The following is a 113594-nucleotide window of genomic DNA, read 5'->3' as shown; positions in this document are numbered from 1 at the left end:
TTTTTTTCACTATTTCAGCAAAAATGAATGAATGAATAAATAAAATTAAATGATAAAATAAATAAATTCCTCAATCTTGATTACAAACATCAGATACAGAATTTTTATTTTGTACATTTTAACACATTTTCCAGGAAACATGCAAGTATAAATCTTCAGTCAGCTGCTTTCAGGATAAAATACCCAGGCTTTGTCGTTATGGTTGAGAAAATGATTGCTTACTCAAAATTTAATAATGTCACAGTAGTTAATTATTAAAGGAATAGTTTACAGAAAAATTATAATTTGCTAAATATTTACTCACCTTCAGGCCATTGAAGATGTAGATGAGTTTGTTTCTTCATCAGAACAGATTTGGAGACATTTAACATTATGCCACTTGCTCACCAATGGATCCTCTGCAGTGAATGGGTGCCGTCAGAATGAGAGTCCAAACATCTGATAAAACACTACAGTAATCTACACAACTCAATCATGTGTTTCTAACAAACAAATTCATCATTCAAAGATTTGTTTTTCAAAATGTATTTATTAAAATCGCAATAAATCTGCATAAATCTGTATATAAATCAATTTTAAAACAGTTTAAAAAATCTGGACATGGTTTAAATATGGCTAGCCGTGAAACAAGCAATATTCAAGTTAAAATGTATGAGATTGAAACAAATTGGATTTATTCATGATCAATTTATAAACCTGGTCACTGTGTATTTGAAACACATACACAAAGTGAATACTTTTACACTAATCGTATTGTTTCTTGTTGTTATTATTGTTTATGTATGACCGGCAAATATACACTAGATTGAGATTTGTAAGCAAGTAAAATACATAAATATTAAGCCTAAAATGTTTAGAGTGTAGAGTTGTCTTCTTATTTGAATTCCCATGTTCTACTTCCAAATGTTCTCTAGCAAAGTTATTCTCGTTCTGATGATTTCCTGCCTTAGTATTTTTGTCTCATTCTGATTGGTCCATCTGTAAAAATCTTCTTCTGTATTGTCTCTCTCCCATTTTTACTCTCTCGCTCTCTCTCTCTCTCTCTCTCTCTCTAGCATGTCAGTTTTGCAGCTATGGAATCTATATGTGATAATGATCTTAGTCATTCTCATGCAGAAAGAGAGAGAGACATTGTCCAGGTGAAAACAGTGTTAACTGCAATAGTGTAAAGAGACGACAGCATAAGAAATGTGGGTTTGGCACTGTCAGAAAAACACTCTTCTCACTACCCACATGTATTAAAAAACAACTGCCACTTTGCTAAGGTGGCTGTTCCTGAGAATTTTTTATTGACAGACTTATTAATGGTAAAACCATATTTTGAGAGAGAAAATACATTTTGAATGTGAATGTAACCTTAAACTCATCTAGGTATCCACATCTGCATTAAGTGATTATTGAGATGCAGCTCAAGACACACAACATACTGTAGACTCCAATAGCAATTTTGAAGACCTGCAAGTATTTGCAATACCTTGGCAAATATTAGAATACCGGCAACTCAGACTTGAGGTGAGTTATACTTTTACAGACTAAACTGAGTTTTTACAGTCCACAACAACTGTGAAGCAAAAATAATCAGCTGCAACATGGCTCATCTTTAAAACTAATCAAGAAAGGTACACTGAAAAAACAATTTTTACATAAAAAAATACTGTAAAATGCTACAGTAATGCAAAGTCAAATATTGTCAAATGTACCATTGCATTACTGTATAGCATTTGCAGGTAAAAACTATATATTACCATACTATATATTACCATTTAGGTTGAAAACAGTTTAGTTTATTGCCTTTTTATTATTAGAATTGTGCAATAAGATGTTTTGTGTTAATTTATATGCGTTTTTCTTTCTTTTTTTTCTTTTTTTACAATATCAGCAACACTTGTGGAGTGAAGAAGTCAAAATAATTATAAAGTGGAAGTGAAAAGAATAATAATGTTCATTTTGGCATTGCTTATTGGCACACAGGCTGAAAGGTCGTAGTGCGAGTAGTCCACTTAATGAACAGAAATACATGAAATGCTAAACCTATTCCAGCAGTCATTTACAAAATCTTTTAAGAAAGTTGTCACATTATTTTCAATGTTTCCAAACCCAGATATTCCGATTAAAATTCTGACAGAAATTCTGTCTTTTTGTGAACAAAAACATGAACCTTAAAAATGGATTTCCCTGATGAACACAAAATGAAAACAAAGACTTCTGGGTCCACCAAAGAGGACAGGAGCTGTGGAGGCTTCTTTCCCCTGTGTAATGTTATGAAAAAAAAATGCTGTGCCAAAAACACTGGAAATAGACTGTCTGTTGTCTGAGACCGTAACCAGTGACCCAAATCCAGATCAAGACATCAGATAAAAAGACCCAGACTAATGCCATGCTTCTGTCATCTATTGCCTAAGACCAAGACCACAAGGTCAATGTCAAAAGTCGATTCCCTGGGAAAACACCAAATGTCCAGTATACCCCTTTTCCTTTACAAGTGAGTGGTGGTTATGTGGCTATGTTATGTTATGTAATTAATTAAATACAATGCCTTGCCTCTGGTGTATTATGGCATATTAAATGCACTTTATATTGCATGTCAGTAGAGGAGTGTGGACTTAGTTGCAGATATCTGAGCTACAGAAGGCCCAGGACTTTGGGGAAATCTGTCCCACTCAGAAATCCAAAGTAGGTTATAAAGTACAACCAAGAAGCCTGAAGCAGAGCTCAGCTGAGATCCTCTACACATAAAGTGAGGTACAAAGATTTAGGGATGTTTTTATCATTTAAACTTGGACATAAACAGATTTTTTATCTATTTATTTTTTATTTAGAAGTGCTCGGATGTACTGTGAGACAAAAGATGCTCTTTGGAGCATTCTCATTCTTCACTGTGTGATTTATAATAATCCTTTATGCAAAGAGACCTGTCCAGAGTTTTACATCATCAGTCTATGACATGTTCAGTGATGTGAGCTGAATTCAAAAACTATCTACTGTTAATTTTGATCAAGGCTTGTGCTGAAAATACAACTAATGAAGGCTGAAATGTCAGATTTTTTTATCCCCCGCTTTATCATCATTAATCATTTGCTGGTGAATATGTCAAACTTGTGATGAAAGACAACAGAATTTTGGCCTAAAATCAGAAGAATCTTTTAGGATTCACAAAATTTGTCTTAGGAAGCCAAATCGTGGCAAAAATTATACCGTATGCAGCCAGTTCTACATAAATGTCTGACAAACTGGAGTTTATTTTTATTTGTTGATTGTTTGATTGAGTTAAATAATTACTTCAGCTGAATACTTTTCCAAATTAAATAGGATATTATTAGTGTAACATGCCATCTGTTGCTAATTTCCTTTATAGTTTCCTTACTCTGAGTGGTTAAAGGGATGGTTCACGGGGACCATCAACTTCATATTCATATATATATATATATTTTTTTTTTCTAAATATCTTCTTTTGTGTTCAGCAGAAGAAACAAACTCATACAGGGTTGAAACAACTTGAGGGTGAGTAGATGACAGGATTTTCACTTTTGGGTGAACTATCCCTTTAATTCAATATGGTGGATCCCTGTTCATTTAACCAGAGTTTATGTGAACTTACATTTGCAATTTGTAAAATTTTTTTTTTTTTCATTAAAGTAAAAACAGTCAGTAATAAATTAACAAGTTATAACATACACAGACACACACACAAAGATCCATTGATAAAAGTCATGCAGGAAGTGTTCTTGTCTTGTACATTTTAACAGACATGCCAATGTTCATTTGTAGACACAATTGAAGTTAAATAGTGGAATAATAGCCTGTGTGTCTGAATATATGTGGTTCCTGGCTGTTGTCGGATCTGTGGTGTAACCAGGACACCATGTGTGTGTTGCGTCATAGTATGTGTTAGGCCCACGCGTGCTCCAGATATTGGCTCGGAGTAAAACTGTCATTACAGGAACTGTGGAGCAAAGCACATGCTCTCTACAGTGAGCCATTCAGCTTGATGAAGCTAACCATGCAACCCTAAATTAGCGGATTACACTTAGATGAATACACACACACACACACACACACAAGCCATCACACAAACCCCCATTAGATCTGAACGCTTCTTAATAAATCATTATCAGACAGGACAGTGTGTCTCCTCCCTCAACTTAATGACCAGCTGACTTTTACAAATGTCCTTCTGCACATCCTCTCTCCTAATGGCTAAAGTGCAGTGACACTGGGGTTGCGGGACTGTAAATCATTCAAGTTATTGTCACACACTTCAGTGATTTACACCCGTAGAGGGAGTCCGTTCAAGCTTTAATGAACTGACTTTTGTGTTGCATGTCATGAGCTAAAATATGTTGTATTGGCTTCCATTTACCTTGATAACAGTTATTAAAGAACCTGGAACTTGACGGGTCGATGTAACATGCAGTAACAGTAAGCTAGGTGCCAAACTCTGAACAATGTAAAATATTATTTTAAAAATGAATTATTATTTTAATTACAAATGACTGTAAATTGATGACTAGCAGAAAGAACACTAATAAACTAGGTTCTGCAATTGGCCATAATACCATATATATTGTTTTAAATTTAGTATAATTTTCTAGCAGCACAATCAGATTTGAAAAAATAATAATTGTTTTCAAACAAGTTGCCAAACAGTCCCTTCTGTCTGCCAGGTATAGACTTGAACTAATAGAGCAACACTGAAAGCACCACAGAGCCACATTGTTTACACTCTTTGGGGAAATCAATCATGAATGGCTTATTTATAGCTGTCTCTGCACATTAAACTGAAACAGAAGAAAGTATTTTAATATTGAAAAATTGAAACACATCACCTTTAATGCTAAATTGCATAAGCTGGGATAGGAGAAAAAAAAATCTGAAAAGAACTACATTTATTTGGATAAAAATCTGTTGTAAGAATTAGAAATTCTTTGCTGTCAATCAGGTTTAATCAATTTTAATACATCCTTCCTGAAAAAAATTAAATAAAATGAGTGTTGTCAAACGATTAATCACATCCAAAATAAAATATTTTGTTTGCATAATATAAGTGTGTGTTCTGTGTATATTTATTATCTATAAGTAAATACACACACATACAGTATATATTGTAAATATTTACATGTATTTACATGCCTATATTTATGTTATATAAACATATATATGCATGTGTTTACATTTATAATAAATATACACAGCACACATACATATATTATGTAAACAAAAATGTTTTTATTTCAGTGTATATTACATAATCACATTGCTATCTTGATGCTGATTAGCAGCTGAATTGTTGGTTTCCAGTGTCAGTAGAAGTCTCTTGACTAAAGACAGGAATGGGCAATTACCTCAAACAATTCAAACCTGATATACTAACCCAATCTCAAAACTACGTACAGTTTTGTTGAGTTTACATGATTTGCTAACACATCCAGGTGATTATAGTCAGTCTTTGCAGTTCCAGTCACCAGCCACCAGATGTCTCACCCTACTGCATTGCTACGAGTTAATTGAACACACCTGTTCTTTGTTAACTGTTTTACTGATAGTGTAAACAAGCAGTTGAGTCACTTCAATCGCATACTTCTTTGTAGTACTTGGGTTTATGCCATATTTGGATTTGTTTGTCTGATGTAACTGAATACTACTGAGTGTGCCTGCCTTATTATGATAACTGCATTAGCCTTTTACCATTCTGCTTATTTTACTCTCTGCAAGAGAATTCTCACTTTGTCACAATCTGATATGTAACAAGGTGGGAACAGTAAACTGAAATAATCAATGACACACTACAATAAACATCATAATTCGAGCTTGAAGAGTTTTCTCCATTCTGTATCACAACACTTAGTTTCTAGTAAGTCTGAAAAGCTTAGTTGATTAGCTGGTTAAGGTATGTTTAATTACGGCTGACGCTAAACTCTGCATTGAAGCGGCCCTCCATGAACAGGACTGGACACAGCTGTCCTTCAGTATAAACCACAGAAATAGTGAGATACTGAATTTCTGGTTAAAAATGTATTTTTGGGTAGCAGTGATATTGTTCCTTGCATTACTTTCTTATTCATATATAGTGTTATAGTGATTTCAGTTGCACTTTATTTTACAGTACGTGTAATTACATGTACTTATATTGTACTTACAGTGTATTTATCTAAGAAAGTTGAAGTAGGTTCAGGGTTAGTACCTAGTTATTACATAGTTATTGTAATTACTATAATAAGTACATAGTATGTACATAAGGAACAAGACTGTAAAATAAAGTGCTACCATTTCTGTGATGGAACCAAGAGCATATCATTGTCCACCTGGCTGTTTATGAGTTCTTGCAATATTGTACACCTTGCTCATTAGCATTCAGAAGAGCCTTCAAATTCTCTCCCCATTCATCTCATTAACTGGATCATCTGACTGAAATTACCATCATCAAAAAGGAAATTATCCTATAAGTATATGTTGACCAGATGTCACATCTTTTTTTTGCCAGAAAAGTAGGCCTAACAAAGTAGCTGTTTTATACAAGGGAAACATTTCAGACCAATCCAGAAACGTGACAAGGGTCTCCAATATGCTAATGACCTGGACAAAAAAAAGGACATCAGGTTCAGCTATACATATGCTTTCAGTTTGTATTTGGACATTTCCACCTCCACTCATCTGCAATAACATATTTAGCTAAAACCTCAAAGCTCACTATTTTGAATAAAAAATTAGAATTCAAATTCATTTAATGACCATGTGCTGGATATTGAATACACAAAGCTCTGAAAACCTCTGTAGTTTATGTCTGTAATATTTGATGTACTGTGTGTGTTTATGGCTTTTGTTATTGAATCAGTAACAGTGTTGGCCTGAGATGACCTCTGATTTAGTATGTATTGTAGCTTGTTACAAGATTGCCTGGCAGTCTCCACATTGCATCCACATTGCATTGTGATAATACTGCATCCATTATTCAACATCATTTCACACTATGTACTGTATCATTCTGCATTGAGCGTATAAAAAAGGAATCAATGTAATAAATTAAACTATTTACTACAAAATTGGACATCCTGCAAAATAACATCACAAATAAAATGAGTCATTTTGCTTTCTCTAGAGAATGATTCACTGCATTCGAGGAAAAATGTTACTGTTTTCTGCATTATCTTCAGTATCTATTATTATAAATTAGATGAAGATAGGTTCGAATTATAATTAACACTTAAATCTATGTATCATTTTAAAGACATTATAAACACCCCACCACTCTGTCTTGAGATTATGTGCAGAGTGCAATTTTCGTATTATGTGTGAAAGCATGCGTGTTTTAGGTAAGGCCATGCATGCACATCAGGGCTCATGATAGTGCATTTGTTTTAGTATGTTGTGTATAAAGAAAGACACATAAGGACTAAGATTAGCTTTAATTTAAACTAACTGCAAATGCACAGCTGCATATTAATTAATATTATAGTAAACACTGCCTTAGTGTTTCATTTTGAACCACTCAAGATGTTTCTGGTATAGATAGGGTGTTAAAGTGTAAATGTTTGCTCTCTGACTACTTTTAATAAAGAAAAAATAATGTAATTACAAAAGATGGCTGTGTTCTAGAGATATTATGGTGCGTCAAAGCTAAAACTGTCACGCAAATTCTATTGTTAGAGCGAAACTGCTGTTCTATTGAGTGAATGTATGTTTGCGTGCGTGTGTATGCACACATTTGTCTGTGTGTGAAGGGGGTTGTGAGTGTGTGTTTTATGTAATGTAGCATGGTCTGTTTGGTAACAAAAGTGGTGACTCTGAAAATTGGGTTACCATGGAGACAGAAATTTCCCACTTTTTTGTGCTCATGACAGACTCGTGCAAACCTCTCTTCCATTTCTTCTTTACTAATTTATTTCTTAATTCCTTCATTTATTCATGAAGTTGTGCATGTTTCGTGATCCTGTAGCTGTTGCCTTACTTTTTTTGCACTTGGTTTATTTCGTCTATGTCAAAATTACAATTTATTGATGTTTGTTAGTGGATGTGAGATGAAATGTGAATGAAATGTTTATTGTAAATCCAAACAGTCCTAGGAAATGGGGTCTTCATTAGTCAACATGAGCTTGTGTCTGTTGCCAAAGCATATTATTTAGCTGTCTCCTTAAAAGAAAATGTCTAAAATCTGTTCTCAATCGAAAAATTGTTTCATTATGAGCTTTCTGGATAATTACCTGCGACTCCTTTCAAGTCAGTTCTGGACTTTCGTTTAACGAGTAAACAACTCCTAATTTGACCCAGTTTAACTCCATATTAGGGCCAATTTAAAATAAGTGCTTGTGTCTTTGAGTGGTTCACATGAGTATAAAATAATTTTTAATAATTGTTACAGATACTCTGGGTCTGCAAAGCTGCTTCCATGCCCACACATAAACACAAACCTGTTAATTAGACAACAAATTATTGAATAGAACGGATAGCTAGCAGAAATACATTCCAGAAAACATGCATTTGTTAGATAATTTCATCTAAAGCAATTTACCTTCCATTCAAGAAATACATTTTATCAGAACGCTCGACCTTGGTATCCATTCTTTACTGTTTGAGCCACTGGAAGTCTGTAAGTTTTAGATTCTGCTACTGTAAATGTCCTAAAACATTTGTTGATGTGTTCTGTATATGAGATGATGTATGATTTGAAAAAATAAGGAAGATATTTCCTGCCAAAGCAAATCAGGGTTCCCTTTGAGCCATGAATTTGCATTATTTGCTCAAGCAAGCAGATAATGGGCATAGGTTTCCAAACTTAGATACACAGACATGGATAATCACAATGGACCTGCTGTTACAAATGGTAAAGTTTATCATCCTGAAATTTGTTCACTGGACTGTAAAATGTCATTTTTCCAGCCTATTATGAAACATGATTGGTTGGCTGAGGGAGACAAAAAATGCTGGGGGTAACAAAAAGCAGCAGTACATTACGATGTATGCGAGTTTAGATACGTCAGATCTACTTTATAGTAGTTTGCATGGTTGTATTCACTTTTATTTCTTTAAAATCAATGTGTGGAATGTAGGTTGTCAAAGTAGGTAATTTCTAAACATGAATATATTAGTATATAAAGGTTGACCTATAAAGAATGAGTAATTATAATGCCTGTGAGGACAAACAGCAAGACAAATAATGTTCCTGAGGCATACTGTAACATGCGGATGCGTGCCTGTGTGTTTATGCTAAATAGTTAAATGATATATTTGTTAAATGGGTTTGTAGTGTTACATCATATTGAAGCGTGCTTTCCTGGTAACCAAAAAACAGTGGAATGGCTGGTCTGTGTTGTGAATAGCAGAATAAAGTGCTACAAATGCTTTCAAAAAAATCTGATCTTAATGTTTCAAATAAGGTTCCACCATCTCTTTTAGAGTAGAAATGCGTCATTATTTTAAATATATCTAAACAGAGAGTTTTTTTTCAGGGGCACCAGTGGCAGTTCTGACTCATTCAGTACCTTAGGCGAGATAAGACTATGGCCAGGTGGAATCTGTGGTGTTTTTTATTAAGTATTTTCTGTGGTATTATTGGGGTAGAATCTTCAAAATGAATTTCAGTACAGTAAAATGTAATAAAACATAGCTTGAGAGTATATTACTCGTTATTTTCAGGTAAAGGAATCAGATGGTGCTGAATTTTATGAAAACGGTGGTAATCTGCTGAACTTTCTGTCTAGCAGATTTTGTAAGGTTGGACATGACCAGAAGGCAAACTCTTTTTTTTTCACAGTAATGGTGCGGGCTTAATTTTTTAAAGATACAGATATTTGCATTAAAATCCACTTGGCTCAAAAAATATGAGGGGGGACGTGTCTTCTGTATCTATACTTAAACACGCGGACATAATCATAAGTTTAAAAGACTTTAAATAGACTTGTCAAGCAGTTTTTCCTTTGACTGGGTGAATGATCTTAGAGCATAAAATCATTTGATTTAATTGCATGAGTTGGGGATCATAACGGCTCCCGTGGATTTCCTGCAGGGAAATTACACAGCTGGGAGCGTCTGACTCATAACGAACTACCAATTTTGGCGCAAACGGAGCAAGCCCCAAATCACCGTTTTCATTGAGACAGACAGGAGTTGGTTCGTTGAACTGTTTTTCTCTCTTTAACACGTGGAGGCGACAGTGGATGGGACATGCTTTTACAACATCGAGCGGGGAAATGACTTGTTTACTGAGGCGTCCTGTGATTGAGAATTTTCCACAGTTTTGACGCACCCATCGTGCGCAGGGACTGTTAATGGTGCTCATTATCATTTGACTGTATTCATGTGTGACGGAGAGAGAGAGAGAGAGCCTCAATCTACCATCAACTCGATTCATGGAGTGTGCGTCTGAGAGCAATGGTCTGTAAAGTTGGATGGAAATATGAACGCGCATCACAACCAAATGATTTCCTCAAATAGTTAAGCGACGAGACTAGTCTGTTTGCATTGACAGACAGAAAATCCGTGTATGAAACGTATGTTTGTGTTTAATTATAAGTGGTAAGGTAAGATAATTGAGTTGAATTTGGAGCGGAGCTGAGCGCGTGGGAGGCATTGGCGAGTACAGTCTCAATCCGCGCTGAGATGTTGAGGAGCGTGCATGCGCTCGACAGTTTCCCGTGATGTCTCGAGTTCAGTCGATGGTGTCGCAGAGGACTCTCTATCCAAAATACACCTCACCCCTGTTATCGACCTTTTAACGACTGAATACGGCGCGTTGCTGTTGTTTTCTCCAAAAGGATGCGATATTATTGATGGAATCCCCCTCAGAGGCGGCACACAGACCTGTTCCACAATCTCCTACCGCGGAAAGCACTCGAGTCTTAGAAAAAAATAACAGAAATATTAAGGTGAAAAAACCCATGTGGTCGTTGTTTGTCGACTGAATCACTGAACGTGTATTCCTTTTGCTTTTTCTGGTTAATCTCTGTAAGGAATTGACACGGTTAACACAAGGACACTGGTGGAATTACGCCGTTAAGAGCGCTGAACTTGACGGATTTGTTTATAAAGAAAGATCAAGGTTATACGATGAAGACTCCTGAGGACGCGGTTTAATTTCCCGACTGGTGTATTGGAAATGTACAACGGGGATATCAGGTGAGTTGTTCTCTTTTTACTTTCAATAAAACATCAAAAACGTATTATTTTTCCTTAACAAATGTGGGCTCGCTCTCTTACAGCCAACTGGGAGTAGATGGAGCTTCCCGTTGACGAAATCGTCGGCTTATTTTTGTGACGGGAGAAATTATTTCAACCGTCTGATGCGCAACACCTGCTGCGCGAGCGAGCGCCCTACATAGAGACAAACCCCGCGCGCGCTGCGCGTGAGGGGAATACAACACCGGCCGTTATTTAAACATGCCGGGTCTCTCACACACTTTTAACCGCTGACTTCACTCTCGAAGCTCCCTGATAGGTGTTGTTTAAAACACGGTTATATGGTATTGTAGTCCGCCTCTGAGGTGACTTGGTTTTGTGAGGGGGAACCGTTACGCTTCCACGCAGATCAGTTTACCCACTCGCGAAGCCTTTTGGTGTGGCTTTTCGCTCGTAGACTACTGAACACTAACGAGAAGTTACAGAAATACTCTAAATAATGAGTTCTGTCATTTTTGTTACCCTGGTGTAAGGATTGTGGTTGACTTTCCCTCCCCCCAGAACATTGAACACTTAAGCTCCTGCCAAGGTGGTTCGCCGAAGGTCTGAAAAGAAAAATGCGCCGAGAAACGCGCCTTCTCTGTGAGGAAGTCTTCGTGGATAACGTTCACAAGTCATCGGCCAGTCTCACAGATGGCACATTTCAACCACGGCGAGTCTCCTTCACAGACACCTCGTGACACGCAAGGTAAGATACGTTTTAAATATTGAACGTTTTAGTAATAGGTGTGAAGTGGCTGACGGGGAGATCCGAAGGGGGGCGCCGTTGTCTCGCGGGTTCGGTCTAAACGGGGAATGAGGGACTTGCAGATTTGGGTGCAGTCACGTTGTCCAAGCACATTTTTGATGTTTTCCTCTTGCTTACAGGACCAGGCCTGAAATAGTCTTTCCTGCAATGGAGGATACAATTTTAGAAGCTGAAATATTTAAAAACCGCCCCCTTCTTTCCTACACATTCATGTATAGAGACACTTATTCTTGATAAAATGACCTTAACTGAATGCCGAGATATATACAGCAATGCATTCCTTACATTGGCTATATTGGGCCAACTCTTCTGATGCCTTAGTCCAGGAACAAAATTGAATTAAATATGTGAACGCAGGCATGAGCACTTGGCTGATGCGCTGCCCTGTTGAACGCACTTGTGATGGTACCAAACCTCAGGAATAAAGGGGGTAATGGAGTTACCTTAAAAAAAAAATGTCTGGCAGTTAAAATGGAATTTGCTATAATATGCACTGACTTTAAATTTGCATAGCAAAATTTTCTTCAAACAGTTGCCCTCACCATAACGGTAGCTGACATGAATGAGAAAATGGATCTACCGGTATGTAATACCACAGTTTTCTTCTCTGGATTTAAATACTTATGTAGAATATGTTTTGGTCCTTAAACTGAAGGAATACATGAGCGTACGTGTTGGTCAGAAAAAGAGATGGATTGGGGAGGAGGACCTAGTGCAGGTGCTTATTTTGAGAGTACTCGTAACTATTGACCCCTCCACCTTTCCACACAGTCAAACTCAGAAATCCACCCACAACCTCCCCATTCGCCTGCGAAGAGAAGTGATCTCAGCGGTGATATTCTGCTAACAGAGGAACCGATCTGCACTTGGCACTTCATGCTGTGGTTTTGAATTATGAAATATGGGCTGTGACAGACCATCAGAACTGTGGTTGGTACTTCCAGGCATATACTCAAACCTCACTCATACAAACACTCCTATTGGCAAGACGTTTTTGGCAGCGTTGCTTAAATTTTGATGCATAAAAGTCCATGGGTCTGTTTTTGTATGCAAGCGAAATTAACTGTCTCTAATATCCTTGGCTGCTCTTTAGTTGTATTCTTCAAATTAGGGTGAAGGTGATGTCTAATGTGACTGAAAACACACCGTTTACTTGTAAAACATCCAACAAATCTGACAGATGCATTTGGAAACACTTAGTGCTAGTCCGGGGTAGACTTAAGGGCATGGTTGCTTTGCTGGGGTAGCTCTGTGAGTATACCAATTATGGATGTAGCAAGTATACTAAATGAGAAAGTTACAGGGGTAACGGAGCACAACTGCCTGTCTCTGGAATCTGTAATGTGTTCATTGAGGCGTGTACCACTTTTGGACCCTCACAAACTACCAGTGCAACCATCAAGAAAGCAATTAGGCAATTACGTGATTGGCACTAATTAGTATGCTTCACAATACAGCTGAATGTTTAAGCTGACAGAAGCAAAACCCTCTTAATATCTGTTATAAGTGTTTGCCAACAATTGGAAACGCATCAATAAATTATTAGTTTGTCAAGTGTTAAACAAGTCTTTGCTTCATTTATTCAAAAATGACATTGTAGGAGGAATTATATAATGCATCAGGCAGTAACAGTCATCCACTTCTGCTCATGAATTGCTGTATCAATGTTGTGATTTTAAAATTACTTATAAAAAACAGCATAATAATTTAATTTTCTTGTGTGTGTGTATATATATATATATATATATATATATATATATATATACAGGTCATGGTCATATAATTAGAATATCATCAAAAAGTTGATTTATTTCACTAATTCCATTCAAAAAGTGTAACTTGTATATTATATTCATTCATTACACACACAGACTGATATATTTCAAATGTTTATTTCTTTTAATTTTGATGATTATAACTGACAACTAAGGAAAATCCCAAATTCAGTATCTAAGAAAATTAGAATATTACTTAAGACCAATACAAAGAAAGGATTTTTAGAAATCTTGGCCAACTGAAAAGTATGAACATGAAAAGTATGAGCATGTACAGCACTCAATACTTAGTTGGGGCTCCTTTTGCCTGAATTACTGCAGCAATACAGCATATATATATATATATATATATATATATATATATATATATATACCATAATTCCTCAAATAAAAGCCGGGGCCTTTATTTACCTGAACTGCAGAAGGTAACAGGCTTTTATTTGAAGCAGGCTTTTATTAGAGGCAGGCCTTTATTTCTAATTCCTTCTGTTTGATAAGTAATTGTTTTAAATAACCCGTTTTAAATGAAAAGCAATAGCGTTCCAGTAGACAGAGATCATAACATTAGCACAGAATCAGTTCAGAATCAATCACTAAAAGAACAAGTTCGGTTCTCACGCGCTGCGTGTCAGTCTGCTTCACGCATGTGCAGTATCATCAGCTCCTCGGTTCTCGAATCAGACGCGTCCGACAGAAACGCTTCTCGGTTCAGTGCACTGGTGATCCGAAAACCGATGCAACCGGTTCTTGACTCGAGAACGAGAAACGCTCTGGCAGTGGGCGTGTACGTTCGATATCTGCATCTGCTGCACAAATTTCCCCGGCCTTTATTTAAGACCGGCCTTTATTTGTCCGTGTTGACCACGCCCCCGGCCACTATAAGATAAAATTATTAAAAATGTGCTGATCTTGAAAATATTCATGTGCCTATTATTTTTAAACTACCCACATGTACAGCAAGTTTGCAATATATTCCATCTAATATCCCAATGTAGGACTTTTTCTGTTAAGCTGTGCATTCATGAGCTTCTGCATTAAGCTTTTTTCTTTGTTGAGAACTGGTGATAAAAAATGGTAGTATTTGTAGTAGCTGATGGCAGCAAATTCTTATCACATCATTCCTTACTGAGCACCCCAAACAAACTCCCAAATTTCAAGCTCTGAAGACTGTGGGGTTTATTTCATTTTATTGATTTTTGTGTCATGATGAGTATTGATTTAAAATTACATGCCCTGGCACATACAGTATATTAAGAGACAAACTCACACGATTTCATGATGCTGCTGTATATATGCCCTGCTTGTGTACTACCAGTGATATATTCAGCCAGAGTTAAATAAGAAACAGGATATTTGACTGTTCTAGTTAATATATTTTTGTTATAATTTTCAACATTATCTGAGTACTTTTTAATCTGTGGTTATTGACTATGGCTCAAGGTAGTCTGTGAATGAAATGGAGGTGCAAATATGACTGATGACTAAACTCCAGGGATGAAGCAGGTGTATCCAGTGATATTTCTGAGAGTGAAAAGTTTAGAGTGAATTCGATCAGTCTTGCTTTCAAAGCATTTTTGATAGCAAAGTATCTCTACCTTGATAAAAGGAGCCAAATGAACAGAAAAAAAGAATCTATTTTTTTTTTTACCTTAAAGGAATATTGTCAGTTATTCACTTACTGTTTAGTCATTCCAAATTAGTAAGGTTTTTCTTCTTTGTAACATAAAAGATTTATTTGAAGTATGTTCACACTGCTGTTTTCCTTACAGTAAAAATGAATAGGGATATGTGCCGATTGAGTTTTGGAGTGAACTATTCCTTTAAGCCATAAGTACAATTTCCTTAATTCCAAAGTTGACTTTTACATTCAATCTCTTGAGATTAAACCATCTTTAAACCACTGACATCAGCGCACTTAAATTTAACCATGTGTAAGCTGTTCTTCACTCATGAAGTTATAATGCACTCCAGTTAGTGCATGGTTTCATCAATTATTACTGTAATTTAAGAGACAGCTACACTAGCCATCTGGAATCATTCGGGCATCAAATTCCGCCTAGAATCGTTATAAACTATTGAAGAGTCCTATCAATTAGCCAGGCCATTTAAATGCAACCACGATGACATATTGTGAGACAGAACATCAGTGTTAATTGCTAATAAGTGAACCACTGTTCCATTTAACTGTTTAGGCTAATTGAAAAGTATTGACTTGAAATGATAGAGTAGTTGAAGTAGTTGAGTGCCAAATCATCTTAATCTTTAAAAGCTTGTCTTCTGGATTTGCTTACCAGTCCCCCTCCAATGAATCTTTGCATGTAAAGTAACAGGGTGAATGTAATTTATGGATGTGATCTGATTTTGGTCTATTGAGATCTGGTAAGCCTGATGTTTTGCATCTTTTTAAAACTTCTTATCTTAACAGGGGCTGAAGCCAGGAATGATGGGAGCTGTAGTCTGCTTGATGGTCTTATGGGCTTTGTTGGGTTGGTCGCAGGCCGCAGAGAAGCCTCCATCCCTGAGTGTAGCTGTGATACTGGGCCAAACCCCCACTGTATCCGAATCAGCCCTGCGTCCGGCTCGTGGGATAGGTGCGCCTCTGGATGTGACTGTTCTCAGCGTCCAGGTGAACCAGACGGACCCAGGAAGCATGCTTACACACCTGTGTGAGCTCATGTCCCGACAGAGACTGCATGGGCTGGTCTATGGAGATGGCACGGACCAGGAAGCTGTGGCACAGATGCTGGACTTTGTTTCCTCTCAGACTTCCATGCCCATACTGGGAATCCATGGCGGCTCTGCCATGACAATGGCCGAAAAGGTAAGCATGCTTTGTGCTTTATATGTCCTCAACTTTGCATTTACAGCAACCCACCGCAGAATATTTCATCATATCTGGCATCAGTCGGATGTTTACCACCAAGGCCTAAACATAAAGCTTGATTTCAAATATTCAATGCCATGTTTTGGATTGTCTAGCTGTGTGGCATTAAACGAAACACAATTCAGATACCTGACAGATTTTCTTTATCAGTCATGCCATCTGCATCAGATGTAGCCTGACGGTTTGCCAGTCTTCCTGTCACTGTCCCTCTGTCTGTCTATTTGTTTTTGCAAAGTTGGCAATGAGCTGTGTTTATAGCAAAATGGGTTGCAGTTGTATGGGTTTGACAGAAACCTGCGGCCGGGGTAGTGACAGAGCTGCCTCAAAAGAGTTGAGCATTGAAGCCAAGAAAGTTTATGATTGCAAATGGATTCATTGATGCCATCTTTATTTTATGTTAAACATCAATGATTTTTTAAAATGTTTAATTAATCATCAAATGGATGCATTTGACTATTAGGCTATTACTACACTCTTCATCTACATAAACTGTAGAAACTTCTTGTAGACGACCATGTCATCCCATTGCATCATCTGGCTGAGTTCACTTCAAACTACCCTTCCAAATAATGATTTGATAATTTTAGATGAACGCACAATCCCTTTTAACAGTGATGAAATACAGCCACAAAGTAAGTGTATTGTGCTACTTTGTCAAAGCTCATGGTTAGAAACATTTCTTGCTTAAGATTGTGATGTTTTAATTCTTATGTAATGTGCATTTAGTTTTTATGTAATTAGTAGCTTCTTTTTAAGTCTTGCTTTTAGTTTTTTGTTTTACTATCTGCTTATTCTCTCACTGTATGTATGACAAGTTATTTGTGGTGGCAAGTGTATATATTGAAAGTTGCTTAGAATTCATAAAGATCAGATTTTTCATTATCTAATTTCCTTCGAGCGACATTCTCCAACTTCGTATTTGACACATTAGGCCCTGCTGCTGCTGTAGAGCTTGGAGGGTAATAATTGAAGAGACTCTTCGGGAGGGAAGCACTGCTTAGGGAGTCAAATGCTGTGGCTGATGTGAATGAAACTCAAACATTAAGAGGCCCCCTGCTTGCTGTCTCCCATAACACTTCTCATCCCTTCTTTAAATCATCTCCCAGGGTTCATTTTGATACCGAGGCTGATACAGTCTTGGCTGTGCAATAACATGTCAAGCACAATGCATTTCCAAGTGTGAAATAAACAGAAATAGAGAGGCAGAAAATATCACAATTACTGTCAGATCTGTTCACATTCAATAAGAAGTCAGTAAGATTTTTTTAATGTGTCTGAGAAGTGTACATTGGCATGTATGAAGTTTTCCTTACATAAAATAGCAAAATATCAAGCCAAATGTATTTGCACATAAATGAAATGAGTATTTTCTCAGTGCTTTATTAATTATTTATATAAATAACTAGGGATGCACCGAATCCAGATTTTTTGGGTTCGGCTGAATACCGAATCCACTGTTTAAGATTCGGCCGAATCCGAAACCGAATACCGAATCCTACTCGCATCCTTATTCCATTAACACAGTAAAACACATTAATGAAGTAAACAACTTCCACAGCAGTGTATTTTTCATTTTATTATTTCATTTTTATTATTTCATTTTTATTTTAAAGAATAGGCAACATTATGCCAGGATGACAAGTGGGAAAAACTATTTTGACAATTACCATAAGCCGCTTACACAAGTACAAACCAAAACCTTTCAATAAAAGTGCAACAATGCAAAGAAAAGAAAGTGTTTTTCTTTTCTTTTTTAAACCAGAATATGTTTGGTGACTTTAAATTTAAATTAATGTTATTGAACATTTACTCAATAAACATGGATAGTAGGCAGTTTTCGTTTATAATAGTAGGCTAGGCTACGATTAGAACAGTAGCCAAATATTACGAAAAATATTACGGAAGATCACCCACATCTCCTGCATCATAATTACATTAATATAAAACCTCTAACCTTTTACATGAATTAAGAGTTTCTTATCAAAAAAACAAGATGCTCTGCATTTACAAGTGACAGCCGGTTGCGAGTGTGGGAACGAATGTCCCCAGCAGTACTGAAAAGTCTTTCACTGTTTCAGTGAAATGTTTCAGAATGGCCTTTATCTCTATAGTATAATACAGCATTCTCTCTTGTACCACTGTTTCTCTTTGATCAAGTTCAACTGCATGTCTTTTTGCGGTGTACTCAGGGGAGAGCATGAGTGTGTTTTAAGAGTGTGTATCTGAGGGTCCTGGAGGATGCTTCGCTTCACTGTAAACCCAGATTGTCCTTCTTATGTTATTAAAAATGAAGGCGCTAAGGCGCATCTTTTTATCCATGTCTCCACTTCTGATATGGGAAAGAAAGGGCAGGGAGCACTAACGCACACTGAGGGGGCAGGACTGAATATTCGATGAGCTGCTTTATGTGGTTTGCATGTTGCATGTTTTTGGAATGAGGTCTGGGCATATGTGTTTAGGGTCTATATGAGGAAAAGAAGGACAGAGAGTCAGACCTGAAGAGTTAAACACTAAAGCTGTTTTCTACCCCATTGAAGCTTTTATCCCATCTGTATTAGAGAGGTGCATTATAGGAGAAAAGAACAAAATAGAGGGGCTGACATAAATTAAATATGTAACATACACTTACAGACACGCACACTCCTTTTCTTTTTCGCTTATCTATCTCCCACACACTCAAATTTTCTTGTTATTCATTTAACAATAGACTGAGGTTGCACTGGCACATTAGATCATATGATGTCATCAGCAGTGCCAAATAAGTGCCTGTAAAAAAACACCGAAGCGCATAGAAAACCCACTCGTAGGTTAAAAGCCAACTCGTTTCTAACAAGCTTATAAGACACTTTGCTGATGTCACGGCGACATTAGTTTGATGATGTCAGCCACAATAAAACTCCCTTCACTGGATCGGTTAATGCTACTTAGTTTTATGTTGTAGAATAAAAAAAAATAAAAAAAATTTAATTATAAAGAAAAGAGAGAAATAAATGTTTTTTTTTAAAAACATCTTTATAATTTAAAAAGTGTAGTTTTAGCACAAACATTCTGCAGTTCCTAATAGGTAATTTTTCAGTTTATACTTTTCCAAATCATGATGTATAGTACATTTAAAGGTTTGGGGCCGGTAAGAATTTTTTTAAGTGCCCCTATTATGCCATTTTTAAGGTTCCTAATATTGTTTTGGGAGTCTCCTACAATAGGTGTACATGCATGCAAGGTCAAACACTGCTTTCGTTTTCTCATAATATGCATTTAATATCACCTAATTTTCCAACAATTCTCAAACGATTCGTTCAGAGCAGTTCTAAGATTCAGTCTCTCTAAACCCCTCCTTTCTGTAAGCCTTCTCTCCTCTGATTGGTCAGATGGTCAAGTTTGTTGGTGATTGGTCTACAGCTTGCAGCACTTGTCGGAAACTATACTTCCATTGCCATAGTTCCATATTTTGAACACTGGATAGAAAATATAAACATCTGTTATTTGTCATACAGGTTCAGTGGAGCCAGCTAGTACAAATAAACTGGGTACTGTCTTTTTAAAGAGCAAGTGGTTTGTGTATACTGTGATCAACTCCCTGAGAAAAGCAGTCATCAGTTAAATGACGTGTTGAAGATGGGTATAGTTTTGGGGCAACTGGCTAATGTAAAACATAGATGAGCATAGACTTGTTACAGTATTCGGTAATGCGATATATCGCGGTAATTAATATGCACTATATTGTTATCGTGGGCACTTATAAATACAGTGAATAATTATATATTACAAATTATTCCGAATTTGGAATGCATTTTAAGAATACTATTCCCAAAATGCACCACAACGCTGTATGTTGATTAAAAGACGTGTGTTCACTCTGATGTAAACAAGCACGCATGAGAAGCACATGGGGGGACACTTGAGAAATGCGCTGAATGAAATCACATTCACTCTCTGACAGCAGATGATGTTAAACTGCAGACAATGCAGTCCTTACCCTGAAAACCCCATAAATAATAGCAGCTGTGCTACTTTCTAAAACATTTAAAAGTAGACATGTCAAGCTTTCTATAGATATCTCTCTCATGTCTCTTCATTGAGTATTCACAGAGTTACAGTTCATTTTAATGACGTGTTTCTAAATGAAGATCAGCGCAGACAAAGGCTGCAGACAGCACACCTTGTTTGTTATCTTTATTTTATAAGTTCACAAAGTTTTGTTATTATTATGTCTGTATCCCAAAAAAAGTAGACCCTTTACAGATTCGATTGATGTATTGATATTATCTGTACGATTAAATCTGAAAGTGTAATTTAAGTTATTTTCGGGGTTATCAGGAGAAAATGACTCATAACGCGTATACGCGTTAATCGACTCCACAGGGTTAAATAATTTTAAATAGCCATTCAGATTTGTGTATTTGCTATGATGTTCATCAGAGTGCCAAATACTTAAGTATTAAGACTTAATAGGCTTTTTTTTATCTGGACTACAACATACCATAGATAAATTTCAATACCATGATAATACCGTTTACCATGATAAAAGCATGAGCAATTAATGCTCATGCTTTTTGTGTCATTTAAGATGTCAGTTTTTATTTAGGTTAGAACAGCATTCTGTAATTTTGAAATACTGTGCCAGCTCTTGTTAACACTTTACCTGTGTTCCTACATTCCCAAATGCCCCCAAGGAGGGATCACTTCAGCTTAAGTGAAAGTCCTGTATAAGCCAAAATAAACTTGTCCTTCGTTATTTTGTGTGATGTATCGCTGCACTTCAACCAGACACCGAAATAAAGTTACAATGGCAGACCTAAGCTGGAATGTAATTTAAGATGCTTTACAAGACTCCGGAATGGTACACAGTGGACAAACGATCTGCCATCGCTCAATACTGTATGATAAATCCTTCTCTCTCCTAACAGTAGCGCCTTGATGGCCACCTACTTATTTTGGGCTGTGTCACAGTGACTCACTGCAGTTCTTAAATGCTGTTATAGATGGAAGATATGAAATTAGAAATTCGTTTACATTCAGTTACTGTCATTAGGACACTGGATAACAAATCTCTAGTAAAGTCAGTGTCACTTCAAGTCAGGTTACAGGGAAGCTCCCGTACTTTTTGTGGCGCTTTGAACCATAGGATCAGATGGAGCTTTTAAGAGATAAAGCTCTCAGACCTTTGTCAAGTTTCAGTCTGTCCCCTCTTCTTTTAATCTCAGCAATCCCTCTATATGTGGACCTTCCTTCTCCCCATCTCTCACTCTTTCCCTTTCTTTTATTTTCTTTCTCTCTCATTCTTCCTTCAGGGTTTATCAGAACATAAAGGATTCCTCTCCCTGGCAGATCAAAAACATGTCTCTCTCGTCCTCACTTATTTTCTTTCTTCTTAGTGCTCTCGTCACTTCTTTCCCGCGGGTTGTAAAGGACAATCGACTAACATGGAGATTGGTGGCTGCATTCAAGACCGAATGAGGTCATTTTCCCTCTTTGCACTGCCTACACTGAAAATGACAGTCTATTTGGGAGAAGAACGGGCAGAACAACTAAAAAAACCTTTGAAAGCAGCTTTTAAGGGCTAAGTTTAGATTCCCTGTTCCACAGCCATCTGTGTTTTGTGCGACACTAACTTTATGAATATTGTATAGTGAAGTAGACACACAGGCTAATTGATTTAGAGTGAAACATTAACCTCATAATTCCTACTGTTTTTCGGATTTGTCTTGGGCCAGAGGCTTTTCTTTGTGTGTGAGGGTGAGAGACTGAATTATAAAGACAGGCAATGTGAGTTCAAGAGATTGTTAATACAATGAATCTGATCTTTTTTTTTAAGTCGCTGCTATATAAACTACCATTCAGAAGTTTAAGATCAATGTGCATTTTTTTTGGGGGGGGGGGAGGGGATACATTTCATCAAGTATGCATTAAATAAATCAGCAGTGTCATAAGGTATCATAAATTTCCAAAAAAATATATGTTTTTGACATTAATAATAAAGAATGTTTAGAAATAAGAAGATAATGTTTTCTGAGCAGCAAATCAGCATATTAGAAATTATTTCTGAAGAATCGTTTGACAAAGACTGGAGTAGAGGTCTTCACGGGTCCAAAAATTTGTGCCCGAATCCGAAAGAGACCCGTAATGTACTAAACAGAACCGACCCGGACCCGTCTATTATTTCAAAATCTGAACCCAGACCAGTGTAAATCTGAGAAATGCCTACCCGGACCCGACCCGGACCCGACCCGGACCCGTATGTTATATGAAAGCTGGACCCGAACCCGCTAGGAAGACACAGACCCGACTGGACCCGATTGTCACATTCCACCTTAAATTGCTATTACAAGTCAATAAACCTGTTGCGGAAAATACAATTTTCTGTTTTACCTAATTTAAGGAGCCGTAGTCTCTCTTCCTTGTACCTGACTGCCTGGGATGCATTACAATCCTCCGACAAGAAAGTTATCCATGTTATTCCAAGTCCAAGCTTAATCCACTCATTATTTCAGCTTCAAAAGTCCACTTGATGTCACGGTGACAGATGACAAATGCAACTGTGCACATGTAACGTTACATTCTGACTCGAGTTAACTTGCATAATAACTTCGACTGTTTGCCCTTTTGAACTATAATAACGCCACTGACGTTATTTATTTGCTATCATCTCTCTGCTCTGCGTCGAGTCTGAATCTGACCAATAAAACTTTAAGATTAAACGGTTCATTTATATTATTATAAAAATGGGAGAAAATGTAAAGCGCGGTTTGGCGGTCGAAGTGTCCCTCACTGGTTGCCATAGAAACATGAAACATGCTGGAGTATCAACCTAAAATATGTTTAACGCAATTTGAGCGTCATAGAAAACATTCATGTTACAGTTCACCTCAGATTGTGTTGCTAATTTGAAATATATTAAATATAAGTGTGTCAAGCCTGCAAGCATTATTATCATGTGGGCACTTGCATTAACTCTGAGTCTGCGTGCTCTGCTTCTAATGGCTAACTTTTCTTTTCCTAATTTTACAAGTTGCAAGTTACAAAAAACACAAGTAGTGTCTGATCACGGCCAGGTGTTTTTACTGTATTTTTAAATAAATAAATGCAGCCTTGGAGAAAATAAGAGACTTCTTTCAAAAATGATAGATAGATAGATAGATAGATAGATAGATAGATATGTCAGCATGCACCAGGGCACAGCTAAATATGCTTTTGATATTTCACATTGAAGTTACATAAATACTAATCTAGAGGCTGTGCCTTTATTTATTTCAGGTGCTGTTTCATAGAGAATGTCCATGTTTGGTCATAATGGTCTAGCAGTCATCGCATGATCAAAGACTGCCTAGCGTAGGTTTAGATGAAGAAATGTGTAGCTGTTCAAAGCGCTGCACGGTAGCTGTGTGTGGGACTGATCACCCCTTATGATTCACTTCCATACTCTGTCTGTTCAGGCAGGATAGCATTTCTCACTTTTCTTTTACCGAACTGTATGACAGTACATGTATATTCTCCAGATTTTTTTTTTTTTATCAGGTTGAGAAACAGAGGAAATGGTGAGATCCTACATTATTAAAATGAAAGGTTTCTCTTATGCTCACCAAGGCTGCATTTGAGTGATCAAATAAAGCAAAAACTACAATATTGTGAAGTATTATTACAATTTTAAATAAGTCATTTCAGTGTATTTTAAAATGTCATTTATTCCTGTGATGCAAAGCTGAATTTTAATTATCATTAATCCAGTCATTAATTAATTTTGTGGAAACTCTGATGCATTTTTTTCACAGTGTGTAGGGTTGGGCTATAGGCGAAATCCATCTGATTTATATAGAAAAATATTTTTATATAGATGAAATAAAAAATCTGTCGATTCATATTTTGCTCTATCGTTTATTTCGTGGTGCCGCAAAATACATTGTTTACTGCAATATGTTTCAATTACTTGAATATTTTTCGGACTATAAGTCGCACCTGAGTATAAGTCGCATCAGTCCAAAAATACGTCATGATGAGGAAAAAAACATATGTATGTCGCACTGGACTATAAGTTGCATTTATTTAGAACCAAGAACCAAGAGAAAACATTACCGTCTACAGCCGCGAGAGGGCACTCTATGTTTATTAGGGGTAGACTACAGGAGCACTGAGCAGCATAGAGCGCCCTCTCGCGGCTGTAGACGGTAATGTTTTCTCTTAGTTCACTTCTCTTGGTTCATGTCAAATTAATTTTGATATATAAGTCGCACCCGACTATAAGTCACAGGACCAGCCAAACTATGAAAAAAAAGTGTGACTAATAGTCCGGAAAATACGGAACATGCATTAAACAGGGATGCAGGCAGACGCGTGAATAACAGCATGCGTGTGCTCACGCCACGTTGCTGTGCACGTGTTTCTATATTCGTATATTCTATATTCCCGATATTTTCAAATTTGACATCATCATCAAAATTATTCCACATTATCGCTAATATTCGATATATCGCCCAGCCCTATTTTACCATACTCACGACTGGAAGCAGTCAACTGTGGCATAACAAAAGCTCCGCTGCTTTCGTGCTGTGTGTCGCACTCATTTAGCGGCCTCGTTTCGCTTCGATGGCTTTCAGCCTCACCGTGCTTCATTCTACTACGTTAATAAATCATTAGCTCATCATGAATATGATTTCTGCCCGAGTCCTGTCGGATTGTATCGGCAACGGGGATGAAGATGACAACTCCCACGATTCCACACTCTGTCACGGTGTCATCAAACTACGCCTTTGTTTCTTTGTTTGTTTTGAATACGTGCTCTTTAGCAGTAAAAACTTACATAGTGTGCCCTTTAAGTAATATTTTGTCACGGTTTCTTTAAGTTAAACCAACCTTTTATTTTGGCGGGTTGCTGTGAAGACCTACGTTTTTCTGTTTATGATATGATGATAGTCTCAGAGCAGTCTAGAGACCATGTTCATGTACTCATATATTGAGGCAGCAGACACTAAAAACACCTTGAGCATCACATGCGCTTCTGTATGTGTGTGTGATAAACAAAACCGCGTGTTTGCACCATTAATTCACACAGAGAAAGACTCAGAACTTGCAGTATACATTTATATATATATATATATATATATATATATATATTTTTTTAAGTAATATTTATGAGAGTTTTCTGCCTTTATTGGGACAGGACAGTAGAGAGCTGACAGGAAAGCATCAGTGGAGAGAGTGATCGGCAAAGGACCTCAAAACGGGAATCGAACTTAAGCGCCATTGCACTGTGCAAGATTCATATTTAAATTATATTTTTGCTGTGTAATATTTGCATCCACTAGTCCATAATGTGTTTTGAGTTGAGTGTATTGACCTACTTTTGATGTGTCATCCAAATTTGGCAAATTCCGTGACACTCTGGGTAATACAGTAAATAGGGCTTAAAGTTCTCCGGCACCATGCCGGATCTTCGGTGTGCAGCATTTGGCTGCGGAAAAAAATAATTCTACATTTAAAAAAAAAAAAATTTTGAGTCCATGAGTTTGCCTATGGTATGAGAGGAGCACAGCTTTCACTCTCAACCAAACTAACATTATTAGCCAATCAGAATTTTTTGGTCTTATAAACATGAGACACGCATAATAGTATCCAATTGCAGAGCCGCAGCCCTGGGGCTGGATTCACAAAAATCTTCTTGAGAAATAAATTGAGAAATTTCTTAAGATTTTTTCAAGAATTGCACTTAAAAACAGTCCTACAAACTATATCTTATCTTTATCTTAAGTTCTCAAATATTAACATTAACAGTCTTCACTGTCACTTGAATTTGAATTCTTAATCTTAAGGACAATCTTAAAAAAAAAGATATGAATATTCTTAAGATATATTTTTGGGAATACAAAATACTCGTAACTTATTTGTAAGTTAAAAAATAAGAAAGAAAATGGCAGTTAAGAAGAAATTGCTTAAGAATGTTTCGTGAATCCGGCACATGATGAATGGAGAAGTGCGACGTTATTAAAGCTGTGAAGCGCAATGGTCAAAGATGTCTATTTAGCGCATATTTATATAGGAAAAACTAATTAAAAAGGAGTGGAGCTTTTTAAACAGCACAGAGTAATCATGTCATCTCCATAAGAACGATATGATTTTTGAAAAGGTTCTGTTCACACATGATCACTTAATGGTAATTTACCTGTAATTTATCAGTAAAGACTTTATGTGTGAAAGGGGCTAAACTCTTCCTCTGCATTTGCTGTAAATTTGACTTGCTTACCGTTCATCTGGGAAAACAGTGTTCATTATCTCACTAGATTTGTAAATCATTTATAAACCTTTACCAACACAGGAGAATCCATCAAACTATTTTAAATATGTCATTTATTGTACATCACAACTGGTCTATTTGTGTTAATAAAAAATATCAGATTGCTCAAAATAATCAGTAGATTACTTGATTAATCTACTGATTAATCATTAGTTACAGCCCTAGATTAGTTAAAATATTTCAAAATACAATTGCATTGTTTTACTTTTTGTAATTAAAAGACAAATATTTTGTCATTGAAAATTTATTAAAAATAGTGTTCAAATATTGTCTCGTTCTAGTGAACCAAGTATCTTTATTTTGTCTCATCTCATAAGCTAAGTGTATTGTCACACCCTTGTGTTGATCATCTTTGATATAGCTCATAATTTTTCAAGTCTATGATATAGCTTTCATTCTTCAGGTCAACCATATATTCATGAAAAAGAAAATCAGTTGGAATAAGGAAAGCAGTGACTTTGGCATAGTATCCTTTCAAATGTTAAAGTTGCCACAGTCATTGCATGCTTTGCATGTGCTGGAATATAAAAAATATGATTCCCAGTGCTCACAAACTTGAGTGCACTGTTGGTTATAGTGTTTACTTCCTTTTATTTGTATTTTTAACCATTTCTTTACTTGTGAAAAACTCAAATTACCATCTAAATAAATGTCTTTATTTTACAGATCTATTTTTAAAATCAAGTTCAAATTATTTAAATTATATAATTTAATAAATATTCTGTAAAATAAATGTAATGTCAGCAGTTGTTATACATGTGCTTTTGCTGTTTTTAAAATAAATAGTGTGATTATCATATGTATCACCTTTATTTTCACTAGATCTTGGTGTAGAAGAGTGACTGAAAGTGCAAATTTAAACATTTCTCATCAAAAAATGCAGTTACCAAATGTACCTCTAATTTACTGAATGTCAACAACTTATATTAGTCTCTTTTTATTCCCTAAGTAATGCCTTTGGAGAAATATCTGATAAGTGAAGAACATCTGAAAATTCCACAAAGTCTCTCGAGCTCTCAACCTCAAACCTCAAAACCAATAATAAAGAATCACCTTCCCTTAAGAACTCTTTACACACTGAAAAATGATTCTTGTTGATAAGGGGGTTCTTCACTTAATCTAAGAATTATTGAACAACCTTCATTTTGAAGAGTGTATCTGAAAGACCCTGCATCGTACAACCTTCCTTCGTTGTACCCTTGAGCAAGGCACTTGAGCCCCGTCTGCTCTGGGCATGCTGCAGTTTGGCTGACCTTGTGCCTCATCCCCTTCCTCAGTCTGTGTGTGCATGCGTCTATGAGTCTGCCAGAGATTTACAGAAATAGAACTTTTCGTGCATATTACGTTTATATGACGTGTCATTATCGTACTTTGACTTGTCATCTTATCAAGTGTTAGCACATTTCATGTGCAGCAGGGATCTTTCACTATTAATTAACCGACAGTGTGCTGTGCTGTACTACTGTCAACAAGTTTTAATGGATGATTATTAGTGCTGTGTTGAAAATATCGATACGAGGATGTATCATCACAGATATTTGACAATACTAATATCGATACAGCTGGCCCTGTATCAATATTGTGACACATGCACAGCAGTGGACAGTGCTTAATTTGGTGCTTAATTTAAAAAATAATGAATAGAGCATAATATATAGGCTACAACAAGGTTTAATCTGGCCGCAGAGGAACACAACCGGGGTAGCCTGATATAAAGGGATGTTATCCCTGAAACATTGTGCAATATGGAAATATCTGTTAAGCGTGTTACTTATCTTTGTCAACCTGGCAACCCTGTGTACGTGCTCTCTTTCCACTATAAACGCTTGCTTTCTGAAAACACCTGTTAGCTTGCAGTTTAGCGATCTCCACTTCAATATTCTATTCTCAGAACATTGTAATTAATCAAGTGTTTATTTACACGAGAGAGAGAAAGAGAGGTGAGAGGCTGTGCACGTATGAATTACCTCCGTTTTGCCACATTTCACTATTAACTAAAGCTGTGGCTTTAATTCCTTTAGAAACAATGATGTTACCAGCTCCAAGTTGAGAAAGATAATGTAGCTCTTAAGCGATTAAGCTATTTATAGTTTATAAAAAGATGCTGGGAAGTGCTAAAAAGTTTGTTCCTGAATGTCTGATTGCACTCAAAGTGTGATCTGTGTGATTGACTGAACATGTGTGTGCGTAAGATACAAAAGACAGTTAATTAATTTAGAATTAATCTCTTCTTTTCATTTTATTTTTAAAAAGTAGAGTGTGCATTCATTTGTGCAATGATATTTTTTTATATATTAATATGAGTACATTACAATATAAATTTATTAGAATTAGTAAATTATTATTTCTGGGCTTAAAAATAAAATGCAAACAATCAGAATGTACCTGGTGGGGAGTGCCAAATGTAAACATTAAACATATGCCATTACCTATATTTGTACTGTGGTACAGTTATGGAGGCCCTTTATATTGCAGAGGTCAACTGCTTATAAAGCAGTTATTATATAGCTGTTTTACTCAATTCTACTGAGGTTCAGTGTAGTCCTGTATCGTGATACGTGTCATATCGTGACTTTGCTGGTGATACACAGGCCTAATGATTATGCAATCAGTATCAGCACATCACATGCCCGATCTGTAGCGCATCAGAGGACACATACATAAATATGTATTTCTGCATGTAAATACCTTGACAGCAGTATGTGTAGACATGTTAATTGTAACTCCACAGGTAGTAAATGTTATAGATGATTTAAGTGCATCATACAACCCGAATTCCGGAAAAGTTGGGACGTTTTTTAAATTTTAATAAAATGAAAACTAAAGGAATTTCAAATCACATGAGCCAATATTTTATTCACAATAGAACATAGATAACGTAGCAAATGTTTAAACTGAGAAATTTTACACTTTATCCACTTAATTAGCTCATTTAAAAATTTAATGCCTGCTACAGGTCTCAAAAAAGTTGGCACGGGGGCAACAAATGGCTAAAAAAGCAAGCAGTTTTGAAAAGATTCAGCTGGGAGAACATCTAGTGATTAAGTTAATTGATATCAGGTCTGTAACATGATTAGCTATAAAAGCTTTGTCTTAGAGAAGCAGAGTCTCTCAGAAGTAAAGATGGGCAGAGGCTCTCCAATCTGTGAAAGACTGCGTAAAAAAATTGTGGAAAACTTTAAAAACAATGTTCCTCAACGTCAAATTGCAAAGGCTTTGCAAATCTCATCATCTACAGTGCATAACATCATCAAAAGATTCAGAGAAACTGGAGAAATCTCTGTGCGTAAGGGACAAGGCCGGAGACCTTTATTGGATGCCCGTGGTCTTCGGGCTCTCAGACGACACTGCATCACTCATCGGCATGATTGTGTCAATGACATTACTAAATGGGCCCAGGAATACTTTCAGAAACCACTGTCGGTAAACACAATCCGCCGTGCCATCAGCAGATGCCAACTAAAGCTCTATCATGCAAAAAGGAAGCCATATGTGAACATGGTCCAGAAGCGCCGTCGTGTCCTGTGGGCCAAGGCTCATTTAAAATGGACTATTTCAAAGTGGAATGGTGTTTTATGGTCAGACGAGTCCAAATTTGACATTCTTGTTGGAAATCACGGACGCCGTGTCCTCCGGGCTAAAGAGGAGGGAGACCTTCCAGCATGTTATCAGCGTTCAGTTCAAAAGCCAGCATCTCTGATGGTATGGGGGGGCATAAGTGCATACGGTATGGGCAGCTTGCATGTTTTGGAAGGCTCTGTGAATGCTGAAAGGTATATAAAGGTTTTAGAGCAACATATGCTTCCCTCCAAACAACGTCTATTTCAGGGAAGGCCTTGTTTATTTCAGCAGGACAATGCAAAACCACATACTGCAGCTATAACAACAGCATGGCTTCGTCGTAGAAGAGTCCGGGTGCTAACCTGGCCTGCCTGCAGTCCAGATCTTTCACCTATAGAGAACATTTGGCGCATCATTAAACGAAAAATACGTCAAAGACGACCACAAACTCTTCAGCAGCTGGAAATCTATATAAGGCAAGAATGGGACCAAATTCCAACAGCAAAACTCCAGCAACTCATAGCCTCAATGCCCAGACGTCTTCAAACTGTTTTGAAAAGAAAAGGAGATGCTACACCATGGTAAACATGCCCCGTCCCAACTATTTTGAGACCTGTAGCAGAAATCAAAATCGAAATGAGCTCATTTTGTGCATAAAATTGTAAACTTTCTCAGTTTAAACATTTGCTATGTTATCTATGTTCTATTGTGAATAAAATATTGGCTCATGTGATTTGAAAGTCTTTTAGTTTTCATTTTATTAAAATTTAAAAAACGTCCCAACTTTTCCGGAATTCGGGTTGTATGTTGTTATTAAAGATTATACTATATTTTCCGGACTATAAGTCGCACTTTTTTCATAGTTTGGCTGGTCCTGCGACTTAGTCAGGTGCGACTTATTTATCAAAATTAATTTGACATGAATCGAGAGAAATGAACCAAGAGAAAACATTACCGTCTACAGCCGCCAGAGGGCGCTCTATGCTGCCAGAGATGCTGCTCAGTGCTCCTGTAGCCTACAGAGCACCCTCTGGCGGCTGTAGACGGTAATGTTTTCTCTTGGTTCTTGGTTCTAAATAAATGCGACTTATAGTCCAGTGCGACTTATACAGTCGTGGCCAAAAGTTTTGAGAATTACATAAATATTAGTTTTCAAAAAATTTGCTGCTAAACTGCTTTTAGATCTTTGTTTCAGTTGTTTCTGTGATGTACTGAAATATAATTACAAGCACTTCATACTTTTCAAAGGCTTTTATCGACAATTACATGACATTTGTTCAAAGAGTCAGTATTTGCAGTGTTGGCCCTTCTTTTTCAGAACCTCTGCAATTCGACTGGGCATGCTCTCAATCAACTTCTGGGGCAAATCCTGACTGATAGCAACCCATTCTTTCATAATCACTTCTTGGAGTTTGTCAGAATTAGTGGGTTTTTGTTTGTCCACCCGCCTCTTGAGGATTGACCCGTGTTCTCAATGGGATTAAGATCTGGGGAGTTTCCAGGCCATGGACCCAAAATTTCAACATTCTGGTCCCCGAGCCACTTATGGCGCTTTTCCATTACCAGTACCAGCTCGTCTCGACTCGGCTCGACTCGGCTCGGCTCGGCTCGGCTCGCTTTTCGCTACGTTTTCCATTGCAGATAGTACCTCCACAATAGTACCTGGTTGTCATAGCGACGCTGCAGGAAACTCCCGTGACGTAATCTTCTAAGCGACACACACCCGCTACCCACACACACAGGACAATGGAGGAAATTGAGTGCATGTTGTTTTTGATCCTCGGGATGTGGCTGTTTCTCACAGCAAGAAGACAAACGTTGTTTCAGGAGAGGCTGAGGGCAGCAAAACGAAACACTGCTGAAAAAAACAGGAGAGTTTGATGACGCAGTGAATAGTGACGATTCTCTCTGACCAATCAGCAGTCTGCTGTGTTTTCACGTCACATTATAGTATCGCCTCAGCTCGCTTGGAACCTCGCCGGAGGTGGTACGAAAAAAAGTACCTGGAAGCCGGTACAGGTACAACTTTTACACAGTGGAAAACCAAACAGAGTCGAGGCGAGCCGAGGCGAGCTGGTACTGTGAAGTGGAAAAGCGCCATTAGTTATCACTTTTGCCTTATGGAACGGTGCTCCATTGTGCTGGAAAATGCATTGTTCTTCACCAAACTGTTGTTGGATTGTTGGAAGAAGTTGCTGTTGGAGGGTGTTTTGGTACCATTCTTTATTCATGGCTGTGTTTTTGGGCAGAATTGTGAGTCCACTCCCTTGGATGAGAAGCAACCCCACACATGAATGGTCTCAGGATGCTTTACTGTTGGCATGACACAGGACTGATGGTAGCGCTCACCTTTTCTTCTCCGGACAAGCCTTTTTCCAGATGCCCCAAACAATCGGAAAGGGGCTTCATCGGAGAATATGACTTTGCCCCAGTCCTCAGCAGTCCATTCACTATACTTTCTGCAGAAGATCAATCTGCCTGCTGCCATTCCTGAGCAAGCTCTGCACTGGTGGCACTCTGATCCCGCAGCTGAATCCTCTTTAGGAGACGATCCTGGCGCTTGCTGGACTTTCTTGGACGCCCTGAAGCCTTCTTTACAAGAATTGAACCTCTTTTCTTGAAGTTCTTGATGATCCTATAAATTGTTGATTTAGATGCAATCTTAGTAGCCACAATATCCTTGCCTGTGAAGCCATTTTTATGCAACGCAATGATGGCTGCACATGTTTCTTTGCAGGTCACCATGGTTAACAATGGAAGAACAATGATTTCAAGGATCACCCTTTTAACATGTCAAGTCTGCCATTCTAACCCAATCAGCCTGACATAATGATTTCCAGCCTTGTGCTCGTCAACATTCTCACCCGAGTTAACAAGACGATTACTGAAATGATCTCAGCAGGTCCTTTAATGACAGCAATGAAATGCAGTGGAAAGGTAGGCGAATGGCAAAGAAGGACTATGCAATTCATCTGATCACTCTTCATACCATTCTGGAGTATATGCAAATTGCTATTATAAAAACTTAAGCAGCAACTTTTCCAATTTCCAATATTTATGTAATTCTCAAAACTTTTGGCCACGACTGTATATGTTTTTTTTCCTCGTCATGACATATTTTTGGACTGATGCGACTTATACTCAGGTGCGACTTATAGTCCGAAAAATACGGTAATTAAATTTATGACCTGATATGGCAATTAACTAATCACATTTTTAAAATTTTAGTCAACAAAATGTCTGAGCATTTTAGTTGTGACATTTGCCAAGTATGGTAACCCATACTCAGAATTGGTGCTCTGCATTTAACCCATCCAAGTGCACACACACAGCAGTGAGAAGTGAACACACTCCCGGAGCAGTGGGCAGCTATATATCCAGCGCCCGGGGAGCAACTGGGGGTTCAGTCCCTTGCTCAAGGGCACTTCAGCCATGCGTATTGAGGGTGGAAGAGAGCGCTGTTCATTCACTACCCCCCACCTACAACTCCTGCCAGCACCGAGACTCAAACCGGCTAGTCCAACTTTCTAACCATTGGGCCACAGCTGCCCTAGATTTTAGTTAATGAAATCTTAGTTACATTTCCATGTTATATTGAGGTTAAACTGATAAAAAAATTTTTTTGCTCAAAATTATAATTGTAATGATCGTTGTCATTTGAGAAATATACTTTTGCATTTCAGGCATTTCAGTTTCACCAGTAAGCACAAATCAGTAGAATATCGACTTACAGTGTACACATGGTATATTTTAACTCATCTAGTGTACTGATTTATTATAGGCTTTTTGTTATATAAATTAATATCAAAGACTTTTGCCCTCTCTGTCTACATTTATGAAAAAATATAACAGTGAAAATAGTAATTCCACTAATTCCAAATTGCAATATCCTAGGTTTCTCTATTAAAACAACAGCGGTTGAGTTCACTGGCTGAATGAAACTTTCATTTAGATCTTTAAACTCCAGCTGATTTGTCTGTGTTTTCAGATCATCTGCGGCAGCACTTCCGCATTGAAGAGTGAGTGTGCGCATGGTTGCCAGATTGCAGAAAATATGCAAAACACCGGGCAGAAAATGTATCCTTGTAACAGAGGAGCTCTGATTCAGAGTTTTGAACTCTTATCTGGCAACACACACAAAAACTCATGTAGTAGATGTGTGTACAGTAGTTTGCAATAATATGTTGTCTCCTTTTTTGGACAAAAATAAAATTGTTTTTGGTAAAGTATTTAATTTTTTTTATTTCAGTGTCATCTTTTATAGTAAACAAAATTGCATGGTGATAGTTATCGTCTGTTGACCTCATTGGCGTCTCATCATCGTCTCGTTTTAGTCATGGGAAAAAAGCTAACATTTTTCACAATAGTTTTCGTTAACGAAATTAACAAATTCAAATAAATAATCATATAATTTTTTTTTTAAATAATAAAGCAAAATGAAATTAAAATGACTTATGTGACTAAATCGATTTAGTTAAGAGACTCTAGCTACAGGAGGTTTTTTTTTTTGTAAATTTCTTTAGGAGATCAAGAGAAATAAAGAGAGGAAGCCAGAGAAAGATGGAGTCTTCCCACAATGCCTCAGGCAGAAATCTGTTTTTTATTGACAAGTGGACATTTTACCAACTGGGTTCAAAAGGTAAAATGTTCTTTTGAATTTATGAAGTCGGATGACTTTCTCAGTCCAGCTGCATTATGTACTAGAGTCCTTCGAGAAGGGCAAAGAAAACATATTAGATTTAAAGAAGATATAAAGCATACATAAAGATGACTTATTTGTCATTGAACAGTGAGAGTGTAGTATGTCTATATTTACACAGCAACAGAATATGGTTGTCAGTCCTTGTCAGATTATGTTCATGCACAATTCCATTACAAAGAGAAAAATCTACTGTGTAATGAAAGTGACTACCTTTACATTTTAAGAGTCACAACAACATTTTCCGAAAAAGTTCAGTTGTTGCTGCATGAACTGCATTGAGCAAGTCATTGACATGCGTATGACATTAGCACAATGTTGTGGTTTATTCTTTGCTGTCAATCACTGATGTTAGGGCTGTCAGCATCTCTCCGGTAATGAAAAATGGCAGAGAATGGGGTATTGTGTCTGAGAGTATAAGAGATAAAAACCGTTAGGTGGTGGGAATATAATATATAGAATATAAAAAAAAGTAAAGTCTGAATTTCATAAACACAGAACAGATTTTTACACACATCTTAAAGGGATAGTTCACCCAAAAATGAAAATTCTGTGATTAATTACTCACCCTCATGTCATTCCAAACCTGTCTTCAGAACACCAATTAGGTTATTGTTAACTCCATAGACAGCAAGGATATTATCACAATCAACGGTTACTACTGCATCTTTCTGGGGGAAAGAAATATGCAGTGATTTGATATATAGATTATTTATAGTTATTTTCAAAGCTTCAGTGTACTGTCATTATGAAAGAACTTCATTATTGTTTATTTAATTCTAACAAATAAGTTATTGTTAAAAACTAATTGAATAATTGAAAACTGAAACTTGGTGTTGTTTCCAAACAAAAGCAAATGTATAGGAATCGGCATCGGCATCGGCTGTCGGCCAAAATGAGTTGAAAAATATCGGATATCTTGAAAGTGAAATATTATTTAAATTTAAACTGTTTTCTATTTTAATGTTTTAATATTTATTTTATTCCTGTGATGGCAAAGCTGAATTTTCAGCATCATTACTACAGTCTTCAGTGTCACATAATCCTTCAGAAATCATTCTCATATGCTGATTTACAGCTCAAGATGAATAGCATTTTGTTTTTAAATTTCAATCTTTTGTAATATTTAGTAATTCTATCTTGCAAAATAGAATGTTTTATTGACGCCAAACTTTGACATAATTTCTATATAGTGATGTGGCTTTTTTAGATACTTTTTATGTATACTTTTCATCTGTCCTTTCTATAAAAGTAGATAGATTGTCCATCATGTGTTGTTTGGTCGATATGTTTGTAAAGTAAGTTGCAATGACCCGAAGTGCTTTGTGTTCACAGCATGTGCTATTAGTGAACTGAACCATGAATTTAAAGCTTATTGCTTATTATGGTTTGCTCACCATCCTGTGCTGGTGGTTTGGTTTTGACATTGCTGTGTGATATTTAGCTCTCCAGCTTCCAACCTTTTGAAAAATGTCTTATTTTTTGTCTTTTAAAGAAATATTAGTCTGGTTTGTATGAGTTTGATTTGTGTATTTGTGAAAGAGAGAGAAGGAGAGAGTTAAAGAGGTGAGGTTCTCTTATGCAAGTCATAGGCTCACTGCGCGTGGGAAGTGTGCAGTATAAACACACTCACACACTAACAAAAAATCAGGGTTGGGAGAGAGGGAGATACAGTAGCTCTGTTCCATTACAAAACAAGAAAAATTTTCATTTATTAGTTTTAGAGCTGCCATTTTGCCAGCATTCCTGCTGAGTTTACTCTGTCGAAGGTAAACACTGTATTTTCTTTAAAGCTCAGCTATTAAAGAAGCTTTGCCAAGAAACTTAGGAGTAGTTGATTCAAAACATGTCCACAGAGTTTTCCAACCAGATTCTAGGTTAAAATGTACAAGGTAATGTGCATATCATATCTTATTTGAACTTCCCCAAAGGATTTAATCCCAGCTACCCTCAAGATTAATATGGCACTGATGAACATTAGGCAGAATAAAGGCAGACTAATTGAAAGACTATCTCAGGGTCTTTCAAAAAATCACTAGTGACATTAAAGCCTGGTTCACACGGCAGGATAATTAGGCCGATTTTAGCCCCGATTGACACCTTCCGACAATCTTAAGGATGCTCCGATTATCGTAAAATAATCTGATCAGATATTCCTGCCGTGTGTGGTGTGTTAAGACTGCTCTCCTCTGCTCGGAAGGACGTCGGGACCGCTCCAATCTCAAATCGGGGATATCCAACATGTTGGATTTATTTGGCCCGATTTCTTCTCGTGTGTGGTGTCCCCCGAGGACAAACGATCACGCAGCCTGTGGACTGTGGCGTGTAGCCAATCAGAAAGCGAGGTGACGAGGCGGCGAGGAAGTACCGGGAAACAAAATCAAAACAGCCGGCGGCATGGCGCACCAGAAAGTCCGGTGGACGTCGGAGATGGAGGACTTTGTCTCCACTTCTTTTACCATCGCCTTTCCTTTTTTTTCTTATGTTTTTTTTTCGGTTACAAACAAAGCACAAACTATGGCCACTGCATCCTCTTCGTCCGCCATGATTGTTTACTCTGAAGTCACGTTTGATCTCGAGGGATTTTGCGAGATTTCCCGTCTGACCTGGGAATGCTCGGGAGTCAAATCGGTTTGTGTGTGATGTGTTGATTTTGCCGTGTGGCTGCACACCACACACTGTATGACCAAAACTGTTAGACCCGTGATTTTTTATCGCCGTGTGTGGGGTCTCTCAGGTTTGGAAAATCGGCTGACAATTTTAAAATCGTCCCGTGTGAACCAGGCTTTAGGGTAGAATGCATTTGCTGAATGTGAAAATGTCTGGGAAGAAATTAAAGGGATGGTTCTAATATGCAAACCTGTATGACACTTTCGTTTGAGGAACATTTAGTGCGTTTTTTTTAATTTAATTAAAATTTTTTTTTTTTTGGGAAGTCAAAACTGTTACTAATATTTTTCAAAATATCTTCTGTGTGTTCAACAGAAAAAAGAAAGATAAGAGGGTGAGTAAATGATGACAGAGTTATGATTTTTGGGTGAACCATATCTTCAAAATTAAATGTGAAAATGAACTTTCTCTGGCTTAGATATTCCAGATCTTAATGTCTGCTAGGGTGTTTGGGATGATTGCCAGTACATCGCTGTGTGGTTGCTAATGTGTTCGGAGTTGATTTTAGTGTGTTTCTGTGCAGTTGCTATGGTCTTCTGGTGTTTGCTAATCTAATAAGCCTGCCCCAAAGTCTCTGATCTTCTATAACCTATAGATAATGGCTCAGGTTCGTTCCCTCAATGAACATTTGTGGTACTTTTACACCAGTTTTAACATGCTCTAGGCGAAAATCATAAATCGGATCACTTAGAAATGTAATTGCACACCTCTCCTCAGCAAGCAACATGATTTGTGGTTTCTTCTGTGTCTGTAGCACCAACACATTACACAATGGATTTTAATGCTTAAAAAAACCTTAACCCAACATATGAGGAATACTAGTAGTGATGCTTTATGGTGTATGCATATGTATATTGATTAATTTCTGAATGTAAATGTCCATAGTTTGAATTGTACAGTTAGCAACATGAATGTAATGTATAATAATAAATAGGTAAATATGTATAATATTATGAATCAGTATCCAGTTTATTTGTTGTATCTAAAAGTGCGTGACTCATGAAAAGACTTAGTCCTGTAGTCTTCACTCCTACAATCACACAGTTGGTTTGACCTCTACCAAACAAGTACAGAGAGCGAGAGATAAAAAAAATAAAAGAAACCCTTTAAAACATTTCGAACCCCACACACAAAGACAATTTGCAAAGACAAATAACATTGCATTGTAACTTCTCCGTTTAGTTCAAATGTACGTTTGCATCTCATCCAAACAACTCTGTAGACAGTCAAAATGTATGTAATCCTATATTCATGTCATTCCAAACCTGTAAAAACCAGATCAGATCTTTTTGTAAATGAATCATTTAGACCAGGAATGATTCCTAGAAAGGAGTTCTTTGCTAAACCTTTGCTAAAAAGCTGAACCTTTGAAAAAATTTGAACAATGTCATATGGTTCTGTCAGATGTTTTTAAATAGCCAGCTGTGCCCCAGAAATAATACATCTTCCTTACACTAATTAAACAACTGCTCTAGGCAATACGTCAAAGAAGACCAATGTTCAGTCCGAATAACTGTAAGTAAAGTGTAGTTCCCTTTACGGATGAGTGACTCAACAATATTACACAGTTCATTAGTGACTGATCGCTAGTCCATTTACAAAACTTGTTGTAGATTTTTAGGCCAGAGACAGCAGCCATTTAAGGATTTTTAATGGTTGACCACTGGCTTGCTCATTTGCTTGTCTCCTCGTGCAAGGGATCTTGACACCCAACCAAAATTGTATTGCTGTTAAATGCATTTTAGTGCAGGCAGTTATCAGAACCCTATGTGCTTTTAGTTTTTGTTGTAAGACACATTTTAACAGCAGGAATCTACAGCAATATACATATATGCTGCATGTGATTTTATACTATATGTATTTTACCTCTCCTGACTAGACGTGTCAAGTGAAGGGGTAAGTTAGTTTCTATTTTGGGTAGCACTGCCCACATTAAAATCTTACTGATTCACAATCACTGTCCACATAATTTTATATTAAACATGGAATATTTTCTGATTGGCTGTGATTTGTCAAGTCATGCAGCATTTTCACTCTAAGTGAAGAGAGATATTACTTATTGCTGGAAACCTGTCATGTTATGACTGGTTTAGACAGGATGTGCAGCTCTTGAAAATGGATTCTAGTATTATAGTAGGTGTTACAAGACATCACATCTGCCTTGTCTTTTCTGTTTAGTAAAAGAGTGGGGAACTTATTGAACAAAGTGATTGGAAAAACAAGCTTGACTTTGATTTTAGCATTAGCAGTGATGGGAGTTTCTAAACTCTGTTTTACCAAGAGAAAGCTTAAAACTCTCTACGTTCATGAGGATGTGACTAAATTAGTGTTAAATGGTGCAAAAAACATCTGTAGGAAAGACAAATCACAAATGAGATTTAGTTAATCTCAATTTTTTCTTCTAGACAGCAAAGGGATATATTTTTGGATAAAAACTCTTGTAAAACTCCATAAAGTTTCCTGAGTGCAAAATTATTTTATTATTATTATCATTATTTTTTTTTTTATTTGCCATGTCTTTTCTGTTTAGTAGTAGTAGTATAGTAATAAAAATAACTTTTTGCAGTTGTTTTAGTCACAAATAGGTATATTTTATTCCCTTTGCATTTCAGATTGTCGTTATTTAGGTATATTTTATTCCCTTTGCATTTCAGATTGTCGTTATTACTGGTATTATGCATGCAGGATTAGACAGAACAAATGTCAGATGCATTAGCCATTGTCTGATTGCAGCACAGAATATAGCATTAGCGAGTTGACCGTCTCCCCAGAGTTCAGGGTGTCAACTTAAATTGCTGACTTTATTTCCTTGACTGCTCTATATCTGCTGGAGATTGGCTTCATTTACAGGAAGTTACAAAAACGGCAAACAAGCATTAGTATCAGCAAAGAGAGGCCATGAGAGAGAGAGAGATCTGAACGAGAGTTTAGAGGAAAAGCACAACAAACATATGGACGGAAGGAGAGAGGGAGGAAATTACAGAACAAGACAACAGGGAGAGTGGGATGGGGAAAAAAAGAAAGGAAACACGAAAGTTAAAGTCTTTGAGAAGAATAGCGAGAAGGTGCGGGGAGAATTCAGAGAGAAGTGAGGGAGCGTTCTGAGAATATGAAACACGGTTTTATTTCTCATCTGATATAAAGGCTGTTACTCCTCCAAAGCCAGGCTTCAGTGTGGAAAAAGACACTGCAAAGAATGAATAAACAAAAGAAGTGTCATCGAATCTGAAAACTAATTACAGCCTGACAGAATAAAGCTTGACTGTTCAACTCTCCTCCGCAGTGAGGGAGAGATGCAGATGAAGACGTATAGATCGAGGGCCATATGATAAATATTGGAGGATCTCTGAACACAGGCAGCATCATCATCTTTAAACCATCGCCCTGCATTCTCATTGACTCTCAAAGGCCATTTTACAGTTGATTACATTTTTCAACACTAAAATGAATTGAATCTAATTTATATAAAAGTAATGTGCTGAGAAAAGGCAGATGCGAGATGAGGGAGATGAATTTAAATGCTCTGTGTCCGCGGCACTAAACACCTCTCTTACCTCTGGCAGACGGCGTGGTGTCACCATGGTGTTGCCAAGGCTACCGGAGCAGTAATGGGGTGTTGTCAACGTAACCCTTGCTGTTAGAAGATAGAAGATTGTGGAGAAATTACATGAAACACGTGCACCCACATCCTAACACGCGTGCGCTCACAATCGCACACTTGCTCTCGAAGGGCTCTCAGAGCAGTGGGAACAACAGATCAAAATCGTTACAGTGCAAAGGATGTACACTGCATATTCCTCCTTTATTAGAGTTATTATGTCAGAAAAGGTTAAAAACCACAGGGAGCTTTTCTGTTTCAAAGCTTTTTAATGCACACACATGGGAAAGACACGGTGAAAGATGTATAGAAGAAGAAGGGTTGAGTGAGGGAGAAATTTGTTGGTTTTAATAGTTTGATCTTTTTATGAAGCCCCCATGGGGGCGAGCAAAACACTTATGGCATCATGGGAACTTTTTCAGCCATATCATTCGTCCCTCTATAGCACAGTGCACCGTAAACCATTTACATTACATAATCGTCTTTTGAGGGATGTTTTAGACAGTCCTCAGAGACAGTGAAACCTGTGCCACGTAGATCTGCATGTACAGCACTCCCTTTTTTTCTTTTTCTTTTTTGAGTAAATTGTCAAAGCACTTTCATTTTTCTGTCAGGAATCCTTTCTGATTTGTCATTAGATTGCAGAGATTTGGTTGTGATTTGTTTTCCTCTTCTCCTGTGTAACAGTATGCTATGCTGTGTTGTTTTCAATCTTCAAAGTTCAATTTCCTGTTAAATTCAGTGTAGAAAACTGACGACTCTGGTTGCCAGAAATTCACGCTAAAAATACTGTGACAGTGTTTCCAGTGTTTATGGGATGGCATATTAGTTCCTGTATATTTTACAACTTTTAGCTGTGTAGTTCATTAATGTGATGTTAATGTGTTAATACTTACACTATTTACCCTGAAATGGACTAAAAAAACAATGTAATAATGGAGGTGATAAAACGGGAAATTCTAGTTTGCTTTAAAACATAGCCAGTACTGTATGTATAGTGTATAGATAAAGAGCAGGGTTATAAAAAGACAAATAATTATCAGGGTTACACAAAACAATAAAATAATGCAATAAACATGAATTAAATAAAAGATAATGTAACCCAAAACACCTTAATCTACATTACCTTATTTTCCGGACTATAAGTCGCACTTTTTTCATAGTTTGGCTGGTCCTGCGACTTATAGTCAGGTGTGACTTATTAATCAAAATTAATTTGACATGAACCAAGAGAAATGAACCAAGAGAAATGAACCAATAGAAAACATTACCGTCTGCAGCCACGAGAGGGTGCTCTATGCTGCTCAGTGCTCCTGTAGTCTACACTGAAGACATAGTGCGCCCTCTCGCGGCTGTAGATGGTAATGTTTTCTCTTGGTTCTAAATAATTGCGACTTGTAGTCCAGTGCGACTTATATATGTTTTTTTCCTCATCATGGTGTATTTTTGGACTGATGCGACTTATACTCAGGTGCGACTTATAGTCCGAAAAATATGGTACTTATAGCAAAACTAAAATAATAAGAAATAAAATATACATTCTGGGAATGTCATGTGAATGCATTTCACCCTATTCATTATACAGTTATTCATAGTTTTTACTATGAAAAAAAAAAACATTTGACACTGCTAAAAAAAATCATTATTTGAAGTGGTGAATAAAGCAAAGATTATTGAAGTTTCTTTTACAAGAAAATGCTGTCAGTCTTTCCACTTCAAAATGTCACGTGAAATGTACGTAAAAACAATTTAGGCCCTATAAGCCTATTATTTTACAGTAAAATATACATATAATATAGTGTTAAACTCAGGTAAACTTTCTAATCCTATATGTTAATTATAACTTAGTTAACTTACAGCCAATTTACAGCTTTTTACTGTAGCATTCCAAGTCTCTTGTTGTAAAAATTACAAGCATTTTTTTACAGTACATTCTACTGTATTCTAAAATACTGTATTTTACATAGTGTAGACTGTTTTTTTTCTTGATCTTTTTTGTCTTTTGTTCCCCAACAGCCCTATTAGTGAAAAAGAGACTCTTACACCCATTGCACAATTTGTTCCCCTTTCTTTTCTTAAGGAACTGAATAAAACATAGTTTTTTTTAGTATTTTCTGTTTTATAGATTTAACAATCTAAAACTGAAATCTTTCCAAGGACCCCCTGGATCCTGCTTAAGTGCCCCCTGCTTGGGAAACACTGCTGCAGACCATTATGCGATTTAGCTGCTCACATTCATTCAGATTCAGATTCCAAACCATCCAAATCACTGAAGAGTAACAAAACAATTTTTGACTGACATTTGTCAGTTGTGCAGTCAGCAGCGATGTCTCTGCATCAAGCATCCGATGGTTACACTAGCTGACCTCTTTTTACTGCCAAGTAGCATGAATTTAAAAAGGATATTACATATGCAGAGGGCTCACGAAAACTGTTATTCACCAAATTATTCTTGCACACAAATTAATATACCATAGTAAATGATTTTTCTAACATGCTAACAGTGTTTGCATAAGTCTTTGGCTCACTGCTGGGTGTGTTTAGGCATAATACAGCAACCAGCAGTGCGGTAATGGCATGGCTTTGTGTGTGTTTGTATGACAGAGTGAAAAGAAAAAGAAAAGAGGAAAAACAGATTGAGAGAAAGCGAATGGAGTGTGTGTTTTAGCATCAGCAGGGCTTTGTTCTAATGGCTGGTCTCACACTGTGCTTATCAATGCTGTACAAATACATTGAAAGGCAGCAGCATGTGCCAGAGTGATATGCTTACTGTCACTGCAAAAATCCAATGAAATATTGATCACACCTAGCTCAGGTCACACACACAGCCCTGTCAGTCTGACATTGTTCTAGTGGTACAAATATATTTGATGGATAAATGTGTTTATTATACTATGCAAACTGTTTTCTAATATATCAATATAATTTTACAGTTATTCAATATCATTGCTATTGAAGGAAGCTACGAGGTTAACATAAAATCAATTGAGAATATTTGATGAGGGACATTTTAAAGGTCAAGTGAAAGACACTGTCTATGGACTTCATAGACTTCATATTGGTTTTAAGTAGAAAAAATTGTGACTTAAAATAAGCTAATTTCCAGTTTATGCTAAATGTCAAAAAATACATTTTAATGAAACTGCAATGTAACATCCAACAAAGGTGTACACCTTTGTTATCATTTTGATACATATCAAAATAGCATGCTATGAACTAACGATTAATAATGCTTTTGCAGAATTTATTAGGTTAATTTTAATTTCTATTATATACATCAAAACCATACTGGGTTTCTTAACATTTTCAATTCAGTTTAATGTATCAAAATAGTTTGCAGAAAATGTAATGTGTGTGTGTATGTATGTATATATATATATATATATATATATATATATATATATATATATAATAAAATGTTTAGAAGGTTCATATTAAACAATTAATTAGGTAATACTATCAACAGTGTTGGGAGTAACAGCGTTTAAGTATAACGGCGTTACTAACGGAGTTAAATTTTCAGTAACGGAGTAATCTAATTAATTACTTTTCCCATCATTGCAACGCCGTTATCGTTACTGAGAATGTAAAGTGTCACGTTACTACTGTTTGGTTGAATAAAGCGCTAGGTGTCATGCTTTGGCTAGTGGCTACACATCAGCTGCCTGACATCGTTGCAAATCCGATGATGATTGGCTGGGTGGGCGGTGCCCTGCTCACGCTGTCTCACTGCACGCTCTGACAACCAACCACTAAACACAAGACGGCATCAGCGATAATGGCGAATTAAAGGCAAGAATGTTTCTGTAACATGCACGGTAAGCCCAGCAAAAAAGACATTGTCAACGTCTGCCTCAAGCAACTCAAATCTTATGAACCACCTCATCAACACATGCTAACATGTTACTGTACTGAATATATAATGCTGTGTTCACACCAGACGCGACTTGCATGAATAAATCTAGTTTTAAAAGTATTTCATGCGAGAATGTAGTTGTTTTAAACTCAAATATGCGGTTTATTTAAAAAGACAGCGTCTATTTAAGAATGTGTTTCGCTGATTTTCGGAGGTTGTCTATTTGCGTCTTTGCATTGACTTAACATTAAAATCACTCGCGCCAGACACTCTATTTGCGTCTGGGATAGTGTTCTGTTTATTGTGCAGTAACTTTAGGCCTAATATACAGTTACAGAGATTTGCACTAATGGCCAGGTTCTTTTTCCCAAGTTTAAATATGTTTGTCTTAATTTTGCACTTGAATTTTATGTTTTATTTCTATGCATATCATATGGCAGGCTGCAATCTATTGAGTTCAAATAAATACAAAATTTTCTAAAATACTTAGTGTTTTTATTCTTCAATCAGTTAATATAAACATCTTATATATTAAAGATGTTATATGACATAATAGCATTATGGAACATAAAAAATAACGTCACAGTTACTGAGTAACTAATTACTTTTACAGTGTGGTAACTGAGTTACTAACTCAGTTACATTTTAGAAGTAATTTGTAACTGTAACTAATTACTTTTTCAAAGTACGATGACCAACACTGACTATCAATGAACAATCCTTGGCAGAATTGATTAATCTATTAATCTAAGTGATTAATATACACTTTATATAATATATACTTTGTATTGGTTAATAAAGGCATTCTTTATGAATTAACTTTTACCTAGATTCCAGAATGCTGTAAAATAAATCCTATAAATGTTTACAAACTGAATATTGTTTTAAAATGTTTATTGTTGTACAGTGTAAGAAAAATAAAACAGGATTCAGTAGAAGTTACTGATAATTTCCACATTGGAATTTCTACAAAGTATAACACCTGTTAAAACTGCTTAAAATTCCTTCATATTAACAGTACATTGTGCCCTATTTTCACAGAAATTTCTAAGATTATAAATGTGTTCTCCAGTACACTAAAAATTGTTTTTCAAACTTTATTCAAATTATCCAGATCAAGAGAGTGCTGCTAAACAAGTTTTTGAACATATAATCTCCCAGGAATAAAGATAATGATAAACTTCAAAATCCTCTGCACAATGGGGTACTTTTCAAGTTGGTCTAAAAGAAGTCAAAGGAAATCATAATTCCAAAAATTAGTCAGGTTCCTGCCTTTGCTTTCATCTTGTGCTGCTATTGGCTGGTCGGCTCTGAGCTAAGGTCTTTTGGCACAACCTTTGCTTGGATTGTGCATCAATCTCAATATGTCACAAGGTGGAAGATGAAAGCTTTAGAGCCATTAGTACCACATGATGAAAGCAAAGTGGGAAATTGACGGGTTACCCTATTTGCCTTTTAGATCCGGTTACATATCTAGCATATGAGGGGTTTGCAGCATGGGGCCTTTTTATTTTCAGAATACCAATTTGTGCAGACAATTTAAAGATATTATTATCTGCTTAATTCTGCTAACAAACTAACTCTGTAGATTAGTCCATAAGAAGTTTGAGTAATAATATTAAGTGCTGAAGTGCTGACAGAGGTAATTATTCCTTTTGAGTCTGATTTGCAGTGCATATATGATTTTTCTAATCTAATTTGTACTTGAGTGGAAGGAGCTAAAAGTTAAAACTTTAGGGTATGCACTAAATGGTGCAGAAATTTGATTTCAGGATTTGAGATATGGCACAGAAGACTGAACGTGTAGTTTAATGAGAGAAGTATATCCCCATTTGCTGGTACATTTGGTCCAGACGGGAAACTATAGAGTTGTCGGAAGCGGATTGTTCATTATTCATCAGTCCTGCTTCTAAATCTCATGTATAGTTCTTGTGTAGGCGTTTGCAGGGGTCAGAATGCATAAAACAAAAGCCATAATTCATAATGCAATAACTAAACTGGGTAACTGCGCACCAAATAAACATGTGACCTATTTGAGAAGCTTTTTGTTTTATTTGCTCCATATGTGCATTTAGAACAGTACAGTGTTTAAAATGAACAGTGTTTGACAGTCTGTAATTTTATACTTGACACTGATTGCAATTTCCAATGTTGTATGATGTCATGGCAGGAAAATAATGCTTTTAATGTCTAATCCGTTTGGGGTTTACCCATGGGGAGGGATTTCTGGAGCACCTTGAAGGGCTCTGGATAATCTGAATAAACCAAATTATTTGCAGTGCAGAGATCCATTTCTTTGGATCCTAGCAGTTGCTATGATTGTGTTGGTCAAAGAATAAAAGTGACTGCAAATCTTGGCCTCTGATGTTTCGGTCCACTTCATTATGAAGTGTGTCAGTTTGTCTTTGAAGCTGCAGTGGCAACATTTGTCAAGTTGCAAAAACATTCCAATGCATCCCAGAGCCCAGTGAATTATTTAGTGAGTTTGAGGTCACTTAGTGTGGACCGACATTCAGACGTCCCGATGTTGCACTAGTAGAGAGCTAGAGAAAATTCAAAGTTAATGGCCAGAGAAGCCATTCAAGAACGAATTCAACAATATAATTCAATGTGCAAAACAGCTACGTCCCAAAAAAAAACACACTTGTATGTACTGACAAAGTACATTGACAAAGCTGTTTTCAGCTCATAGTAGTTTTTTTCACCCCTGTGTTGGGTGCGTGTGTGAGAAGTGTGTAAACCATCAAGTCATATAGCTCCCATTAGATTAGTATGTGTGCATGTGTGTGTGTGAATAGATATGCTCTTGAGTAACTTTGGTGTTTTATTCATGAGTACCCTGCAGCAGCTATTTCTCTCCATCAGCAGAGTCTTGATGCTGTAAGAATAACACATTCATGTTCACACACACAAACCATAGATTTTGTACTTCACAAGAACCGAGAAACCCGCAGATTATATATGTATCTTTCATAGACCGATTGATCATTACTGAGTTCCACTCCACTGATGGACTTGCATTGAAGGGAGGATGAAACTATTATGAGATGTAATTATTAGGATGTATATTATTAGAATCCGACCAATATGTTTTTTTTGGGCTGATACGATACCGATATTAGGGAATAAAAAAAGCTGATACCGTTATATCGGCCGGTTTGTCTTGTATATTTTTTTCACTCGATCAGATAACGTTTTAAGCTGTCATATGTTCAAGTTACAACGTGCCCCTAAGATGTTGCAATGTACTCCACCTACGGGGCATGTGGTCACATTTAACTTCCATTTTTGGAGGGTAAATAAAGAAAAACATATATACTGTAAATATGAAACAAAGCAACATATTTTTACTAGACAAGTGTGTGGATAAAAAAATATGTATTCTGAACCCGATGTGGATTTTCACAAACTGAGAAAGTCATAAAGTGTTACTTTGTGCCCCTCTCTCCCAACCACTGCACTTTAATGCCCTTTGAATGTAACATGTACGTTCCCTTAGAGCTGGAATCATGGTGGGATTTCATGTGTAGTCTACTTTGCAGGGCACTTACGGTCCCATATGTCAACGCTTGAATGCTTGTTGCCTGAACAGGAAACATGAAGGGAAATCGGTGGATATCCACCAAATTTGGGGGATCCTTTCAGCTTGAGGAGCCTTCTCGAACACCACCCTCCGCACGTCGGTAGGCCCCTAGGATTGCTAAGTCAGTCGGCGCCAGACCGCAAATTTAACCACTTGTAACTCTCAAACCCCGGGGGCAAAATGATATATCAGTCAGGCTCTATATATTATACATGCCATTCGTCCACTGTAATAGTATGTAGTGGTCGACCGATTTTGTTTTTTTGACAGCCGATGCCTCTTGGAAAGCAGGGGTCCGATATAAATCCTATATATATATATATATATATATATATATATATATATATATATATATATATATATATATATATATATATACATACATACATACATACATGCATATATAGAGATAGATAGATAGATAGATAGATAGAGAGAGAGAGAGAGAGAGAGAGAGATTAATATTTAAGAAAATTAAAAAATACATGTGTAAAATAAACATACTTATACTTTAGATGACAAAGTAATTTTCAAAAATAAATAAATATTTAATAAAAATATAATTAATAAGGAAGTAAACACTGTAACCAACAGGGCACTCAGTATTCTGGGAAGTTTCTGTGCATTGGGAATCATATTTTTCCAAATAAACCTGGGGTAACACTCATTTGACATACAGCACACAGAGAAAATGACATGAATATAAACGTGGGCAAAGCATAATTTGAAAACATGAGTTTAAATTTTAAGGCATTCAATTCACACAGACCGAAAGTGGCACAGAGAACACATCATCTTGCTGGATAAAAATGCACACTTCACAAGATCTCACAGCTGTATTCGACTAAGTTTGCAAGGTTTGTGAAATTAAATGTTAATTAGGCATTCAAAGATTTGTTTAAATTAAATAAATACATATCTGCCTAGTGCTGACGGCAAACGAGAAAGTGTTATAATGTTTGCATTTCTAATACTAATAATATAAAAGCAATCGTTATACTACTTTTTGTATACATTAATTGCTTTGTTTAACCAAAAAAGACCACCTACTCTCTGCCTACTGACCTAATATGTAATTGTTGCAAGACGTACAAGGATGCGCTCATCAGACGGGATTTAAACTTTGACAGGCTGAATCAGAAGTATTATTTTCTGATAACACGAAAATAAACAAAAGCAGTAAGTACAAGCAGAAGTAATATTAGTGTGCGATAACTTTAGCCCTTCCGCTCGTGTTTTTGATGCAGACTGGAGAATCCACATTTACCCGCTTCTTGACATAATCAGCATCACTGGGGTAATATGGTCAGAAGTGGTTGAAAGTGGACAGAAGGGACGGATTAAAATACCAGGTGTAAATGGGTATGTGTCTTCAATGTGCACTTGTGATCCAATCGACCAAAACGCATCTTAATACAAATTGTAAACATGAATTCAGAATTGACCCTGTTTACTACTTTTAAAACATGTTATTGGTCTAATTATTGTCAGTGCACATTTAGACCAAATTTAGGTCAATTTTCTATCGTCAAAAATTCTGTAAAACTGTTTTTTTTTTGATGTCACCAAGACATCAAGAAAAAAAATTAACCTCTTAACTACTAGCCAAATAGTTATTTAGATATTGTTTTTGGCTAGTCTATTCAAATCACCTTTAAAAGCAGGTTCACAGTATTAAAGAGCTAAATAACAGAATCAGTAATGTAAACGCCAAATATGACACAATCCAAATTCTGCTTTAAAGCAGTTAAAACAAAGTAGTGTCATTATTCAGCTATTGACGGTTCAGTGTTGATTCAGTACAGTTTAATAACAGTGCAAATTTAATCAATGATGAAACTACTTTTATCAGCACCTAATCAGCATATTAGAATAATTTATATTGTTTTGGACTTTCTGATTCAAGAAGACTTGATTAACATTATAAGTGGACTTCAGGGAAAAATGAACACTAAAAGAGTGTCCAGTAGGTTAGTGATAGTACTAATATAACAATAGATACTATATACAATAGTAGCCTTTTTGGTGAATCAGAAAACCCAGTATTTCTGAATTATGGCTCTGACCATGTGTTTCTGTGTGAGAGGAAGAGAGATTCACAGAGCAGAGCTCAACAGTAATGATGGTCCGCTGGCCTGGGGGCAGTGTGACAGTGTTTTAGGCCAGTTGACACAACTGTCACAACTGTCGCTGCTGTCACTACATCCCACGTCTGATGATCTTGCACATTTGTTTTAAGCCTTGCTATATTTTTGGTTAATGAAACTTCACATTTCATAAGTATAAAAATAATGTTTGTAAAATATAATACATGCTAAATATGCAGTGTTTTTATGGTGGTCCTAGTAGAAATGTTGACAGAGAGAGATGAAAAAAATTATACTGTTTTGCCCTGTAGAAGGAATGAAATAGGCTGCATAAGCTGAGCCCTTTCATAGATTTTGGCCAGCAGGACTCTAGACGACCCTTTGGTGAAAGCAAGGCACAAAGTAATGACAGGAGACAGAGAAAGAGAGAGAAAGGGAGACAGTGCCGCCAGTGAGGTCAAATAAAAAGGAGAAAAAGAGATAGAGAGAAAAAGGGGCTTAGTGCAGACTGACTTCTTAGAAACAGTGCCATAGTTATCTCTCCTAACATTTGCTTCTCCCCATAAAAGAAAAGAAAGGCAGAACCACAATGCATAATCAAATTTTGTTTTGTAAAAAAAAAAAAAAAAAAAAAATGAAGTCTGCATTCAAAATGTAATATTTAATTCAGTGTTACTCATGGTTTCTTTGTAATTACACCTATTTCTGAATGAAAATGTTTCCCAGGCATGTTTTTCAACATACTCTTTAAAAACACTATTATGAAATATTAATAAATATTTCAAAAAATAATGTTGGTGGGACTGCCAAGCATATTTGTACTAGTCAAGTGTAAAACTGTACTGTGGATGAATAAAAATATACTAAACCCCATGTGGATTTACACAAACTGAGAAAAAAAGTATTACTTTGTGCCCTGCTCTACCCTACCGCTGTAAATAAATACATTATAAATTCACGTCTCGCACACTTTAATTCCCTTTGAATGTAATGCGTCATGTACGTTCCCTTGAAACTGGAATCATGGTGGAATTTCAGGTGGAGTCCACTTCGCAGGGCACTTATGGTCGAATAAGACAACATTTGAATGCTGCTGCGTTTGAATGCTATAGCCCCCCTGGATCACTAGATCGGTCTGCGCCGGACTGCAAATTTAACCATGCCTAACTCACAAAGCCTTGCGGCTATCGACATGGGGCTGGTCTCATTCGAAAGAAGGCCTCTAGACATACACTCGATATGCATTTGAGAGGGTTCCTCACGCTGAAGGGATTCCCTGAATTTGGTGCGGATTCGCCACGCCATTATGGAGATATGGTCGTTCAGAATTTCAAAGGTTTTCCACAGACTTAAGCTATAAAGAGTTTCATCTAGGTCGGCAGTAGCAAACAATGGAGCGCGGACAAACCAAGTAATTACACAATTTCAAGCTTTTTAACTGCATTATATGTTCTGTAAAAAAAATACAAATTCATATCGGCGCCATATTCACCGATGCCATATATAGGTGACAGGCTCCTATTGGCCGATAATATCGGCAAAACGATATATCAGTTGGGCTCTAGTTTAAATCTGTTGTAGCATATGATGTATGCAGCAAAAATGTTAGATAAACTGGCGGATTGTTATTAAACCAATCAGCGAGCTCAAATAGTGAACGCATAGTAATGGTTTATTATTTCTTATTATTTAATTATATATCAAATTGTGATATTTCATTATGACATTTTAAGTTGAAAACCACTGCCCTAAATCATAACGCTGTGATTCCTAAATTCACTTGTAGCATTTAAAATCAAATGTTTTTATTTATTTTTTTTTTTTTTTTCAAAATATTGTAATTTTAATATTGTCCATTTATTGTGTTTGCCCGTAGTTTCAGCTTAACTTGTTGGCCATAATTTTAATATCAGTACATCCCTAATAGTTATGCATTTGTAAAACTACTTTTTGTTGTTGTTAAGCAAATACAGATACTGAACTCTTGTTGCACTGTAGTTTTATTTACCATACTGTAGCTTGATGTCTTTTGCCTTGTGGCTTAATAGCTTGGCATTGGAATATGCAAAATATTTGTAACAGTTCAATAATCATTTGCATAGACGTCAGATAGCTAAATTACAGGAAGCGTTCCTTGAAAAAGAAATGCTCCCTCATAAGTGCCTCAGATATTGGACTTGGATGTTTTGTGGAAGTGTTTCCTAATGTTTTTTTTAATCAAGCTTAATATACATTTTGCTTACATTGCTGAAGCAAGCTGTTGGCACAAACTATTTTGCCCTCAGCAATCTTACCAACAGCACTTACAAAGATCAAGTAAATGGGTTTTAGATTTTTAGATGCTAGTAACATGTCATTACAGCGCACAGACACACTTAATATGGCAGATGCTCTTTTAGGAAAACAGAAAGGAATATGTTTCACCATGATTTCACCTCTTTTAACACAGCACGGTTTTAATCATTGTTTGGCGGTCTAATTAATTAATTGGCCTGTCATGTTTGGTTTGTGTGTGATTGTGATGTGATGAAGGGTTTGGTAAGTGTCTCACAACTAAATGTGTGTGGGGGTGTCTTTTCTTCAGTCTGTGAGCCACCTTGTAAATGTTTCTGTATTTGTCTGAACTGGATAGGTGTTTGTTGTCATGTGCTAGACAGAATGTTGACAGAACATTACTCTGGGTAAGGTTAAATAAACATGAAACTTTGATCTAACTAATATGACTTGATTTTTGCATACTTTCTGCATACAAAAACAGGTAATGTGCTCATCTTCATGCCTGTGTGTTAAGGTTATTATAGTTTTGCACTACAATACTGTATATACTATTTTCAGAATTGCCAAATTAATTTAGATTTTAGTTTCAGTGTACTTTTCATTTCATAGGCTAATTTTTTTCTCTTTTTCTTTTCTTTCCTTTTTTGCTATCTTATGTGCTGTATAGGACTGTTTTTCACAGACATTTTTTACACAGTCATGGTTTTAATTCCATCCGAAGCAAGCGCATTTGTGTTTTTCTCACATAACCTTGGCAAATTATCTAGTATTTTTCAGCTAACTCTGGTCCTCTGAGAAATCTAATCCTGTTGGGATGGAAATGTATGTGATTGCGGTATGCTATTTTTTCACAATGCTTCTCATTTATTTTGACCTTTTTTTGTAAAGGTATAGTGTAACTAAAGCTGAAAACGTCTCAAGGTTACGTATGTAACCCTAGTTCCTTGAAAGAACGAGACGCTGCGTCGAAACGCTTTTGGGGAACGTCCCTGATGAGACCGACTCTGAATATCGTGTGCAATCAGTCCATCGGAAAGGCGTGACGTCACGGGCGGGGTGACGCTCATGACCGCACCCCAACCGGTGAGGGACGCATCTGTCGCTAGCGTTACACGGCGACAAGGAACTCCCAGCACCGGGCCCTGATTCAAGAACCAAGGTTTCCTCCACATGTCTAAGGCACGAAGGCACCGCCGCGTGACCTTGATAACTCGACGTGGATTTCCCCTCGGGGAAAAGCCCTTGGACTTGAGCCACCACTGTAGGGGTCTCATATACAGCAGGCCAAAAGGTATCACGTTGGACGCAGCTGCCATCAGCCCTAACAATCTCTGGAATTGTTTGACAGTGAGTGACTGGCCTTCTTTGACTCTCTCGACTGATGTGAGGATCGACTCGATCCGAGCAGGAGACAAGCGTGCCTGCATCGTGGTCGAATTCCACACTACGCCTAGATAGGTGGTTCTCTGAACTGGAGAAAGTACACTCTTCTTGGCGTTTAGTCTCAAACCCAGCTCCCCCATGTGTGCGAGAACGACATCTCGATGTCAAGCCGCCATCTGCTCTGATTGAGCTAGGATCAACCAATCGTCGATATAATTTAAAATGCGGATGCCCTGCATACGGAGGGATACCAGAGCCGCATCCATACATTTCGTGAACGTGCGGGGTGAGAGTGCGAGGCCAAAGGGAAGTACTCGATATTGATAAGCTTTGCCCCCGAAAGCGAACCTCAGAAACTTCCTGTGTTGTGGAAGGATGGATATGTGGAAGTATGCGTCTTTGAGATCTATTGTGACAAACCAGTCCTCGGATCTGATTTGAGCTACAACCTGGTTGACAGTGAGCATCTTGAACTTCAGTGACATAACTGAGCGGTTCAGGAGACGCAAGTCTAAGATCGGACGCAACCCCCCATCCTTCTTTGGAACTATGAAATACCAGCTGTAAAATCCGGATTCCCTGTCTAGAGGAGGGACCACCTCGATGGCCTCCTTCCTTAATAGGGTATTCACTTCTTGTTCCATAACCAGAGCCTGCTGGGGGCCGACCACAGTCGGTGTAACCCCGTTGAACTTCGGTGGTGGATGACCGAACTGAATGCAATAGCCTCTTTCTATTGTACGCAGGACCCATTGAGATACATTTGGCAGTAGCTTCCACGCTGCTAAATAATCTACTAAGGGAATCAGTCTCTCGAGACTGACCTCTGGTGTAAGAGGCCCCCGAAGGGGCGGCGAGCATCCCAGCTCCGCTACGCTCACGGGCGGAAGTAACTGGGGGTGGCGCTCGCTGGAGGCCGCTGCGCCCTGAAGCTCTGGCAGGGTTGGCAGACCGACCTCCTGAGGGTACTGAGGTGAGACGGGCACCGTGTAATGAGGTGAACCGCGCTCTACCCCAGCAGGGGCTACCCTCTGGATCCTGGCGTCAGGATCTTTTCGTCGAGGACTTCCGGGCTTCGATGACAGATCTTAAATCGGTTTTCGCCCTAGAAGCCCCCGACTCAGAGCGTCGTTGCCCTCGGTCCCGACGTGGGGGAGCACGAGTGGCGACGCTCTGCTTTTGCGCTTCCCGGTGTGAGGAGCCGGTATGTGGCGTGGTCATCTCCCGCCCAGATGCACCACGAGAGCGACGAGGGAGGAAACTCTGGAACGCCGCCGCCGGCGCAGGTAGCTGCGTCGAAACGCTTTTGGGGAACGTCCCTGACGAGACCGACTCTGAATATCGTGTGCAATCAGTCCATCGGAAAGGCGTGACGTCACGGGCGGGGTGACGTAGCGACCAGGAAGCTATAAAAGCACGTGCCGTGCAGCTGGCTTCAGCTTCGAATCTGTCAGCAAGCGCTCTGTGTGTGCATGTGCAAAAGTCTGTCCTGTTGGTCCTATTTATTGTTGTCTGTCCCTTAGCTTAAAAAGATCGCTAAAACAGCTCTATATGCCTAAGCAGAAGCAAAAGACCAAACATTTGAAGGGCGATTCCAAGCCGCGTTACAGACTGTGTGTTCCTCCCTGCACTCGCTACATTACGAGCGGGGATACACACAGGCTGTGCGTGGCTTGCCTGGGATCGAAGCACGCTGAGTCGGCTCTCGAGGGGGCCGACTGCCCGCATTGCGAACGTTTGCCAATGCAGACGCTTCGATCCCGGAGGGCTCTCTTCGAGGAGGGAGCCTTCACCAGCGTTCCTCGCGGTGCTGGCCCCGCTTCTGCCGAGGCAGAGCGGCTGCTGCACTCGTGGGGTTCGCAGGTGGATCTGGAGGGTCAGAAGGAATGGAGACGGGCCAGTCCTTATCTCCTTCCTCATCTGCCAGATCCGGCGCCCAAGCCCTGGGTTCGGAAGCACGCTCGTCGGTTTCTTCCCCCCAGGGTGAGGGATTAGCTCTTCACCTCTCGTCCTCCGAGGAGGTCGATGTGGAGACTGTTGCTGGGGATTCGCCACCCCTGTCGCCCCAGTATGAGGAGCTTTTGGAGGTGGTCACGCGTGCAGTAGATAAATTAAAAATCGACTGGCCTGCTGAAAAACAGACTGAGCCGCAGAGAAGCAAATTAGACGAACGCTTTCTGCGGCCGAAGCAACCACCTCCACGTCGGAGCCTTCCGTATTTTCCCGATCTCCATGATGAGTTATCGAGATCGTGGAATCACCCGTATTCGACCCGCCTCTTTGGCCCTGATTCACTATATTATGGCAACGTGATGGGGCTGGGAGAGCGTGGTTATAGAGCGATGCCACGGGTTGAACAGACGCTCGCGGGCTATCTGTCACCCGGTTCGGCCTCGTCTCTAAAGGCTCCGACATTGCCCACTAAGCCGCTTCGAGTTACATCATCGCTAGTGGGCAAAGGTTATGTGGCAGCAGGTCAGGCTGGGGCGTGCCTTCATACTATGGCAGTCCTGCAAGCTTATCAGGCTGACCTGCTGAGAGATGTCGATGAGGGGGAGGGGATTAAGTCTGAAGATATTGAAGAACTCAGAAAGACCGCTGATCTCTCCCTCCGCGCCACTAAGGAGACCGCTCGCGCAATTGGGCGGTCTATGGCAGCCTTAGTGGCCGCGGAGAGGCATTTGTGGCTGACCCTGTCAGAAATTAAAGAACGAGACAGGGTCTGCCTCCTGGACGCCCCGCTTCAAGCCTCGGGCCTGTTCGGCGACACAGTTAATACTGTCGTCGACAGGTTCCAGGAGGCGCACAAGCAGGCGGCGGCGTTCCAGAGTTTCCTCCCTCGTCGCTCTCGTGGTGCATCTGGGCGGGAGATGACCACGCCACATACCGGCTCCTCACACCGGGAAGCGCAAAAGCAGAGCGTCGCCACTCGTGCTCCCCCACGTCGGGACCGAGGGCAACGACGCTCTGAGTCGGGGGCTTCTAGGGCGAAAATCGATTTAAGATCTGTCATCGAAGCCCGGAAGTCCTCGACGAAAAGATCCTGACGCCAGGATCCAGAGGGTAGCCCCTGCTGGGGTAGAGCGCGGTTCACCTCATTACACGGTGCCCGTCTCACCTCAGTACCCTCAGGAGGTCGGTCTGCCAACCCTGCCAGAGCTTCAGGGCGCAGCGGCCTCCAGCGAGCGCCACCCCCAGTTACTTCCGCCCGTGAGCGTAGCGGAGCTGGGATGCTCGCCGCCCCTTCGGGGGCCTCTTACACCAGAGGTCAGTCTCGAGAGACTGATTCCCTTAGTAGATTATTTAGCAGCATGGAAGCTACTGCCAAATGTATCTCAATGGGTCCTGCGTACAATAGAAAGAGGCTATTGCATTCAGTTCGGTCATCCACCACCGAAGTTCAACGGGGTTACACCGACTGTGGTCGGCCCCCAGCAGGCTCTGGTTATGGAACAAGAAGTGAATACTCTATTAAGGAAGGAGGCCATCGAGGTGGTCCCTCCTCTAGACAGGGAATCCGGATTTTACAGCCGGTATTTCATAGTTCCAAAGAAGGATGGGGGGTTGCGTCCGATCTTAGACTTGCGTCTCCTGAACTGCTCAGTTATGTCACTGAAGTTCAAGATGCTCACTGTCAACCAGGTTGTAGCTCAAATCAGATCCGAGGACTGGTTTGTCACAATAGATCTCAAAGACGCATACTTCCACATATCCATCCTTCCACAACACAGGAAGTTTCTGAGGTTCGCTTTCGGGGGCAAAGCTTATCAATATCGAGTACTTCCCTTTGGCCTCGCACTCTCACCCCGCACGTTCACGAAATGTATGGATGCGGCTCTGGTATCCCTCCGTATGCAGGGCATCCGCATTTTAAATTATATCGACGATTGGTTGATCCTAGCTCAATCAGAGCAGATGGCGGCTCGACATCAAGATGTCGTTCTCGCACACATGGGGGAGCTGGGTTTGAGACTAAACGCCAAGAAGAGTGTACTTTCTCCAGTTCAGAGAACCACCTATCTAGGCGTAGTGTGGAATTCGACCACGATGCAGGCACGCTTGTCTCCTGCTCGGATCGAGTCGATCCTCACATCAGTCGAGAGAGTCAAAGAAGGCCAGTCACTCACTGTCAAACAATTCCAGAGATTGTTAGGGCTGATGGCAGCTGCGTCCAACGTGATACCTTTTGGCCTGCTGTACATGAGACCCCTACAGTGGTGGCTCAAGTCCAAGGGCTTTTCCCCGAGGGGAAATCCACGTCGAGTTATCAAGGTCACGCGGCGGTGCCTTCGTGCCTTAGACATGTGGAGGAAACCTTGGTTCTTGAATCAGGGCCCGGTGCTGGGAGTTCCTTGTCGCCGTGTAACGCTAGCGACAGATGCGTCCCTCACCGGTTGGGGTGCGGTCATGAGCGGCCACCCTGCCCGCGGTCTGTGGAGTGGTCGCCATCTAACATGGCACATCAATTGCCTAGAGATACTAGCGGTCTATCGAGCATTGAAATATTTCCTCCCAGACCTGAGAGGTCACCATGTGTTGGTGCGCACCGACAACACATCAGTGGTCTCTTATATCAATCACCAGGGGGGTCTGCGTTCGCGCCCCTTGTACAAGCTGGCACACCAGATCCTTCTGTGGTCCCAGGGCAAACTCCTCTTGATCAGAGCAGCGTATATTCCTGGGAGATTGAATGTGGGAGCAGACATACTGTCGAGACAGGGGCCGAGGCCCGGGGAATGGATGCTTCACCCCGAGGTGGTGAAGCAGATATGGAGAGTATTTGGTACAGCCCAGGTGGACCTCTTTGCGACTCAGGAGACATCGCAATGTCCCCTCTGGTTCTCTCTAGTTCATCCAGCTCCTCTGGGACTGGACGCTATGGTACAGACCTGGCCGAGGCTTCGTCTGTATGCTTTTCCCCCATCGCTCTGCTCCCGGGAGTTCTGGCGAGAGTACGCCGGGACGGGGCCCGTGTACTACTAGTAGCCCCGTTCTGGCCGGGCCGAGTATGGTTCTCAGATCTAGTCTCGCTCCTCGACGGCTCTCCGTGGGAGATACCGATCAGGACAGACCTACTCTCACAGGCGCAGGGCACGATAATTCACCCTCGCCCGGAGTTGTGGAAGCTGTGGGTGTGGCCCCTGAGGGGGCACAGCTGTTAGCAGCTGGTCTCTCAACCGAGGTTGTTGAGACCCTACTCCAATCCAGAGCTCCCTCTACGAGGAAACTGTACGCCCTGAAGTGGAAGCTCTTCACTTCATGGTGCAGAGACCGCCAGCTTGACCCAGCAGACTGCCCAGTTGGTACAGTTCTGGAGTTTTTACAAGCCAGGCTCTCTGCGGGGTTATCCCACTCCACCTTAAAGGTTTACGTGGCGGCCATATCTGCTTTCCACGTCCCTTTCAATGGTCAGTCAGTGGGTAGACACCCCCTAGTTACACGTTTCCTCCGCAATGCGCTGAGGCTGAGACCTCCAGTACGATCCCGTGTTCCCCCCTGGGATTTGGTTGTGGTTCTAGAGGCTCTTTGTAAAGCTCCATTCGAGCCAATACAAGATATCTCAGATAGACATCTGACACTTAAAACTGCCCTGTTACTGGCAATCACCACACTAAAGAGAGTTGGAGATCTTCAGGCCCTTTCGGTGGCCCCTACCTACTTAGACTTTGCCCCTGGTATGGCCAAAGCATTCTTATACCCTCGAGCGGGTTACGTTCCGAAGGTTCCCTCTGTTACACCACAACCTATCGTACTGCAGGCCTTCTGTCCTCCTCCCTTTCGGGAGCCAGACCAAGAGAAGCTAAACTGTATGTGTCCAGTGCGAGCACTGGACGCATACGTCCACAGAGCTGCCCTGTGGAGAAAATCAGACCAATTGCTTGTTTGCTACGGTCCTTCTAACAAGGGTTCTCCTGCCACCAAGCAGACCCTTAGTCGTTGGATAGTCGAGGCTATCAACGTCTCCTATGAGTCCTCTGGTCTTCCCCCTCCTTTGGGGGCCAAGGCTCACTCTACTCGGAGTATGGCGGCCTCCAAGGCCTTCTCAGCAGGTGTGTCCCTCTTGGACATCTGCAACGCTGCGGGGTGGTCCACGCCCTCCACATTTGTCCGATTTTACGATCTTGACATGCGAGCCACGCCGGGCTCTTCTGTTCTCTCGTCTTAGCTGTGCTCTTTTGACTACACACTAGGCAGGGATTTGGAAGTCTGGCAGCGTGGGCACATCGTTCCCCAAAAGCGTTTCGACGCAGCTCGAGTTCCTGAAAAGGAACGTCTCAAGGTTACGTATGTAACCCTAGTTCCTTGAAGGAACGAGACGCTGCGTCGCAGAGCCATACTCCCGGCACCCCTGCCGGCGCTTGCTTCCCTACTCGAAGCTGAAGCCAGCTGCACGGCACGTGCTTTTATAGCTTCCTGGTCGCTACGTCACCCCGCCCGTGACGTCACGCCTTTCCGATGGACTGATTGCACACGATATTCAGAGTCGGTCTCGTCAGGGACATTCCCCAAAAGCGTTTCGACGCAGCGTCTCGTTCCTTCAGGGAACTAGGGTTACATACGTAACCTTGAGACGTTCCCTTACATAATCAAACGTGTAATTAAACTGATTTCTTTCAAAGTGCATTACTGTTACGCTTCTTTAGTTTTAAAAACTTCAGTTTTTAGTGTTAGTAATTATAGTCAGTTAACATACTCTATGATTTCCTTTGGGTATAGCATATGGGTTTTGAAAGACATGAGGACAGAAAGAAATTATGACAGAATTTTTCCCCCTACTTTTAAAGGAATCAGCTGAATATTCACAGTTATTTGCCTCTAAATTAAGCAAAACATTTGAATGTGAGATTAAGAGGTACTTTTAAAGAGCAAGATAAATCAGTTTATCTATACTGCAAGATGAAACAGAACTAAATTGCTCCCATTATAATCAACAAAACTGTGCTTGCAGTGGATAAATCATTGTGAATTTTAATTGAAGCGATTTATGTTATGTTGCATCACTTCTTTGCAATGTAGATTTGATGTGAGGCTGTTTTTTTTTTATTCCATCATTACGAAGAGATTTTTGCACACTTTATTGAAAGAAAATTTCACCTCTGTTGCTATTCACAAATCTCTATACACTCTAAATCAAGGTTCAATTACACAGAGACACAGGTCAGAATATCCTTCGACCATGAACAAACTTGAATGTTTACAAAAATGACTTTATATTTTACAATTTTTATTATTTTATTTTAGATCATTTGTCAAGCATCCCTAGATAAAACTTTTAGTTTAATAATTTTTTTTGTCATTGAGATTTTGTTTTCCATTTATTTTGTTATGTTCTGCCTGGAGTTAACCAGGAAGTGTTGTGCTCCCATGAGGTTTTGTTTTTGTTATCCAGAGTTGCCTTTTTGCTTTTTTTGTATGAAGTTCTGGGTCTGTTGCATGAATTTAATGTAGTTGACCTACCTGGGAATACTGGAAAGGCTGCTTGGCATGCCAATGCTCTACTGACAGAAACAGGAGAAAGAGCAACAAGACGGATGCAGCCAGCCATAAATGGTGTTCCTTGCATGGACGAGGGTTAAGGGCATAACAGCAGTGGTTATAGGTAGGCTTGCATGAAACTAGCAGAAAACTGGACAGATTTCCACATAATTTCTGCATTTTCCACATAAAAAGCTCTGCACATGCATCTGCTGCTTGCATGTATTATTTTTTTTTCATTCAATGTTTTGGAAAATTTGGTAATACCTTCAACTATCAAAAAAAGGTATATTCACAATAATAGTGATTTGTAGCAGTAAAATGAAAAGAAATGTTTTTGTTTTTGTTTTTTTAATGACGAGCAATTATGGGCAATGCAACCTAATTTAGAGGTTAAATTATTTAACAGCTTAACATCATCCAAGTCAGCAACAACACAGTGTAGCCACTCTACCAATGGCCAATGGGTTCAATCTAAGGAGATAGATCATGTCAACAAAAAAACAAAACTGACCCTGTTTACATCCTTAATGTGTTCCAGGTTCCTTGTGCATCATTGGTGTATGTTATTCCAAAGAAAAAAGTAATTAAAATGTTTCAGCAAAATGTATTAACTTGACTTCTTTGTGAATTTGCCACACTTTGAATGGACTGTTAAAAGTGGGCGTTATAAACCAATTTCAATGGATGAAACTGAGTGCTATCCAACTTTTTGTTTATCCTGTAATATCCATTTTCAAATATGTCACATTTCTAAAGTAAAATGGGTTGTGAATGCACTTTAAACCCTTTCCACCGATTTTCCATCACTGTCAGATAAAAAAAAATGTGCAAAGACCAGTGGTGGGTCATCAGGGGACAGCACAGCTTCCCCAAAATTTTTAGATGAAAATGGGAGAAGGACGATTTAATGTTAATAAAATTCAGTTAATGTCAGTTCATGTCTCTGAATGTGTATTTTTTGTTTGTAATTTCACAACTGTAATACCCTAACATATTACTGAAGTTGCAAAGCTCCACTTTTCTGTCGCGAATGTGCCGAATCTGCTGATGTAATTACATCCGCTAAGTGATAAAGAAGGGGAGGGGGAGGCCGGGGGAGAGCTGTGCTCTTGTGGCTCCGTTGACCAAAAAAATGAGCCAATCAGCATTGAGTGTTCACTTTCAGCGTTGAGGATTTTTGACAAAAGAAACCTTATAGGGGAGGTTAGCCTCCCTTTAATTTAAAAATGTAAAATAAAGGGAGAACATGCCTAAGCTGGAAATAGGCTTACGTCACAGCAGTCGGCTCTTTTAACACAGACTTTTAAGAAGGGATGAATGTTTGCATTAAGTGATAGGCAAGGTAAGTGAAATTATATTGTCTTGCCATATGTGTAATTTTTAATTACGTTTTCTGACTAAAAGCAACCAAAAAGTCATTTTAAAGTGGTTAAGTAAATAATAATATTAATAATAATTGGCAGGGATCCCCAGACCAATGCAATTAGTGTTCTGTGTGGATCCAGTCACAGGTAGTGTTTAATATGAGATTTGAATATGATTTTTTTTTTTTATTGACCTCTCATTACTTCTGATCTAAAAAGGCAAGGCGTTGGAGGAAATGCTTACTTTGGTTGAATTGCACTATACAGTATGAACTCAGTCTTTCTTTAGTCGCATGATGCGTCTACTCTTACGAGTTTATTGGACTTTTGAGTTTTCCACAATAATGAAGTTCTAATGAATTCTGGGATTTTGAGTATTTGGGGGTTTGAATGGCCTTAGGGGAGAATAATAGAGACGTTAAAAAGGCATTGTTTCTGCAAGCAGAAACAATTATGTGTTTCCGCTCAAAAAGAGAGACTCAGCACCGAATACTAATGTACAGGCGCACACACATACATATATTTCTGTATGCATACTGAATACTAAATTATATAATATATTCTACTTTTTCCAAAAGAGAGAACACACAAGTGATAAGTGACACATGTGGCAGAATATAAACCCTGCCTATATCTCTCGTCTATGTGTGTGTGTGCATGCATCATAGTGCTATTTGATGGATGAGTAGTTGTTGTGATAAAGGGCTTTAGGAATGGAGAGATGTCAGGGTGAAGGTGAAGTAAGAAATGTTACGTTTTGATGGCTGAGTGTATGGTTAGGTGGATGATGGATGGTTAACATAAACAAGTACAGTGTTCTGATGAAAGATTGTTTTGAAAGAGCGGTGGAAGTAGGGTTTGGTACCGAAACCCACGTCACCTATGTAACCAGTATGTACTAGAACTGAATCAGAACTCAGATTTCGGTGCCACTTAAATGCCTGAGGGATCGATTGAAATATTTGTCCTGGTTCTCCAAAAAAGCGATTAGCTCCATAAACTGTACACAAATTTGTGATTACCTAGGGCCGGCTTCGGGCATGGGCAACCTAATAGGGCTGTCAAAATTGCTCAAAAATGACGTTCGAATATTCCCTCTAAAAAATACACGAATATTCGAACTATTCGAACATCTGGTTGCGCATGTTGTCAATGACGCACATTACGTCAATAACAGGCAAAAATAATACAAAGAGACATAACTACTTGTATAGATAGTCTATTTAAGTTTAAACATATATGACAACGTATTACCTACACAAAAACAAGGAAATCAACTAATGGCCAAGACTGCAGACCTCACGCTCTCTCACCCTCACGTTCTCTGCGCATAATGGTTTAAATGAACAAACAAATTTTTACAAACTGCAATTTAAGGTCGCGACTGTTGTCCCAAATATAGCAGGCTTCATTCAGTGATTGAAACAAATATTATTAATATTAATTTAAGTTTTACAGCATATAGAACTGACATTGAATGCTCCGAGCGAGCTGTGCTGTGGTAAACATGGAACTTTTCCTTGACATGAAACGATAAATAATCAAACCTCGGATCCATTGCTTGACAGAACTCCCCGAAGCGTGCCCCATCCGCGATACTGATCGGTCTCATGTCCTTAAAAATGAATGAAATTATTTTATCCGTTATGGCCTTTTGTCGTGTTGCAGACAAAGTGCTTGCGGCGGGCGATGCAAAGTAACGTTAAGTGTCAAGACGTGACTGTTTAGCTGGAGTTCCACACATTATGCCATGCTCATTTGGGTGCACATTTTTGAGATGTGACCACATGTTGCTAGTTGTCGAATGGTATGCTAACTGTATCTTAAATAGCTTGCATACAACAATCTCGCGGGTCAACAATTTTACATCATTTTCTCTGCTGCGGTCGAGTTGGGCTCTGCACTTGCTGGCATCTTCCATGAAGACGCGTCAACTTTCAGCAGTGATGCTGTGCCAGACAGTGCGACTCCTGTGAGGCTGTGACCTGTCCCTGAACCCTCAGGCGCGCTAGCGCGCCCACTCGCAAAGCAGACAACCACGCCTCTACTACCGCGGGCCTTTTTTTCCACATTTTATTTTTATTCGAATATTAATTTTCACATTCGAAATTCGTTTTTTTAAAACTATTCGAATACATATTCGAATTTAGAATATTCGTTGACAGCCCTACAACCTAATGACAATCTTGACCAACCAATCAGAATTGGATAAAGATTAATTTTTTTTTTTAATGCAGTGATTTAAACCAATCTGCGTGCATTGTGAGCATTTTTTTTTTCAATTAAAAAGCTCCGCTCTCGTTCGTCTCTCTTTCTGAGGAAAAAAGGCAGCCATCTGCTTGCCGTGGTTCAGGACCCGCCACTGCTGAGGCCTGGAGGAGAATCAGCTCGTGAGAATTTCAGGTGGATCTCCACAAATCGAGTTGATGACTCTCAAACATACTGTTTTGAGATGCACTATTCCATCTTAGGAGATATTATATTATATTATATTATCCATATTAGCTGCTAGGGCTGGGTATCAATTCAGATGTTCCAGATCGATTCGATTTCGATTCACAAGCTCTCAAATCGATTCGATTTCGATTCTCGATTCGATTTTCAATTTCGATTCGATTTTCTATTCTCGATTCAAGTCAATTAATATAGATTTAATACAAATACTATATGTATAAAAAGGAACAGTGAACATAAGTATACAATTGGGTAATTAATAAAAAGAAATTAAGAGCCACAAACCTGTATATTAAACTCTTTTATTTTAGGTACACTTGGGTAAAGTAAAACAGAATTTATTAAGTAAGTATTAAATACAGAACCCATCTCTAATTTTCAAATGCATACAATTGTTAAATAAATACAAGTTTGATGCAAGATGAAAAATGCTTTGTTCTTGTCCACGTCTTGCTTACGAAACCTAAAGTGCTTTCATACCTCTGACTTTTTATGTGAAGGTGGCATCAACATCGACAAAGCACCTGAAACCCTTTAAGCCAGTGTTTCTCAATCTTTTTTTCCAACGGGCCGCATTATGGTCCAAGTACAAGTCTTCGCAGGCCGCACGCATATAATTTACACATTACGTCATCAATACATCCAACCTGATTTATAATAATATAGCTTAAATATTATGATATCTAATCGATTAGATTCATTGAAATAAATAAATAATTATATTCCCCATAAATAAAACACCTGATTCTGTCGGGAGCTGAACAATTTTGTGAAATTCGGCTCGATGTAGTAACAGCACAATGAAGTTGCGATTGTAAAGCCTGTGTTATACTTTCCGCATGAGCAATCTGGACGCAGACACGGCCAGCACGGACGCGGACTTCTTCCATTTATACTTCCGAAAGTGCACGCTGATGGTCCATTCTGCAACAAACATGTGAACAAACAATTGCCCAGAATTATTGCACATCGCTGTCTTTATATTCTTTATTGACAGATTGCTCAGGTTCGATTGGCAATGGGCTTCTTCACACTGCCTGAACATGTGCAATTGTGCTTTTGAATACTACTGACCATGCGCACCAGTCGGCGCGCTCATCTGCTCAGAGCCTTGGCACACACTCTCCGATGGCGATATTTACGTCGCGCCTACCTAGTGGTCCATAGCAGACTCGCGAAAAAAAGTTTAACAGAGGCTGAAGATGCAGTCTGTAATACGCGCACAGGAGCATGACCTGACGCGCGACATTGCAGGAAATGTGCATTCACAAATGTAGCCTATGTTGATCCAAATATGGAAAGTACTTTCGAATTTAATAAAATGAAGTTCTCTCCAGAGATGTTTTGCCACATTCCTTCAATTAAGGATGATTGCTGCGTAGTATATGGTGTTTCCATTTGCTTGAACCTCTTCAAGTGAGTTGCGGGGCAAACCGAAAATCCTCCTTCACTACTGATACTGCGACTATTCTTTTTTTGTATGTGTTCAGTCGCTGGCATTCTCCACATTTATTTTTTTCTCTCTTTTACCGAACTAATGGCTGTTGATGACTATTTGAATTGAATTCTGCCAAAGTGCATGTTTGTATGTGTTCGTAATGTTATGTAAGTCTGCTCATGTCTGAAAATAATTTATGAAAAACAAAATAATTTCACATAAAAACATTAGGCTATAGCTTATATTTCTTTAGTAGCCTACATTTTTTCAATTAATGTAAAAAATAAAATTAATTTTAAAACAATTTTTTTGTGTGTGTGTGTGTTCAGCATATGGTGGTCCACATGTGAATTCGTGACGGGCCGCGGGTTGAGAACCACTGCTTTAAGCACTGAATGACAGGTTCGTTGGTGACATCGCACATAAGGCACATAAGAGGGTGACATCTAGTGGAGAAGATTTGTAATTAGATTAACGCTAATCTTACGTTCAATATATGGAAAAAAATCGATTCATGGCCTTTGAGAATCGATTTTGAATCGACCACATTTTAAAAAAACTATTAATCCAAAAATCAAATTTTTTACCCAACCCTATTAGCTGCTCTATCAGAGTGCCATGAGAGCCCCTCCTTAGAACAGTATATAAAAATCCATGCTATGGTAAGTGTGCACGTGAAGTCTTTGCGCACTAATAACTGATAAGCACTGAATGAGTGACAGGCTTTCTGTTGTAACCATAGACTGTATAAAAACAGGTTGTAACATTTTGAAAGGTAAATAAGAGGGTGACATCTAGAGGAGAAAACTAATGAAAAGATTAACTTTTATCAGTTCTTCTTTCAAATGTTTGCTGAATACCGATATGCCAATAACCGATATGTTGGCCGATAAAATCCAAATTTTTACATAATTTTTGAGAGCCTGATTACCAAAAAGTATCATCATTAAAAGCCATTAAACACTTAAACAAACATAAATCAAACATAAATCAGCCTAACAAATAAATAAAATATAATACTTACTTTTATTATTACACCACATAACGGACACGCTGTGACTCACAGCCAGTGAGGAAAATAAAAAATTAGGCTATTAGCTTAGGTTACTCCTCAATGAATATGTTTTAAAATGTATTTTTTTATATGTAGGTTTATTATAGCCTACAATGAATTGTAGGCCTATAGCCTAAATAAAATTGTTACTCTTCAGTAACACTTTATCAATTTTATGCACCAACTTTCAAAAACAACCTTTTCAACACAAATAATGTTTCTTCTCATTGTTTTCACTATGTTCAGGTCTCAAGAGAAACATAAAAAAAAAAATTTTAAACAGTTATATATACCACATATTAGGAGATTCATCACTCGTCATCTCTGAGAGAATACACGCTGTTAATGCATTGTTAGATGCCGAAAGTGCTGTAAGTTTTTACCTTCACTATCATGGGGAAAGACGTGTTCGCCGGCATAAGTCTGACTTGCACAAAGTTTGCATGTTGCTTGTTTGATATCCACTGGCTTGCCTTCACAGTTTAAAACAGATGTAGACTATTTCCAATATTGCAATGCACCCGCACTACAACCCGAATAGTCAGATGTGTCTTGGACACGCTATGAACACGCTGAAAAACGGCAAAAAAACTATAATAATAATTCACAACTTTTTTTATCATGGTAATTATTATCTTTATAATATTATGTTTATGACATTCCCAATTGTAGTTATTAATGTTGTGCATTGCTGTTTTGCACAAGCTGTGTATGCTGAAGCTGAAGAGCTGAATGAATGCCGGTAAACTGAAGTGCTGCCAGCTTATTTAACACAGGAAAACACATCATATATTCAGAAATGATATCAAATATGATATTACAACTTATGTACATACAAAAAAAACCAAAAAAAACAAATGCACACATGAACTCGAACTAAGTGACGTGCTAATCAGAATGTGTAACTTCTGTTGTGGATGCACTTTTGGCTCTTCCCGCAACAACGCGCTGAAACCACGGAAACCAAACCAAACAAATTCATAGGGTTTTATTATAATAGTTCTTGCATTAAAATGTTATTTATATGACAATCTCAATCATAGTTATTAATGTTGTAAGCTGTTGTTGGAGCTGCGTGCGCTGAGCTAAAGATGATCACCAGCAAACTGAAGTGCTCTATTAACCCTCTATAGGCTATAGCTTAACCAAACACATTCTATATGAGAAAAATCTGATTTATATGCATAAAATAAACAAAATATTGCAACGCAAAATTGCACAAAAGACTGTAAATGCACAAGAGAACTTAACTGTGCTAGTCGTGTGGATCCGTTGTGGATGCGCTGTTCCCTTCAATAACGATAACTGACAAATTGATATTTGTCGGCCGATATTGATATGGTGGCCAATATATTGTACATCCCTTATATGGATAAACATTTTTGCTCGTTCCCACGTTCAGTTTCTTTTGTCTTCACATTGCAATATGGATTGGTGACAGGAGGTTACACAATGCATGACTTTACAATAGGAAGAATCGCCAACAACTCTGTCTGGTGAAGCTATGATTCACAACCAAATGCACGTGATAAGGAATAATGCAAGATCATGCTGATGGGGCCATTCACATATCGCGCCTAAAAACGCATTGAAAACGCTAGGTGTGCCGCTTTCTCCTTCTTTCCAAAGCACTCGGGAAGTTGCGCTCCAGAGGCGTCTGCTGTTGCTAAGCAACCATGACCTGCTCTCTCTCTTCAAAATGGCAATCCATATAGATATGGTCAGCTGTTCCTTCATCTTGTCTGAGCTTTCAAAGTTGTTACGGTAAAGGATGAAGCTGATTGTTTGGTTCTTGTCACGTGACCCGCGGTGCGCTTGCGGCATTCTGAAAAGTTGAGATGTTTTTAACTCGAAGCGGTGCGGACGCGCCTGGAAAAAACGAGCACATTGCAACGCGTTGCATACTGCGCGCCTGCAAAAGCTTGAGCGTGCAAAAGATGCGTTATGTGAACGGCCCCTAACTCCTCCCCAAACTTTACGCTGCCCTGTATCTTGCTCTCTCATTGGCTGTAGATCATTGCCAATGTTTTTTCAGTCAGAACTAATTTCTCGCAGCAGTCAATTTTGAATCGCTGACAGATCCAGATACTTAGCATGCCAAATATTTTACAGGCTTTGGCGACTCTCTAAGATCACATCTTTGATAATTCACACTGCGTGATTGTCATTTGAACATGAACGAGCACAGATTTGCCTCCAATTTCAGGCATTTGTCTGCGATTTCGCAAAACGTGTCAGCGAGTGTAAATCAGGGCTAAAATTGTGCAGTGTGAACTCGTTAATGCTCCACCCCTCCTGAACTTTAGACAAAATGCAGTGCAACTAATTCAGATACTTGGGTTAGTGTACATGATTCAAAATCTTTGTTCTCAGTGGGTTTCTTGAAGTGGTAGAGGTAAAAAGGAAATATTTGTTGGCAAGCTTCCGGGTCAGTGGCTGTAGCATATAAGTAGCCAGGTCAAGGATTGTCGGTTGGCACCATGTACAAGAAATCATGTTCAGGTCAGTCTGGTTTTCTATTACTTTCATAGATGTTATCAACAGAACAGTAAACTTGTTTGCAAAAGCTTCATGTACATCTGTGTACCTGGACTTTTTGTAAGGGTCAGTTACTGACTGATGGATCCCTTGGCTCTAATATCTTTATGAAGGTAAGATGAAGCCCGTGGCTCACAGGAACTGGCTGGATGGTGTTGGCTCCCAGCATACAAAAGGTGATCCTTTCTGAGTGTACATTCTTGATCTGATCTTAGAGGTCAATGGTGGAACCCCAACACCCAGTGCCAATGGCAGAGACAGGTGATCTAGCAGAATGCCTGAGGTACCACTTTCATTACAAGGAAGAAGTACTGTCCAAATCGCTCCTATCCTTTATGACTGAGCTCTTCAGTGATCATCAGAGCAGGGGATGCTAAAGGGTTGAACATGCTCTACCAAAAAAAGGCAAGTTCTGTTGTTGGCTCTTACTTAGAGATAATTGGATGAGTCTAAATTAATAAACATCATGGACAATGTATTTTATTCTCTCCAAAATCATGCCAGCTGAAATGGTTTTGTCATTTCTGACTACAGCTGTAATAGCTATGTTCTATTGTAAAATATTTTAGAATATGATGTAATGGCAAAACTGAATTTTCAGCAGCTAGAAACAAGTGGAAACATGGCCTGTTTGAAGTAGAAAACTTTTGTAACATGTCTTTAAAATGTCATTATTAAATGTCTTAAATTGACTGTTATTCTGCAAATATGCATTTAATTAATCAGAAGTATTAATTTATTTTCAAACAAACAAACAAAAAATCTATAATGTAAAAAATGAAAATGGAGATTTCATTTTTCATTTAACAGGGTTATTAAATTATTATTTCTTTCAAAGATTTGCTTTGCCTTTGTCATCATAAAACGCTCATTCTAAATGTAAAAATAATGAACCTGTACAATTAAATAACCAATAACAACCAATATCAATAATCTGAAACATTTCTAATATTGGCTGATTACCAACATGCTACTGATACAGTTTTACTAAAATATTGAGATGCAAGTCAACCCTGACTGCTTACCACCACCATTATTCTGGTCCAGAAGTACAAGGAGTGCTAGTCTCTTTTCCTGTCCTGAGGTCCTTTTTTAAATCATTATTATTATTATTTTTAAAGCTGTTTTTGTTTTTTCCCCAGGAGTGTCAGTCACACAGTTGTTCAAACCCTGGCCAGTCTCTGCTGAGTAATAGGAGAACAGGAAGATTTTTCTGTACTACTTCTGCTTTGATGAAGTGAGAACAGCAGACATTTTCCACCAAAAAATGGGATTGCTTTGGGACATATAGAATACATTTAGAAAGATTTATTCAAAATGTCTTTAGTGCCAGAGTAGCTCATTACTCTCTAACGTGTTTAAGCGTCTGTATTTAAAATTAAATAAATAAATGACTGTAGGACAGCAAGCTTCCAAGCGTTGTATTCTGAATCATAATGCTAACAACCATCATAAACAAATAAAATAATCTTTGATAAACTGTATTTCGGAAATACAAATATGAATTATGAACTTTTTATAGGGCTATCAGTATGTGTGGATGTTAAGCATCAGTAAGTATGTGTGATCAGGATATTCTCTGGAGTCTGTCTATATCATTTGAGATTACTTCAAAAGATCCATGCAGATGTTAAATTATTGATGTGATTTTTCCTTCTGTTTTAAAATTTGCATGACATTCCAAAGCTGGAATACAAAAAGTGAATGATTATACTGCGTATCTTCGTACTGGCAATCAAAAAAAAAAAGAAATTTCATTAAGCAACATTCATATGCATCATTATCAAAAAAATGGCAGCTCCAAGGTCAGGATGTGTGGACAAATAAATGGGTGACAAAATTGAAGAAGTGCTTTAATGGAAGGATATTTCCACACTCTGACTCTCCAGACCCTCTCTGATTAAAGCAATTTCCCGGCACACATCTTTTGTGAGTTTGTTTGTGTGTGCATCTACCTGCAAACCTCCAGGTCTGCACCTAAATCCTAACCCTCTTCACATGCTTATCAACCTCCTGCCAAACTGGAAAACCTCTCAGCACCTCAGTAATATAAAAATTATGTGTGAGTCTGTATGATTAATTTTCGAAAACCTGGTCTGAGAGCAGGTATTTTTGATTAGACAAACTATATGTGTGCGCACATGTACATGGCTATATACGTACAGTATATGCACCTTGGCTTATATCCGTTTACACCTGAGATTTGTGTGGGCCTTCGTGTATGTGTGAGCGCACCCAAGCTGTGTGCATACCTCTAATCCAGTTTCATCCTAGAGCCTCTTAAATGCTGAAGTGCTGCATTCACAGTGCAAAAGGGACCATCCAAAACATTGAGTGCAGCCTTTACATTTGCATTGATTTATTAACTCCTCAGTGTATCTGGGACACAGTTTTAATGTCTCCTGAATTGTTTGTGTGATTAATTTTTAGAATGTGACATAACTGGTTTATGTGAGGTTTGGTACTCGCTCAGTTTTGGATCAGTGGAGATGTTTTGCTTTGTGACTCAGTTACAAGCTGAAGATTCAATTTTCTCAGTAGGTTTGGTTACAGCGAAGTACAGTTTGAGGAGCATACATTTACCTCATGTAAATTCAATTGCCTTTGGCCTCTTTATTTTATTTTGCTCAAAGTATGGTGCTAATCCTCGGCAAATACCTCCTCCTTACCTGTTTATTTACGTATCACTGTTTGCTTAAGCTCAGTATTTTAAATCTGTCACAGCACCGTGGTGGACAGATCAGCACCAATGTGTTTGCACAGCGCGTGAACCATGATATTCATAAGCTCCATTGTTGCTCGTTTATGAGTTTGTGTATTCTGAGATATCAAGCTGTCACCGCACAAGGATGCAGTCATTATTCTTAACTCAGTCAGTGACTCCAGTGTGACAGTGTGCAGCAATTTCTGTCTTTCTCCTTTCTCCTGTATTCAACGGCTCACTGTCTGCTCCTGATGCCTGCCCTTCTCTCTTGCTCGTTCCTGTTCCCTCTATAAACCTTTTCACACTTTCTCGTTCGCAAAGCTGAAGGCTTCAGTAGTAGGGTGAAGGAACTTCTGCTTTATCAGTGGCAGTGAGAAACAGCCTTTCCACCATTTTCAAATATTTCTCAGGGGTGACGAAATAAAATGATTTCATGTTTTTTTACGCCTGGATAAAAGCAGTTATTTTATGGTTTAAAGCAGGAGTACCTAAAGTAACACACTTAAAAATCTACGAATATCATTGCATTAGACATTAAATATCAAAGTACACTACCATCTCTTATGTTCACCAAGGCTGGATTTCAGATAAATTTCAGATAAAGGCATATTTCTAGCCCCAACCAAATGAGCTTGAATGCATAGTGATAGTTTAGTTGATTTATCAGAACTGACGACTCTCCATTGGCAAGAATGCAGGTGGAAGTACAATTACCCAACTATCAGAGTCAGATGTGACAACACATAGTTTGTATTTCCCTGCATTTCTTCATCTAACTTTCCTTTTCTGTCTTCACTCCTACTCATGTTTCCCTTTCTGCTTTTCTCTTCCACCACCTGTTCTTTCTGGCTTTCTCCCTCTTGCTCTTTCTCTATCTCTACTTTTTATAGGATGCCAGTTCTTCGTTTTTCCAGTTTGGGGCCTCCCTCCAGCAGGAGGCGCTGTTGATGCTTTCTATAATGGAGGAATACGACTGGCACATCTTCTCGGTGGTCACCACCAAGTTCCCAGGTTTCCAGGAGTTCATAGCCACCGTCCGCGTCACGGTGGACCACAGCTTCATTCGTTGGGATCTTCAGAGTGTAGTGACGCTGGACGGCGTCGGCGAACCTGAGGACCGAGCCCACGTGCAGCTTAAACGCATCCAGTCGCCTGTCATCCTCCTCTACTGCTCCAAAGACGAAGCGGCATTGGTTATGGAGGAAGCCCGTTCACTAGGGCTCACCGGGGCTGGCTTTGTGTGGATTGTTCCTGGTCTGACGACAGGAAATCTTGAACAAATCCCAGAAGCCTTTCCGACTGGGATGATATCTGTGGTGTACGACGAATGGGATTATCCCCTGGAGACGCGTGTGCACGACGCTGTGGGAATTATCAGTTCTGCAGCCGCTGCCATGTTCAGAGAGGAAGGTCGGATACCTGATGGAACGGCTAGCTGCCACAGCCAATCAGAGAAGCCGGAAGTGCCGCCAAGTGCTCTGCGAAGGTAAGAATGGATTGCTTATGGTTGCATGCTTGAAAATCTGTTTGCATAATGAAATGGATGAACATACACATATGCAAAACTAACCCAAGGCAAATCCTTTCATATTTACTGTGCAATGGTAGTTATACATTGAGAAAGAGAGATTACATCAACGTTAACATGATAAAGCACAATCTTTTTCAAATTCTGTAATCTCAACATACTTATGTAGATGCTTCATGCTGTGTCTTTTGGCTCGCCTTTCTGTACTACAGCTTGGCCACCTACTTCTTTGGGCAAGCAGTTCCTTTTATAAATCTCAAACTCACTGGCTAACGGTACACTTTCTTATAACTCAATCCAGAAAAGTGGCCAACATGGTTTTCAAGAATGCATTATTCCACTCTGCTATAGGTGAATTTAGAAATGAGAATAGTACTTAAAGAAATGAGTAGTACTTTTGACAAATGTGTCAAAATGATCTTCACTACATGAGTGGACTAAAAAAAGCTGTTTTATTGTATGTAAGTGATCCTTTCATCGTAGCCATCATGTTGAGATAACTTTGAATGAGTTGTAAAGACCAACTTCCAGAGAACAATTTTTCAACTTGTGCACCGGTCAGTCTGTTATCTGGATGCTTTTTAGAGCTTTTGGGGCCAGGAGAGAAGCTAAAGCCATCATATTGGTTATTTCAGAAGACAAATCAGGACAGGCAACACACCAAGAGGTCAAGGTTTGGCTGGTTATCATGGTCCAGTTGGCCCCTGATTGACTTGAAAACAATTGTGTCCGGTACTGTGTGGCTGCGAGCAAAGATGGCAGCATTCAAATTGCGTACTTCCAAGAAGACTTCGCAACTGGCATTGAAACGAATGCTAACAGACAGCTTTCTCCAGGCATTACAGACCTCCACGCACTACAAGACACAAACTCAGCACCCTTCGCAAGTCACAAAATCATGCACATGCTAAATCCATTCTTGACAAGATGTCAGCAAACAATGTGGAGGAAGGTCTTGCGATTTGCAAAGAATGGGGAAAAAGAGCCAAACAATGTGGATAAGACATAGGTTGAGGAGACGTGGGCAATCTAAATTACCTAAATTAAATAGATCAAACAAATAGATCTTACAACTTCTGGAATCAGAAAATCAGTCTTTGTTCATTGCTGCAATATATCACCTTCTTTTAATTAAAACAAGCAGCTTTGTTATAATTACAGCCGAAATATTGGAAATATTTCAGCCTATTTTTGGGAATATGAGGGTGGGGTCTTATGTTCATAATGGTTGAGAACCACTGCTCTAATCTAGGTATTGTAAAACTGTGTAACTGATATTACGTAAGTATAAAATGATTCAATGTTTACTTAATACATCCTGTGGGTCCCTAAAATGTCTGAAATTAAGTCTTTCAAGTCCAAAGTATCTTAAATGGTATAACAAAAGAGGTCTTAAATTTGGGGTATTGAAAAACAGAAATTGTGATACATTTTAATGTTATTATGAAACTTCAAAAGACTTTGACTTAATTGAATGTGAATACTGCATGTACAAACGCAGCACTGCAGATGCAGATTCTACAGGCTTGTGGTTCCACAGCGGTTCAAAGTCAATGAATACTATACATTTATGCCATTTGATTACTTATGATCTACTTTTGATAAATTATGACTATTAGAGTGCATATTTTATTTTCGTCCTGTTTTTCAATGAGCGGCTGGCAGTAGAAAATTATAAGTGAAGTGACATTCAGCCAAGTATGGTGACCCATACTCAGAATTTGTGCTCTGCGTTTAACCCATCCAGAGTGCACACACACAGAGCAGTGAACACACACACACACTGTGAGCACACACCCGGAGCAGTGGGCAGCCATTTATGCTGCGGTGCCCAGGGAGCAGTTGGGGGTTCGATGCCTTGCTCAAGGGCACCTAAGTCGTGGTATTGAAGGTGGAGAGAGAACTGTACATGCACTCCCCCCACCTACAATTCCTGCCGGCCCGGGACTCGAACTCACAACCTTTCGATTGGGAGTCCGACTCTCTAACCATTAGGCCACGACTTCCCACATTTTATAGACATTTTTATAACAAAAGTCCTAGTTTATTTCAGGCTTATTTGTAATTAAAAGAAAAGAAAAGACTAATAACAGTTTTTAACACATTTGGTGGATGTATATTTTATATGTGTCAGCACAATAATCTGTTTATTACCTTTCATTATTATCTTTATCAGCAAACTTCAATATCGGTTAACATCCAATTCATACAGTACTGTATGTATTGATATATTGATACAGAAATAAATGTCAATACATCAGTATATATTGAATATGTTTTGAGTATTTTAAACTTGCAGTAACTTGCTAAATGTGTTTAAGTAAAAATAGAGTAAAAGAGAATGAAATTGATTAATTGTTTTTTAGTTGTTTTGTCTTTTTCTAGGTCTCAGCTTACTAAGCAGTGACAATCTGTTTTTTTCAGGCAAGACATTTTCTTGCTCCATTTGAGAGGTGCTGGATATTTAAAGAAGTACAAAGCTTGCTATTTTGGATCCCATTTAATTCCTCCTGCCCAATTCCTTTTATATCTCAATGATTGGATTGGTTTTCATTTCCGTTCTGAGCGTTGAGGGCAACCTTGTGATGTCTACATCGGGGAGGAGGACGTCCATATCGCACACGGTAGTCGGAAACAAAATCTACTGTTAGTTTAGATTCCGAAGGCACTTGCTGTGGCTGTTTTCTTTTTTTCAGCATGCACAGTTATCAGGAGTTGCTATGGGTTACCATCAGTAGCTGTTTGCAGTGTTGGTATCCGTCTGCTCCGAGTAGGTGTTCCTTTTGATCTCTCCCTCGTTGCTAAGGCTGTCTGTATCTGGGACACTGCAGACTCTTCAATGTGGGAACGTTTTGTATGACGACACCATCCACAGAGCTAGATTTAACCTTCGAAATGCCTCCAAGAAAGATGGATAGATGTGTTGTGATACTTGCAAAAAGCAAAGTACACAAATATAGTATAGTGTGAGCAGCGGAATTTTATGTAACACAGAATGATCATCAAAGAGAATTATGGTGTTGTAATCAGAAATGTTTGTGTGATGTTCTGTAAGATGTCAGTGAAAGTCGGAGAGCATAAAACAGTTGACTGTATGTCTTAAGACCAAAAATACTGCATCTGAGTAGCAGGTGTAGTTCTGGCTTTTGTCCTTCTGTCTGCCCAGAGGCTAAACCCAGTTTCTGACAAATGTACTGTACGTGTTGTCTTAATTAAGACTGTTATTCCTCTCCCGCACACACACATATGTATACATACAGCTGTCCTCGAACGATAACGCCAGCAATTAGTCCCTATATTACAGACGGTCGTGTATTGTTAGAAGTTATATGCTGATATAGATGCTTTGGTCAGTACAGATTAATCTGAATTTACAGTATAATTAAGCAATATAACATAAGCAAGTAAGTGTTGTTGTTCTGAATATCTGATCATATATCATGAAAGTTTTTTTCAGTTTGATTTGTGAAGCAGCGTTTTAACTTTTCACTGTTTGTATTACTCACACGATTATCTTTTTGCTTTCCAGACAGACTGTCTATGCATTAGTAGTAATAGTAAAATGTTTTTTTTCCCCAAAAAAACATTGATTCATTCTGGAATGAAACAAGTGACTGTCTTTACGAGTGAATCATTGAATCATTCATTCAAGCGATTTATTTAAAAACAGCAATATGAATCAAGAATAAGTGAATATAGGAATTATTGAGTTATTGAATCTTTGACTCAATCAAAAAAATGAGTAACTCTCTCTAGTAGATAAAAAATAAAGCACCTCTATTGTGTTGCTTGGACTAGGGTTGTCATGATACCAATGTTTCAACATTGGAATTAATGCATTTTATACAAAATTATTAGTGAATGAGACCTAACGAGTTTGTATGACAGTAACTTGATCTATATATGAAAAACCTTAACATCATTATGATATGGAAAATATCATGTGAAGACACACATAAGATATACAGTGCGTTTTAAAAAAAATTCTCTCTTCTTGTGGAAGTCGTGGCCTAATGGTTAGAGAGTCGGACTCCCAATCGAAAGGTTGTGAGTTCGAGTCTCGGGCTGGCAGGAATTGTGGGTGGGGGGAGTGCATGTACAGTTCTCTCTCCACCTTCAATACCACGACTGAGGTGCCCTTGAGCAAGGCATCGAACCCCCAACTGCTCTCCGGGCACCGCAGCATAAATGGCTGCCCACTGCTCCGGGTGTGTGCTCACAGTGTGTGTGTGTGTGTGTTCACTGCTCTGTGTGTGTGCACTTTGGATGGGTTAAATGCAGAGCATGAATTCTGAGTATGGGTCACCATACTTGGCTGAATGTCACGTCACTTTCATTACATATTTCATGTGACAATGAAAATTATTTTAATAATTATTAAGAATTACAAAAAGTTCTCAAGTTATTTTTATATATCTAGTTAATTTTCTAATCAACTTAAATGTAACATTTAGTGCACATTTTTTTTTTGTTCATATTAATATTTTTGTTGTTGTTATCGTCCATATTTTCAGAATCTAATTTCGATTGATCACTTCCCATTATTATTACATGATCTGAACATCCCCATTTTTGTGAGGGTTATGAATTTTGGAAGAGAACTACTAAAAGTAGTAAAATGTAATAGTAATTTAATAGTTAACTTTAGTTACTCTGTAAGTTCTGCCTGTGTTTGTGTTTATCTGACTGTTGTTGTGAGCCCAACACAGACCTGCTGTATCTGCTCAAGCGTAAACACAACAGCTCCTTTCATAAGCACCTTCTGCAACATTATCACCTTTACACAGAAGACGCTGCCATGAGGCTGACATGTTTTAAGCGCTTGAATGATTTCACAGCCTAAGGCAACAGTGTCTGCCTTTTTGTTTTGCCAAAGTTGTTGCAACTCCTTTACTCCAAATTATTCACAGTCTGACACATTAACTGTTAATGGCATCGATTATCATCTCCTCGTATAGAGCGCTGCTGTTTGGTTTCATTTTTCCCCCTCACTCAGTTTAATGCAGTCACATGTACTGTATTTCTCACTGTACAGATTTAAAGTCGACTTCATCTGGGGGTATTTCCAACGTTTGATATACTTTTTAAACATTAAACACCTTAGCGGTGCGAGCCCTGTATTATGGGAACATGAATCTGTTTTCCATCAGACATTTTCCTCTGCGCCTACTGTCCTTTGATTCTGGCCTTGTTTACTTCCCTCGCTTGTAGGCAAGGCAGGATCTCTGAAAATCGATTCTGAAGCATTATGTTGTAGCTTTCCCTCGTTGTTGACCTCCTATTTATTGTCTTTCAGTGCACAAAACAACATAATAACTGCTGGGCCAGTTCTTATTGGTTGCTTTGTATATGTCAGCCCGGGTATTATTACTGACAAACCTGTTTACTTACATAGTCTATCGTAGCGAAATGCCATTTAAAGGTCTCTGATATTCAGTTAATAATTCTGAATTTTTTGTGTTTATGATCTGACAAATTCTTAGTTTTACTTTATACATTTAATAGAAATGTATACTTAAAAATGCAATACATTTCTTAACTCTTATGTAAATGCTCTTCTGTCTGGTGTCTATTGAAGTTCAACTGTTCAAAATTTTGGCTTTTATTTATAGACTGGACATGCTGGGGTGTTCTGGAAGAGTTTTAACATGTGGCTGCTTGGGCATTCGTACTGGCATATACTGTAGGTGGTTTATATTCCTAGTATGTGATTGGCCTGACATGATTATTATATAAAAAAATGATTATGATTATTTAGACAATCACAAACTTTTGTGTCCTTTAAACGTAAAAGGCCTAACATGCATTGTGAACTATTAATATAAGCAAATACATTTTTTATGTTATCATGCAAAGTCAGGGACATGGCATGAAACAGAAGAGATGAACCACTTATAGGGAGGAGCGAATGAATATGAAAAGACCTATATGAAAAAATGATGTATGAAGAAATATGAAAAAACAATTTACCATGAAAAGACTTATGAAATATATACAGAAATGTAAAGGTCTTCTTTTATGTGAAATAATGGCTCATGAGGCGACAGAATTAGTACAGAATTTATAACTATTGCATAATAAAAATAAATATTCAGGTTGGCTGGTTTAAAAAAAGAAACAGAAAAACTACTATGACTATAGAATATATTTGTTATTTGTGTTATATGTATATTGTGTTATGGATTTTATTTTATATTTTATTGTATTTTTTGTATTTTATTTCAGGTGCAATATTTGTATTACAAAGCCTTATTTATTATTCAAGGGTTCCAGTTTCTATGTAAATATGAAGTGACTTACATTTCATCTATACAAAGTGATCTATTGCATTAATTTGTCGTGACAGTGCTGTTAATGATCATACGCTTCAGCACAGCACTAACAAAGACCTGACCAGAGAAAGATTAATAGCATTCGTGGCGCCATGCGGAATAATCATTACCTAATATGCATTTAACTACATCTAATCTGCGACTAACATTTCACTGTTAATTGAGATCATGCATAAAGAGGTTCTGTGTACAGAAAGCCATTTGAAATGACATTTTATAAACCACAAACTCTCACTGACATAATTAGTTGTAAGCTTCCAATAATTTCCAGAAGACTATGCAAAATAAAGGTCACCCTGCGCAATGTCTAGTATATTATACTCGTCTCCCCCATCTCTCTGTTTCTCAATCAGTGAGATTAGATGCACACAATGATGTGTTTATTTAAGAGAAAACTCTGTGATGGCTGTGAAAAAAATTAATGTTCATTTTTGCACTGTGGAAATCTCTAATATATGAATAAGACACACTTACAAACAAACACACGCAACAGAAGCTGTGTTTGAGTAGCAGGTGTAGCTCTGACCCTGTTCTTTTCATTTCTGCCTGAAGCTAAGCCCCATTTCCCAGTTATGTTCCTGTTTCTTAATTAAATTCTGAAGAGAGTTTGTGTGTGTTTGTGCCATCTGAGTAGTGCCCAGCTGAGCTAATCTTCCTTGTGCATTACACAGAGAAGGCAGAGATACAGTATTGAGCTTCTGTTATTCAGAGGAGTCTGTGTGATTGTACGCGGACTGGCAGGATTAGTTCACCCAAAAAATGAAATTCTGGCTTCATTTACTCACCCTCATGTTGAGCCAAACCCATGTGACCCATGTGACCAAACTTCTGTGTGATTCAGATTGAGACATTTTGTATTACGGGACTGGTCTCTCATTTCCATGCCATTACAGTGAATGGGGACTGAAGCTTTCCAGCTTCAAAGGACATGAGTAGCACTGTAGAAGTATGATAGTAGTAGTCAATACAACTTGTGTACTCTATTCCGAGTCTTCTGAAGCCATATGATAGAATTTTGTATAATAGTAATCTTCCCCTCCTGTGAACTGTTGAGTCAGACGGTTTTTGTGAACTGGATCAACATTTAATTGAAAAGATGCTGATTGTTTTTCCAGGAGATTTAGGGCAGATGTCGAACTTTTAATTTTCTTTTGTTTTCCACGGAAGAAATAACATTATATGGTTATGGAACAACATGAGGGTGAGTAAACAACAGATGTTTTCTCTTTGAGAGAATGAATTCTTTAACCAAACCGTCTTTTTACTTGATTACAAATCATTGTTCAGGTTCCTGTGACACTTGTACTTTTAAGCACCAAAATAGTAAATTATTGAGTTCATGGTTACATTGTATCTAATACATAATACATACATAAATTGGAATATGATGTATGTGTGTATTTAATGACTATAGGTTACAGAAGTTCACAACTATGACAACCATACAATGTTTGTAAGTTTAGAGTAAATTTAGTATAATTAAATAGTGATTTAGTAATTAATTATACAAAAAAAGATGACTTAGTGTTATTTATATACTATTATGGTATTTATCAATATTTCAATAGATTTTTAATTCGCTTTTATTTTCATTATTTTCATTTTTAATTAAAATGTTTGTTTTAGTAATTTTGTTATGTGCTTGTTATTTTAAGTATTTTCTAGTTAGCTTAAATTTATTTTTATTTCACTTTTAGTCTTTAGTCATTTAGTACTTTATCTTATTTCAGTTAGTTGCCAAGACCATTTTATTTTATCTTGACTGAAAATGTATTTTCAGTAATTCACATGGTTTTAGTTTACAATAAAAACCCTGGATTCATTTGGGGGCTTTTCTCAGCAAATATGCTATTAATTCAGTTCATTTAATTACTTAAACAGCACAAAATTTATACAAATTTTAATCGGTTGATAACTTTCAAAAAATAAAACAAAATATGCTTGTGGAGGATCTGAACAGGTTCAGCTGCATTATACCTGTGAGTCATTATAACCTTTCCTAAATAAACAAAAATGTCACAGTTACAGGATAATAATTCAGGTTGTTAATCTAAAGGACAGCTGTAAAAATAAAGACTAAAGAGCATTCTTAATATGTTAGACAAATTCTTTTGGAAAAGGTTACAAAACATTGTCCAAATCTTTGGATGTCCCAGCGGTGTTGGTTCAATTATGAGGAAGTGGAAACTACCACAAACCCCCCAGACGTGAATCGAGATCGAGAAAAGGTCATCCCTCAAGAGTCTCTGTACACACAAGCAGATTTGTAAGAGAGGCCAGAGATCACTTTGAAAGAGTTACAGAGTTCAACAGCTGAGAAGAAAGTAAAAAATTTCAATAGCAATCAGGCATTATCATAGTGCCATATAGGAGGCTGATGTAGCAAAAGAAACCACTTTCAGATGAAACTAGAATAATGTGTTTTCAGATAATGTTCCCCATTACATCTGGGAACATTTCAAGAAAAAATATTTAAAGGAAAACTTCACCCAAACATTATTTACTCACCTTCATGTTGTGTTAAAACTAACTGTGACCTTATTTCTAGCATCGAACAACAAAGATTAATTAAAAACAAAAAATATTAAGGCTTTGAAACAGGATGGAGTCTGTTGTCAAGCTCCTAAGCTCCTAGTGAATAACAGTTTGGTGTAAACTGGTGTATGGCTACAGAAAAGATGAAGAACACGCTGACACTGATAACAAAAAAGCATCAGATTTAAGAACATAAAGGTGAATTTCCATACAGCATCAGTATGTGAAACTAAATTTGCAAACAACATGAGTATCATCCTCTTACCTTGAAAAACCTGGAGCAAATCTGCCAGAATTCAATTAAAGGGCAAATTAACACCTGTAGAGTGTGTGAAGCTCCTACTACACACCCTAAGAAGTGATTGTCTTTGCAGCAAAGGGTGGATCTACCAAATATTAAATAGTGAAGATACAGTTTTTTAAACTGTTGTTGCTGTTGTTCAGAATACTTTTAACATTCAACATCAAAATAATTTAAAGTTTTAACTTTTAATGCATTGAAAGATGAAAAAAACTATGCATAATTTGTCCATTTAAAATGAATTAGTTGAGTGTCTAAATGCATTTGCAAGACTTTGTGTTTGTGCTTGCTGGCTCATTGAATTTGGGTTTTGGCAAAAAAAAAAAAAAAAAACAGAACTAGGATCGACTGATTTGTTTACCTCATTTAAGATTACAAAGGCAATTTAATGTCTTGCGAAAATAGATAAGACAGCTAGTGGCATTCAATCAGATTTATATTGTTTACCTTGGAGCTTTTCACTTACATTTCAATGATTATAAACTTTAGTCCAAACACAATATGACAGATAGATGGATGGATGGATGGGTGGATGGACAGACAGACAGACAGACCAACAAGTAAACCTTAAATCATGTCATAACTTTCCTGATATTTTGTGCGTCTGTGTGTTTGTTGCAGATATATGATGGGAGTCAGTCTAGGAGGTAGAGATTATTCATTCATGGACGATGGCTACCAAGTCAATCCCAAGCTGGTCGTCATTGTTCTGAACACACAGAGGGAATGGGAGAAGGTAAGAGCCTTTAATCTTTATATCCAGCCCGAATCTTCATTTTCTTCTATTAGCTCTGGCTGTAAGGGATTCTAGAACCATAAGCAATCAATATTCTGTTTACTAGCTCAGAGCCTTTTTGTGACTTTGACTGAAAATGCACTGGGCTTTGCTATTAGAAAAGAAGAACATTTCATTTGTACTTCCCTTTTCCCAGCCTGGGGTTTTTTTCATGCACATGACTTAAACTAATGTTTACTTAGTCATAAAGAGTCAAAATAGCCCTTATTAAGGCATTGGTTTCATGACGAATATACTGCTTTAAATTGGAGAAGAGTGCACGTGTCTTCATCCAGTTTGATTGTGCTGATTAATGCCCTTTTTCATTTCGGTCTCTATTTTGGCTATTCGCAATAATTATTTGCTTGTTTTTTTGTACAGTAATCTATTCTCTGTCTTTGCTTCCTTTCTCTAATTAGCTTTACATGTTCTCCTATTCTATCTCGGTGCTTCACACACTCGTTTTCGTAATGGTTTGCTCACTCATGCATTCTTTTAATGACTTGTTATTTCTCTGAGGTGTGTTGGATGCTGTGTGTTTTGACAGTGCCCTGCAGTGTGTGTGAAGACACACACACTCACATTAAAACCCTGCAGTGATTGTGTGAAAAGTGTGACACTAATCATTTCTCACTGCAGCGGGGCTTGAACAGAGTGTGAGCCGATCGTGTTATCGGAGCTTATAGACGAGCACACGCACTTGACGGAACACATAACTACTGCACGAAGAGTGCAGTGCACATACATGGGGTAAACTTGACACATTATGTAGTTACAGTGGTAGCTGACATGGCATTTCAAGCTGCAACAGAAAAGCACACACACCTGATGGAATGCATAACTATTGCATAGAGTGCTGTGCATATACTGTCACATTGTCTGGGTTGTGTCCCTGGGTTTCCACTAGATGTCCTCCTTTCCCACGGTGTCTGTCACCTTATTAACTGTCTGTTCCCTTATTTGGTCACCTTCCTCCTTGTTGAGTTAATTGATTATTCCCCACCTGTCTCCAGTTCCCTCATTCACCTTCTGTGTATTTATACCCGGTCTGTCTGTGTATGTGTCACGGAGTCCTTGTTGATTGTTTAATTCATGTCCGTCAGCTCTTGTCCTTGCCTTGTGTTCGTGTCTTGTTTATGTTTGGATGGATGTTTTGGTCTCGACCCCTGCCTGGACTGTTTACTCTATTTGGATTACCCTTTAATAAAAGACTTACCTGCAATTGGTTCCCTCTCCCGTGGTTCTTTGTAACACCGATCGTGACAGAAGGACTCCGTCATGCAAGGAACCAGCGGTATGTCTTTTTCCCGCTCCCCAGCCAGGATGGCGGAGCGGAGGGCGAAGTATCTGAAGTTGATCGCCCTCCGCCAAGAGGGCAATGAGGTGGGTGCCCTGGCACAGGTATTATGGTCCCTGGCCGAGGGCATGGGATACAATGACGCAGCCCTTAAAGACTATTTTAATGGCGGGCTGGATGATCCAGTGTCTCAGGAGGAGATGGCGCAGTTAGAGACACTGGAATTCTGGGAATTCGTGCGCTACCTGCAGCATCGGCCTCGGTGGGATGCCCCAGCCACTTCTGTCTCTTCCGGCGGGGTGGTCGTCAGCCCAGCACCACTGCCCAGGATGGCAACCAGCCAAGCGCCACAACCCAAGATGGCCGCCAGTCCAGCACCACTGCCCAGGATGGCTACCAGCCAAGCGCCACAACCCAAGATGGCCGCCAGTCCAGCACCACTGCCCAGGATGGCTACCAGCGAAGCGCCACAACCCAAGATGGCCGCCATTCCAGCATCACTGCCCAGGATGGCTACCAGCCAAGTGCCACAGCACAAGATGGCCACTAACCCAGCGCCAATGCCCAAATTGGCCACCGTTCCAGCGCCACTGCCCAAGATGGCCGCCAACCCAGCGCCAATGCCCAAATTGGCCACCAGTCCAGCGTCACAGTACAAGATGGCCGCCAGCCCAGCGCCAATGCCCACTTTGGCCACCGGTTCAGCGCCACAGCCCAAGATGGCCGTCAGCCTAGCGCCACAGCACAAGATGGCCGCTAACCCAGCGCCAATGCCCAAATTGGCCACCGGTCCAGCGCCACAGTACAAGATGGCCGCCAGTCCAGCACCACAACCCCAGATGGCCGCCAGCCCAGCACCACAGTACAAGATGGCCGCCAGCCCAGCACCACAGTACAAGATGGCCGCCAGCCCAGCACCACAGTACAAGATGGCCGCCTGTCCAGAGTCATGGCCCAAGATGGCTGCTTGCCCAGCGCCGCTGCACAGGATGAGAGTCTCAGCTGACCCTCCAGAGTCGAGTCAGGTGCCAGTGGACCCTCCAGAGTCGAGTCAGGTGCCAGTGGACCCTCCAGAGTCGAGTCAGGTGCCAGTGGACCCTCCAGAGTCGAGTCAGGTGCCAGTGGACCCTCCAGAGTCGAGTCAGGTGCCAGTGGACCCTCCAGAGTCGAGTCAGGTGCCAGTCACCGCTGATCCTCCAGAGTCGAGTCAGGTGCCAGTCACCGCTGATCCTCCAGAGTCGAGTCAGGTGCCAGTCACCGCTGATCCTCCAGAGTCGAGTCAGGTGCCAGTCACCGCTGATCCTCCAGAGTCGAGTCAGGTGCCAGTCACCGCTGATCCTCCAGAGTCGAGTCAGGTGCCAGTCACCGCTGATCCTCCAGAGTCGAGTCAGGTGCCAGTCACCGCTGATCCTCCAGAGTCGAGTCAGGTGCCAGTCACCGCTGATCCTCCAGAGTCGAGTCAGGTGCCAGTCACCGCTGATCCTCCAGAGTCGAGTCAGGTGCCAGTCACCGCTGATCCTCCAGAGTCGAGTCAGGTGCCAGTCACCGCTGATCCTCCAGAGTCGAGTCAGGTGCCAGTCACCGCTGATCCTCCAGAGTCGAGTCAGGTGCCAGTCACCGCTGATCCTCCAGAGTCAGGGCTAGTCACCGCTGATCCTCCAGAGTCAGGGCTAGTCACCGCTGATCCTCAGGGACTGAGTAAAGTCACCGCTGATCCTCAGGGACTGAGTCAAGTCACCGCTGATCTTCAGGGACTGAGTCAAGTCACCGGTGATCTTCAGGGACTGAGTCAAGTCACCGGTGATCTTCAGGGACTGAGTCAAGTCACCGGTGATCTTCAGGGACTGAGTCAAGTCACCGGTGATCTTCAGGGACTGAGTCAAGTCACCGGTGATCTTCATGAACAAAGGCAAGTCACCGGTGATCTTCATGAACAAAGGCAAGTCACCTCTGATCTTCATGAACAAAGGCAAGTCACCTCTGATCTTCATGAACAAAGGCAAGTCACCATTGATCTTCATGAGCAAAGGCAAGTCACCATTGATCTTCATGAGCAAATGCAAGTCACCAATGATCTTCATGAGCAGTGTCAGGCAAGCACCAATCTTCTGGAGTCCAGTAAGGACACCAGGGAATTACCAGAGTTTCGTCGTCCCGTTGGTCCAGCCGCACGGAGGTATGCTCCGCCTTGGGGGGCTCTGGTCCTGACCACATGGCTGTGGTGGTCTTCTGCTCCGCCCTGGGGGCCTTCCGCCCTGACCACACGGCTGTGGGGGTCTTCCGCTCCGCCCTGGAGGACTCTGGCTTCTTCCACAAGGATGTGGTGGTCTTCTGCTCCGCCCTGGGGGGCTTCCGTCCTGACCACATGGTTGTGGTGGTCTTCTGCTCCGCCCTGGGGGGCTTCCGCCCTGACCACACGGTTGTGGTGGTCCTCTGCTCCGCCCTGGGGGACTCCAGTCTCCACCACACGGACGTGGTGGTCTTCTGCCCCGCCCTGGAGGGGCTTCATGTTGTTTTTTGTTTTTGTGTTCACTCCTGTCCCTGTTCCTCTCTGTCAGTCTGGTCCTCCGTCCCTCCCCCTGAACCTCCTCCAGTCCTCCTCCCTCCTGGTCTCCCTGTTTGGTGTTCACACTTCTGGTGTCTGTTCCCCATGTTTTTCTTTTCTGGCCCTCCGTCCCTCCCCCTGAGCCTCCACCTGTCCGCCTCCCTCCTGGTCTCTGTTTTGTGTCTGTCGTGGAGCGTCTGGGAGCCGCTCCGTAGAGGGGGGGTACTGTCACATTGTCTGGGTTGTGTCCCTGGGTTTCCACTAGATGTCCTCCTTTCCCACGGTGTCTGTCACCTTATTAACTGTCTGTTCCCTTATTTGGTCACCTTCCTCCTTGTTGAGTTAATTGATTATTCCCCACCTGTCTCCAGTTCCCTCATTCACCTTCTGTGTATTTATACCCGGTCTGTCTGTGTATGTGTCACGGAGTCCTTGTTGATTGTTTAATTCATGTCCGTCAGCTCTTGTCCTTGCCTTGTGTTCGTGTCTTGTTTATGTTTGGATGGATGTTTTGGTCTCGACCCCTGCCTGGACTGTTTACTCTATTTGGATTACCCTTTAATAAAAGACTTACCTGCAATTGGTTCCCTCTCCCGTGGTTCTTTGTAACACCGATCGTGACATATACCTGGCGTAAATTTTACATGGCAGTAGTCGACATGGCATTTCAAGCAGCAACAGCAATATCTTGCAGTATGCCGTACTATCTGAAATTACTTTAAACAGCTTTTTTCTTTTGCAATTAGTGCACATGCAGTTTTAAGGCACTTCTTAAAATTAGTTTGTACCCCATAGGACTATTTAAATCTGTGATTCCTAAATGGTTTTGTTTCAGGACCTTATTGTACAAAAGTAACATTAACATTGATTAATATTAGCATGAACTCCACAGGCCAAACAATGTGTGAAATGATTAACATGACATAGACTGAATGGGAAAACTGAGAATTTTGCTAATGCATAAACAGCAGCACGAGTGTGATTTATCAGCCAAACACATGGAACAAATACCAGGCCAAATATAATATTTGTATTAGTCATATTATTATAAGTGAATTTGCATCAAAACACGATAAAGTTTGATTGGACAGCCTTTAACGTAAACAAAAGATATGGGAAGCATTTTCTCCAACTTGATAAGCACATTTATTTTTCTGTCCTGACTGTGCACATTTGTAGGCTAGGTTAGTGCTTTATTTATTTGCAATATTCTTTTTTTTCCCTTGTTGCCAGTTAAACCCCATCAAAACAGGCCTGCATACAATTTCAAGGTTACAATCCACCAGTTGAGAATTGCCTGCAAAAATTTCTAAAGATTTAAACTGTTTATATTAAAGAAAATATAAAAAAAATAATATAATATATAAATATATTTAATGTATAATATGTATACACCCCTAAAATCTAGACATTAAAACATTCTAAAAGAGGGCGAATGAGAATAAGACTGAAGGAAAAACAGACCTGGGTCCCAGTCTTTGAATGTGACTTATTTACTTGCTGGATAAAATATATATACAACATCTCTCTAATAACATTTCTTCGCGTTTTTTGAAGAGCGGAAAATCACATTTTTGTCCCCAAACTCATAATAATAATGGACGCCACTTCAGAAGAACCGTCAAACCTTGTTTCTTTGTGAGCCAATATTTGTTTGTGTGTGTCTACAGATGGGACGATGGGAAAACCACACGTTGAAGTTGAAGTTTCCAGTTTGGCCACGTTATAACTCATTTGGGGACATGGACGCTGATGAGAACCACTTGAGCATTGTGACTCTAGAGGAAAGACCCTTTGTTATAGTGGATGATGTGGACATTCTTACTGGAACATGTATGCGCAACTCTGTACCTTGCAGGAAACACATTAAAGAGTGAGTTTTGTTTCATTTATTTAACTTTAAAGAAAAACTATAGCAGTTAATACCAGTTTTGAATAAACTTGCAGGTTGTGCAGGTATTATACATCCTATCTTAACCTTTAGCATGAGAGCTTTATTTCCCTGGGGAATACAGAAATAATTGTGCAGTCTCTAATGTGGTTATGAACTTTTGTTTGTGTTAAATTTAGAACATATTAGATTGAGTTATCTTCAGTCTTTCTCAGTATCAGCTGTTTTCTATATTGCTTTGCCTGTATACGCTGCAGTAATACCACGGAGGGCTCCTATATCAAGCAGTGCTGCAAGGGCTTTTGTATAGACATCTTGAAGAAGATTGCCAGAAATGTAAAGTTCACCTATGATCTTTACCTGGTCACAAATGGCAAACATGGCAAGAAGATCAATAATATGTGGAACGGCATGGTGGGGGAGGTAAGTCACTTTCAATAACCTAATGAATGAATCATCAGTTTAAATTGCAGTCACACAGATGTCAGTTCTTCCTGCCTGTATGGCTGTCAATCTATTGTTCTGTCTGTGTGTCTATAGTGACACACAGAGTATACACAGAGTCCATAGTATAAATATCGCTGACTTACCTCTACCCATTGACGGTTTATCAGCATCCCTCCTCCACCCCATCTCCTCACTTTGAGTTCACTCTATAAATAGACGGGGAAGGGGGCGTACTCTAGGTTCTAGCCATTCCCGAGTTCGGAGCCCTTCCCCGGACAGCACGCCAAATATGCATACCATACCTCAGCTAATTATATGTAAGCGTGAACTCGTGAAACACTTGTGAAACTCCATTCCTGCCCCAGAAAAATAAACTGCATCCACTGTTCACGTAACATTGGGTTTTTGGGAAGCTGAACAGGGTTATCTTTCCCTCATATCTAAAAACACACTCCTTTAGAGACATTTTTCTTGAGCAAGTTGAAGGGCGCACATGCTTTTCCAGGAGAAGGGCCCATACATGAAATTTCTTCCTTTCAAATACATGAAGAGCCATGCTCGAAAAAAACTTTCACGAACTTGTACAATCCCAGAAGGAGTGTATTTGACACCGAATTATATAGCTCATACATTCAAATAGTTTTTTAAACTTTGGCCATGTTTAGCATGAGAATCCAACTCTTTAATTGTGTAGATAATTCATAATGCATGAGATGGAATTAGACCCCCTGCTTTAATAAAAAGCAGAAATGTTTTGACTTATACTACATCTAATACTTATAAAATATCTAATTGCTTTGTCTGTCTACCTATCTGTCATTCATCTGTATATCAGTTGTTCTGTCGGTCTTTTGTTCTGTTTGTCTATCAGTCATTCTCTTGTCTTTCTATTGTTCCGTCATTCTATTATATATCTGCCTTTCTGACATTCTGTTTATCATTCTATCAATCGTTCTGTTTGTCTGTATGGCTGTTCTATCTATATATCTGTCTATCATTTAACCTCTTTCTGTCAGTCTGTCTATCTATCTTTCTATCTCTGTTTTTCTCTCTGTCTGCCTTTCTGTCTATCAATCTATCCATACTTGTCTTTCATTATATATTCTATCTATATTCTTCTGTCTTTTTCTGTTTGTACCAGTGTGTTTTCTGTTTCTTGAGGTGTTTTTGTTTTCTTCCCTGCTGTATAGGTAGTCTATAAAAAGGCTATAATGGCTGTGGGTTCATTGACCATAAATGAAGAGCGGTCAGAGGCCATAGACTTCTCTGTCCCATTTGTTGAGACAGGCATCAGTGTGATGGTGTCACGTAGCAATGGAACGGTGTCGCCCTCTGCGTTTCTAGGTAATAGATGAAATAATATCCCTCTGGAACCAGTATTTTTTTCTCTCTGCCTTCCCCAATGCATTTTCTCTGTTCTCTCTCCTCCCTCAGAACCCTTCAGTGCTTCAGTGTGGGTTATGATGTTCGTCATGTTACTCATCGTCACAGCAATCGCTGTTTTCCTCTTTGAATTCATCAGTCCGCTCGGTTTTAATAGAAACCTGGCACAGGGCAAAGGTATGATACGCAACCTCAACCACAGTCCAGCAGCGTCTGCTTTAAAAAAAAATAAAAAATAATTCCAGCATTAAAAATGTTAACAATAAGCACCTTAAAAAACCTGTAGATCCACAAAGCTCTGATGATTTCCCATTTACTCCTAACTCCTACTCATTAACTTTCCCTCTTTCTTGTTTTGCATTTCTATAGACCCTCATGGGCCCTCCTTTACTATTGGTAAGGCTGTCTGGCTGCTGTGGGGTCTGGTATTCAACAACTCTGTCCCAGTACAGAACCCCAGAGGCACTACCAGTAAATTTATTGTGTCTGTATGGGCCTTTTTCGCTGTGATCTTCCTGGCCAGCTACACTGCCAACTTGGCTGCCTTTATGATCCAAGAGGAGTTTGTGGACCAAGTAACAGGCCTTAGTGACAGAAAGGTAATTTTTTTTATGTGTATTATGAAATATTGTGAGCTGCCTCATGAACCTGCATTTATATCTGTACCTGTAACTGTATATTAGGATAGAACTAAAATATTTGACTAGATAATACTGTCTGATAATTATTCTAACATTTAAATGTTTTTGATAAGCATAAGTCTCTTAATTACCATGGCTGCATTTATTTGATCAAAAAACAGTAAAAATGTGAAATATTGTTATTGTTTTCTGTTATATTTTAAAATGTGATACATTTCTGTTATGGCAAATCTGAATTTTTGCAGTGTTACACCAGTCTTCGATGTTTCAAAGATTTTGCTGAATATAAGTATTCATGTCTTAAACTGTGTATATATTACGGACCTCTCAAACTTTTGAATGGTAGTGAATGTAGAGAACCTTTAAGTAGTTAATGTGTTTTTTTACTTTAATCATGTCTTATCTTGTGGAGGGCACTGGTGCCCCCTGAGAAAATATATGCATACACCCTTGACAACATTTGAGACTGAAGTTCTGACTTAATATAAATATATACCTACATTTATAAACATCATCTTACTTTGGCTCTGTCAGCCATTTAAGCAATTATTTGTTGCTGAGCTCAGCACAAATCCATTGTGGGATTACTTTATCTAAGGATGACACACTGTAAAATGTAAAAATATGCAGTTGGTGCAATAGGAAGCTATTTCTACCTTTCTTTTTGGTAGTGTAAACTAATGTATTTTGATTCATTCAAGTCGTAATAAATAATTTCTCTGACTTGAATAAAACCAGTTAATTTAGATCTTACCACATGAAGCACATTTTTCAGGCTACCTGACAAAACATATTTTACAGTGTGCTGTCTAGTTGGCAGCTCACTAGGTTTTGAGAAAGCATCCGTATGTCATTATAAATGAACTAGATGGAGCATATGAACTACTCCAGTTACTAGGTTTATCTCCCTGGATGTGTTTCTGTATTTGAGCTTGTATTGATTCTCTCCATGTATCTCTTAAAGCTGCCCTCACTGTTCTTCATGTAATTGATGTATTTTTTTCTATCTTTTCTAGTTTCAGAGTCCCTATTCCTATTCACCACCTTTTCGCTTCGGGACCGTGCCAAATGGGAGCACAGAGCGAAACATCAGGAAAAACTATCCAGACATGCACCAGTACATGGTGAAATACCATCAGACTGGAGTTCAGGATGCACTGGTCAGCCTCAAGACAGGGTATGGCTGGGATATGCACATTATTCACAGTGTTTGGTCAACAAGAATACTTCTACTATATATAATGTTGATATTTCTGTATACACAAGCCATTAATTCTGCTTTGTTGGTTTGTATAGTAAACTGGATGCTTTCATATATGACGCGGCTGTGCTCAACTATATGGCGGGGCGTGATGATGGCTGTAAGCTAGTAACTATTGGCAGTGGCTACATCTTTGCCACAACAGGATATGGCATTGCCCTGCAGAAAGGATCCTACTGGAAACGGCTGGTTGACCTTGCTATCCTCGGGATCATTGGAGATGGTATAAGTGTTTTCCTGCATTTCTTTCCAGTTTTTTTTTCACTTATTGCATTACCTCTGTATTAAACACTACCTCTGTTCCTAACCATAGTGAGATTCCTTGCTCTCTATATATAGTATGCAGCTTCATAAATTATTAATTTGAAACACACTACATAGAGATAAAACGCACACCCTGATGTGCAGTGTAAATATCATGAAGTACATTCAGTTGATTAGAACAGATTTGACCTTGAACATGAAATACTGATTCTCATTTTTTTTTAAATATATTAAAATAGCAAACAGTTATTTAAAATTGTAATTATATTTTACAATACTACATTTTTTCCATGTATTTCTGATAAAGTATATGCAACCTTGGCAAACATAAGAGACTAAATGTTTGAATGGCAGAAGAAAGTTTAGAAGACTGAAAGGCAGGGACAGAGGTCAAATATGCAATTTGTTGTCATTGTTATTAAAAAAAATATATAATAATGAAGATTGCTGCAAGCAACCAATCAGAATTAGGTATTCCAGAGAGTGAAATGATGGGCAAATGCAAATAAATAAAATAAAATTCCAAATGATGATTATTTTGTGCTTTTACAAGAAAATACAATTTCAGTGTAATCAAAACATATTCCGAGTATAAATGTTTTATTGTTTTTTGTTTTTACAATTTTTTTCTCAGTGAAGTTCTTTTAGATTAGACTGTTCTGCTATTTTAGATAAATAAATAAAAAACTGTAGCTAAAAATATATTTATTTTTATTCCGTTTATTTATTTTTGTCACAAGGCAACATTATTTTGCTGCCTATTTAACAGCCTTTGCATCAGGAGCTTGCCTGAAATGCTTAAAAATGCAGCCCAGGTAAACTGCTCGCTAGCGTTTGGAACAGAGCAAGAATGTGAGCCTGTTTTTTTCTGTGAGTCTGTGCATAAGTATTAACTGTGTGATGTTGTGTATTAGGTGAGATGGAGGAGATGGAGGCCCAGTGGCTGACTGGTATCTGTCATAATGAGAAGAATGAAGTGATGAGCAGTCAGCTGGATGTGGATAACATGGCTGGTGTGTTCTATATGCTCGCGGCTGCCATGGCTCTGTCGCTAATTACTTTTGTCTGGGAGCACCTCTTCTACTGGAGGCTACGTTACTGTTTCACTGGTCTCTGTTCTGGGCAGCCAGGAATTCTCTTCACTATCAGCAGGGTATGTCGCAGAAAGACTATGGGAAATTAACTAGAGAGGTTCCGTTTCTGAAGGCAACCATTATCTGCTCAATCTTGACATATTAACTTGTCATGGGGGCTGTTTACCACAGTCGTCTTAAAGCTTCATCAGTGTAGGGATTGCTGCTTATGTGCTGACAAACACATTTTTTTGCTGCGAAATAAGAAAGAGCTTATATAACAGAATATAATCGCACAAGCAACCATTTCTAGAAATGAGTTACAGGGTGCGGTTGTTTGTCACAGTGGGATATATTACTTTATTTCATCCGTTTATAGAGTTTCAGACCCCAGAAAAAATACAGCGGGACTAAATTGAGAAATATTGTGCTAATATATTCCTTTTGGTGTGAGCCTCCACTTATGAACTTTTGTTAACCTTTCCGTCTCCGTTTCATCTATAGGGGATTTGGAGTTGTATTCACGGTGTCCACATTGAGATGAAGAAATCCCCAGAGTTGGGCTTCAGCCCTCAGGCCAACATGTTACACCTTCTGAAATCGGCTAAAGAGATCACAACCCTTGGAGTTACCTCACCCAAACAGCCCGTGAGTAGCATTCTCCGTCCTACTACGGGCTTGCTGGAGATTATGGATGGAGCAAAAGGCAACAACCTTGCCCAGAAAAATGCTCCCTATAGCAATGCCAGCACCATGCTCAGCAACCGTCACAAAGAGCCACTTAACAATACTCTGTTGCCAGGGCAACGTGCCCTGAGCTTGACGGATGCTCAGTCAGGTGTTGCTGGAAACGGTGGCTCAGGAGGCGGAGGTGAGACCGCTCGACCTCCAGCCTCCAAGCCACGTGCTCTGTGGAAGAAGTCTGTGGATACTCTGCGGCAGAACCCAGGTCCTGGGGGTAATTCCCCTCCTTCTACCCCACAGCCCACCGAGACCCTACCTATGAAGAGCCAGCGCTACCTGCCTGAAGATGCACCCGCCCGCTCAGATATATCAGATTGCTCGGGTCGGGTGGACTTGCAAAAGCAGCACAAGTTAAAAGAAACGCTTCGGAAACGGAACCGCCTACCGCGGGATCTGAGCGATGTGGAGCTTTCAACTCTGCGAAGCCAGCCCAGTCAGCAGAGTAACCACAGCGCTCAGATCTACTCTCAGAGCAGCCAGGGGAGTCAGATTTACACCATTGACTCCATTGATCAGGAGCATAGCCTGCACTACCCAGATATCTTCAGTGATCACCACGATAACAAACACCGGCCATCCTCTTCCTCTGAACAGCAGCCAATCCTGCAGCTCAACAGCAGTCTGCTCTCACAGGCTCACGAACCAGATGTGATGCAAACTGCCATCATGAAGGATAAAAAATACAACACATATGGAAAGCCTGGTGGTGTGGGAACCATTGCCGGCGGGCCTGGTTGTATTCAGGATCCACGACAGACACACTGTCGTAGCTGCCTGTCGAAAGTGTCCAGTTACTCTGGGCTTTACACTGTACGGTCCCCTCAGTATCGCTGCGATGCCTGTCTGCACTCCGCAAACCTGTACGACATCAGCGAGGATCAGTTCCTCCATCCAGATGGACGGGGCACTGGTGGCGGAAGTGTTGACAGGGCCTTCTCTCCTTTTCTCTCTCAGCCTGATGCTTCCTTTACAGCATATCTTCCCCAGAGTGACCAAGAGGGTGACGGTCTTATTAGTCACTACCAGAATGAGGGCGTAATCATCCGGCAGCACTCGTATGAGAACCTGCCCCAAAAGAGTTCCTCACGGCGGGTCAGTCTGCAGGACAACATGCCATATGCCAACGTTCCCTCAGCGACTTTGATCCTAGACAAACCCCCGAAAAATCAGTCGGTCCACCTAAACCACACGCTCGGGGGGGTTGGCATCAGCAGACTCGGGATCGGTCGACGCAGCAAGTCAATGTATCCGGCACGCCCAACGGAAAACCCATTTCTCCAGACGCTCCGTGACGACCAGCGTCTAGCTCACGGCCGCAGCTCCACAGACATTTACAAGCAGCTCGTGCCACTCACATTAAGCCAGACTGATGGCAATATGCTCAGCGTGGGGATGCCGACCCCTGACCTCTATTACTCCGAGCATGTCATGCCTTATGTAGCCCCTCCCCCTCTCGGCACATACACCGCTCCCAGGGCAATGAGCGCTGGGGGAGCTCGGCGTGTCTACAAGAAGATGCCGAGCATCGAGTCTGATGTCTGATGGATAGAGTGTATAGTGGTCTGAAAGACTATGAAAAGACATGCATGGATATTTCCACCAGGATATGGCTTAACCGTGGAACACTTGGCGGGATTGTAAAGCTATTTGACTATAAGGCAAGCAAGTCTGGAATATATTTTGTTTCCCTTCTTGGACTTATCTGTCAGAACAGAAGTCAGAGTTCAACTTTACATCAGGTCCTCCCCTCTAGTCGAGCGGCAGCTCTGTGTCTTCCAGAAAACATCAAAAATGGTGGGCAGGACGCTCTCGCGCCTTCAAGCGAAGGGAGAGCAGCAAATGCTGCTTGGAAGTACAGGGGCAGCTCCAAAGAGTTTCCTTTTTCACGCAACACGAGCAACCAAAAAATGGAGTAAATAAAAACATGAGTGAATATACCCACATTCTGCACTTTTACACACACAAAAATACACATGCACATTCAAGAGGCACAAACGATCTCAAACTACTAAAGGAAACATTAGGTATGAACTAGAATCTCTCGACCAAAAAAACTGAGTACCACATACAATGTAATAGCATAAATGACAGGTGTGCACTTGCACGCAATCACATGCTCTGAAATAAATAAATCACTTAGCAGATCCAAACCAGAATGAGTTTTTGGAAAGGTAGCAGAACATCTGTTACACTGTTTGAAAGGCTTATAAATGTGTGTACAAATGCATTTCGATGTAAAAGCTGCGGTGAAGCATGGTCCACAAAGTCTGCTCAGTTCAGAGTTCAGAGATTAGATATTTCAGCCTGAACTGTGACAAAATGCACTACCTGTATGGTTAGTCTCGGGTGTATTCTATGAAATCAAGTACTTTAGAGAATTTCAGACAAGGAAAACTCGATGCACACAAGGCTTACGTCTCGTTCGTGTCTCTGAGGACACCAAATGGAAAAAGTCTTGACCCTCCCCACCCTTGAATCTGTCTGTACCTTGCCTGCATGCAGAGCGCAAATGCAGGAAGACACTCCTCTGCTCACAGCACAACAGTGTAGTAAGTGTCAGTGTTAATTCATCTAAATTTTATCATCTTGAGCATATTTCTATAGTTGTCTAGAATATTGAAAAAAGTGATAGTCAATTTTTACAGTTTTCTACACTGCCAAATATTTGAAAAAAGGTGTGCCAAGTGTATTTGTTGTGTTATAGAAAGGAAGACTGCAGGAAAAGAAATGCAGGGAAGTGACAGAAAAAAAGGTATAGTCTTTTTTGTGGTCGTAAGGGACTGAGAAGGTGTAGAAAATGTAAAAGCCCACACCAACTAATGATGTCATTACAGAACCACAGAGATATAAAAAGTTCCTGTTTGCCTCGAACACACAAACATACCACTTCCTGTAGAATCCAACCACACAAATATTCACCAATCACAAATATTTTTGGTTGTTTTAAATTATATGATCGTTCCAGCGATATGCACAATATCAGGTTGCAATATTATATTTATGTATGAAATTTCCTAGTTTTAATATGTTTTATTATTAGTCCCTTTTCATTTTATGAATTGTTATACATGTGGAATTTATTTATCAATGTGATTTAATTGCGTATATATATTTAAAAGAAAAAAACATAACAGCATGTTAATCTTCTCTATGGTCTCAAACTTTTAGAATTGTTCTTTTTGATTTTGATGTGAATGGGAGTATATGTTTACAGTGAATGTGAAAATATGGATTCATCTCAGATGTGATTTTGATTCTCATTTGAATACAAACATAAAACTGTTGTATGACCAAATGCTAACTGGATCACCTTTCTTTGCTGTGTTTTCAGTAAATGCTAAGTGAGGTTAACCTTTCAGGGTACATACTGGGTTTCAGACTCACCACACGAACATGGTTTGAAAATCATAAAGAACCTATGGCTTTAGAAAAGAGAAGGATTTTTCTTAAGGTCAGTCTGTCAGATGCTACACGTCTGCCTCTAAATATTTCCATTCTGTATCCGGACAGGCGTTCTTGTGTGAACACACTCAAGAAATATTAAAAATTAGCTGTTTGTTTTTAACCTCATTAATGTCTACGCAATACTAGCATATTCATATTTCATATCAGCCTCCATGGAAAAGGCCATGTCTGTGTGCATCAACATCTCACTTGAATGTAGACAACAGCAACCAGACCCAAGACACGGTAGGATATTTTAATGTGCTGAGTAGATGGGTTGTGATTTAGATTGTAGTGGTTCAAACCACTGGTATGCATTTGTATTTACAGGTAGATTTGGAATAAATCTATTTGCACATTGATCTGTTTTACATCATTTACATCCCTTCCATTGTGCAAATGTAAACCAATTTACACTTGCTTGATCCACGCTAGAATTCAAAATAGTGTAATAATGTCAAATTATGCTAATGTTGAGTCTCATTCCTCACAAACATTATGATGCACTCCTACAATTGTTAGGATCTGAAATTGTCATAAAATGGAAGAGCTCACATGATAAAAATGTGAAATTAGTGTTAACCAAAACCATATAAGCAAGTATAGTCACTTGTAGGCTGAAAACCGACACGATAGTCAAATTTAATTATTAATTTGTCTTGCTATTTGTGTTGTTTTGTAATGTATGCATTTCCATGGAAAAGTACGATTAAAAGCGGTTTATTTTTTCCATTTAGGTTGTTTAGCAAACAGCATGTAATTTATATTCTAAAGCAGAAAATGTTTAGAAAATGCAACTACTTCTATTTTTCAACATTTCCCTTGAAATATACTTTTAGTATCACTTGGATTATTTAGGTTATTTTGATATGACCAGTTACAGTATGTTTCATTATTTTAGGTGAAATCTAGCTGTGCAAGTAAATCAAACATCAAAGTGAATGGTTTGCAAAGGAGTAGACCTGTGGTAGCTTTAACCAGGTAGTTTTTTTGCTTTATAGAATTAAGCAACAATACTTATGAAATTCTTCCTGTTGTGTGAAGCTGGTTTGTTTTTCTCTGACCTAATTGTAGAAAATGGCTGCTTTTTGTTAAGTTAATCAGCTAACTTATAATCAGTGGAAAATTGCTGATTACATTACCACTTGTCAAGTAACAACTGAACAATCTTCTAGCAAACACATTCAATCTTTTGTGGTGCATAGACAGCAGCACCACAATGTTGCACTGTTGTAAAATGGTTGCTAGCCGACCAAAGGCCTGACCATTTTGAAAAAAAATAATAATAATAATTCAGCTCTCCAAAGAGCCAAAAGATCTGAGTTATATAATTAATGTCCATAGCACAAGTGTAGGGAACCTCTGACAAAGGCTAATGTATAGGTAGTATCAGTAACTTATATTTAATGCTGACAACCTGCAGCATTTTTTCTGTATCAACAGTGTTTGTCTCTGTCATAAACCTGGTCTTGTTGCTACAGAGAAACATATGAAAAAGCCCATTCCTTTTAAATGAAACATAATGGTGTTGATAGCAGCAACATGATGGGCTTTTGGCAGATCTTTCAAAACAACTTTGCATTGGATTGTATTCTTTTTTCGTGTAATTTGTAGTTGCCAAAAGACCCTGACAAATGTGGCATCTCGTGGCACTGCAATTGGCTCAGAGAAGGAAGAAATGCTCTGATTTCAGCACAACTAGTATTCATGTCCTTAAAGGGATAGTTCACCCAAAAAGGGAAATTTTGTTATCATTAACTCACCTTCATGTTGTTCTAAACTATTTCTTATGTTGAACTCGAAATAAGATATTTAGAGGAATGTAGGTAAACAGTTGAATTATAGTTTTTATTTTACTACTTCTCATTCTCTATATACTATAATATTTTTTCTGTGTGTGTGTGTGTGTGTGTGCATGCAACAGAAGAAAGAAAATCCTACAACTTTGGAACAATGATAACCAAATTGTAATTTTTGGGTGAACTACTTTAATATTCATAGAATTTAATATAATGGCTGCATTATTTCTGCACAAGTCTACAGATATAATTTATCTGGATAAACGCACACAAATTAGGTTTTTATAAGGTTTTGTAAGAACACCAAAGCTGCATTTATTTAATTAAAAACAGTAATATTGTGAAATATAAACATTTTAAAGAACGTTTTCTACTCTAAAATGTAATTTAGCCCTAAGAGGGCAAAGCTGAATTTTTTAGCAGTCATTTCTTCTTCAGTCTTCAGTGTCAAATGATCCTTCAGAAATCATTCTAATGTATTCTAATAAATGCAGCCTTGGTGAGCATGAGAGACTTAGTTCAGAAACATTAAAAATGTTTAATTAGTCCAAACTTGTGTCTGGTAGCTATACTGTATATATAGATATCAGTCCTTGCCATAGCACACACTAACAGATTATTTGTGCAAGGTTGACTATATAGTACACGTAGGCTGATGTACTGTGAATAGACTAATGTGTGTGTGATTGTGTACACTGGGAATAGACAAATGCTGTTTATGTTCACTGTTGTCACAGATGCATGTATGAGGACTTAGGTAAGTGTATCAGATTATTCATTCGGATTAATATCACTAAACAGTCCAATTGTCTTGGTTAAAGATGAAGTGTGTAACTTCATTAGACGTTAAAACTGCTGTCAAAACCTTGCTCTGTTGGTTTGGGCATCACAACCAGCCCAACACCACAACACTGGCCACAACAATTTCTATTATAATTATTTGGTGGTGCAGAAATTACACACTTTAGCTTTAAATTTTCTGTGATTTTTAAAAAATGATTTTAATTTATAATGATTTCTTCTGCAATATCATACAGAACTGATTTAACACATCTTTCATTTTGTTTTAAATCAATATTTAATATAATGCATAATGTAACACAATCCAATAATATATTTATATTATTTAGTAAAATTCAGAAAAAGGCAACAAGACTTGGTTTAAGCATTTACTTGCTGAATTGTATCATATAAAGACATATGATAATTTATCTGATGTTTCTTAATATTTTTCTTAATACTTTCCCCCCTAGTGGTATTTCATTATGTTCATGCTTGTTTTATCATGGATTTCTGTATCCACTGAGACCCTGTGGTCTGAAATAAAGGATAGCTTTAATTTCTATTGGTTTTCTATTAAGCTTTATTTCTCCATCTCTGTTCTTCATGGAGGGTAAAAAGACCACTTTGCATGCTTTACAGATTTCCACCAGATGTGACCTCCTGTTTCTTGAGAGCACTTTAATGGCAGGGAACTTCATGAGAGACCCTCAATGGGAGAATGTAAGTGCACTACAGAACTGTTTGATTTTCAATGCTATAATTTAGATGCTTTTATAAAGACTTGGGTTGTATTTTTTTTAGGCCATACCACAGAATTATATAGTTCCAGCCCATTTTACTAATGATACAAAGCATGTTACAGTTCTAATGAAATGGGCAATAAGTACATGTCCAATAATAAGCCATTTTTTAATCTAATATTTATATATTTGTATTTAGATATTTAGTCTAAGACTATATTTATCTAAAATTTATAAATGAATTTTATTTTACGATAAGAACACTGTAACAATTATGCTGGATACTTTAAACCCTTTTCTAAAATATTTTTTTAAATAAACCTTTTTTTTTCTTTTCTTTTTTATTACTCTCTCTGTTACTCCTGCCTGTTCTGTAATTTTATATTTTCATTCTTTCTCTCTGTTTTATTCTTAATTTATTAATTACTTTTTAAAGTTATTTTTATAATATCTGTCATGTTTCAATGCATATCAAGGACCAAATGCCTCCATACATTTCCACTCTGGAAATCTGGACTCTGCGTCTCAGTGGGTATGCATCTGTCATAGTGTGTTTAGTGATGCACACGGGTGAAAGCATTACTTTTACTCATCACTGGGCACTAAAAGGTCCAGATGTATTGTGGTGAAGCTGAGAGGAGTCTTTGCGGAGGGCAGATGAGAGTCTATCAGACGAGTTTCCATCATTTATTCTGCTTCGAACAAACAGCCTCAAATACACAAGCGTTAATCTGCATTCAGATCGTCCTAATCTAATTAATCATGCCATGATCCATATGCACAACTATATAGCCTGCAGTAAAATGGCACACAGGCTCTGCCATGTTTACATTGATGCCTATCAGAGAAAGAGATAGGAGCTGGAGATAATTACTCACACACATGCAAGCACATGTCAAAAAAATAAAAGAATGCCGTTAAATGAATCAAATTTGAAGAATTAGCATAATTAAGGCCCTAATGTGGACATATGTGCCGTTCCCTCCAGCAAAAGAAGGGCTATAATATGCTCACTCATTAGCATTTACACTCACACATGACTTTCATACGCTGGATTGCTGTCAGTAAGTACTGCATAAGTTCAGTCTGCGTGTAATCACTCGTGTGCGTTCCGCCGCACGACTGCGAGCGTGTGAGCACACATTTGTGTGAGCTTACATGGAGAGGTCAGGGACTCCAAATAAATTTCAGAAGCGGGCCTGCCATAAAACCCGATTAACATTGTATTATCATGTCACTAACATGGAGCTCGTGAAGAAGTCGAGGGATTTTTTCCTTGGAAGATCTGTGTGGGGCTCGCGAGGAAAGCGAGAGACCCAGATCTATCCATTTTTAGATGTAAGTCATTTCTCATTGGCTTAATCTACTGTGAGACATTGAATGTTCATGTAGTGTTAGGTGTGTACTGATTCTCGCTTGTGTGGGTGTATACGTGTGTGCTTGTGCCAAACGGGAGGATCGGAGATGATGCTTATGAGTTTTCTTCTAGGTTGCAGATTCGAAAGAATGAGTGTATGTTTGTGTGCATGTGTTTGTGAGCGAGTATTTCTGAGCTTTTGCCAGAAGAGCGCGCTCTGCCTACACATAGAAGAACCCATGAAAATTCATAAGGGCGCGACGCCTACTCTCCAATACTAAAAATACAGAAGAAGATAGTTGGAGGCAAGAGAGGGAGGGAGGAAGAGAGAGAGAGAAGGAGGAAGAGGATGACGTTCAGCGAGCAGGGGAGCGTTACACACGTGGCGCACCATGCGAGGGTTTCTCCTTTCAAATTCCACTCTCAGAGTCGCAACGTTTTATGATTATCTGCGTGTGTGTGCTTCAGACAGATGTGTGAGACTTTCCTTCCAGGCCTCCATATACTGTAACACCACATGTAACACATCATGTGGTGAATCAAAGTACAGGATATTGAAACTGATGTATGTTTGAAGTTGACATGAAATTCAAATTGACCCTACTTATCATTTGGGGCTTACTGTGAGCGCTTTGTCAGTGCATGTTATTCCAAATTGTTATTTTGTCTTTTTAATCTGTAATCAAATTTCCAGAGAATTTTAGTAACATTAGTTTTGCCCAGTTCCCATTTTCATCCCCCATTTTTTATCATCTAATTATGTCCAGGTCTATATATATATAATTAATTACCAATCTACATTTTATGCAAAATAATTTGACATGATAATTGTATTATTATTTATTTATTAGTAATTAGGTATGTCCATCTTATCAATACCATATTAGTTATCAGCTGACATTAGAGAAATTTTATATTTTAATGTGCACTTCCCCAGTTGCATTTAATTGAACACTTTAAAAAGTGTTAATAATTTACTTAGATAACGTAACCTAAATTTTTAATTGAACTAATATGGCAACTACTATCGGTTGATCTGTATCAGCCATATTCTTATAATGAACAATGCACTTTAAAACATATATATGCTGGATATGGATTGGTCGATATATTCCAGTTGTGATAAAAAATACAAAATATAAGCTATAATGATAAACAGCTGTCCACTTAGCTACTGTATTTATAAGTGCATAGCATATTGTGCCCATCAGTGCCCTTCAGCCTTTTATTTTCATTATGCCTTATAATGCACTTTGTAAGACATTATATGGTATCGAAATTATTCATTACAAATGCATTCTAATGTATTTGTAATGAATGTTTTAATAATGCCTCATTATATATGTATAGTATATATATACATATATATATATATATATATATTAGTATATATATACACACACACATAGACACACACACACACACACACATGAAGTTGATTATTGAACATTTACATGCATTTAATACATTTAAGGTGCATAACCATGTTGGCATTTATCATAACATATGAATGTGATTTCAGTGATTCAAAAGATGCAGTGTATTTATGTATTTAACATAGAATAAGGTGTATTATACACCATAAAAAGTAATTTATAGTCTTAAGAATACCATCATAATGCATATAGGCTTCATGTGCAGTGCAAGTTATTTCACATTAACTTTGGAAGCATTTTAAAACTAATCAAGTGAACAATATTAAACCCAGTATATTGCACGTGAACCCAATAATGTGTGAATGTGTGCCTCTCTCTGTGTGAGAGAGTATGAGTTTACAAATATTCTTATGCACCCAGAGAGTGTCAGTCTATGAGAATAAGTTTATTCATAAAGTCACTTGGGAAAGAGACTGCACATATAAAGCAAAGTTATGACTCTAATTATGCATTCAAAAACACCAAATGGGAACTGTTTATGCAAATGCACATGCAAATTAATGTTATTTTAGGTGAGTTCCCAGTTGGAGCCAGAAGTCAAAATGTTTAGATTAAATATAGCGCCATTAGACATGCCGTCAAGCAGAACGTGATGAAATGTAATTTCGATACAATAAAAGAATAATACACTGTGGAATGGAATTGACATAAACAGATGCATATTTGAACAGTAAGCCTGAAGTATATCTAATAAACATGCTGCATGGCCAAAAGTATGTGAACACTGTGGTTGAATTAACAGGTTTAGATATTTCAGCTGCATATGTTATTAACAGGTGCATAAAATCACTTGTGCAGCCAAGGAATCTCCTTTTCAATGGAGCCCTTTTCTTTTCCAACATGATGGTGCACAAAGCAGTTTACTGAGTCTGGTGTGAAAGAACTCTTACAAAGTCCTCAACTGAATCCTACTCAATTCTTTTGGGATAAATTTGGTTGTGTACCAGACCCCGTTATCCAACATCAGTATCTGACCTCACTGACGCTCATGTCTGAATGGGAGCAAATCCCTGCAGCCATGTTAAAACATCTTGTGGAAAGTCTTCCCAGAAGAATAGAAGCTGTAAAATGTTCAGCAAGCACATATGGGTTAGATGTTCTGCTGTTCACAGATTTTATCAAGTGCTCCTCGCTGCAGACTGTAGCGCGGTGACGTCACGTATGTATGTCACGTATGTGTTTACCGTGCATGCGCAGTAACGTATATGTATTTACCGTAAATACGAGTGTGCGCCGTACTGACTGTTATTAATGTGCATATCCAGGTTCCCCAATAACGTGATATTTAGCCCCTGGAATGCAAATTTTACCAGAGGAACCCTGCCAAAAAAAAAAAAACATGTATTTTTTATTTCCCTAGAACGCTACTTTTACCTGGGCAACTGGGCTAGTTTTGGGATAGATTTGAGTAGCCATTGGGCGGGTTTTTTGTTAAACCTGGCAATCCTGAACTTCCCAAGTAATTAGTTAAAGGGGTCATATGACGTTGCTAAAAAAAAAACATTATTTCGTGTATTTGGTGTAATGCAGTGTGTTTATGTGTGTGACGAGTGGGGCGGGGCCGAGGGACATGGGAGCGAGGCCGGGGGAGTGATTGGAGATGAACTACACCTGTTCGACCCACCGGTCTCGAGGCCCATGGAGGAGATGGAAGGATATAAAACTGGAGCGACAACAGTGAAGGACGAGAGAGGACCAGGCCTGGGCTTTTAGTTGTGTTTTGGGTTTTATTTGCGCGCACCAGTCGTCCGTGAGGGGCTGGTGCGCTGTTTTTGTGTTTATTTTGTTATTAAAATGTTTTTGATTGTCCGCCGGTTCCCGCCTCCTTCTTCCGGATGAATACAAAGGTTAATTCATTACAATGTGGTTTAGCATAATTGTTTCTTTCAATTAGAAAAAAACACGTCACCTTTCTGAAACGCATCGATTTTTACAAAGCTCATCATTCTAAAAAACGAGGTGTATGTTGATTGGCCAGCTATCCAGTGCGTTGTGATTAGCCAAATGCCTCAAGCATCTGACGGAAATGTAACGCACCCTACCATACTGTCATGCCATGTGTCCCAGCTCGATGAGACAAAACCAATAAAACCTATTACAACGAGGCATTTGATGGAGCCAGTGGGGAAATAATTACTGATTATAATGACAAACACTGTCTTTTTACGCGTTGCGATGCATTGCATATCACGTCACATAAAGATAGAACCATGTCTGCATTTGTGATCAGAGAAACGACAAACAACAAACTCTACACTGCTCACTACTCGCGTTTGAATAATCAGTGGCAAATGTTTTACATATGAAAATGTTCTTACAGACTGTGAGTCAAAAGCGCCAGACTGTCCTTGCAAAGTTGGAATTGCCCCACTTCCAACTGATTTCATTTCCCACTCAAGTCGAGTCAGGAGTGTTCAATACAGCATCGTCTTTGATTAATATGCTTAGTGTTGTTGCAATGATGTGCAATCTGACGTTATCAAGTAGGCTATATCACCAAATCATACACAGAGTGAACGCACATTGATTTATTAGTCTATTAAAACTCAAAATTCCAGGCATTGTAAATTGTAGACGGCAAAAATGCTTCTGTATGCTTGTTATATTTATATAATTTAATGTAGGCCTAGTCAACTTAATCTATATCACACAAAGAGTACCGTTTTTCTGTAGATGCATAAACGCATTTAATAATATTTTTATACAAGTTCAGTAAAGCAGTAAGTGACTTACATTTTAGACATAATATTGATTTTTATTGATCAATTTTGCCAACAAAAATAGTTCCAAACAAAGATCACAGCACTGTTTTGCATCTCTGAGCAATGGACTGTGTTTATTTATTGAATGAATCAGCTTTTTGAACAAATCGGTTGAATTAATGATTCAGTGATTCACTCATTAACACAGTCAATTTCTTTGTTTCTGAATGAATCAGCCGTTTGAATGAATCGGTTGAATCTCAATGACTCACTCATTAAAGGGATAGTTCACCCAAAAAGAAAAAGAAAGAAAAAAGAAAAACATCATCAAAGTAGTCCATGTGACATCAGAGGGTCAGTTAGAATTTTTTGAAGCATTGAAAATAAATTTTGGTACAAAAATAGCAAAAACTATGACTTTATTCAGCATTGTCTTCTCTTCCGTGTCTGTTGTGAGAGAGTTCAAAACAAAGCAGTTGGTCATATCCGGTTCACGAACGAATTATTCGATGTAACCGGATCTTTTTGAACCAGTTCACCAAATCGAACTGAATCGTTTTAAACGGTTCACGTCTCCAATACGCATTAATCCACAAATGACTTAAGCTGTTAACTTTTTTTAATGTGGCTGACACTCCCTCTGAATTAAAATAAACCAATATCCCGGAGTAATTAATTTACTCAAACAGTACACTGACTGAACTGCTGTGAAAAAATTTTGATTGTCAGTTTAAGTGCCAGCGATGCAGTGTTGCCAGATATTGCTATTAAAACAAAACGAATAAATAGGCCTTAAAATAAACCAAAATTATTTTGAATCTTTTGCAGATAAGATAAAGATATTGCTTGCTTACCCTAAACTGAAACTTTGTACTTTTTTTTACCTTTCTTAAATGTTAAATTAAGTGGAAAAGACAAGTCCAAAAATGCTTATTATATGTGGATCTGGCAGCGATGCTGCGCCCGCGCCCTTACTCACGACTCTATCAAGAAGTGGTCACTCCACCAGCATCTCACAGCGATCATTTTCATTCCACATGCAAACGGTCTAAACTGAATTATACATGTCATGCAGGCATTCATATGAGAGTTTTAACAACAAATTATTCATTCAGAGAACAAATTTTATTTTTGAATATGAAAAATTCTGGACCTCGGTGACCACATCGATGGCTATGAGCCTTCCTACAGGTGAGTACATTTTTCATTTTTGCATTTACTATTGCTTTAAGTGTAAAACAGTTTTACCCACCAAAAGTATGCAATTACATTAGTTTTAGAGTGTAATAAGGATGGAAAATAATGAGCTATTATGATTTGTAGAGTTATTAAAACTGAAATAATTATTTACACTTCATTACTCTTGCTTGCTCGAGTTTCTCTTTTTTGCCTTTTGGGGATAAGGAAGGAACATTTCCTGTTTTGCTGGGCATTTCATGTAGCTGTCAGTAGATGCAAAGACCTACTTTCTCCTCATAAGTGTGTGTGTGTGTGTGTGTGTGTGTGTGTGTGTGTGTGTGTGTGTGTGTGTGTGTGTGTGTGTGTGTGAGCGAGAGGAACGTGGATGGGGATGACAAGACTGTGGTAAGTCTGGAACATTACGCAGGTGGCCCCCTACATGTTTAATTCATGACGAGTGTTATATATTTATTTTTTAATGCAATATCTTTACATTTAGTATGTATCTCTTGAGTGTTGACTTGTCAGAGTGTGGGATGCAGCGATGATGTCATCCTGACTACCCATGGAGGAAACTTCAAAAGCAACACACACAAAGAACATCTCAATTAAAAAAAAATATTGGGTCATTGGGACAAAAGCTGCTGTTTGATGGCTGACAACGTTTGTTTGATTGTCTCCAAGCTTCCAGGTTCAAGATAGTACCTAATGATACATGACATCCTGACAGCTTCACGCATAGTACCTATCAGTCACAAGATTGTAAAATGGGTCGTTCTCAGAAAACGGTGTCATTTGTGCCTGAAGTTCAGCTTCATTTGAAAAGGTTACTGCTGAATTTGCAGGAAATCATATTTTTGCACCTCAAGCCTAAAATATCAGAACTGAAACTGTAATTTCATTCACCATCTGAAATGCAGATATGGGGATTTCAATTATTAGATTTTTCAGCCATTACAGGGGACAGATTTCTTTTTTTTTTACTCACCTTCATGTTTATTATTCATTAATAATTAATCTTTTCAAACAGGTTTTGTGCCATTACTCTTACATTCATGTGTTTTATCGGCAAATGTTTTAGGTTCAAATGTCAAAAGGTCATTGAAGGCATCACCACATTTTTTCTAAAAAAAAAAAAAAAAAAAAGATTAACAGATTTTAATTTTTTTTTTACAACATTTTAGAAAAAAATACATTTTATTTAAATGTTTTGATTAATTATATTAAACCCATTAAAATGATAATACAGCACAGATTCAGATTCACCAAAGTTGAACATGCATGCTTGCTAAAGCACTAAGGCTCCTGTGTGTGGGAGCGAAAAAGTAACTTTCTAACTCAAATGTCACTGTAAATTGGAAATATCCAGTCAAGTAATTCACTTTTGATCCAGATTATATCCTTCTCAAATATCCACCCTGTGATTTCTTCTTAAAATACCCTATAAATCTCACTAATTGCTCTCCAGGGGGGTGGATATCTAACCCTTGAATAATTTTTACTTTTAGTTCGCTTAGTAGACTTACATACTGTGAGTGGATCCATTCCTCAGGCACAGGATGGAATAAAGGTCTATCAGTAATTTGAAGAGTGTGAAGCGCTGATCACAGTTAATTACCTCTGTTGGTGTGTGTGTGTGTGTGTGTGTGTGTGTGTTATAGCAGACTTTATTAGGCTGGGGACGAGGTCGGCACTTGGAACTTCTCTACCAGGGAGTCTCCATTAGACCTAATTGTGTAGAGGACACATTTTAGTAACAGATGGATCAAAGTTTCCAGCCGGCCTGTAATATTAGCCCATAAACACACACGCATACACACACTTAAGTAGGGCAACCTGACGACAGAACCTAAATGAGAACACGCACACTAGAAATTTAAGCTGCCAAACTCAGGTAGTTTTGCAGCACATTTGCTGGTTTGGCAGGTGTTGACCTTACAGTGAATGTGTGTGTTTAATTATGTGTATTTGAACAGGCACAGGTCTGTTATTTCAAGAAATTGCTTTCCCATGCAGTTTCATGAAGGCTTTGTCTTCTTAGACCAACATTTGGTACTTTAGTGCAGTAATTTATGGCAAGCCATTTAAACATTAAATCCTTAAAACATACTAGTATTTATTTTCATACTAGTAAATATTTTTTTCTTTTTGCTGCTGGCTTATTCCTTAGGTAATAGTTCATTTTTAAAAGATACTAGATTCTTATTCATTCAAGATACTAGATACTTATTCATTAGATACTAGTTCTTATTATTAGATACTGGTACTTATTAATTTGATGCTCCAGACTGCAACCATTTTTTCTGCCAGTGCGACTAAATTTTGTGTTTGGTCGCACTAGAGCGATCACAGCATTGTTCAACTCATAAGGCCTGCCATTTCTGTTGCAGATGAGAAACATCAAATGGCAAATGAAACCGAAAGCATAACGAAACTATGCTACTTGTTTAAACCGACAGTGCTTAGAGTGTAGAACCTGGCTTATACGTGTCATGTTAGCACGAGCGCAAAGGTACGTGCAAGGTGCGGTAGAAATGATGCCAACATTGAGGAAAGTGAAAGGTCACTTCTTAAACCAGAGAAGGTGAACGTTGGTATTCTTGTGGGAAAAATGTATGCAAGTACAGTCACTGACAGCATTTTGAAAAGCTTGTTATCTTTGCCGTTTACCTCATGTAACACAATGGACACTCTCTTTTTATTATTTATTTGATTGCTCGGTGTTTGCTAAACGTTCTGTAATTTCTGTCTGTATATAATACAACATGTGGTGTATGCCATGATTTATCTTATTCGTTTTTGTTAGTAAACTTTTTGTAAACTAATTTGTCTTTGTAGCCTACTGTTTTATTGTTGTTCTTCTTTTTAGTTATCGATAACAATGAATCCATCTATTGTTTTAGTCTTAAAAAGTTAAAGGTAAATTGATGTATGTAAAAAAAAATTTTCTTTTCTTGTAAAACATGACAACAAGATCATGAATTTGATAACGGCTTATAACATAACTCCCCTTCACAAAATTAAAATCACAAATAATACTACTGATGAAAAAAGAACGGGTTGAATGTTAACCACTTTCGTATATATATATATACTTATAAACTATGATTTAAGAAAAATAATAATAGCACCTATTTGAAGAGATACTAGTAGCAAAAAAGTGCTAAAAAGCTCTAGTAGCTTGAAAATAAATACTTGTCAGTTTTAAAGATTAAATGTTAATGTGGCTTGCCATAGTAATTAAAATGAATAACAGGGAATGTTGGCAAGGTTAAGCTTTGCAGACCCATAAAATGCAGACTCATAAAATATAGCCAATGCATATATATTTTAAAACTTTGTGGTCAGTAAGATTTTATTTATTTATCTATTTATTTAGAAACTTCTGGTGGAGAGTGTACTGACATTACATCCTGGTAAAATTGTACAAGAGAGGAACAGAGTGCTCTTCAACAAGTTATCAAAATGGCACAAAATATCATTGGTATACATTCATTTGTTCTGATTTTGGCACAGAACATCTAAAATTTT

At 38.6% G+C, this 113594-nt stretch overlaps 1 protein-coding gene across 1 annotated transcript; it reads left to right on the top strand.

Moving 5' to 3' along the window:
- The first annotated feature begins 10023 nt into the window (after positions 1-10023).
- On the top strand, positions 10024-101019 carry grin2ab (glutamate receptor, ionotropic, N-methyl D-aspartate 2A, b). Its single transcript, XM_059553623.1, has 14 exons — positions 10024-11109; positions 11671-11857; positions 16118-16513; positions 74497-75092; positions 84924-85038; positions 90590-90792; positions 91068-91233; positions 92448-92601; positions 92692-92817; positions 93010-93239; positions 94298-94458; positions 94578-94765; positions 95721-95959; positions 96384-101019. Exons 3-14 carry the CDS (start codon positions 16133-16135, stop codon positions 98163-98165), a joined length of 4341 nt encoding a protein of 1446 aa, XP_059409606.1. The 5' UTR covers positions 10024-11109; positions 11671-11857; positions 16118-16132; the 3' UTR covers positions 98166-101019.
- Positions 101020-113594: the final 12575 nt, after the last annotated feature.

The sequence above is a fragment of the Carassius carassius genome, chromosome 7 (assembly GCF_963082965.1).
Source record: "Carassius carassius chromosome 7, fCarCar2.1, whole genome shotgun sequence".
In the NCBI taxonomy this organism is placed as follows: Eukaryota; Metazoa; Chordata; class Actinopteri; order Cypriniformes; family Cyprinidae; genus Carassius; species Carassius carassius.
The sequence above is the reverse complement of the archived record's forward strand: the minus strand, read 5'-3'. Positions and strand labels throughout refer to the sequence as shown.

Coding starts and splice junctions, on each gene's coding strand:
- grin2ab (XM_059553623.1), top strand. CDS start 16,133: ATGATGGGAGCTGTAGTCTGCTTGATGGTCTTATGGGCTTTGTTGGGT. Junction 16,514..74,496: donor CCATGACAATGGCCGAAAAG/GTAAGCATGCTT, acceptor TACTTTTTATAG/GATGCCAGTTCTTCGTTTTT. Junction 90,793..91,067: donor TGCAGGAAACACATTAAAGA/GTGAGTTTTGTT, acceptor TATACGCTGCAG/TAATACCACGGAGGGCTCCT.